At 43.0% G+C, this 131,773-nt stretch overlaps 2 protein-coding genes and 1 pseudogene across 15 annotated transcripts; 2 read left to right on the top strand and 1 right to left on the bottom strand.

The window, feature by feature from the left end:
* Positions 1 to 9,578: 9,578 nt before the first annotated feature.
* Positions 9,579 to 10,414, bottom strand: LOC102276531 (small ribosomal subunit protein eS6 pseudogene; annotated as a pseudogene).
* Positions 10,415 to 15,093: 4,679 nt separating this feature from the next.
* Positions 15,094 to 85,649, top strand: RABGEF1 (RAB guanine nucleotide exchange factor 1). 12 transcript variants are annotated; one of them, XM_070362894.1, is made up of 12 exons: positions 15,137 to 15,459; positions 18,025 to 18,194; positions 21,256 to 21,434; positions 21,876 to 22,248; positions 59,834 to 60,022; positions 62,044 to 62,210; positions 67,237 to 67,406; positions 73,464 to 73,545; positions 74,271 to 74,403; positions 75,642 to 75,733; positions 80,643 to 80,899; positions 83,348 to 85,649. In XM_070362894.1, exons 1-12 carry the CDS (start codon positions 15,316 to 15,318, stop codon positions 83,744 to 83,746), a joined length of 2,355 nt encoding a protein of 784 aa, XP_070218995.1. In that variant the 5' UTR covers positions 15,137 to 15,315; the 3' UTR covers positions 83,747 to 85,649. The 12 variants fall into 12 exon arrangements, 10 of the variants coding, with proteins under 10 accessions (XP_070219003.1, XP_070218995.1, XP_070218996.1 ...); XM_070362895.1 differs by having other exon boundaries at positions 15,138 to 15,459; positions 67,240 to 67,406; XM_070362900.1 differs by lacking the exons at positions 15,137 to 15,459; positions 18,025 to 18,194; positions 21,256 to 21,434; positions 21,876 to 22,248 and adding an exon at positions 35,490 to 35,600.
* Positions 85,650 to 88,411: 2,762 nt separating this feature from the next.
* Positions 88,412 to 130,691, top strand: TMEM248 (transmembrane protein 248). 3 transcript variants are annotated; one of them, XM_005889878.3, is made up of 8 exons: positions 88,412 to 88,561; positions 100,865 to 100,995; positions 119,273 to 119,449; positions 122,418 to 122,703; positions 124,311 to 124,461; positions 125,461 to 125,644; positions 126,986 to 127,129; positions 127,973 to 130,691. In XM_005889878.3, the coding sequence occupies exons 3-8, from the start codon at positions 119,291 to 119,293 to the stop codon at positions 127,991 to 127,993; spliced, it is 945 nt and encodes a 314-aa protein (XP_005889940.1). In that variant the 5' UTR covers positions 88,412 to 88,561; positions 100,865 to 100,995; positions 119,273 to 119,290; the 3' UTR covers positions 127,994 to 130,691. The 3 variants fall into 3 exon arrangements, with proteins under 3 accessions (XP_005889940.1, XP_070219049.1, XP_070219048.1); XM_070362948.1 differs by having other exon boundaries at positions 88,416 to 88,662; XM_070362947.1 differs by lacking the exons at positions 88,412 to 88,561; positions 100,865 to 100,995 and adding an exon at positions 103,634 to 103,894.
* The last annotated feature ends 1,082 nt before the right edge of the window (positions 130,692 to 131,773 follow it).

Genomic DNA, 131,773 nt, shown 5'->3' with positions numbered 1-131,773 from the left:
ACACCTAGCAAAATATCTGGCACATTGTAAGAACCTAATAAAATATTTGGTAAATGATTAATCTTCCCAGAAGCCTCTAACATATCAGTTTCAGATGAAGAAACAGAGGCTGGCCTAGTCAAGTCATTTACACGAGGCCCCTCAGCTAGTGCCACAGACATGGTTTCAATCCTGACCCTACAATCCTTCTTTCCGCTCCACTCCCCTAGCCCTGTCCCCTTCAACTGAAAATGAATCCTGCTGCCAGAGCAGTCCTTTGTTCAGCACTATGTCTTAAGTCACTCTTTTGTTCAAAAACCTTTGATTCTCTAATGCCTCACACATGACATCAGAATTGTTCTGCCTCCACAGTGTGGCCTTGGCACCCCTTGTGAACAGTACACTTCCTCCCTGGGCCCTTACACTATTTTCTGCTGCTTCCAGATGCCCAGAAACCCAGTCCCTCTCCTGTCTCCCTGGGAAATCCCAGCTCTGTTATGGGCTCAGCTGTCTTAAGTCCCATTACTGCTCTAGTTACTACTCCAGCCTCCAGAAAGCAATAAAATCAGCTTTAGCATAATGTAATTCATGTTTTTGTTTTTTCCTTATTTCCTGTATTAGTCTTATGTTACCAGCATTGTAGGGAGGAGGTCACACACCCTTCCAGAGCCTATTAGAATGGGAGGCAAGGACATTTGTAAACTATAGCCCAGCCTGACTCCAATACTCAGCCCTAGGTGAACATACGGAGAAGGCGATGGCACCCCACTCCAGTACTCTTGCCTGGAAAATCCCATGGACGGAGGAGCCTGGTAGGCTGCAGTCCATGGGGTCGCGAAGAGTCGGACACGACTGAGCGACTTCACTTTCACTTTTCACTTTCATGCATTGGAGAAAGAAATGGCAACCCACTCCAGTGTTCTTGCCTGGAGAATCCCAGGGACGGGGGAGCCTGGTGGGCTGCCGTCTATGGGGTCACACAGAGTTGGACACGACTGAAGCAACTTAGCCGCAGCAGCAGCATTTTCACAGACACTGGGTCAGGAGGCAGTACTAGCTTTCCAGATCAGCTAGTAAGTGATGAAATCAGGATGCAAGTACAGGCAACCTGGCTCTAGAGCCTACAACCTTACCCACCACTCTGCCTCTCAATAATCATCTTTTTACTAGAACAGAAACTTATCATTAGCACTGAGTGACAACTATTTAAATACCCCCCTTGTACTTAGTCATTTGCTGGCTATAATTATTGTGCCAAGAAGTGCTGCCTTGTAAATTTATGATCTTGGTGAAAATCAAGAAGAATGTACATAAAACAATGGGCTCTAGCTAACAAAACCTATACTATTACCTACCACAACCTGGCTGGTAGGTGATGGATAAGTAATAGTCTAGGCAGGACTCCAGTGTTGCCGCCAAATTTGTCTTCCTAGGGACCTCCAGATCCTGGGGCTGTCTGGGCTTTTCTCTGGCAAGACCTATATTTTGGGCATTGAGCTCCCTTCCCTGCTTGTTTATCATTATCTTCTGTGGGGAATTTAGGTCTTTGCGTAAAGCTGAGCTCTCCTTTTCTGAATTGGGCAAAAAAGATAATTTGTATTCATTTTGGATTTAAGTCTTAATAAAGCACACTATTTGAGGGTTTTTTGTTTGTTTGTTTGTTTTTGCAGGGAGGAATTCTGGTTATATATAAAAATAAATGACTGATTCTCCCTTTGGAATTTGCTGATTATTACTGGACATCCAAAATTATATTTTTCACAATCAGATCAGATCAGATCAGTCGCTCAGTCATGTCCAACTCTTTGCGACCCCATGAATCGCAGCACGCCAGGCCTCCCTGTCCATCACCAACTCCCGGAGTTCACCCAGACTCAACGTCCATCGAGTCAGTGATGCCATCCAGCCATCTCATCCTCTGTCGTCCCCTTCTCCTCTTGCCCCCAATCCCTCCCAGCATCAGAGTCTTTTCCAATGAGTCAACTCTTCGCGTGAGGTGGCCAAAGTACTGGAGTTTCAGCTTTAGCATCATTCCTTCCAAAGAAAACCAGTATTTTGTTATGTCTGGTAGAAATGGCTTTATGGCCTTTCTCTGAGATGGAAGCTCTAAATGCCCTCTGTTGGTCAAACATGGAATAACTGCTGAATGTACAGAAAAGTAAATACGGAAATATAGATGTGTGTAAAAGTTTCCCCACAAAGATGTCCACTGCAATGAAGTTTAGAGAAACAAAAAACTGGAAAAGAAAACTAATGAAAGGCAGGTTTAGTTAAATGATTTATGGTACATCCACATAACAATATTCAGCTAATATGATACTGTAGAAAATGTTCATAACAAGGAAAAATGTTCACATTACATTAAGTGAAAATTTGAAATCACAAAGCTGTTTGGTTGCTCCCACTTCTGTTATTTAAAGGATGGATAGAAAACTAAATGGAGTCACTAAATTGAAAGACAACAGAAAGGACATGTGCCAAGACATTAACAGTCTTATCTCTTTGTGGTGGGGTTGTGGGTATTTTTATTGTCTTTCTGCTTAACCCTGTTTTCTAAATGCTACAATCATCATGAATTACTTTCAGTAAAGAAGTGAAAAACAATGAGAGCTTTATAAAAGAAATAAATCAAGAGATTGAATGCCCTAATCTTAGAAAATCTGGGGTCTAGAGTAGTACTGTGACTTACCCAAGACGAGCCATCTAGTTATATTTAACAGGAACTTTCCATTCATTTATTTTCTGATGTCTCTTTATTTAGCCATTCCTTTTGATGAAAAATCAGTAAAATTAATAATCAAGTCTTGGCTATTGGTTGTTCGTCACAAATGAGTAGCTGAGACTTGAATTAGAAATGAAGCTTTGGTATTTCTGTACATAACAAGCAGCTCCCTTGTTGCAGTCTATTGAAACTCAGCCCTTGACACAAGTGTTTATAAAAAAGAAGAAAAATTTCTAAAAAAACATGAAGCTGGGTATTAACTATTAAGGCATTTAGATGGAGCAAAAGATCACAATGCACTTAGATCTATTTCTCTTGTGTAGGGATTCAGTTCAGTTCAGTCTCTCATTTGTGTCCGACTCTAAGACCCCATGGACTGCAACACGCCAGGCTTCCCTGTCCATCACCAACTCCCAGAGTTTACTCAAACTCATGTCCATTCTGTCAGTGATGCAATCCAACCATCTCATCCTCTGTCATCCCCTTTTCCTCCTGCCTTCAATCCTTCCCAGCATCAGGGTCTTTTCAGATTGAGTCAGTTCTTCACACCAGGTCGCCAAAGTACTGGAGTTCAGCGTCAGCATCAGTCCTTCCAATGAACGTTCAGGACTGATTTTCTTTAGGATGGACTGGTTGGATCTCCTTGCAGTCCAAGGGACTCTCAAGAGCCTTCTCCAACCCCACAGTTCAAAAGCATCAATTCTTCGGTACTCAGCTTTCTTTATAGTCCAACTCTCACATCCATACATAACTACTGGAAAAGCCATAGCTTTGACTAGATGGACCTTTGTTGGCAAAGTAATATCTCTGCTTTTTAATATGCTTTTTAATATGTTGGTCCTAACTTTTCTTCCAAGGAGCAAGCATCTTTTAATTTTGTGGCTGCACTCACCATCTGCAGTGATTTTGGAGCCCCCCAAAATAAAGTTTGTCACTGTTTCTGTTTCCCCATCTATTTGCCATGAAGTGATAAGTCCAGATGCCATGATCTTAGTTTTCTGAATGTTGAATTTTTCACTCTCCTCTTTCACTTTCAAGAGGCTCTTTAGTTCTTCCCTTTCTGCCACAAGAGTGGTGTCATCTGCATATCTGAGGTTATTGATATTTCTCCCAGCAGTCTTGATTCTAGCTTGTGCTTCATCCAACACACTGTTTCTCATGATGTACTCTGCATATAAGATAAATAAGCAGGGTGACAATATACAGCCTTGATGTACTCCTTTCCCATTTGGAACCAGTCTGTTGTTTCATCTCTAGTTCTAACTGTTGCTTCCTGACCTGCATATTTCTCAGGAGGCAGGTGAGGTGGTCTGGTATTCCTATCTCTTGAAGAATTTTCCACAGTTTATTGTGATCCACACAGCAGAAGGCTTTGGCACAGTCAGTATAGCAGAAGTAGATGTTCTTCTGGAACTCTCTTGCTTTTTTGATGATCCAACACATGTTGGCAATTTGATCTCTTGTTCCTCTGCCTTTTCTAAATCCAGCTTGAACATCTGGAAGTTCACGGTTCATGTACTGTTGAAGCCTGGCTTGGAGAATTTTGAACATTACCAGAGTGTGAGATGAGTGCAATTGTGCGATAGTTTGAGTGTTCTTTGGCATTGCCTTTCTTTGGGATTGGAATGAAAACTGACCTTTTCCAATCCTGTGGCCACTGCTGAATTTTCCAAATTTGCTGGCATATTGAGTGCAACACTTTCACAGCATCATCTTTTAGGATTTGAAATAGGTCAACTGGAGTTCCATCACCTCCACTAGCTTTGTTTGTAGTGATGCTTCCTAAGGCCCATTTGACTGCACTCCAGGATGTCTGGCTCTAGGTGAGGGATCACACCATTGTGATTATCTGGGTCGTGAAGATCTTTTTTGTATACTTCGTGTTTTGTTGCCACCTCTTCTGAGTATCTTCTGCTTCTGTTAGGTCCATACCGTTTCTGTCCTTTATTGAGCCCATCTTTGCATGAAATGTTTCCTTGGTATCTCTAATTTTCTTGAAGAGATCTCTAGTCTTTCCCATTCTATTGTTTTCCTTTCTTTCTTTGCACTGATCACTGAGGAAGGCTTTCTTATCTCTCCTTGCTATTCTTTGGAACTCTGCATTCAAATGGGTGTATCTTTCCTTTTCTCCTTTGCATTTCACTTCTCTTCACAGCTATTTGTAAGGCCTCCTCAGACAACCATTTTGCCTTTTTGCATTTCTTTTTCTTGGGGATGGTCTTGATTCCTGTCTCCTGTACAATGTTATGAGCCTCCATTCATAGTTCTTCGGGCAATCTATCAAATCTAATCCCTTGAGTCTGTTTGTCACTTCCACTGTATAATCGTAAGGAATTTGATTCAGTGCCGGAGTCCAACTCCAGCAGCCAGGGATTCAACCTGAAGAGGTGAACGGTGTCGGTGAATGAGACAGCCTCTCATTTTTCTTGGACTGCCTATTTATTTCAAGTTTAAGATTCTCTTTTATACTTTTACAAAAACATTAGGTCAGAGGTTTGACATTTTCAGTTCCCCCTCTCCCAGATTTATTATCTCCATAAATCATTGTTGCTCTTCAGAGTTCCTGCTTCAGTGATTATCTCAGAATCAGCCTTATCATCTATTATCTACCTCTTCTAATGTGTCCTATAGTTAACTTGTGATTACATTGTAACTCATGCTACATTCCTCAGTTTACTACTTATCTTCCTAAATCCTGTTTGCCCCTAACATCCTGAGCTCACTGTCTCTTAAAAAGGCTTCTAGCTATAGTGTCTCTAAAAATTCCTAACTTCTATAAGCTATAGTAAAATATTCTAGCTTTACAACATTCCTTAAATCTTTAACTTCTAACTGTTTTAATTATTTCTAAGCCCTAAATTCAGTAAACTCCTTTGCCATAAACATTCTCACAAATAGGCTTCAGATATCAATCCCTCTCATGGCCTCAAGCTACAATGTGCTCATCCTGGAACACTCTTTTGTAAAAGTCCTTGAACAAATGTCAATGATTAACTTTATGAATTATTTTCTGAGCACAGCTGCAGAAGGCTTTGTGCCTTCTCATGCTCCTCTCAAGAACAATAAGCACCTTAATATTCCTTTTCAGTCAACTCAGCCTAGGAGAGGAAAAGACAAGTCAGAATTACAAGGCCTAACTCCTTCATCCCGGGATCCGTGCCTGAGGAATGAGGAGAGGGGGCTGGGGGCCGTGCCTCCATTTTGTCAGTAATGCCTAAGGCAGCTCCCGACAATTCAGGTCATACCTGAAAGGTCTAGTGGTTTTCCCTACTTTCTTCAATTTAAGTCTGAATTTGGCAATAAGGAGTTCATGATCTGAGCTGTGGTCTGCTCCCAGTCTTGTTTTTGCTGACTGTATAGAGCTTCTACATCTTTGGCTGCAAATAATATAATCAATCTGATTTCGGTGTTGGCCATCTGGTGATGTCCATGTGTAGAGTCTTCTCTTTTGTTGTTGGAAGACAGTGTTTGCTATGACCGGTGCGTTCTCTTGGCAAAACTCTATTAGCCTTTGCCCTGCTTCACTGTGTACTCCAAGGCCAAATTTGCCTGTTACTCCAGGTGTTTCTTGACTTCTTACTTTTGCATTCCAGTCCCCTATAATGAAAAGGCCATCTTTTGGGGGTGTTAGTTCTAGAAGGTCTTGTAGGTCTTCATAGAACCCTTCAACTTCAGCTTCTTCAGCATTACTGGTCGGGGCGTAGACTTGGATTACTGTGATATTGAATGGTTTGCCATTCAAATTCAAATGCCATTCTCATCTCAAATGAGCAGAGATCATTCTGTCGTTTTTGAGACTGCATCCAAGTATTGCAATTTGGACTCTTTTGTTGACTATGATGGCTACTCCATTTCTTCTGAGGGATTCTTGCCCACAGTAGTAGAGATAATGGTTATCTGAATTAAATTCACCCATTCCAGTCCATTTTAGTTCGCTGATTCCTAGAATGTCGACGTTCACTCTTGCCATCTCCTGTTTGACCACTTCTAATTTGCCTTGATTCATGGACTTAACATTCCAGGTTCCTATGCAATATTGCTCTTTACAGCATCGGACTTGGCTTCTATCACCAGTCGCATCCACAACTGGGTGTTGTTTTTGCTTTGGCTCTGTCTCTTCATTCTTTCTGAAGTTATTTCTCCACTGATCTCCAGTAGCATATTACCCACTCCAGTATTCTTGCCTGGAAAATCCCATGGACAGAGGAGCCTGGCAGGTTACAGTCCATGGGGTCACAAAGAGTTGGACACAACTGAGTGACTTGACTTCACTTCACTGACCTAGGGAGTTCATCTTTCAGTGTAGTATCTTTTTGCCTTTTCATACTGTTCATGGGGTTCTCAAGGCAAGAGTACTGAAGTGGTTTGCCATTCCCTTCTCCAGTGGACCACATTTTGTCCTGGATGGCTGCAGGCTGTGCCCCGTGAGCCACCAGGCGTCCTGACTGTGAGCTAGAGAAATAACCACATATGCTTCTGTGAACCTACTAGATCCCCTGTGAAACAGACGTGGTCACAACTCCATTTGTCACTGAGACTCCGTAATGTTTGTGGCATGCAGGATCTTTAGTGGGATTTAGTTTCCTGACCAGGGATTGAACCTAGGCCCCCCTGCATTGGGAAAGTTCTAGATTGCTTTCTCCTAAGATGGTAGGCACTGGAGTGGTGGCTGCATGGTGCTGGAGCAGCTGTGAGGAGATACCCCACATCCAAGGGCAGAAAAGCCCCAGCGAGATGGTAGAAGGGGTGAATTGCCATTTAGAATCAAACCCCATTCCCTCCAGAGACACTCAGAGGGCTCAAACAAAGCTTCTGTGCACCAGGACCCAGAAACCCCACAGGGACTGAGACAGAACTGTGTTTGAGTGTCTCCTGTGGAGGTGCAGGTCAGCAGTGGACTGCCGCAGGGGCAGGGGCTCTGGGTGCTGCAGACTTGGGCATGGCATAAGCCCTCTTGGAGGAGGTCACCATTAACCCCACCACAGAGCCGCCAGAACTTACACAGAACTGGGGAAACAGACTCTTGGAGGGCACAAACAGAACCTTGTGCACACCAGGACCCAGGAGAAAGGAGCAGTGACCCCACAAGAGACTGGTCTAGGAGTCTCTGCTGGAGGCGTGGATCGGTGGTGGCCTGCTGCAGGCTGGGGGCACTGAGTGCAGCAGTACATGCATGGGATTTTTTGAAGGAGGTCGCCATTATCTTCATCACCTCCACCATAGTTTGAAGTTGAAGTGAAGTCGCTCAGTGATGTCCAGCTCTTTGTAACCGCAGGGACTGTAGCCTACTAGGCTCCTCAGTCCATGGAATTTTCCAGGCAAGAGTGCTGAAGTGGGTTGCCATTTCCTTCTCCAGGGGATCTTCCCGACCCAGGGATTGAATCCTGGTCTCCCACATTGCAGGCAGATGCTTTACCTCTGAACCACTAGGGAAGCCCTCCACCACAGTTTCAGTTCAGTTCAGTTCAGTTCAGTCGCTCAGTCGTGTCCGACTCTTTGCGACCCCATGAATCGCAGCATGCCAGGCCTCCCTGTCCATCACCAACTCCCGGAGTTCACCCAGACTCACGTCCATCGAGTCAGTGATGCCATCCAGCCATCTCATCCTCTGTCGTCCCCTTCTCCTCCTGCCCCCAATCCCTCCCAGCATCAGAGTCTTTTCCAATGAGTCAACTCTTCGCATGAGGTGGCCAAAGTACTGGAGTTTCAGCTTTAGCATTATTCCTTCCAAAGAAATCCCAGGGCTGATCTCCTTCAGAATGGACTGGTTGGATCTCCTTGCAGTCCAAGGGACTCTCAAGAATCTTCTCCAACATAGTTTGGCCCCAGGTAAATAACAGGGAGGGAACACAGCTCCACCCATCAACAGAAAATTGGATTAAAGATTTACTGAGCATGGCCCATCAGAACAAGACCCAGTTTCCCCCTTGGTTGGTCTCTCCCATCAGGAAGCTTCCATAAGCCTCTTATCCTTCTCCATCAGAGATCAGACAGACTGAAAACCACAATCACAGAAAACTAACCAATCTGATCACATGGACCACAGCCTTGTCTAACTCAGTGAAACTATGAGCCATGGTGTGTAGGGCAACCCAAGATGGACGGGTCATGATGGAGAGTTCTGACAAAACATGGTCCACTGGCGAAGTGTTGGGGTTGGTAAACTACAACCATTGAGCCAAATCTGACCACACCGTTTATGTCTTATGACATAATTTACTACAAAACCTATGACGTCACTTGCGTCTTGTCTATGGCTGCTTTTCCTCAATAGCAACGGAGCTAAATACAAACTCTATGGCCTGGTAAATTGAAAATATTTACTCTGGCCCTTTACAGAAAAAGTTTCAGACCCCCTACTCTTATAGATTATTTTAATCCTATATTGCCTCAGGATATTTTAATGTTTTACCAACCCACTCCAGTATTCTTGCCTGGAGAATCCCAGGGACAGGGGAGCCTGATGGGCTGCCGTCTATGGGGTTGCAGAGTCAGACACGACTGAAGAGACTTAGCAGCAGCAGCAGCAAAGGACTCTTAGCTGACAGTTCCAAACAAATGGAACAAATATCAGCGCTAGGAAGCCCCCAAATGGCAAATTGTTTTTCTCCGATACTCTTTTACTGTCTCAGAGAAGCAGGCCATTTCTAACCTCAAATCTAGGGCAGTTTCTAAGTGGGCGGGGGTCCCTGCGGGGGAGAAAGGCTGTGGAATGGTGGAGCCGTCCCAAGAGATGGGGACCCCAGCAGACAAGGTGCATTTTATCAGGGCATGGGGGATTATATTTCCCGATAAATTCTTTTCCCACTTGATGGAATCATATTGAATAAAAGATTTTTTTTTGATGTCTGATCTTATTTGGTACTCTTAGAACATCTCATTTTTGACTGGACTCAGAAATAGAACCTCTCAGAGAGGACAGCCTCCGTCTCTTGGCAATCTGTTCCTGCCGTTTTTCTTTGGCCTCCTTCATTCTCTTGGCCAAAAGGTTAGCCTCTTTAGTTTTCTTAGTATGCTATTTCTTCAGAGCAATACACCGGTGTTTGTGTTGCAGAACTCGTGGAGTCACGAGACGCTGAATCTTGGGTGCTTTAGTCCTAGGTTTCTTACCGTCTTTGTTTAGGGGCTTTTGCACAACATACTGGTGGACATCATCTTCTTTAGAGAGATTGAAAAGTTTGCGGATTCTGCTCGCTCTTTTGGGACCCAGGCGATAAGGCACTGTAGTATCAGTGAGTCCAGGAATATCCTTCTCCCCTTTTTTCACGATGACCAAATTGAGAACACTCAGACTGGCATCCACAATGCAACCCCATACAGATTTGCACTTTCTCTCTCCAGTCCTCCTTGGTCTGTAACAGGAATGCCCCTTACTCAGTAGCAGGCGAACTCAGCCATGGGTCAAGACACCCTGCTTCATGGGGAAACCCTGCTTATCGTTCCTGCCACTGATTCGGACCACATAACCCTTCCATTCTTCACCCAAAGCATCAGCAGCAACTTCTGTGGCCATATGCTTCTCGTAGAAGGTACAAAGTTTTCATTCATCATCTGCTTCATTGAGCTTCCGGCAGCCAGTGGGCGGGAAAGAGATGTTCAGCTTCATTCTGAAGCAGCCGACAGCTTCCAAGGTGCCACAAAGAGCTGACTAAAAGATTTTTAAACTGTGAAGTGCTTAAACCTGAACTGATAAGACTAGTGAAAATGCCACTCAAGAGAGTGGGAGGGAGAACTGGGGATGTGGCTCCAGGTAACTCAGCCAGCCACCAGTGAGATTTGACTGTAATGCTTCCAGAGGTGCCTGGAACAAGAGTTCACTTAGAGACATAAAGGGGTGGGAGAGTAATCGGCAGCAGTTGGTAGGACAGCTACCAACTCAAACCAAATTGCGTGCATGCTAAGTCGTTTCAGTCTTGTCCGACTCTATGACCCCATGGACTGTAGTCCACCAGGGGATTTTGTCCATGGGATTCTCCAGTAGGGAATACTGGAGTGGGTTGCTATGCCCTCCTCCAGGGGATCTTCCTGACCCAGGGATCGAACCTGCATCTCTTATGTCTTCTGCATTGACAGGTAGGTTCTTTACCACTAGCACCACCTGGGAAGCCCTCAAACCAAAATAATGAAACACTATTTTCAGGGGACTTCCCTGGTGGTCCAGCAGCTAAGACTCTGCACTCCCAGTGCAGAGGGTCCAGGGTCAATCCCTGGTCAGGGGACTAGATCCCACATACTTGCAACTAAGACCTGGCACAGCCAAATAAATAAATAATTTAAAAAAGAATAATAAAACACTATTTTCATAGGATTCTGGATGTGATTGTTATCATTATTTTAATTTTTACTTTTTGGCTGCACCATGTGGCATGTGGGATCTTAGTTCCCCAGCCAGGGATTGAACTGGCACCCTCTGCAGTGGAAGTCTTAACCGCTGGACTGCCAGGGAAGTCCCAAGTTTGTTTGTTTGTTTTCCATTAACTTTTATTGGAGTATAATTGATTTACAATGTTGTGTTAGTTTCTACTGTTGGATGTGAGTTATTTTTGCATCTATATTTTACGTTTTATTATAATTAATTCATGGAAATATAAAACATTCATAAAAACTGACATACAAAGAGCTTAGGATGAGAACACTTTGGGGCCCATGTCATCTTGCACAGTGAAAATATGGTTACCAGTTACCATGGTTACCAATGTGCACTTCAAACCAAAGAGCCCCCCCACTGAATGTTCTGCCCTGGATAACACCCCTAGGACTTTTCAGAACTTGAGGGGTGCCCCTTCTCACCAACCCAGCATGATGCCATCCTGAAATTCCCTAGCTCTATGATATCAATAACAATCCATGTCTTTATATACTAATAATACCAATAAAATACTGGAGAAAAAAAATCTACAGAGAGAAGTAATTATTTGAACATTTCTTTCATGTATTCATCTGTTGAGTTTCTACTCTATGTCAGGCATTGTTCTGGACCATGGAGGCTGATTACAGAGATGAATAAGACAGCAAAATGGATGCCCTCACCCTAGTTCTGAAAATCCAGGAAGGTAAAGACCAACAGGGGACCTCTGCTGCACCACAGCAAAAAAAAAGTTTTAACATTTCCATATCCAAGATGGTCTGCTGAAAAAGCAAGAAGCAGGCCTCCAACTCAGGGTCCACTTTCCCCCTCCAAATCTCAAGTGCAGGGATCTGCTTGGTGAAAGTTAAGTCACCCGTAGAACCCAGGATTCAAGATACTATGGAAAAGTAGCTTTTAGATTTCAAGTTTCTGGCATTCAGTGAGGCACACTTGTGGGGGGTAGATGGGATTCAGAAAAGAAATGAGAGAGCCAATCTGAACATCAGCCATATTTTTCAAGTGGACAGTGGGTAAGGCTAAGGAACAGCAGTGGTTAATGAATGGGGGTGTGTCAGAGGCTGAGAGAGAGCTGAGCTGAGTTCTGAGCAAGTGTGTCCTTAGCCAAGCTTTTGTGCCTTGGGACTTGGGAAGCTGCTGGCAAACAGCCTCCTCCTCAAAGCTGGGAGAGAAAGGAAAGGCCAGTCCTTCAACTGGAAGGAAAAGAAGATGGATGCTTTTGTTCCCATTTTTATTTCCTTTATTGTTCTTATTCGCTGAATTAGAATTGGGAGAGAAAATTCAGTAGTTGGATCAGTACTTTGGAAATCTGTTGGCATTCAAAAGTTCTTTTCTTTAATGAGGCATGGAGGATAGAATCCAATTGACTAATTGCAGGGTTCCATGCCTGTAGGACTATCTGTTTGAGTGACTCCTGGAGGAAAAATAATCCCAGCAATGTTTAAGTGTCTGTGTTCTGAAAGAACCCACCCCTGCACGCCATGCCCCCTCCAAGGCTCATTGACCCTTTTCTCCAGACCTCATGCGGACTGGCCTGGAAATCATTTCACTGCAGGCTGGGGGTAGCCGCTGCCAGCGAAGTGCCCTGCTTTCCCAGAAAACCTGCTCCAACCCCTGCCTACTTGCTCAGCAAATCCTCATTCCAGGCAGCTGATCTTGGATGTCCCCTCATCGTGTAAACAGAAACCAACTGGGAAACTATATTCTGGAAGAAAATATATTCCTCAACCGAAAAGGAAGATAAAAACTCGAACACATTCAGTAATGTAACCATGATGGCACATGGGCTTTCCTACATCCCAAGTCTCTGGGGCTCCCTTCCTATTCTTTTTATAAAGCCTTGCTTTAAGGTGTAGGAATAAATGTCACCCCAATAGCCCTTAGCTCTCTGGTTTTCTCTATGGATTCCTAGGGGAGGAGAGGCCATCTGGCAGAGGGGATAAATGAACCAAGCTGGTCCAGGTAACTCCTTGTTGCGTTACCTACTGAACCAACCCAGGATCTACTCAGACTTCTTGTTACATAAGATAATAAACTTCTCCTATTATTTAAGCTAGGGATCCCCAACCTCTGGGATCTAATACCTGATGATCTGAGGTGAAGCTGATGTAATAATAATAGAAATAAAGTGTACAACAAATGTAATGCACTTGAATCATCCAGAAACCATCCCATCCACAGAAAAATTGTCTTCCATAAAACTGGCCCCTGGTGCAAAAAAGGCTGGGGACCACTGATTTAAGCCACCTTTGGCTGCAATTTCTATTACAGCTGAAACTTCCTAAGGATGGAAAGAGGAAATTTGTTATAGATATTGTTCAGAGAGGCTGGAGCAGGTAGTGAGAGCCAAGAGATGGCCTCAAGGGGCCTTCATCAGGGCAGTGCTGCTCAAAACATGGTTCGAGGACCTGCAGCATCAGAATAACCTGGGCGTTTGTTAGGAATGCAAATTAAAGGGCTTCACCCCAAGATGCACCAAATCAGAGTCTCTGGAGGTGAGGCTGGGAATCTGTATTTTACCCCTCCAGTAATTCTGATGCAACTATATTTGGAGAAGGGCTTCCCTGGTGGCTCAGATGGTAAAGAATCTGCCTGCAATGCTGGAGACCCGCATTCCATCCCAGGAAGGGAAAGATCCCCTGGAGAAAGGAATGGCAACCCACTCCACTATTCTTGCCCTGAGAATCCTACCAAGAGAGAAGCCTGGCAGGCTACAATCCATGGAGTCACAAAGAATTGGACACGACTGAGCAACTGGGCTGGGAATCTGTTTTTTAAGAAATTCTCCCTCCAGTAATTTTGATGCAACTGTATTTAGAAAAAACACTGACCTAGGAGACTTCCCTGGTGGCTCAGACAGTAAAGCGTCTGTCTACAATGCGGGAGACCTGGGTTCCATCCCTGGGTGGGGAAGATCCAGTGGAGAAGGAAATGGCAATCCACTCCAGTACTATTGCCTGGAAAATCCCATGGACAGAGGAGACTGGTAGGCTACAGTCCATGGGGTCGCAAAGAGTCGGACACGACTGAGCGACTTCACTTCACTTCAGGAGACTCCTACAACTGGGAGTGTGATTGGTCCAACAGAGGAAGTGTTGTGCCTCTTGCTCATGGCTGACCTCCCTGAAGCTGTTTTAATCCTCTAGACCTCAGTTTCCTTTTCTGACACAACAATGTGAGATTCAAATGAAGAGCCAGATGTAAAAATGGTTTGAAAGAACTAAAATCTTGACCCCCTAGGAGAGGCCCTGAGCTGACTGTCATACCAGGAGACACGGATTCCAAGGCTGCAGACAGACGTGTTGGCCCAGGCTGGACTCCGCCTCCGCAGCCTGTGAGCTTATTTAGACAGAGCGTGTCTTCATCCGTGTCTCCAGGTGTCCAGAGGAAGACCTGACGCGTGGAGGGTGGAGAGTTACGCCATTCTTAATCGAACTCAATCGCCCCTGTTTTGAATTTCCTTTTTCGGATTGCTGCTTGAGTCAGTCGGGAAAGACTGGAAACCCAGGTTCCGTCTCTGCGGTTAGAGGAGGGCCAGCCCCTGTCGCAGTGCTGCCCTTCCTCTCCTACAACCTCAGTGACCTCAGCCTCCTCCCTCAGGAAAGGATGCTCAGGTTTTCCATTGAGGTGACCCGGTCCTCCCGGATTCGGATTTCCCCGGCCTCCGACGCCCAAGGATGTGCAGGACCCGTTGCCCTGGAAACGTACGAACGATTAAGTCGTAAGCCCTCTCTCTCAAGTTTCTAGGTGTCGACTGGGATGCGGGAGCCACCCTCCCCGCCAACAAGAAGGCCCGGCTTAGAGGTGGTGGCCGCGCGCGCGCCCGTTGCGCGGAGCGAGTGGTAGCGGGTGGAGAGGGCGAGCCCGCTGACCAGACGGCCAATCAGAGCCGGGAAGGCCAGCGGTTTGGCACCTGATGGCTACTCAGGCGCGGGCTGAAAGCTCTGTCTGCCCTGAGATTGGTCGAACTTCCTGCCAATCGGGGGCGGGCGCTAGCGGGATTCGGCCAATAGCGTGAGGCAGCCGGGTCAGACCAGTGGCCCTGTGGTCCCCACAGTGGTCGGCTAGCCGGTCGGCGCTGAGGGAGTCACCGCCCTAGAGCCTGCGCGCACTGCGCTCTCGGCCCCTCCGGCCCCGCCTGTCGGCCGCGCCGCGTCATGCCAGGATCTGCTGGGTGCTAGTGCCCGGGCTGCCGCCCTCCCGCCCGCCCGCCCGCCCAAAGCCGCGCCCACTGCCCAGAGCCAGAGGGATGGTGGTAGTCACGGGGCGGGAGCCAGACAGCCGTCGCCCGGACGGTGCCATGTCCAGCTCCGACGCCGAAGACGACTTTCTGGAGCCGGCCACCCCGACGGCCACGCAGGCGGGGCACTCACTGCCTCTGCTGCCGCAGGAGGTACCTGGACCCGGGGAGGGGTTGGGGGCGCGGGAAGGGCCGCAGAACGAGGAGCCAGTGTCCGGCAGAGCTGACATTGGGATGTGAGCGGCGCGGAGGTGGAGGGTGGGGTTCGGGCCGAGGGCAGCGCCAGTCCTCTTTGCTCCCCTACCACCCCGCTCCCACCACCCACCGATCCCCCCCACCCCTTGTCAAACACACCAGGTGTGTCTTCCCTGTCCCAGGAGGCACCTGGCCCTCCCATCCGCCTCCTTCCAGGATTCACTGCCTCCTGGGTTGGTACTTCCATCCCTTTGTCCCACCCTTATCTACTGGAGGAGGGAGGGTAGCCATGGGAAGGGACCCTTGGAGCTCCAAGAGATGATAGTGTTTTCTAGAGAATCCAAGAGGACGCCTGGGTAGTTGTGCAGACCCAGTCTCCAGCTGCCCAGAGAGTGGGGTCAGGGGCAGCGTGCAGATGTAAAGCAGGCCAGTTCATAGCTGTAGCCTTACCCACCCGACAGCTCCATGGCCCTCCCTCCTAGATGCTGTGCTGTGACGCACCGTGGCTTCCACTGGTCTCACTGAACGCATGTGACACTATCTTGTGAACACCTGAAATGACCCTTGGGAGGAAAGAAGGTGGGGCCCTGCTGGACGCTGAAAACAGAGGCTAGGAGATAGGGGCTAAGGTAGTGGCAGACCTGGACGCATGTGACAGGTAGCATTCTAGATGAAGGGACTCAACCCCAGAAGGGCAAGGTGGGCCTGGGTGAGGCTCTTGGGAAGTTTCAGTGTCGTCTTGGGGTTAGGAGGCTGTGGTCTAAACATCATGGGACACTTGTGAAATGGGCAAAACTCCAGGAGGACTTTTGTAATTGAAGAAAGAAATGAGCCACTGGAGACACGGGGTGCCATTTGTGTGTGTGTGTGTGTGCGCGTGCTGTTACTGGGAAACAGTCTGTTTTGAGAGAAAAAGCATAGGACCTGGAGATTATAGGCCAGCACTCCAGTGCCAGCTCTTTCACAGATTAGATGGCTCCATGTAAGTAATGTAAAATATTGCATGGCTTCATGTGAGTAATGTAAAGTATTATTATCCCCCAATAATATTTGAGTCCTTGATGTGCACATAGAATAGTTTTAGTGGAGCTAGCTGTTGAATAAGCAGCAGGCATTTCCTATGTCCTCTGGGTACAGACGAGTAACGTCACCTACATTCACAGAACTGTAAATGCTTGTCTGTCTGATTCATCATTCATTTGATGCTTATTTGAGGTTTTACTATGAGCCAGGCATACTGCACAAGACCCTGGACCACTTTGATGTACTGTGTTTCTTCCTCCTTTTATTTCACAAAGGATTTGAATGTTGGGAGAAAGGACTATCTAGATAAACACACACAGACTTTCACAGAGCCCGAGCGATGTCGTAATATTGAAGTATGCAGTGAGATACAATTTTAGTTAATCTGGAGGAGGTTTGTGGGAAAATTAGAGAGAATTGGCCTGCTTTATTTCAAAGCCACAAGTAGTGAAGAGATTAGGAGGGGGGAAAAAAAAACCCTGAGCATATTAGGGAGAACCTAGAGTTTCTCAGGGCAAATGTTGGTTCCCTTATTCCCTGCCCTTGACTCCAGAACTGTAACTGGACTGGGGACTAATCTCACTGCACAGATTAAGGAGGGAAGCAGAGAGGTACAGAGGATGAGGAGTCTATGCCTGGCGTTATTCAACAAGCATCTGTGAGCCTTGCTCTGGGTGGCCTCAGAATAGGTGAACAAGATGCTGTCCCTGCCCTGGGAAAACTTGGGCAGTAATACAGAACCACCAACAGCACAAAGCACCTATTGTGCAAGGCACTATTATAGAGGAGAATGTGGGTATAGTGAAGGCACAATGGTGGGAGTGTTTAGTTAAACCTATCTTGGGGCAGGCAAGGGACGACAGAGTAGAATTGCTCACGCAGGACTTCCCTGGTTATCCAGTGGTTAAGACTCAGTGCTCCTAAGGCATGGGTTAGATGCCTGGTCAGGGAACTAGACCCACATGCTGTGACTAAGACGCCTGAGCAGCCAAATAAATAAATATTTGAAAGAAAGTAAAAGAAAAATATTTCTCACAGAGCAGGGGATCTTGAATAGAAGCTCTTTAAATGAATGGATGCTGCTAACCCATAGGGTGCCTTAGTGTGAATTAGCACAAGGGCGCACAGCTGGGCTAGCGGAGCCTGCTCACCCGGGTGCCCTTGCGCAGCGAACAGCGCACACTGCCGTATGGGGCAGTTGCATTTGCTGAATGGACAGAAAGAGTGACAGGAGCACTGGGGACATGAGCAAAGGCACAAAGATGGGAAGTTCAGAAAGCGGAAGGAGGACAGCGAAGGCTTTGAACTCTGGAGCAGAGGTAGGAGGACTGCAGGGAAGAGACCCGATTTAAGAGCTGTGGAAGGAGGAGGGAGAGGACTTGGTAACGGATGAGGGGGTGGGGGGAAGGGAGAGAAGCGGTCAGAACGACTCCGGGCTTTCGGGCAGCCCGGGCTGCCTCCCCAGCTGCTGGACTGAAAGCGCTGGTGATTCCTCCCCAGTTCCCTGAGGTCGTCCCCCTTAACATCGGAGGGGCTCACTTCACTACACGCCTGTCCACCCTGCGGCGCTACGAGGACACCATGCTGGCGGCCATGTTCAGCGGGCGACACTACATCCCCACCGACGCCGAGGGCCGCTACTTCATCGACCGCGACGGCGCGCACTTCGGGTACGTCCTTCGCTTTGCCGTCACCTGCGCGGTCCTGGTGAGTGAGTGGCCTGGGCTGGGACCCAGGACCGTGATACCTTCCATAACACCTGGAAGAGGAGATAACCTGCTGGTGGGATTTAATAAATGTGCACTTTGAACTGGATCGGACTTCTTAGTTTTTTTCCCAGAGGAGGCAAGGACAGCCCCAGACATCCCAGGTAACACACATTGGGTAGGTGTGATGAAACCGCTTCTCTGCTATGCAAAGACTGGAAAGTGGAATTCCACCAGCGTCAGCATCACCACTAGGGAGGAACATGGTGTGTGGCGGTGGTTCCCAGACTTCTTTGAATAGTTAAACAAACAGGGAGTTCCCTGGTGGTTTAGTGGTTAGGACTCCATGCTCTCCCTGGCAAGGGCCTGCATTCAGTCCCTGGTTGGGGAACTAAAGATCCCACAAGCTTCACAGTGCAGTGATAAATAAATAAAAATAAAACAGGTAAGAGGAGGACCAACATAGGGTTGCCATCCTATAGTATTGCCAAGTCTTAAAAAAAAAACCTTCAGTTATTACTGTCATTTTAACAGTAAAACATGGGAAGACATAATCTCAAAAAAAAAAAGTCTTTCCCAGAAATAACTTCTGACAACTTTACACACAAGTTAAAGACTCTGTGTTTCCGTTTCCTTGTTTGTGAAATGAGAAATAATTATAGCTGCTTTGCAGGCCTGTCATGTGGATTAAATAGAGTCTTGGTGTGACCTTTGGCCAGGTCCTTTGAGTATATGGCTGAAGCTCTTTGCCCCATCCATCTAACTTTGGAGATCACTGGAGAACTAGCGTGGTCCTTGACCTTGAACAAAAGGAAACCCTCCACTGCTACATCTCTGTGCCGACCTCCAAGTAGGCTTGCCCACACCGGGAGGAGGGTCATTTTTCATCCTCAGAAAGGAGCCTCTGGTCAAATAATTTGCTTTGAAGCATCTGGATTTCCCCATTGGGCTGTCAGCTGCCTCCAATGCTGAGAAAACAAAGTGTCACATCTCTCTGCAGAGCTATAAAAAGATTTTTGTTTGCAGGCTGTTTGGGGGAGGAAAGTGCTGGCCCCAGCTGGCATCTTCCACAATACTCCTCTCTGGACCTGGCCCCGGGGTTATGGTTTTCAGAGCTCACTGAGGTTTGCCCTCGGGCCTAAAGGACTAATTTTGGAAGGGGTGATGGGGAGCGGGCACTAGGTTTGGCCCTGGGCTGCTGTGCCCATGCTCAGGTGGCCACAGCTGGAGAGTGGCAGGGCCAGGCAAGGGTGTGGCAGAAAACAGGATATTGTGGCATTCATCCTCAGACTACTGGACTCCAGTGGCCTGTGGTTCACCAGCAGCCTGTGAAGTTGTGGAAAGATTCAGATGAAAGAGTTTAGGGCTTTTCTCCATGGGTGAGCACACGTGCCCCCAGCACTCCCTGTGGAGGCTGCTTGGGCCTCCCCTTAGGCTGGTTTCCAGTTGGGCTCAGTACGTAGCTCTTTGGACTAAAGTCTGGACCATTGTTGGTGTGAGCTTGGAGTCACCTGTGTCTGCATCTGGGCCTCCGGCTAGCCATGGCTCCTTTAGTAAGAGGGTTCCTTAAGCTCTCTGAGCCCCAGTTTTTCCTCATTTATAAAATGGGTGCAAGAGAGCACTTACACCGTGTCATTGAAGGGATTATATGGGATAACACCTGAATAGTGGCTGACAGATTATTGCTTAGTGAGTTCTGGCTGGTGTTGCATCATGGTCATAAACCAAACTATTGAGGTAACAGCTTGATGTTGGGGTTTACTCATACACCCTCACAGAAGAGCCTTTCCACACCTGCCAGTGATAGGTCCAATGACTCTTAGCACTGCAGAATCTAAAGAGAGAACTGAAAGAGCTGAATTTTTATTTTAAGAAAATACAGTGTGTCATTTTTATTCACTCCCAAAACCAGTTCAGGTGTCAGGGCTAGGCAGTCATCTTCTGTGTATAGCATAATACTGATGGCAGGGGTGGGTGGGGGTGCAGAACTCGTCCATGTGGCTAGTGGGAATGAAGTGCTACAACCACTTTGTCAAACAGGCATTTATGACCAAAAAGTTCTCCTGCTGACATTCACTTAAGAGGGATTGGTCCCCAAGTCCACAAAAAGTTTACAGGGAATATTTATCACAGCTCTACTTTAAGAGACCCCAAACCAGAAACAACTAAAATGTCCATCAGTAGGAGAATGGATAAATAGTCTATAGCACACCCATATAACGGTGTGATACTTAGCAATAAAAGAAAGAAAAACAGCAAAGGAAGGGAAATCCTGTGCACACAACATAGGAAATCAATCTCAAAAACACTAGGTTGAAGGGAAGGAGCCAGGCACAAAGAGGACATACTGTATGATTCCACTTACATGAATTTCAAGAAGAGGCAAAAGTACTCTTTGTTGATAGAAGTTAGACCGTTTGCCTCTCTAGTGATTGGCTGGGAAGAGGCCCAAGGAAACTTTAAGGAGATGGGAATGTTCTGTATCTTGATGTAGGTGGTGGTGGTTATGGGTATATTCATAGGTGATATTAACTATACCCAATTAAAATATATAAAGAGATTAAATATATATTTTCATTTTTCCTATATGTACTTAATAATTATATTAATAATGATACTGATAACAACCACTAACACTTATTGAGGGCTTACTCTGTGCCAGATGTCTTTCTTTCTTGGCCACACCATGTGGCATGTGGGATCTTACTTCCCCGACCAGGAATTGAACCCATGGCCCCTGCATTGGGAGCATGGAGTCTTAACCACTGGAAGTCATTGTGCTAGGTATTTTCTAAGCACTTTTTATATGTTAACTTATTTAATCCCCTCATAACATGATGGGGTAGTTTTCTGACTTTCTCCCCCATTTTACGGAGTAGAAAATCAAGGCACAGAGAGATTAAATTCTCTTACCTGAGGTTACACAGTGGGCCACCTGGGTCCAGAGCCTGTGCTCTAAACCTCTGGGAGGCCCTGTTCGGGCCCATCAGCTCCCCCTCACCCGCCCTCTTTCCTTCCTGCTCAGCGATGTGCTGAACTTCCTGCGCTCGGGGGACCTGCCACCCCGGGAGCGCGTGCGGGCCGTGTACAAGGAGGCCCAGTACTACGCCATCGGGCCCCTCCTGGAGCAGCTGGAGAACATGCAGCCACTGAAGGGGGAAAAGGTGCGCCAGGCATTCCTGGGGCTCATGCCCTACTACAAAGGTGAGGGGGCCACGACCCGGGGCAGTTGAGATGCGAGGAGGGAGGGTTGCGAGGCATCGGTCAGTGTCGGGGTCTCCACCAGGAGAGGGGGGATCACGGCTTCCTACACACCTGTCATACTTGGGATGGGAGTGAGTCCCGCTTCCCTTCCTGCCATCCTCTCAGTCACAGGGGGAGACTCAGGTGAAATAGGGCCCACCTTGCCTGCAGCGTCATCAAATTGTATTTCAGAAAGAGACCCTCATCCTGTCCCATTGGTTTCCTTTGGCCCTGCAGAACCACCCACCATCCCTGGTGAAGTTTGTGCCCCTCATGGGCCCACAGAGTGCCCTCCCTGGGGGTCTGTCTCTCCCTCCAGACATCACTGGGGTGGTCTCTCTCTGCTCCCTACCCTACCTCCCAGCCTCGTCCAGTGATGGGCTCTGTGTTCACCTGCCGTAGACCACTTGGAGCGGATCGTGGAGATTGCCCGGTTGCGTGCTGTCCAGCGGAAGGCCCGCTTTGCCAAGCTCAAGGTCTGTGTCTTCAAGGAGGAGATGCCCATCACCCCCTACGAGTGCCCGCTGCTCAACTCGCTGCGCTTCGAGCGGAGCGAGAGTGACGGGCAGCTCTTTGAGCACCACTGCGAAGTGGACGTGTCTTTCGGGCCCTGGGAGGCCGTGGCTGATGTTTACGACCTGCTGCACTGCCTGGTCACGGACCTGTCGGCCCAGGGCCTCACCGTGGACCACCAGTGTATCGGGGTGTGTGACAAGCACCTCATCAACCACTACTACTGCAAGCGCCCCATCTATGAGTTCAAGATCACGTGGTGGTGAGTAGCACTGGCGGGAGCAGAGTCCCGTCAGGGAGGGTAGCCGGTCCCCTTGCTGGCTCTGGGAGTGAGGTCCCCGGAGGGGCTCCTGGCTGCCCCAGCACCTCCTGATGTGAGGACGGGTCCTGAGGCTCGGCTTCAGGGGGACGGAGGGGCAGCCCTGGTCTCCCCGGCTATACCTCGGGGCCAGACTCGAGGCTGGTGGCCCCCGGGGGACCTCGGGCGGTCTCTGCCCGAGGCTGATGGGGTCCAGTTAGCGAGGGCTTGACCGGCAAGTCCAGAGAGGTTTTGTCATTTTCTTGACCTTGCAAGAGAGTTTGTGCCCTTTTAGAGCCACGTTGCCAAGCTGATGTAGGCGTAACCACTCTTCCACTCTTGTGCGCACTGTCTCAGTATGAACCTAGAACACAGTGGGGGGACTTTGCCCGCGGGCCCCCCAACAGCCCCTGGCTGAAGAGGGAGCATCTTGTTTCCTTCTTCCCCCAGCGACAGCCCCACGCTTCATTTTAGGATGTGGAAAGAGTCTTTTCCTCCAAGACATACTCTTCACCACCTTTTGGAGATGTTACCCTAGTTGCCAAAGCCATGCACCAGATTGGCCTTAGAAAAGCACAATGTTTACAGCCCTGCCTCAGGGCCTGGGCTTCTCCTCCTTTCCACCAACCTGCCTTGCTTGAAGGGTGATTGCCTCCCAGGGCTGGAGTGTACATTTCAGGGACTCCTTCTGAAGTCAGTCAAGCAGGCAGGATGCCTAGATCTTCTTTGAGATGTAACATCCTTTCTAGAGGCTCAGAATCCCTGCTTGGCCGCTATTCCATGTGTTAGGATCCAGTTTACGGTGAACCTCCCTGTACGGGGAACCCCTGTTGCTTTTTCCCATCAGTGTTCTCCTTCCAGGAGATTGTCTGTCTTGGGGAAGGGAAGAAAGGGCTGGGGGAGAGGCGCAGCTGTCCCTGGAGCTGAGGGATGACAAGCAGGAAGCCAGTTTGGAGAGAAAAAGATCCAGCAGCTTCTGCTCCACTGTGTTTCCTTCTTGCTACAAGTGCAGCCTGGGCCACCAGTCGGGGGTGGGTCTGTGGCCCCAGGAAATACTCTGCGGCCCCAGTCTTTGGAGCAGGGCATTCCCACACCACGTGTAGGGGTGCTCCCTGCAGTCACGATTGAACTTAACTGCTCCCGAGTGCTCTTATAAGATTTTTTTCCTATGAGCCTCATCGGTCTCATTCTTCCAGGAGGAGACTGGTGAGGAGGGGGCGGGAGCTGAGGAGAAGCAGGCCAGACCTTGGCTGAATTCCCTCATGGGGAAGTGACCCCTTGGCCCCTGTGTGAGAAGATTCCAGGGCATGGGCTCCCACTCATACATTGTATTCTTGTGTGCGTGGAGCAGGCGTCCAGGCCAACATCTGAGGGGATGGTCCAGTCAGTGCTTCAGGTTCCGAGATAACGCATCCTGTTCTTGTTCTCATCTACAAATGGATTGTCACTTTTCTGGAGCTGACATCCCTGTTTGGACCCCAATAGCATGGCCCTTACCTTGTTCTCACAGGAAAGTCTCTGATTTAAGTTGCCCAGACTGGCCAGTAGCTTGAACTGTAAAAATTTGTTTTCAGACAGACAGGGAGGCAGACTCTTGAGGAGGGAGCTGGTGTGAGGAGAGAGCAGACAGTGAAGCCCAGAGCTTTCAGTAATTGCACCTCGGCCCCTTCTCTCTCCCTCCTCAGTGCAGAGCATCACAGCACTCAGTTATTTAGAGTCCACACACTAAAGACAGGGAGCGACTGGTTCACGCAAATGCAGGTTTGCTCAAAATTGGGCCCTTAAGACTTGCCAGGGGCTCCAAGGGCGCTGAGTAAGAACACTGGCCCTGTGCCTCTTGCTGGAAACACCCCTGTTTCTCTGCTCCCCGAGTTTTCCTTGTGGTGGTGTGCTCCGTGCCTCTGTGGGGAGACAAGGCTGCAGGCCGGTAGACCAGGCTGGGCAGAGACACCAGCAGCCAGCTTAGAGCTCTTTCCACATGGAGTAAGAGAATTTGATGACCACGCTGGGCCATCCTCTTATGAGCCAAGGCCAGGCTGCAAAGTGCTCTTGGACGTGGGGGTTTGTGGCAGTGGCCTTCAAATGAAGGTCATCTCTGAGGAAGTGACCTCTCCCAGTTGGGTTCCCTTTTCAGCTGTCAGTGGCCAGACCCAGAGCATACGAAGGGCTGGGTCAGGAAGAAGGGTTCCACAGGACAACTGCTTCCCAGAATGAAAGGAAGTCCATGTTCATGGAATTCTTGTGTGTAACGTCAGTTGGTCAAATCAAAGGACTTGCCTTAGAAGCTTCCCTTATGTTTGACTTTGGGCACCTTTTCTCCCAGGAGCTCTGCTCAGTGGTTGGGACGGTGCAGGTTTTAGGAGATAGGACTGCATGGTGCAATGCTGGCTGCAATTTAGTAAGAATGAAAAACTTAATGGCAACTCAGTTTGCAAAGACTGAAACACAACGAGAGAGACACAACAACACAGCGAGACCCATCCCACCATCCCAAGTGGGGGGAATTCTTTGGGTAATGCTCTAAATCGAAGAAATAAAGGGATCGTCACCATCCTTATTCAACTTCTGGTAAGCTCACCAGGCTGTCCAGTGCTTATCATGCGGAAGGCAGTCAACTGTGCTCTGCAATTTTCTGTCTTTCTCCCCGGGATTTGGGACATTCTGGGAGCTGTCTGGAGTCTTGTGCCTCCAGCTGCTCAGGTGGTGTCATCTTCCTGTTCTGGGTCACTCATTGGAGGACTGGGAAATTGACAACCGCAAGCCACAGCGTTGGGTGAGCCTCAGGGTGTCATCTTGGTCTCAGCTGGATCCTCTAATGGTTAAGACAGATAACAACAACAGAACAGAAACTACTCACACCCAGCATTTTGATCCCAGTTGGGATTTCAGATATCTTCCTTCTGCATACCTTCTGTCCATAATTGATTGTACTGTAAGTGATTAAGCTCTCTCAGGTACCATTTTGCCGTGGTTCTTTCAAGAAGGTGGTGCCTGCCTCATGATGCTTATTACAAGGGAGGGTTTATTCATCAGAAGCCAGAGTTGTGGGAGCAGGGGTGGGAGAGGCACTTTTTGGAATTTTGGAAGAATCATACGTGTATACATATATGTTAACTGGGGGAAGGGTGGGCTGGCTGAGGGGTCGGGGAGATGGGAACGGAGACTGAGAGGAGCAGGCAGCTGCCTCTGGGTGTGGGAGGTCATAGGTCCATCTTCTTCCTTCTGTAGTGTTGGGTTTGTGTATACCGTATAATGCTACCTGTGTTCCTTCATTTTCCTGTCTGTGAGCACTTTGATCCACAGAGCCTCGGTACCCTCACCTAGCATTAAAGTCAAGAACTAGAACCTGGGTGTCGTGCCTTTCTTATTTAGAGATGTATTCTCATCCCTTCTTCGCCTTCCAGGCTGCCAGCAAATGTGTTGTTTTCTGCTTAAAACGTGGTATGTTTGGTGTTGCCGTGCTAAATCAAGCAGACCCTTCCCTGAGACATGCAGCTGAACTTCCACCCAGACTTGAAGTTAAAGGGGGATGGGCCCCCCTGGAGGTCCCTCTGCAGTTACCCTCACCTGGTCTCTGTCCCGGTAGGCATACCCACCTGTGCCCCTGGATTTCTGGGGTTTTTATGCAGTACTGACCATTTGTTCACGACCCTCAACTTCCTCCCTTGACCATTCTATCTTTTTAGGAAGCGGGTTCACCTGATCCTTCACTGAGGACCCAGAATGCCCATTGCTGAAAGCCCTGTACCTCTTTTCTCCTGTCCTGGGCCTGCACCCCCAAGACACACTCCAGTGCCTCGGTGGGGGTCACAAGGAGGCACCAGCATGAGTAGCCTCTGGCCCTAGTCCCTACATCTTCATGATGCTGGAGTTGGTTGAGGCCGGCGATCCTTCCAGGTATGAGAGTTGCACTATAATAAACAGATTCAAGGTCCAGAGGCACCTTGTGAAAGAACCCCTACAGGGAGTGTCTGCAGCAGTCTGGAGCGGTTAAGGTGAAACTGGCAACTTGGTTCGCACAATGAGGGTGGGTCCGGTTTTTCAAACACTTTGGCTTCAGAAGAGGCTCTGTTACATGTACAAGACCCCAAGAGGCCAGCAGAGGAATCCGGCTCTGGTTGCAGCTGAGAGAAGCCACTGCAAACTGCAGGCAGGTACCAACGTGCAGCAGTGCTTAGTTGCTTTGCTCAGTTGTAGCCCGCCAGGCTCCTCTGTGCATGGGACTCTCCAGGCAAGAATACTGGAGTGGGTTGCCATGACCTTCTCCAGGGGATCTTCCTGACCCAGGGATTGAACTCATGTCTCTCTTGCATTGGCAGGTGGGTTCTTTACCACTGAGCCACTTGTGCAGCAGAGGCCAGCCAAAACCCAGAGCTTCCCAGAGTGGACACGAAAAGGGACAATATTCTCTTACAATGGCTGATGGGCATGCCAGGGGAGGAAGCTGAACTCCTGCTCACCTCTTTGCCATCCATGTGCCTTCACGTCCCACCCATTCAAAATGGAAAATAACAAAGACTTCTTGGACCTTACATCTGACATATCAATCTATAAGGTCTCCGTCCCTGAATTGAATTTGGAGTCATTTGTATCAGTCAGGAGAAAAAAAAAGTACACAGTAATTTGAATAATTTATATCTTGAATATAAATAGTTACTAATTATGATTGGAGGAATGAAGGATTGGCTAATAAAGAGTAGGGATAACTATAAAGAATATAGGAATAGCCAAGAAGCAGCCACTAAGACTTAGATAGAGGGTCTAAGGATGAATACCCCCTCCCCCAAGAGCTGATATCCAGACCTTTTTGGACAAGGCATGGCCAGGTTCATTGAATGACAGAGAAGTCATGGGGGTGCCGTGCTGGTGAAACTTGCTGGAAATCTACCCTCTGAGGTGCTGGAAGAATCTGTTCCTTAGGAGGTGTCTTGCCAGAGGCTCTCTACTACAAAACCACCCCTGGAGGTGCTGGGGAAAGCTCTTGGTGACTGCAGACCACCTTGTATGGCAGGAGCTGGGTGCTGGAGAAGCTATATGAGCTGTGAGCAAGCACACCAGAACCAGAAAGGAAACGTCTCCCCGCCTGCAGTGTCTCGCTTATACGTGGAATCTAAAGTATGGTACAAATGAACCTATTTACAGGACAGAAGCAGACTCACAGACACAGATCAGACTTGTGGTTGCTGGGGGTAGGAGTCGGGGAGGGAGAGAGGTGGACTGGGAATTTAGGCTTTGTAGATGCAAACGACTAAATTTAGAATGGATAAACAACAGGTCCTACTGTGTAGCACAGGGAACTATATAATTATTGTAGAAAATAATGGCTCAGTGTTAAGTCAAAATTCTTGTCTTAGACACACATTATTAAAATTTGAAATGGAACAGTTTGAACACCTAACTAAATCATTATAGGGATTTCCCTGGTGGTCGAGTGGTTAAGACTCCACACTCCAAGTAGAGGGGGCCCAGGTTCGAGCCCTGCTCAGGGAACTATTTATTATTAGATCCCACAGGCCACAATTGAGAGTTTGCATGCTGCAATTAAAGAACCCACGTGCCGTGATGAAGACAGAAGGTCTTGCACGTCACAGCTAAGACCCGGTGCAGCCAAATAAATACATTTTTAAAATAAATAATTATACCCATGGGTTATAACCCATTGAATAAAATAAGAATCCATGAATTCATATTGACACAAATGAATAAGTAATGGCATAAAAGAGATAGAAAGGAAAGTTCTTAATTAGCATAAAATGTCAGCTAATATAGAAAGAATGATGGCATTAGAAAACCCCCATTAAAAAAACTCCATTTTGTAAACATCATAATTAGAACTGAATCATCATCAATCATCAGTGGACTCTAAAATAAGTTTTTAAGAAAAACAGGATCTTTACATAGTCTCAAAGTATTTTCCTATAAATTACTAAATAATTATAAAGTAAAAATAGTGACTTCACAGTGGAAACACCTGAAGGACTCCACTTTCATCATTAATCAATGTCGTTAGCTGAAATGGGACAAACAGACATCATGTACATCACCTATCTTAGTGTCTGCGGAAGAACACAACATTATGTGATTCTTCTGCACCGCCCCCCGCAAAATGAACAGCATGAATCTAATCATGAGAAAAAAAAATCAGAGAAACCCAAAGTGAAGGACATGTTTTAGAATGACCATCGTATACTTTTGGGCTTCCCTTATGCTCAGCTGGTAAAATAATCCTCCTGCAATGTGGGAGACCTGGGTTCAATCCCTGGGTTGGGAAGATCCCCTGGAGAAGGGAGAGGCTACCCATGCTAGTATTCTGGCCTGGAGAATTCCATGGACTGTATAGTCCATGGGGTCGCAGAGAGTTGGCTACAACTGAGCGACTTTCACTTCACGTATACTTTACAAAAATGTCAAGATTATGGAAGACAAATTTAAATGGAAGAACCATTCCAGATTAAAGACTACTAAAGAGACATGACAATTAAGTGATCCTGGGTTAGACTTGGGACCAGGGAAACAATAACTGTAAGAGACATTTTTGGCACAATTGATGAAAATTGAATAAGGATTATAGATTAAATTAGAGGATTTTATCAATGTTAATTTTCTTGATTTTGATAATTTTGCTTTGGTTTTTCTCAGAGATTATTCTTAGGAAACACACACTGAAATATGTAGGTGTTTGCAACTTAGTCTTAAGTTCTTCAGGAAAAAAGGGAGAGAAAGAGAGCACAAATGATAAAGAAAATTGGACAAATCTACAAATTCTAGAAACAAAAAACTCCATGTAAGATTAATTCAAAGAGACCCACAGAAAACATTATAATCAAAGTGTAGCAAGCCAAAGAAGAATCTTGAAAGCATGGAGAGAAGGGGATTGGTCACTAGTAGACCTGCTGTATAAGAAATGCTAGAAGGACTTCTTCAAACCGAAGAAAAGAGGACACTAGAAGTCATATGAGGAAGTAAACAATACCAATAAAGATGAAAACCTAGGTAAATGTAAAGGTCAATGTCATCGTACTAAACGTTTATAACTCCTCTCTTTTCTTTTATGGGCTTCCCTGGTGGCTCAGTGGCAAAGAATCCACCTGCCAATGGAGGAGATTCGGAGAAGATCCCCTGGAGAAGGAAATGGCAACCCACTCCAGTATTCTTGCATGGGAAATTCCAGGGACAGAGGAGCCTGGTGGGCTGCAGGCCATAGGTTTCCAAAAGAGACAGACATGATTTAGCGACTAAACAACAACTTCCCTATTTGATTTTAAAGTCATGTGCATAAAACACTAATTATAAACCTGTGCTGATAGGCAAACAATTTATAGAGATGAAATCTGACAATAACAGGATAAAATGAGGAGGACATAGTTGTTTTGGAAGCACAGTACATACTATTTTCAATAAAGTTGGTATTATTCAAACTAAGTTGTTACAAGTTCAAAATGTTAATTGTAATCACAAAAGTAACCATGAAGAAAATAACTAAAAATTTACAGAAAATGAAAATAGTAGACTACAGAAAAACATTTAAATACCCCAAAAATGCAGTAATGAAAGATTGAGGGGAAAAAACATAATAGATTTAGAAAACAAGTAGCAAAATGGCAGATGTAAGTCATTATTTAGCAGCAATTACTTCAAATTTAAGTAGATTAAACTTTCCACTTTAAAGCCAAAGATTGGCAGAATGTATTTCCTAAAAAGTTCCATCTATCTGCTGTCTGTAAGAAACTTACCTTAAAGACACAAAGAGATTGGAAGTAAAAGGATGGAAAAATATATTCCATGAAAACAGTAACCAAAGGAGAATTGAGGTGGTTATATTATTAAACAGAATAGATTTTACATTTAAAAGGTTATGAGATAAGTACATTAGAAACTCCCCACAGCTACAGAAAAGCCCACGCAGCAAGGAAGACCCAGCACAGCCAAAAATAAATAAAATTATATATAAAAAAAAAAGATCTCAAATACACCTTAAGTTAAATTTGCTCAGTCATGTCCAGCTCTTTGCAACTCCATGGACTGTAGCTGCCAGGCTCCCCTTCCATGGAATTCTCGAGGCCAGAATACTGGAGTGGGCAGCTGTTCTCTTCTCCAGGGGATCTTCCCTACCCAGGTATCGAACCTAGGTCTCCCACATTGCAGGCATATTCTTTACCATCTGAGCCACCAGGGAAGCCCCCAAACACCTTAAAGGAACTAGAAAAATGAAGAGCAAATTGAGCCAAAGCTAGCAGAAGACAGAATGTAAAGATTAGAGTAGCAATAAATGGAATGGAGACTAGGATAACAAGAGAATATAGAAAATCAACAAAACCAAGTTTTTTTTCTTTAAGATCAGAATTAACAAGTCTTGAGCTAGATTGGTTACAAAAAAGAGAAAACTCAATTTGCTAAAATCAGAAAGAACAGGGGTCATTACTATTTACATAAATGAAAAAATTTATGAGAATTCTGTGAATATTTGTGCACCAACAAATTCAATAATTAAATGAGCTAATTCCTAGAAACATAAATCCTACCAACTCTGAATCACAAAGAAATAGAAAATCTGAAAATATTTGTAACTAGTAAGGAGATTGAATCCATAGTCAAAACCCTCCCAACAAATAGAAGCCCTAGACTTTATGGCTTTGCTAGTGAATTCTACCAAAAGTTTAAAGAAGAACTAATATCAGTCCTTCTTAAAGTCTTCAAAAAAAAAAAAAAAATTGAAAGTGGAGAGAATGCTTTCTAACTTATTCATTGAAGCCAGCATTGCCCTAATACTGAGTCAGATAAAGACAATACAAGGAAACTATACAGACCAATACTCCTTAAGAACACTAATATAATAATTCTCAACAAAATACTAGCGAATTCAGCAGCATATAAAAAAAGTTACATACTGTGATCAAGTAAACTATATTCGTGGAATATACAAGGATGGTTCAACATATAAAAACTCATCAAATGGTATTCACTATATTGAATCACCGACTCGATGGCATCACTGACTCGATGGACATGAGTTTGAGCAAGCTCCGGGAGTTGGTGATGGACAGGGAAGCCTGGCGTGCTGCAGTCCAAGGGGTCACAGAGTCAGACACAACTGAGTGACTAAACTGAACTGATACTGAAAAAACTACCCAGGCTTCTCATTTGATGCAGAAAAAGCTTGTGACACAATTCAATACCCTTTCATAATAAAAACACTCAAAAAACTAGGAATATAAATATAAGAAAGCCACATATAAAAACCACATAGCTAACACTATACATAATGATGAAAGGTTAAAAGCTTATCTGCTAAAATAAGAAACTAGATTAAGGATGCCTGTTTTTGCCAGTTCTATTCAATAGTATTGGAAGTTCTAGTTAGAGCAACTGGGCGACAGAAAGAAAAGGCACCCAAACTGGAAAGGAAGGAGTCTTTGAAGATGATGTGATCTTATAGTAGAAAACCCTAAGGACTCCACACACATGCACACACACACACACACACACAAATCTGTTAGAACCAATAGATGAATCAAGCAAAAATAGTAGTACAGAATCAATACACTGAAATCAATTGCATTTCTAATACTGAACAAAGGGGAAAGTAGGGAAAGAATTCCATTTAAAATAACATCAAAAAGAATAAAATACTTAGGAATTAATTTAATCAAGGAGGCGAAAGACTGAAAATGGCAAAACCATTGATGAAAGAATGAAGGCATAAATAAATTGAAAGACATATCATGTAAATTGGTTTGTTGTTGAATCTTAGGAGTACTCTATATATTCTGGATAACAATCCCTTATCACAGGTAGGGATTTGCAAAACCTTTTTCCTATTCTGTGAGTTGACTTTATAGTCTATTATATTGACTGTTACCTTGGATGCACAAAAGTTTTAAATTTTGTGCTAATATGTCTATTTTTTCTTTTATTACCTGTGCCTTTGGTGTATATCTGAGAAATTATCGCCAAATCCAGTGTAATGAAGCTTTTATCCCCTGTGTTTTCTTCTAAATTTTCTTACATTTAGGTCTTTGATCCATTTTGAGTTAATTTTTTGTATACAGTGTTAGGTAGGGGTCCAACTTCATTCATATTATGTCTATTTTACAATAAAAATTACATTAAAAATTAATATACTTTGATGATAAGAAACACCCAGTAAACTAGGAATAACAAGAAACATCTCAGCATGATAAAGGCCACGTATGAAAAACCCACATCAGACCATGGTGAAAGACTGAGTTTTTCCACTGAGGCTGGAAACAAGGCAAGGATGCGTACTTTAACCACTTCTATTAGTATGTTTTCATTTCTCTTAGGTAGATTCATCTTATCTAACCTTTCTGCAGAATTTAACTGATCAGTCCCTTGGCTTTCTTTCTCCTCTTAGCCTCCACGTTACTCCTCTTTTCTAGTTTTCTTCTTGTTGCTTTTTTTTTTTCTTCTTTGCTGGCTCTTTTCCTTTTGACCCACTCCAGGATTTACTCTTACCCTCTTTTCAGTTTTCCCAATGGGACTGATTTTTATAAGTTAGTATACAAAAACAGGGCTTCCCTAGTAGCTCAGACAGTAAAGCATCTGCCTGCAATGCAAGAGACCCAGTTTCAATCCCTGGGTCGGGAAGATCCCCTGGAGAAGGAAATGGCAACCCACTCCAGTATCCTTGCCTGTAAAATCCCATGGACAGAAGAGCCTGGTGGGCTGTACAGTCCATGGGGTCACAAAGAGTGGGATACAACTGAGCGACTAACACATACACACACACAGACAGGCAAAAACAAAGCATACATTGAAATAAAGAATAAAGCAATGAATATCCATGTACCTGTCATCCAACTCAAGAGCTAAAACATTGCTTCCTCAGTTAACTATACCTTTGTTGCCTTTTCCAATAGTCTCCACCACCACCATCCCTTCTCCCAGGGGGGAATGTGGTAGTTTTGTGCTGCTGCTGCTAAGTCACGTCATTCGTGTCCGGCTCTGTGCGACCCCGTAGACTGCAGCCCACCAGGCTCCCCCGTCCCTGGGATTCTCCAGGCAAGAACACTGGAGTGGGTTGCCATTTCCTTCTCCAATGCATGAAAGTGAAAAGTGAAAGTGAAGTCGCTCAGTCGTGTCCGACTCTAGCGACCCCATGGACTGCAGCCTACCAGGCTCCTCCGTCCATGGGATCTTCCGGGCGAGAGTACTGGAGTGGGTTGCCATTGCCTGTTCTGAGTTTTGTGCTAGTTTGTTCCATTAATGGCCTCAACGATTAAGACCTAGTGTCCTTTTTGCTAGTCCCCTCCCACACTGACTTTGGGGTTAGCCCCTTACTTGCTTTGCCCATTACCATTTGATCTCTTCTCCTTCCTCCCTTCAATTCACTCTGCTACAGCTACTCAAGTTGGTGTCAGGAGGGCCTTTGCACTTGCTGTTCCCTGTGCCTAAAACATTCTTGCCCAAATACTTGCATAGTACTGAGTTAGCCAAAAAGTTTGTTCAGGTTTTTCTGTATGATGTTACAACCTAAATGAACTTTTTGGCCAACGCAATGGTATAGCTAGCTCCCTCACCCTTTGCTCTAGTCACCTTCTCAGCCAGGGCTTTCTTGTTCACCCTAAAATTTTCCTCCATAGCAATGGCCACTATCCTACTGTACTATTGTAAATTATTTATTAATGGCCCCTGCACCTCTCCCCTAGAATGTAAGCTTCTCAGCATAGGTACTTTTTAAAATTTTAAATAGTCTGCTATCCTCAGCAGAGCACACTTTAGGTGTGGTAGGGGAGGGAAAATAATTTTCTCTCTGCTTTTCTGAGTTGTTGGTTGAAATCCTTATAAAATAAAAGTGACAAGAGAAAAACAAATTTATTAACATGTATCCTTAACATGTACACAGGAGTTAACCAGGGAAAAGGCTTAGAATGCCAATCTAAATATTTTCCAGTAAAGACAAAAGAGGAAAGATGTTGGGGGGGGCGCGAGGGGAGGGTGGAGACCACTTATGGAGGAGACTAGGGGAAGAAACAGAGAAGGCGATGGCACCCCACTCCAGTACTTTTGCCTGGAAAATCCCATGGATGGAGGAGCCTGGTAGGCTGCAGTCCATGGGGTCGCTAAGAGTCGGACACGACTGAGCGACTTCACTTTCACTTTTCACTTTCATGCATTGGAGAAGGAAATGGCAACCCACTCCAGTGTTCTTGCCTGGAGAATCCCAGGGACGGGGGAGCCTGGTGGGCTGCAGTCTATGGGGTCGCACAGTCAGACACGACTGAAGTGACTTAGCAGCAGCAGCAGGGGAAGAAAAACAGGCTTAAAAGTCTGTTCAACTAATACAATTATGTAAAGTTTAAAAATAAAATAAAATTTAAAACAAACAAACAAAAGTCTGTTCAACAGTTTAAGCCAGTCTCCATTGATGAGTCTCCAGTGATGTATTAGAGTTGTCCTCTGTTAGGTACAGAGAGGGAGACACTTTTATAAATGGCCATTTCCTTCATAAATGTACGTTTCCCTTAAGAAAGGTTAACTTCTAGTTTGTTTTCAGGGCTTCTGTGTCTCTTTCTCAGAATAATCCTTATGCCAAAGAAGCATATTTTGGGGTGGCATATTCTACTACCCTCCAGCATTTAGGAGTAATCTGAGGAAGAACCAATCTCCGTTTTATAAATAATGAGCAAAGACTGGGAAATTAGGCAACCTGTCCGAGATCACTGAGGCAGCATTTGGCAAACCTGGGATTCTAATCCAGATCTCCCTCCCAGACACCTTACTGCATTTTCTCTTTTTTCTTTCCCTTTTTTTTTTTTTCCCAGTCGTGGCTGCACTTTGTGCCATAGATGGCATCCAGAATACTAGGCAGCTGCTGTCTCCAACATTCCTGAAATGGGAATCACGGAGAACTGGATTCCATTTATGACTCGACCACTGATAGCGAGACACTGGCTAACTTTTTAACTCCTGGAGCTCAGTTACGCTCGGCTGTAAAACTGGTTTCTGTATCAACCACTCTCTTTAAGGTCTTTTAACTCAAGAACTTTAAAAATCCTAAGATCCGGGTGAAGCTGTGGGATTCATGAGTTTCTCAGGCAGCCTCATTTCCTGCGGTCTGGAACCATCTACCGGCCCAAACACTGCTCTCCGAGAGCCTTGGCAGCCGCCGCCTCCCATTCCAAGCAAGAATGGGAGGAGCCATGTCAGACGGGCAGCGTCGTCCTCCGCCTACTCCTAGAAAAAGACAAGGAAACATCGGCTTCTCCGCCGGCTCCCGAACGCTCCAGATCAGCGCCCCGGGATCAGGGTCGAAGCCGTCTCCATCTCCGCGCCTTTAGGCTTTGCGGCTGCAGGTATTCACGCCATCTCCACCCAGGGCGGATTCCTACGGAAACCCGCATCCTCTCGGTTAGCGCCGACGCCCCGGAAGTGACGTGCGGGCGTGCATGCGTGGCGTGCGTTCGCGGCGCCGGGGGCGGGGCTACGAGAGGGAGGGCCGGCGTGAGGGCGGGTTGTGGACAAGTACCGGCCACCTCCTCTAGCGACGCGCGGAGAGCGGCTGACCTGACGTCGGTGGAGCCGGAGGTGAGGTACGGGGCAGACTGGTTGGGGGCGAGGGCGGCGCGGTTCTTGGCTCGGGGCGGCGTGGCGGCGGCGCCGTCCCGGCGTGGGGGTGCTGGGTCATTGGTCTGGGCTGTCCACCCGGCTGGGGCCATCTAGCTCCGGTGTCTCCTGCCGCCCTCCGTCTCAGCCGCGGGGCCGGCGGCGGGGCCCTGGCCGGTCCCAGGTAGTCGTCGGCCCCCTTCATCCTCTGCCATGCTCGAACTGCCCGTTTTGGGCGCTCGTCGCCAAGTTCTTTGCAGCCCGGCCCAACTCCGACGGGCAGACGCGCGTCTGGTTTCCTGGCCGCGTTCTGCCACAGTCCACTCCTCGCGGGATGGCTGCCCTCCGGCCAGCTCCCTCCTCACTGTCCAGTCGCCGGAGTGCCGAGGGACACCTGTGGTGGTGGCCGGCTGGGTCGTGCCCTGGGCCCCTGGGGGATCCCGTCGCAGCCCGGCCTGTCAGGGGCGCCAGGTACTTCAGGGAGCCTCGTCGGTATTGGAAAGGTCCCGGAGGGAAAGGTCCCAGAGCTGGGAGAATGCTTCTAGCGCGGGGACTGAAGACTGGTCCTAACTTTGGCCCGGTGGTTGAGGGCGAAGTTGTGGGCCTGGGTGTTTAGGAGGAGAAGTCCCTGCTTCCGAACTGTCTGGGAGGAGATGCCCATCACGGAAGTTTAGTTGGCAGGGGGGAAGAGAGTAGGTCAGAGCCCTGGTGATGTCTCAGCGCCAGTGACCAAGCCCTGTGGTTGAGAAATGTGTCAGTGGGCGCTGGGCCTCGCCTTGCCGTGAGATTGATTAGGTGTCAGGAACATTTGTCAGGATGAGTTTACAGCATCACCTGGGAAGTAATTTTTTGGATCTGGAGAGTTTTGTGTTTTGTGTGTAAAAATAGTTGTACTTTTTTTTTTCTGTAAATCTAAAACGGCAAAGCAAACCCCCAAAAGTCTTATTAAAGTTACTAATTAAAATAGTTGTACCAAGAAAGCTTTCCAGAGATCCCCAAAGATTTTGATTTAATCCATTTAATGATAAATAACGATAATTTTAAGAGTTATTGGTTCTTAGGTGAAAGATTAAGAAGTATTCAGGATTTGAACATGTATGGACCTCCCAAGCAATCATTTTCTTCTCTCTAGAAGTTAGCTACTTCAGGAGAGGGGGACAGCGGAGATACAGTGTGGTGAGCAGAGTGAGCTAAGAGTAGGGGCGGGGTGGGGTGGGGACCATACCCCAGGTGCCCCGAGGGACTGCAGGGTGTGGGGGGAGGTACCTGGGAATATTTTTGGAAATGTCCTGAAGAATGAGTACTATTCAGACTGACAAGGTGGAGTGAGAATTTTAGGGGTCGTGGGAATGTGGGGGTGGGGCAGCTAAAGGAGGAGAGGAGAGTAACTCCCCAGGAGGTGGTTTTTAAAAGGGAAAAAAATGCAGAGAGAGGGGCAGAGATGCAGGAGTTTCTTGGGCCTTTTCTCTGACGGTGACAGAACCAGGGAAGGATTTTGAGGTGGGTTATTTTATTTGCCTGGTTAACATGGAATTTTTATGTCAGTCTTAACAGGCTGATCAGGATCGTGCTTGATTCTGGGCTAGCTTGTGTTTTGAGTGTTTGAATGGAATTGTCTGTTCATTTACTAATTGTTTGAGTGTGTCTGACCTTGCTTATTTGTACACTTCTATAAACAGGAATTCTGCTTTTATCTCTTTGCATCTCAATCCAAGTCAGGCATTCACTGAGTGTTCCTGGAGGACTTGAGACATCATGGATTTCTGATGTTGATTTTCAGTGAAAAACAATTAATCGGTATTTATTTAGATAGCTACAAATAGAAGGACTAAGATCTTGTTTTTATTTACTTTTGGCAGTCTTTGGCTAGAAACGGAATTTCTGTCTTGACAATGCAAGTTTCACTTTTGGCACATGTGTTTATATTGGTTGCAAAGTAGGCATCTCCAGCAGAGATGACCCATGCCTAAAATATTGGAGATGTCTGTGTAACATACTTGTCTGTTCTGTGACTTAGAATAGAAATGCTATTAAGTGGCTTCTTAACCCAGCGCTGACCCTAAAAAAAAGTTTCACAACAGAGGCCAGGCATTTTGAAAGTCATGTTAAATGTTCATTTTTGTCCTAAAGAATTGTGGAAACATTATGTATATTGTTTGTTTGACTGAAATGCCTTGAAATAATCTAAACTGTTGTTGAGTAAACACTTAGGAAAAACAATAATAGTTGACTCATCTTTTTCCCACATACTATTATGTAGCTCTTATTTTATCTGTTTGTTATTTGGATAAAGCTCCTAACATGCCTTAAGAAAATGCTGTACTTTATGGTGCTGCTTTCAAGTTACCCCATGAGATTCCTGTTGTTGCTGAAGTTACTATCGGTGGGATAGGAAGCGTAATTTTTATTATGTAGTAAAATATTTTTTTTACATCTCTGGTAGCATAGCTTACTTGTTTATGGTCACTAGGTGGGTGAAGGACTATAATTATAATCAATTAATTAGATAAATTTATAGTTAGAAGTTATGATCAGAATGTTAAGTATGAGTGCATGATAGAGTAAAATTTTACCCACTAAGAGAGTCTTAAGCTTTTTGTTTTCTTCAAATGACAGCAATGAGATTTCTGAAATCCCTGAAGCATGAATGCAGCAAGAGCATTTATGGCTCTAAATTCCATGCTGTTTCACAGTACAGAATGGTTGGCAGCATCCCCTGTGCTAGGCAGAGGGCAACCCGAAGGAGCTGGATAGAAATTTTATAAATCATTTTTGAAGCTAGTTGGTTCAGTTCTCATTCGGAGTAAATATGCAAATACACCTGCATTTGTGGTGATTTCATCTGTATTTTAAAAATGACTTTTGGGGGATTTTTACAGGGGATATATTTGCAAATTTCTGTGTGCACCCCAGTTAAAAATACATAATGAAAGTGTCCTATTTTGATAGTTCCTCTGTTGTTAGACTTTCCTAATTTTAAATATAACGTTGGTTACAACACTTGGTTTTGTTCTTTGGGAGCTCAAGAAAGATAATGCCTCTAGAAACTGAGCTCATAAATGTTTATTAGTAGAAGAAAATATCTTCTTGTGCTCTACTGTTGTTTTTTTTTTTAAGTGGGGCATATCATTTGCTTGTATCACACCTTGTTCCCAAAAGGATTCATAATGATTTGCAAAGATACGTACAACTAACTGTTGGAAACAGAAAAAGGTGATGAATTCAGGACTGTGGGAGGAAAATGAAGGTGGAAACAGAATTGAGATCTGTACACAAAGTACTTGGACTGAAGTCTTAAGTATTTGTTAGAGGGCCCCAAATTTGACTGCTTTTTAGTAGCCAGTTCAGAAAGAAATGTAATCAGTTGCATGGTTCACTGACCATAAGATAAGACCCAACTTCTGCTTTGGATTCCCAAAGACTCCTTGTTCTGAGAAACCCCTTAACTGCATCCTTAAGTAGCATGCATTTCAGAGGCCTGTGTTGTGTTTTACTTTGTTTTTTAGTAAAATTCCTCACTGCTTCATTGTGTAGGTTAATGACATAAGATCAAAACATAATTCAATAAAAACAGTTCTGGTCCTGGCAAAAAAATGTGGACTAAGCACTCAGCTCCTGAGACTGATTTAATTTAAGGATCTGTTTTACATTATCTAGGTGTGTAGATGGGGATGACACAGTTTTCAGGTTACCTTTCGTAAGTATTTTGTTTCTCCGTGGAGCTTTTTAATTAATTTATCAGCAGTGAGGTTTGGGTTTGTGCTTCCTGACAAGTTCTTTGAGTACATATATTTTTTGTGTTGTTGGTTAGTCACAGAGCCATATTTTTATCAGGCATGCTTTATCATGGAGGGTATGAAAATGGAGGAGACTGCCAAGGATAAATATTTAAATAAAAGTTACCTTGCCTCCACACATAGATAAGCTGAGGAAATACCAATGAGTACCAAGACTCATTGCTGGAAGTAGGTTTCGGGTGTTAGCTTCAACACAGAGAGCATTGGCTTGTGAAGTCCAGGCATGTAATTTATATTTAAGAAGGGAATCAATCCACTCGGCTCATCCTAGGTGTAGTGTCCAGTAAATTAATATATCTGCCTTTTCCTCAAGCTAAAAAGTTGACCTTTTAAGTAATTAGTTCAAACTTATCAAGTGCTAGCATGAGCCAGGCATGTGCTGATAATGCTGTCCTTCTCCTTTATTTCCTTTCTTAAAAGAAAAATATAAAGAAATGTGATTCAGAGCAGTAACTTGTTCCAGGTCATACAAGAAGTGATGGAGATTTGAACTTAGGTAAAATTTAACTTCGGTAATCTGACAGACTCAGTGGTCCACACCTGTGACTTTCTACTATAGTACTTGAGGTGGGCTAGTCTGGGCCCACACATGGGGCTACACGATACTCTCAGTAGAGGTCAACACACTGGCAATTATTATAACCCATCCCTGCAAAAGGGCCTTGAACCATTCTGAACCTTCATCCAGAAAATGAGCTGAGAGCTGCAAGTTCAGGGCATTTGGCCATAGTCTGTACATCTGGGAAAAAATACACCTTCTAGGCATCTGTCAGGATTAGAGAAATGGGGATATTATTTTATGCATTTGTGTACATCTGAAATGCATATACTTTTTTTTGTTGTTATGAATTTGTGTCTTGAGAGCAGGAAAACCACGATTATATAGTTGTAAAGATAGTGTGCTGTTCTGAAAAGAGAGGTCTATATTTATATTTTAGAGACACATTTAGGTTATACTTTTATAGTGATACTGTGAGGTGTTATTATTGTTATGTTATGATATTGTTATGTGTTATTAATCTCATTTTGTGTTTTATTAGGGATTGTATTGCATTTTAGATTTGTACAGATAAGTAAACCATTATTTATTGTGAGTTTTCATATGAGACTATTCCAGTTTAATTTCACATCATTTTATTTTGAAGTATTGTAATATAGTTCCTCCAGGATATTGTAAATTGTGACCTAGCCTACGGAACTAAAGAGTAGACAACATCCTTATTCATCCTTGATAGTAAACAATGGGTGGAACTGTCCTTGTCTAAATATAGTTATGTAACATGGTGTTTCCTTAATTGCATTTCCATAGTACTTTTGTCATTGTAGTTAAATAGGTTCCTGAAAAATTAGTTGGGTTAGTGACCTAAGTTTTGAATAGGATATTATAAGAAGAATACAAAATAAAATTGTGAAAACAACAAAAAAAGTAGGCTGATGAAACAGTGTCCAAAATCCATTCTAATTAATGTCTTAGGAAGTAATATGCTTGGCTTTTACTTAGTGAATTGGATTACATTTTTGTTTATAGAAATTAATTAGCCTTTGTGGTTGGGACAGTAGTGTGATAAGTGTGTAGATTTCATTTGTCTGGAGTTTCAAATGTTGTATAGTTGTGAATGGACACATCTTAAATATCATTTATAAGCAATAATCAGATGGCAAAGTATTTTCATACCATATGCTAGCTGCTGATACCTTTACAGAACATCATGTGATGTTTACAGAACACCTGCTCCAGGACATAGAATGTCTGATGAGAGACAATATTGCAATTCAGTATTTAAGTCCTTTGAATGTCAGCTGTATAAGGGAGACAGCACTTTCTCCCAAAGCCTACTTTCATTTTACTTTTTAAAACTTTTATTTATGGCTGTGCTGGTCTTCATTGCTACAAGTGGGCATTCTGTAGTTGTGGAGAGTCGGGGGCCGCTCTGGTTGTGGGCTTGGGCTTCCATTGCTGTGGCTGCTTCTGTTGCAGAGCACGGGCTCGAGGCATGTGGGCTTCAGTAGTTGTGGTGCATAGGCTTAACTGCCCTGCGCATGTGGGATCTTCCAGGACCAGGACTCAAACCCGTGTCCCTTGTGTTGGCAGGCGGGATTCTTAACTGCTGGACCACCAGAGAAGCCCCTTTATTTTTATCTTTTATTGACATATAGTTGATTTACAGTGTTGTGTTAGTTTCAAGTGTACAGCAAAGTGAATCAGTTTTCAATTTCTTTTCCCATATAGGCCATTACAGAGTACTGAATAGAGCTCCCTGGGCTATACAGTAGGTCCTTATTAGTTATCTGTTTATAATATGTGTGTATGTAGGTCCCAGTCTCCCAGTTTATCCCTTTCCTCTTCTCCCCCCTGGTAACAGTAGGTTTGTTTTCTGCATCTGTGACTATTTCTGTTTTGTAAATAAGTTCATTTCAGGAGCCTACTTTTATTCTTATGTGTGCTTGAGGACAGATTGCAGGCAGATTTTGTTGTTGATGTTACCCGTGAGAGGTTGTAGGCTATTTCCCTAAAGAAGAATTTTTACCTTTTCAGTACATTGCCTTTTCAGTGTGTGTGTGTGTGTGTGTGTGTGTGTGTATGTGTGTGTTTATGTTGTCTTCAACTATCTACCTGTTATTTCATGATTTTAAAGTGATTTTAGTATTTTGTGTAAGCAGTTCAGAACTCACCATAAGGTACATCAGATCAGATCAGTCGCTCAGTCGTGTCCGACTCTTTGCGACCCCATGAATCGCAGCACGCCAGGCCTCCCTGTCCATCACCGACTCCTGGAGTTCACTCAGACTCACGTCCATCGAGTCAGTGATGCCATCCAGCCATCTCATCCTCTGTCGTCCCCTTCTCCTCTTGCCCCCAATCCCTCCCAGCATCACAGTCTTTTCCAATGAGTCAACTCTTCGCATGAGGTGGCCAAAGTACTGGAGTTTCAGCTTTAGCATCATTCCTTCCAAGGAAATCCCAGGCTGATCTTCAGAATGGACTGGTTGGATCTCCTTGCAGTCCAAGGGACTCTCAAGAGTCTTCTCCAACACCACAGTTCAAAAGCATCAATTCTTCGGCGCTCAGCTTTCTTCACAGTCCAACTCTCACATCCATACATGACCACAGGAAAAACCATAGCCTTGACTAGATGAACCTTTGTTGGCAAAGTAATGTCTCTGCTTTTGAATATGCTATCTAGGTTGGTCATAACATAAGTGGGTTTTATTGTACTGCAAAGAAGACTGGTATTTAAGCTCCATGTTACTTTGTAGTTCTGTCCTTCTTTGAGCTGTCATAGATTTCCTAAACAAAATTGGTTTCAGCCAGTGTGTTCTTAGCTCCCAGTGATGACTAATTTCTAACCGCTTGGCTCACATTAGAATTTTATTTAGAAAAATAAAAAGAGTTTTCTTGGTGGCTTGACACTGTTATCCTGAAATCATTAGTAGTGTTTTTTGCCTTAAAGTCTACTTTGATAGCAGTATAGCTTTCTTTGCTTTCTCTTGATGAATGTTGCCTGCTGTATCTTTTTTCTATCCTTATATGTTTCAACCTTCTTTATCCTAGAAAAGTATCATGAAGTTAGATTTAGTTTTTTATTTCTTTAGTCTTACAATTTTAGTCTTTAAATTAGAATTTTTAGTCTATTAGTGTAATTGTTACTGTATTTGGAAATTTGCATTCTTTCCTCTTAGTATTACTTCTACCCTGTTTACTCTCTCCTCTCCTTTTGGAACTCTAGTTACATACCTGGTAGACTTTTTCACAGTGTTCCCCAATCTGCTCCTTTTTCTTTTTTTTGGCCACACCATGTGGCGTGGAAGATCTTTGTTCCCCCACCAGGGATCAAGCCCGCGTCCCCTGCAGTGTAAGTGTGGAGTCTTAACCACTGGACCACCAGGAAAGTCCTTGATCTGTGCCTAAATCTACCCTTTGAATTCTTAGGTTTAGTTAATATACTTTTCAGATCTAGAATTTCAATTTGATTCTTATAGATTCCAGTTCTCAGTTGAAATTCTTCATCTTTTTATATGTTCTTTCCTCTTTCTTCCCCTGTTTTTTAAAATAGGAAATTTAAGCCATTGTTATTTAAAAGTCTTTCCGTTAACTTCAATGTCTGGATTATCTGAACATCTGTTTCTGTTTTTTCCTTTTGGTTTTTAGTTATAGGAATGCTGAGCATTATGAATAAAATGAAGTTCCAGATGCTTCTGCTCTTTTTCAGAGAGGAAATCCCTCATCCTTTTTGCTAGTCAGGTAGAGTAGGGGCTCATCACCTAATCCTGTTAGGGGCTGAGTTGATGGTTGAGATTGTGTTGCCGGTTTGGTACGGCAGGGATTCTCTTTAGTTTGTCTTAAATGCTGTTTGCCTTTAATGTTAGCAAGTAGCCAGCCATCCAGGGTTTCCAACTGGTACTCTCATAAATTCACAGGGATCCCTCCTCCTGGTAGCTTCTCTGCTCTAATCTTTGCTGAGGGCAGTGAGGTTGTTGAAAACTCTAGTCTTGATTTTCAGGGGCTTTTGGTTTTGTTTTGAAGCCTTCTTTGTGCAACTGCAGAATTTGGTAAATGTGTTCAGGAGAAGGCCAGCCTTTTGTCAGGCCCGGTTCTTCAACTCTCCTCTTTCACTGGGATCTTGACCTGTGGAGTCTTGCTTTTCATCTCTACCAAAAGCTCTCATGGTTCTTCTGCAGAAGGAAAGTCTTGATTCTCAGCTTTTTGCCCCAGAATCATCAGTACGTCATTTGGATTCTCTACAGGTCTTCCCTTTTTCCAGAATCTAGAGCCTTCTAGTCTTGGTTGCTTCCGCTGCTTTCTGATGCATTTAAACATTGGTTTTCAAAATGTTGCTGACTTTCCTAATGCTCAGCAGCAGTGTTGGTCTGCCACAAGCTACTTGGTCATATTCAGAAAAGAGTTTCCGGCTAGGAATGAAGTTATAAGAAGAAATTAATCTTTATAATTGTGGTGCTTACTTTATAGCCAGGCTCTGCCTATGGAATTCTCCAGGCAAGAATACTGGAGCAGGTAACCATTCCTTTTTCCATTGGATACTCCCTACCCAGAGATCAAACCTGGGTCTCCCACACTGCAGGCAGATTCTTTATTATCTGAGCCATCAGGGAAAGTTACTTTAATTTAGAGCAGTGGTTCTCAAGGAGCTCCTAGCCACATCACCTGGAAACTTGTTAAGAATGCAAATTCTCAGGCCCTCCCTACCCCCAGACCACCTGAATCTATGTTGTAACAAGTCTTCCAAGCATGATACTTATGCATGCTAAAATATGAGAACCACTGCCTTAGAAGTTAGTTGTTTGGCTGTTTAGTTTCTCCTACTTCCTACAGTTGAACGCTAGAGAGTATATAGGGGTGTTAAAACCAAAATTTAGCCGAGTAAATGAAGATCTAATTGGCTTTAGCAAATGATTCATGAATCAGGCAGCATCTCTTCTGACAAAGAGATACTTTGAGAGGTTACACAATGTGGAAGGCTTCTATAGTAAGCAGCAGGGACAGGAAAGGAAGTCATCATCAGCAAGGAAAAATGAAAGTTCATTGGAGGAAAGTAAAAGCTCAGGTGACCCTAGCTTCTCATTGGTTGAGCTACAGCATTTTCTTTTGGCTGGGCCGGTTGCTGGGAAAGAAGGAAGTCTTTCTCTTGCTGATGTAATAAAGTAGTGCACTTCCTGTTTGGAAGTGCAAGGTACATCTCTTCTGTTGCAGTCAGTAACTGACGTTCTTCCGGCAGGGTAATTGATGTCTTCCTGTCTGAGGTAATTGATGATGAAGATGATGAGGGAAGTAGTAGCACCTGCGAGCTCCCTTTACAGGCCTTCCTGATACCCATTTTAGTTAGATTTTCTTTTTTAAAAAAATTTTTCACAAGGGACAAAAGGGAAAGAAAACTCTCTAAGCAGGTACTTTGTGAGTCTTATGAATAAATCATTTAATAAATCTAGAAGATACCTATTGAGTACTCATTCTGTTCCTGGTGCTGTGTTGTCTACACACATGGAATGGACAAGTTAGCAAGTAAATGTAATAGAACATGAGTGTTGGAATAGCTGTAGTTATAAAATGTTCTAGGGAGACTTCCCTGGTTGAGAATCTGGCTTGCAGTGCCGGGGACTTGGGTTTGATCCTTGGTCAGGGAACTAAGACCCCACATACTGCCACAGAACAACGGAGCTGGTGCACCGCAACTGAAGCTTCCTTGTGCCGCAGCAAAAGAGCCTGCAGCGAAGATCCCATGTGCCGCAACTAAAACCTGACACAGTCAAACAAATAAGTAAATAAATCTTAAAAAAAAAAAAAAAAATGCTATAGGAGTCAGAGAGATGGAATTATTCTGTCAGTGGGGGAAGGGGAGTCAGACATTTGAAATAGGGTGGGATTTGAAGGCAGATGAACAGAAGGGTATTCTAGACTTGTTCATGAATAGGATGACTGTGTACCTTATTATCGAAAACACTTTTGAGAACCAAAGGGATGCTTTTATGCCAGGACTGTTAATCATTAACTGGGATGTATGATCAGCCTATTTGTAAAGAGGAAGTGATGCTGTGGATCCACAGGTCTGTGTCAACTAGTGAAAGACTCATTTCTTTGAATTATTTCTGGAATTTACAACAGTTCTAATTGGTTTACAGGACTGCTGTAACAAATTACCACAAAGTAGGTGCTTAAAACGACAGAAATTAATGGGTTTTTTGGTAGTTCTGGAGGCTAAACGTCTAAAAGCAGGGGCCATGCTCTCTCCGAAGGCTGTAGGGAAGATGGTTGCTGCAGGCCTTGGAGTTTCTTGGCTTGTAGCTATGTTCTTCCAGTCTCTGCCTCTGTGGCCACGTGGCCTCTGCGTGTTTCTGTGTCTCCCAGGGCCTTCTCTAAGGATACCAGTCATGGGATTTAGGACCCACTCTAATCCAGTATGACTTCATGTTAATTACATTTGCAAAGACATTGTTTCCAAATCTAGTCACATTCACATTATTGGGGTCCAGCTTGTCTTTTGGGAGGTCACAATTCAACCCATAGCAGATGGGGTTGTTTTAGCAGCTTTTGAAAGTTTCTGCAGTTTAATTTATTGTTACACAACAAGGCATTTTTCTCACAAGCTTAGAATATAATACAAATATTTATTTGACTGAGCCCTCTAACAAGTCTGAATAAATACATCTCATTCCAGGCAGTTGTTTTTTGTACTTCTCTTATCTCACAGATACATGTATGTCTAGCCCAGTGATAGCAACTGGCGAAGGATGAAATGGCTGCAGCAAAGCTAAAATGAAGGTATAATTTTGCAAAACCAAAACCCTTTGATCACTGAAGCCACCTTTACATATTGTAGTTTGCTGTTACTTCGTGTTACTGACCAGTTGAGAAATGGCTGCTTCTGTGGAAGAAGAAGGGATAGAGCCTGGTAGAAGTAGACCTGAGCAGCCAGGTTATTTTGTGTGTAATTTTGAGCTACTCACCTCGGGAATGGCACGCTCAGATTGGAGTCATAATTTCACTTCACTGACGAGGGTGTGACATACAATAGAAGATTGTTGCCTGGAGTTCATTCCTTAAGAATGCTGCTCTGCTAGCTCTGCTCATTTTAACAACATAAACTGTACATTATACTCCATGGGGTTGATTATTTGAAAGTATTTGGGTGTTTGGATACTTTGTCTTGTTATATTTAACACTGGAACTCTGCCACTAATTCTCTGTGTGACATTGACATTCATTTTGGAGGCAGTGTATTTCATGCTATGAAAGTCAGTGAAACATGTATACAGTCTTTGATTAAACTTATAGTATCTTCATAACATGTAAAGTCAAGGACTAAAAGAGGACATAAAAAGAGCACCTGTTAAAAGAAAAAAAGATGTCAGAGAAAATGAACAAAGAACAGGAACAGTTTAATTCTTCAGAGAAAGCATGCTAATGACCAATAAGTATCTATAAAGATGGTTAATTTAAGGACATATGTGTTAAAACAAGAAATGCTTCTCCTTTTTTGCCTCTCAGATCGGCAGTGATTAAAGACTAATAATGTAGCTTTTCTGAGTTTTTGGCAAAGTAGATCATTGTAGGTGGGAATGTAAATAGGTATGACCTTTTTGTAAGACCAGTTTGGGGATATAAATCAAAGTTTACAAGGCATACACCCTTTGACATTCCACATCTGTTCCTAGGAAGCGATTTCCATTTTGCGAATGGTCTGCTCAAATCCTTAGATTTATAAATTTTATTAATATAATTTCTAAATACGATAAAATACTCTCTTGTCCTCTTTACTTAAAATAGTCTTCCTGGTCTCTTATTTGCCTTTGTATTTTGGTTCTAAGATGGGACCTTTTAAAAACTAGGTAGATGTTTCACTTTAGTTATTCAAATCTGTTTCCTTTCTGATTTCTCCTGCAGCTTGTAAGCTTAGATAGCCCTCGCGTCTTTAGAAGTTTCATAAATACTTAATTTTAGTTCTTTCTATTTTTTCACTTGTCTTTAAAGAACTTTAACTCTTTATGGTACCTTTAGTTAACTTTGGGGGGTCCTAGATTGCTGACCAGTAATTCCAACATTGTTTATTGAACATTCTTCCCTTCTCCTTCCTCTAATTATTATATTAGAGGCACAAAATATATTAAATATTATATTAGTAATAAATTATTTTATGTATTAGCAATTCATTTTGGGGTCAACTGTAGTGACTTGCTAGTTCTGTTGCTAAGTTCACACTGTTTCAACTAGTTTGCAGAAAATTAAATTTTAAATTAAATTAATTTAGAATATTTTTTAAAATTCTTGCCTATGTATTATTGCTGATAAAACATGGAATTTTTTTTTGACTGTGTTATTTGGTATGTAGAATCTTAGTTCCCTGACCAGGATTTGTCACTCGCCCTGTGCAATGGACAGTGGAAACGTGGAGTCCTAACCGCCGGGGAAGTCCCCAGATATGGAATAATTTTGTCAAGTTCAAAAGAGTCTTTTGGAATTTTATTGTTATTTATAGAAAACTTAAAAATTTGGAAACATTTGCTCATTTATAAAATATTTAATTTTCTCATACTGTGTCTTGGTATGTCTTGCCAACTACTTAAGCCTTCTTTATATCTCAGTATTTTTATGCAGATGAATAATTACTTTTTACATATACATACACACACACACACACACACACACACACACAGCCAGCCGTGTGGCATGTAGGATGTTAGTTCCTCAACCAGGGATCAACTCCCCAGCTCCCCCTGCCCCCGCCCCAACACAGTGAAAGCACAGAGTCTTAACCACTGCACCTCCAGGGAAAGTCCCTAGTTTTCTTATTAAAATAGTTCCTAGATGTTTTTACATTTTGATACTATTAGGAATGAGATCTCTTTTTATATTTCCTAATTTATAGTTAGGTTATTATAAGAGTTTCATAGATTTCATGTACACATATGTAGCTTTTTCATATAAATAAAAATTCATTTATGAAATTTAGTAATTTTAAAATTAATTCCTCAATGTTCATAGTGTTTTAATTTCTTCTTTCAGGGCTTCTAGCTATATAGTCACATTTTCTAGACAGTAAGTGCTATGAGAAATGAAACATTATTTTTACTTACATTTGTATCCTAGGTGCCTGTTATATCGTATAAATCAGTATATAAATATTTGTTGAATAAATAAATGAGGTCATGATGAGTAGAGAAAGCACTATGAGAACATAGTGGCTGTCTTGGAGTAATGGTTTCTTTATTTTCTATGGGTGTATATATCTTAGGTTTTTTAGAGCAACCATCTTTTACTTGTGTAACTATAAAAAAAAAACAAATTTAAGGGGAAAAGCTTAACTTTAAATTCTGTTTAACTGAGGTTCAAGGACAGTTTATTGTTTTAGTAGAGTTGATTGGATGTTTTCTGTAAATCCCAGGTGCGTTGCCCAGAGGAATGATCTGTGAGGACATGACATTGAACCTAAGAAAAGGAAGCAGGCCTCTCACAAGGAAGATAATGGGAAACTACTCAGATTTACAGAGTATTTTTTGGTTTGGTTTTACGAAATGAACCTGGTTTGCATGCAGAGCCTTAAGGAAGAACAGACACACCTCTGTGGACTCTGTAGTCCTCTGGCCCTTTTCAGGGTACTCAGTCCAGATTGAGTCCTAGCCCTGCGGCAGAACTCACAGCAGTCTCGGCTGTTTAGTCATAAGTGTTTTTATTTAATAGACTTTAAGTGGAATGTTTTTTTAAAGTTTTCATTTTAAATTACAGATTAGCAAGAAGTTGCAAAAATAATCCGGAGAGGTCCTGTATTTTTTTTCACCTAGGTTGCCCCAGTGGTTATGTCTTGCGTAGCTAGCTGTAGTACAGTTGTAGTAAGTTGACATCTTTCGATGTGTATTATAGTTCTATGCCATTTTATCACATACGTAGATTCCTATAACCACCACCATAGTCAAGATACTGAACTGTTAGCACTAAGAACTCCCTTATGCTATCCCTTTGTAATCACATCCTGTATGGGTAGACCCTAGGACTGTTCCCCAGGTCTTGTAATTCACAGAAGGACTTGAAGATCTCCTGTATTGTTGGTTGTTTTATTGCAGTGAAAGCATACAGTGAAACGGGATGGATGATGGAAAACAGTGCATTGAGCAGAATTTGGAGGATACCAGATGTGAGCTTCCAAAAGTTGTCTCCCAGTGGAGTTGACAGGATGCTTTTAATCCCTCAGCAGCAAACTCTAGCTCCAGGTGTGAAATTTTCTGTTGGGGAGGTTCGCTTAAGACTAAGATTCCAGGGTTTTTGTTGGAGGCTGGTCACACAGGAACAAGCACCTTTATGACTGACCCCCAGAAGGAAAGCAGTATTCCCCGGACCTTGCACAGTACACGCCATGCAGTGCGCAGTCTGCACAGACTGTTTAGGCAGGTTGGCGCAATGTGGATCAAGACTACGAACATACAGAACACCCTGATCAGCGAGTCTGTACGGGCGCTCACTCTTAAGACCTCAGTTCCCAGGAGCTGACCAAGAGTCAGCCACACAAGCAGGCCCTTCTGAAAATGAGAATGTGCGTGATTTGAGCAACTCAGGCCTGCTTGGTTAACTTCCTGCATACCTTTCCTTACCCTGCCTTGTTAGAAATAGTATATGGAGAAATAATTGTGGGCCTGGGGTGGAGGTGAGGCTTGGGTTGGTTGGGATCAGATCAGATCAGATCAGATCAGTCGCTCAGTCGTGTCCAGCTCTTTGCGACCCCATGAATCACAGCATGCCAGGCCTCCCTGTCCATCACCAACTCCCGGAGTTCACTCAGACACACGTCCATCGAGTCAGTGATGCCATCCAGCCATCTCATCCTCTGTCGTCCCCTTCTCCTCCTGCCCCCAATCCCTCCCAGCATCAGAGTCTTTTCCAGTGAGTCAACTCTTCGAATGAGGTGGCCAAAGTACTGGAGTTTCAGCTTTAGCATCATTCCCTCCAAAGAAATCCCAGGGCTGATCTCCTTCAGAATGGACTGGTTGGATCTCCTTGCAGTTCAAGGGACTCTCAAGAGTCTTCTCCAACACCACAGTTCAAAAGCATCAATTCTTCGGCGCTCAGCCTTCTTCACAGTCCAACTCTTAATCCATACATGACCACAGGAAAAACCATAGCCTTGACTAGACGGACCTTTGTTGGCATAGGTACTACTTTAGAAAGAGTGAAAGCTGAGACCTAACTGATGAGAGGGAAATTACCTTATGAACAGAGTCACAGCTTCTAGGCATTAGAACACACTTGCAAAGGTCCCCAGAAGAGAGAACTTGAAAGGAGTCCTAAGTTAGCTTTCTGTTGTTGCCATAATGAATTACCACACACTCAGCAGTTTAAAACAGCACCCAAAGTTCTGTAAGTCAGAACTCCTGGCAGCTTAGCTGGTGCTCCGTGAAGGCTCTCAAGAGGTCAAAATTAAGATGTCATCTGATCTGGGCTCTTACCTGGAGGTTATGGGGAGAATCTGCTTCTAGGCATACTCAAATGTTGGTAGAATTGAGTTCAATAAAGTTCTGTGACCAAGGTTGTCATTTCCTTGGTTGTCAGCCAGGGGTCTTTCTCAGCTTTTAGAAGCCACCCACATTTCTTATATTTCTCTTCAAAGCCAACAAGGGTTCTTTGACTCTCTCTGATTTCTCTGTCATCCTCTTCTGCTTTATATTTTAAAAACAATTTTCTTGAAATATAGTTCACATACCATAGGATTCACCCATTTAAAGAGCACAATTCAAAAGCAGTCTTGACCACACCAACTTTAGAACATTTTCATCACCTCAGAAAGAAACTCCATGCCCTTTAGCTGTCTCCTTATTTCATTCTATCTTTCTCTGTCCCCCGCTGAGTTACAAAGCAACCATTATTCTGCTTTCTCTCTAGACTTCCCTGTTCTGAACATTCATATGAATGGGATCATATAATGTGTTGTCTTTTATGACTGGCTTCTTTCAGTTAGCAAATGTTTTCAAGGTTAGTCCTGTTGTGGCGTGTGTCAGTACTTAATTCCTCTTCATGGCTGAATAATATTGATACTTCATTGTGTGAATATACTACATTTTGTTGATTTATCAGTTGATGGACATTTGGGTTGTTTTCAACATCACTAGACTATTAGGGACTTGCTGATATAAACATTCATATACAGGTTTTTATGGGGACATATGTTTTCATTTCTCTTGGGCGTATACCTTGGAGTGGAATTGCTCAGTAACTCTAATTAAAATCATTTGAGAAACTGTCAGATGGTTTCCAAAAGCAGCTGCACCATTTTACATTCCTATCAGCAGTGTATGAATGTTTCAGTTTCTCCACATATTTGTCAACATTTGTTATTATCTTGCTTTTTAATACTAGCCATCTAATTGAGTGTGAAGTGGTTTTTCATTTTCCTAATGAGTAATGATGTCAGAAGTCATTTAATGTGCTTACTGACCATTGGTATGTCTTCCTTGGAGAAGTGTCTGTTCAGCTCTTTTACCCATTTTGATAACTGGAGTATTTATCTTTTAAAATATTGAATTGTAACAGTTCATTATATATTCTGGATACATGTTCTTTATCAGATTCATGATTTGCAAATATTTTCTCCCATTCTGTGGGTTGTCTTTTCACTCTCTTGACGGGATCTGTGGAAGCATAGAAGCTTTTAGTTCTCATGAGCTACAATTTGTCTGTCTTTTCTTTTGTTTATGCTTTTGGTGTCATCTAAGAATCTTTGCCAAGTTTAAAATCATGAAATTTTACCTGTGCTTTTTCCCAAGAGTTTTTATAGTTTTAGTTTTTGCATTTAGGTCTTTTTAAAATATATATTTATTCATTTCTTTCTTTCTTTTGGCTGCACTGGTTCTGATCGTGGCACGTGGGATCTCCAGTCTCTTGCAGCATGTGGGCTCTTCAGTTGCATATGCCAACCCTTAGTTGTGGCACAGGGGATCTAGTTTCCTGACTGAGGATTGAACCTGGGCCCCCTGCATTGGGAGCACAGAGTCTCAGCTACTGGACCACCAGTAGCTCTTTAATCAATTTTTAATTTCTGTGTATGGTACAAGGCAAAGGTCTGATCTCATTCTGTACGTGTGGTATCTCAGCATCATTTTTTGAGAAGACTCTTCCATTTGATAGTTGTGGCCATAGTTTGGTGAGTTTATTTCTGGACTCACAGTTCTATCCCGTTGATCCATGTGTCTGTCCTTGTGCCAGTTCCATGCTGTTTTGATTATCATGGATTTGTAGTAAGTTTTGAAATTGGTAACGTACGTCCTCCTACATTCTTTTTCAACATTGTTTTGACTCTCTGGGTTCCTGTTGTCTTCTGCGTTTAAGGTTCATGTGCTTATATTAGGTATACCTGGAAAATCAGGATAATCTCTATTTTAAGGTCAACTGATTAGTAATCTTAATTATCTGGAAAGTTTTTTTTTTTTTTTTTGGTCATATGAGGTAGCATAATCACAGGTTAACAGCAGAGTGAATGTCATGGGAGCACAAGGCCTGTGAGGCTTAGATTTGTGAATAGGTAGAGAATGGTAGGCGCAGAAGTTGGATAGAGGGGTATGAATGGGAGTTTCAGAAATATTTTGTCCAAAGTCACATTGCAGAGCTGGGATTTGAGTGCATATTTGACCGATCTCCATGTTCTCGTGTATACATCAAGTTGGTCTTCATAGACTCATAGCTGTTATTGTTTTTTTCATGTTAACCTGTTGAGCCCTTAGTATATGTGAAGTAGTCTTCACAGTTACATTTTTTGAGCTCTAGCATAGTACTTGGCTTCCCTGGTGGCTCAGAGGTTAAAGCGTCTGCCTGGAATGCAGGAAACCTGGGTTCGATCCCTGGGTCGGGAAGATCCCCTGGAGAAGGAAATGGCACCCCACTCCAGTATTCTTGCCTGGAGAATCCCATGGATGGAGGAGCCTGGTGGGCTACATACAGTCCACGGGGTCGCAAAGAGTCAGACATGACTGAGTGACTTCACTTTCACTTTGGGTGCAAATAGGCTGTACTGGAGTTGGCAAAAGGAAAAAGCAGTCAGGAATCAAGGGATGTGTTTCAGAATCTGAAGGTAGGCAGGCAGCCAAACCTTAGCAAAGGGTTGGAACTGAGAAATGGAAGCCCTTAGGGACCTAGAGAATATTTTTCTTCTACCACTTTTCTCTGCTTCTTGTTGTGTATCTATTTCAGTCTGCAGACTGACTATCCTGTTGCTCAGACTGCTTGTTGGAAGGTGGTCCTGCCTCAGCTTCTCCATCATTCAAAAGAATAATCCAGACTGAGTCTCATTTCCAGAACTTCATTTTGGGTCATGTATCCACCTCTGGTTGCGTCAACCGTGGCCCTGAAGTTGGGGGGGTGGGTGCACATACACAAACATGGCAACCTGTAGATTTAGAGATTTACATTTGGGGAACACTTCCCCAAGGAAAGGGAAGTTGCTGACACCTATGTTAGGTAGCCTCCCTAAAATATGTTCATTTTAGTAACAGCTGTGCTATCGTCTTTGTAGTATAAAAACAAAATTTTAAGCTTACTGAATCAATACAAGGAAAAAAGTAGATATTTCTTTTTGCCTACTTCTCTTGAAATTGAAGGACCACAGGCTGATGATGGTGAGTTTAGCTCAGGCTCTCAAAATAGTTTGAGGAACTCAGGACGTAGTACAAGTTTAGGCTTTGTGATGTCCCTGCCACTGACTACCTTTTTGATCGAACAGATTATAGCTTTGCAGTCTCAATGTCTTTATCTGTATTATAATAGAAGAAAGTAGATGGTCTTTAAAATTTCTCAGTTTAACATTCTAGAATCTTGACTAGACTTCGTTAACCTTCTTTCTAGCTCAGCCTCATTTACTAAATGATAAGTATGATAAATCTAAATCCTGTCTGTCCTTGGTGGTGGTGATGGTTTAGCCACCAAGTTATGTCTGACTCTTGGGACCCTGTGGACTATAGCCTGCCAGGCTCTGCTGTCCATGGGATTTCCCAGGCAAGAATACTGGAGTGGGTTGCCATTTCCTTCTCCAGGGCATCTTCCCAACCCAGGGATCTAACCTGCATTTCTGTGGCTCATTGCATTGGCAGGTGGTTTCTTGACCACTGAGCTGCCTGGGAAGCCAGAAAAAAAGTATAGATTTATGTGAACACCTCCATAATACATCTCAGTACAGTTCTATTACCTCTAAAAAAGTTTCTTGTGCTGTTCATTTATAGACTCCCGCCCTAACATCAGTTTCTAACACACTGATTATAGAGTACATACATTTTTTAAACTGGCTTCATTCACGCAGCATAAAGCATTCAGGAATTCATCCCAAGTTGTTTGGTGTAGCATCACTTACTTTTTTTTTCTAAGTAGCATTCCATTGCGTGGATGTGCCACAGTTTGTTTATTCATTCATCTACTGAAGGATATTTTGGTCGTTTCCATTTTTTAACTGGTCATAAATACTGTCACTAGAAACACTGTATAGATTTTTGAGTGAACATCAGTTTTATTTCTCTGGAGGAAGTAACTGGGAACTGGACTGCTGGGTTGTATGTTAAGCGTATCTAACTTTTAATGAAATTACCAAATCGTTTTCCATGGTAGATGTACTATTTGCATCCCACTAGGAGGGTTCTCCGGAGAAGGCAATGGCACCCCACTCCAGTACTCTTGCTTGGAAAATCCCATGGACGGAGGAGCCTGGTGGGCTGCAGTCCATGGGGTCGTTAAGAGTCAGACACGACTGAGTGACTTCCCTTTCAGTTTTCACTTTCATGCATTGGAGAAGGAAATGGCAACCCACTCCAGTGTTCTTGCCTGGAGAATCCCAGGGACGGGGGAGCCTGGTGGGCTGCCGTCTATGGGGTCGCACAGAGTCTGACACGACTAAAGCGACTTAGGAGCAGCAGCAGCAGAAGAGTTCTCAGAGAAGGCAATGGCACCCCACTCCAGTACTCTTGCCTGGAAGATCCCATGGACGGAGGAGCCTGGTAGGCTGCAGTCCATGGGGTCTGGAAGAGTTGGACACGACTGAGCGACTTCACTTTCACTTTTCACTTTCATGCATTGGAGAAGGCAATGGCAACCCACTCCAGTATTCTTGCCTGGAGAATCCCAGAGACGGCGGAGCCTGTTGGGCTGCTGTCTATGGGGTCGCAGAGTCGGACACAACTGAAGCAGCTTAGCAGCAGGAGGGTTCTAGTTGCTCTGCATCCTTGCTTGCACTTGGTATTGTCCTTAATTTTAGCCTTTCTAGTAGGTGTGAATGGATGTCTCATGGTGGTTTCAATTTGCATTTCTCTGACGGATGATAATGTTGAACTACTTTTCATGTGCTTAGCTGCCACGTTGTCAAGGCCATGTGACTGACATGGGTTCTTACCGTCTGAAATGTAACCAGTTAGCCTGCCAGTTTCATAGATGCTGGCAGAAGTCATGAGACTCTGGAGTCGGAGACAAAAGACTTCATTATTCATAGGACATAAATAAAACAAGCTTCATCTCACGTGGGCTACCTTTGGTCCCAAGCCCCATGGGGCTGGTGTCACAGCCGAGGAACCTAAGCTTAAGGAACTCAAATTCTTTACAATGGGCAGCAAACAAAGCCACTTGACTTTTGACCTGGAGGGTAATATTCTATTTTACTTGACAGTAAACAAACTTGTCTTCTGCTCTGAAGGGAAGCAGTGATTGCTTCCTTCTGAGAATGTTGGATATGCAAACTTTCTTGAGATAGTCTTAATTACAAAGCCCCCTTGTACAGAAATGTGAGAAACCATGGAGAATCATCTCCTGTGTGTTTATCTTCTTTGGATAAGTCTGTTCAAGTCTTGCCCATTAAAAAAAAATCAGATGGTTTTCCTTTCTGTTGAGTTTTGAGAATTATACATATCCTGGGTGCAAGTCCTTTGTCAGATGTATGATTTGCCCGTATTTTCTCCCAGTCTGTAGTTTGTATTTTCATTTTTCTCTCAGTGTCATTTGCAGAGCAAAAGTTTTTAGTTTTGCTGACAAGTTCAGGCTGCTGGTTCCAACCCTACTTCTGTGAGGTGTGGTTCCCGTGTCCGTTCATTTTTCAGAGGCTTCACAGCGCTATTTCGACCTGTTTCCTGGTGCGTGCCAGTCTGAAGCCTGTGTGGTGGTCTCTATTAGTGTGAGTTTTAGTCTTTGGTCCTGAATAGCATCAGACCTATGCGTGCATGCATGGGCCAGGGTGTTCACAGCTTGCTTTCTTGAATTCTCCTCAGTGATTCCTCCTGTATTTTTTAAGTTCCCTCGGGGCTTATCTTCTCTCTTCTGGGTGGAAAGCTGTGGAAGTAGTTACCCTGCTGTGTCTTGTACTCCCATCACTGTCTGGAAGACTTGAGAGAGGGAAAAATGAGTAGTTCCCCTTGCTCAGAGGGTAGCTCCCACAGTTTCTCATTCCAGTCGCTTCTGTGGACATCGTATGATTGCCAGTGGCTCAAGAGAAGAGGGGAAAGACGAGAAAATGGAGGGGTTTTCATATTTTCTCTCAGTGTTAGGAGTTCCTATTCTCATTCTTTGACCCAGAACTAAAGGAGCTCTCTCTGTGCCCTGGAGTTCATTTCTGGGTTGACTTGGTGATACTGGAGGGGAGAAAGGGTAGCCTGAACAGGGGTTCAGTGATACAGTGAGTTCTGGCCTTCTTCCTTAATTCTCCTCCTCCCTTTTGCCTTTGAGAATCCTCAAAAGTAATGCTTGGTGCATGCCTCTTTAGTTGTGCTGCACAGGCTTCTCTCTGCAGTGGTTTCTCTTGTTGCAAAGCTCGGGCTGTAGGGTGTGCAGGCTTCAGTAGTTATAGTAGTTGGGTTTAGCTGTCCTGCCACATGTGGGATCTTCCTGGACTAGGGATCGAACCCACGTCCCCTGCATTGCTACCAGGGAAGCCCCATCTTAACCGTTTTCAAAGTGTATGGTACAGAAGTGTTAACTATGTGTGCCTTGTGCAACGGATCTCTAGAACCTTTTTATCTGGCAAAACTGAAAGTCTCTTCCATTGAACAGCAACTCCTCTTTGCCTCCCTCCCCCTACCCCCTGGCAACAATCATTCTACTTTCTGATCAGCATGGGAGTTTTGACCTGCTCCATTTCTGACCTGGGCCGGTTCACCCCTCCTTAGGCAACCTGGTGGTCCCCCGCTCCCGGGACGTCACCATATTGATGCCGAACTTAGTGCGGACACCCGATCGGCATAGCGCACTGCAGCCCAGAACTCCTGGGCTCAAGCGATCCTCCAGCCTCAGCCTCCCGAGTAGCTGGGACTACAGGCGCGTGCCACCGTGCCCGGCTCATTCTAGTTTCTGGTTCGAAGAGTTTGACTTACTTAGATACCTCATGTAGGTGGAATCATGTCTTTGATTTGTCTTTTTGTGATTGACTAATTCTACTTGACATAATGTCCTCAGACTTCATCCATGTTGTAGCATGTGATAGAATTTCTTTCCTTTTGGAGGCTGAATAATATTCCATTGTGTATACCACATTTTCTTCATCCATTCATCCTGTGTTTATCCATTCATCCTTGGATGGATATTTAGATTGCTTCTAGCTCTTGGCTACTGTGAATAATGCTCAGTGAGCATGAGCGTGCAGATCTCTCTTCAAGATCCTGTTTTCAGTTCTTTGGGGAATATACCCAGAAGTGAGATTGCTGGCTCATATGGTAATTTTATTTCTAATTTTTGAGGACTCTCCATACTGTTTTCCACAGTGACTGTGGCATTTCACCTTCCCACCAGCTGTGCACAAGGTTCCAATTTCTTTACATCCTTGTCAACACTCGTTGTTTGTGTTCTTTTTGATGATAGCCATTCTGACAGGCATGTGGTGATAAGTCGTCGTGGTTTGGGTTTGCATTTACCTAGTAATTAGTGATGTTAAACATCTTTTCACATGTTAGTTGGCTGTTTGTATTCTTCATGGCTCAGAAGGCCAAGAATCTGCCTGCAATGCAGGAGACCCGGGTTCAATCCCTGGGTCAGAAAGATCCCCCAGAGAAGGGTATTTTTGCCTGGAGAATTCTATGGACAGAGGAGCCTGGTTGGCTACAGTCCATGGGGCTGCAAAAAGTTGGACACGACTGAGCAACTAACACTAACACACATATCTTCTTTGGGGAATTGTCTGTTCATGACCTTTGTGATTTTTAATTGGATTTTTATTGTTGTTGTTGAGTTTTAGTTCTTTACATATTCTGAATATTAAGCTCTTATCAGATAAATGGTTTGCAAATATTTTATCCAATTCCATAGGTGGCCTTTTCACTCTGTTGATTCCTTCTCTGTGCAGAAGTTTGATGTAGTCCCATTTGTCTGTTTTTGCTCTTGTTTCTTATGCTTTTGGTGTCATATTCCAAGAAATTGGCACCAAATCCAATGTTGTGAAGTTTTCCCCCTATATTTTGTTCTAGGAGTTTTATAGTTTTGTGTCTTATGTTTAGGTATTTAATCCAATCAGTCCTTTCTTAAAGTATGCTTTATTATTGGGCAGGAATAAGAAGTTTGTTCTTTAGTACGACAGGAATTTGCCATATTGAAACCTTCTTTTCCCTCTTCCTCCCCTTCCTTCTCTTACAGCATGAAGTTGATAAACTCATTCATTTTTTTTCTTATTTGCTTTGCTGTGAGCAAAATGATAGTGAATTCATTTTCAACAACACTTTATTGTTTGCTCTTTGATTAGCAGGAGGAAGATGAGCCTTAAGTCTGAACGCCGAGGAATTCATGTGGATCAGTCGGAGCTCCTATGCAAGAAAGGATGTGGTTACTACGGCAACCCTGCTTGGCAGGGTTTCTGCTCCAAGTGCTGGAGAGAGGAGTACCACAAAGCCAGGCAGAAGCAGATTCAGGAGGACTGGGAACTGGCAGAGCGGTAAAAGAACTTAACTTGGGGTGTTTAGACAATGATGTAACTGGATACACAGCTTGAGAATACATTTTTCTCTTCTGTTTTGAGCTATTAGCAAGTCAGCTTAATTTTAAGAGAAATGGATATTTTCTTTCGTTCACCACTTGACGAATAGCTTTCAGTGATTTCTTCACTTTGTCTTAACTTTTAATTGTTTTGTGTTTGGGATGAGTTAAGTCTTAGTTCTCTAACATAGACAATAAGCTCCTTTGAATGAAGATGAGCATACTTTATGGTGAAGATTAAATGAGGTTATAGATGAGTGCTCAGGGTTTGGCTTATGACTTTCATCAAGCATTATTTTCCTCATTCTTTTAATATACCCAGCATGACATCTGGCACAGTGATAAGCACATAATAGTAGAAACCTGTTGATTTGTATCCATGGTCCTGAAAGTACAGAAATTTAACTTTTCCTTAAAAAATGGCATTTGTTAGTTTTATCCAGGAAAATGACTGTGATAAAAATTAAAACATAGAATGTCTAGTGAGCATAGGAGCTAATAAAACGCCATGAATAACACCACTGGACCACCAGGTTTTGTAGCTTTAGCTTGTTCCCAGGTGATGCTGACACTGCTGTCTGGAGAATCACACTTCGAGAATCATAGTTCTATGGATAACTTTTGAGATTTATTATGAATACCTCAAATTCAGCTGGTCCAAGGCCAGATTTCTTGCTTTTATTTCCTCTAATCCCCACTCCCAGCAGCTCCTCCTGTCCCTCCTCTTGTATCCAGTTAATGACGTCACTCTTTATTCAGTCGACTCCTTCCACTCCCACACACTGCTTGCAGGTAATTGAGCTGCAAATAAGCAATAATTCTGCTTATTTCAGCTCAGAGAGGCCTTTTGAATTCCATCCTCTCCTGTTTCCAGGTTCTTACTTCTCTCTCTTAAATCTGTGTACTCTGTTCTTAATTACTGTCTCTGTCCCTAGTCTGTCTGCCCCTCCAGGTGTCACACAGCTACCTGCATTATGTTTAAAGCACAGCTCAGATAATGGTGTTAGATTATAGTCTTTCTTGATTCCCCACCACGTGATCAAGTCCAGGATTATAGCAGGCTTGGCAGTCAAGGCTTCTTACCACCTGGCGCCTACCTGTACATCCAACATCAGAGTCCATCACATCGTCAGGGATCTGACTACATTGAGTGAACTTGGTCCTCAACACAAGTCACATCCTTCCCATTTGTAGTAGTATCTTCTTTCTGGAATGCTCTTTCACTTGGCGGAATCCTCTTGATCCATCTAAGACTGGGCTGAATATCACCATTATAAAAACTTTCTTGGGACTTCCCTGGTGGTCCAGTGGTTAAGAGTCCGTCTGCCAATGCAGGGCATGCGGGTTCAATCCCTCATCTGGGAAGATTCCACGTGCAGTGGGGCATCTAACCCTGTGTACCCCGGCTGTTGAAGCCTATGCCCTGGAGCGCATGCTCTGCAAAAAGAGAAACCACCACAGTGAAAAGCCCATGTACCACAAGTAGGGAGTAGCCCCTGCTTGCTGCAACTAAAGAAAGCCTGCACATGGTAACAAAGACCTGGCACAGCCAAAATAATAAAATAAATTTAAAACAAAAAACCTTCTTGGACTCTTGCAGCAGATTTAGGTTTTGTCCCCCTGTATTCTCATAGCACTAGGGTTTTGCTGTCTACTATAGGCTTTGTCACAGTATGTGGTAGTTATTGACTTAGCTTGTTCTCTCTTCCACCCTTGAGGTTGTCAGGGAAGAGGACTAGACTGTATTTTTTGTGTGTAATCCTCGTGCAACTGCTGAATGAACTTGATCCACGGAGAAAGTCCCTTTTGAAGTTTGTAGTGGCACATAGGGTAGTTTGCTGTCAGAGACCTCAGACCTCTTTGGTATTTAACCTCTAATTCTGAACGTTTTAGCTCCCCAGTTCATCAAGTTATTACCTGTAGATGCAAGGAAAACTTGGAGAATATCAGGGTTACTCTTGATCTCTCCTTGAATTACAGACTGCAGCGGGAGGAAGAAGAGGCCTTTGCCAGCAGTCAGAGCAGCCAAGGGGCCCAATCCCTCACATTTTCCAAGTTTGAAGAGAAGAAAACCAATGAGAAGACCCGCAAGGTTACCACAGTGAAGAAATTCTTCAGTGCTTCATCCAGGGTTGGAGCAAAGAAGGGTAATTTTTCTGATTCTCTTGTTCCCTTTGTGCCCAGTGAGACACAGAATGTGTGTGGGCTCAGCTTTGTAATTTCTGTAAGCATTCAGAGATATCAATGCAGACTTGAGATGTTGGGTTGGAGGTGCAGATGACAAATGAAATCTCATTGGTTGGAGGACATTGTGTTTAAGAAAACTTATTTTTACTTTATCAGAGGAATAAAGGTAGTTGAAACATATAGCTTTGTTTATAAAATTTATACCCATTGTATCTGCTTGGGTGTTTTATTTTTTGTGCCTTCAGTTTTTGAATATTGGTTTACTCTCCTTTGTTTAATATCCTCACTATCCATACGTTATCAGAAATGACTGTTTCAGGTTATCTTAAAGTTGTCTAAAAGAGAAGTTTTCTGAAAGCTTGAGAGGCAGCTTGTGTCTAGATAGGAAATACTATTTAGAGAACATGTAGGAAAGGCTCACTTTTGTATATGCTTGACCTTTTTCATCCTATTGCTTAAAATTCCACATTATAACCAGCAGGAAAATTCTCGCTAAAGTCACACCTGTTCTACCAATGAGCTGATAAGCTAATTGAAATGACCCAGCAGAAAGCAAGAAAGACTGTCTCTTGTTAGACCTTAGTCTCTCTACCTCTGTGTTGATAACCAACACTGATGCTGTCAGAGAGCTGTGCTCTTGGACACTTCCCTCCACTCCCTCCACCCCAACCTGGGATAATTGTTGTTAGGTTTTTGGTCTGCCTGCAGGAAGGGAAGTAATAGTATCACAGCTAAAGATCTTTGCTGATCTTTTGGATTTAATGACTATTGTTTTTTATTTATTAGAAGGAATGATTGTTTATCCAAAAATACAGCACTTCTCTTTAATAAAGGCAGACCTTTACACCATCTTTTCATTCACATGATCCATTTGGAATTGTTCTTGCTTGGCCCTCTGTCAGGAGTTTTCTCTACAGCAGTAAGAAGGGGAATAATCGATACTTGTTACAGATTAGATGTGTTTGATAAGAATGTATTTGGTTCATGGTTTATTTATGAGGAGGTAGTGTAGTAGGTGATTAAAAGTGTATACTTTGGAGTCACCCTGGTTTGAGTCTCAGCTTTGCAGTTTGCTAGCTGTGTGACCTAAGCAGGCTGATCTCTTTAAGCCCTGTCTATTCTGAGGGATAGTAATACCTATCATTGGCATGTCTTGAGGAGTAAATGAGCTGATGTGTGTACAGAGTTTTAGCACAGTACCTAACACACATAGTCAGTCTCCAATATGTGTTAGCTATTTTAAAATGCATGTTGTTTTTTTGATAGAAAAAAACCTCCTGGTAAGGAACTCGGAGGTATTGATCAAAGCCATTCATTCTTGTTTAGTTTGCATTCTGTTTCCCTCTTTGGGGAAGTCTGATTAACCTTATGCATTTATAGATGTCTAGTGAGATGATATATGACAACAAGTGAAATAGTAAAGAATTATAAAATCATCAGCTCTAACTGTCACATTTTACAGATGACAGTATGAAAGCCCATAAGGTGAACTGATTTACCCAAGATCATATAATGATTTGCTAATATTAGAGTTCAGGTCTCCTAAGTCCTGGTTAAGCTTTTTCCCCTTACATCCCTTGACCTCAAATATGTATGTGTTCACCTGTAACTATATCTGTGTCTGTATCTATGTAGATAGATAAGTGCATAATAGTCACACACATTTATGCCTATACTTGGCACTTTTAAAAATCATGTCCTAGGAGCTTCTATACAGTGTACATTGTATTATGGAAAGAAGATTTGTACTTTAAAAGAAAAATTTCAAGTGATTTTTAATCTTAAAAACTTTCATGTGGAATAGTTGTTAATTTTTTAAATTTCTTTAGAATGATAGATTTTTTTTTTTTAACCTTTAGCTGTTTTATGTCTGTAGAAAGCATGTGGTGAGAAAGACTTCAGAGTGTTGGGAAAAAAATTGATGTGTGTGTATTAGAAAAGAAGATGCTATTGGATCTTTGTTTCACAGATTGCTTATGTAACTCTGCCAAATGAACTCTGCATTTTAGGGTGATTATTTTTTGGGCCTTTGCATGTGGATGAAGTTAGCCTATACTAAATGCAGTTTTCATTTATTGAGTCTAGACTACAATAGGCCTTTTATGTTCTGTGTTCTTTATTTTACTTTGTTAACACGAGATGTCCTTGCTCTTGATATTTTACTTGCTTCTATTGGTGGTACGAAAGAAAGCTCTTAAGCCAGGGCAGGTTGGTGGTACATAGAATGCAAATAACCTTCTAAGGGATTTGAAAAATATTTTAACTTCCTGTTAGAGTTGTCTGTGTCTTCAGAGAAGATTAATGGGACAGCTTGACCGTAAAGACTCAGAGAATCTACTTTCAGTTTTTTAATCTCCAAAGCAGGGTTGAGTGAGGTGTAGTTTAGAGTAAATCACAGTGGGTCAGCCAAGTTGAAATAGTTGCTCATACATTCTAAAATGCCCTTTTTCTTTAGAGCTCAAATAGATGTCACCCTGAGTAGAATCTTGTGTTCATCTTTTACAAATAATCTAAAAGTTATGCTCTAAGGAGGGATTAAGGAAGGCTGTCTTTTTTTTTTTTTTTAGAATTAAGATGCCAATCTTTCTACTCAGACCTTAGATTCTAAATACTATCCTACACTGAAGTGAATCCAGGTTCCTTGAAGAATTGAGTGATTCTGGAACTGGAGCAGGGAAAGGAGGGCCCCTCAGAAATGTTGGGGACATGTCAAGCACCCAGAGGTCAGCTTGAATGGGTTCCCACTGACCAAATTTGGGTATCAAAACAAATAAAGACAATAAATGGACTGCAGATGAATAAAACAATAATCTATTAGTCCATCCAACTAATAAAATAGATAAAGAAGGGAAGAAAACTCTTGCTTACCATAGAGTGTTGACTAACACATATAGGAGTGATGGAGACAGAAAATCACCATGTTACAGTTATCCTGGTAGGAACTGGTTCAGACAGGTTACACCAGTGGATGCTGAATCTAGGGTGAGAGTAGGGAGTTTCCTGAGGAACAAGTGGTGAACCGTGATTCAGGTTAACTCCCACAACTTATTTACTGATTACACATAGAGAAATGATAGCTGCATTACAGCGTGGGAAATGGACCTTGTGTGCTTCTAGGTATGATAATTCGAGAAGAACACAACATCAATTGTGTAATATTTAAGCTGAAAATTTATCACCTGACATCTAGTCATGAGGCAACAGTAGAGAAACACAAATTGAGGTACATTCAGTAAAAATAACTGGCTCGTATTCTTCAAAATTGTCAGTGTCATGAAAAACAAAGACATTTCCAGGTTAGAGGAGACTGTATGACCATTAAATAAATGTGTGACCCTCAGTTTGATCCTGTGTTTTAAAAAAAAATGCTTATTTTTCAGTAACTATAGTTAGCAACAGAATATCCTTGCTGCTAAGAAATACTCAAACTAAGGGATAAAGAGCATGATACATACCATCTACTCTGAAAAATTTAGAAAAAATTGCACACAGACATGGAGCAAAGTGTTAAAATTTTGTGACTCTAGATAATGGGTAGAAAGGGATTCTTTGGGAGAATTCCACGGACAGAGGAGTCTGGTGAGCTGTGATCCATAGGGTTACAAAGAGTCGGACACAACTGAAGTGACTTAGCATGCATGCACATACTAATTCATAACTAGTGAATGCAGTTCATCTTTTTTATTCTTTTAAGTTTTTTAAAGCAGTTTTAGGTTCACATAAAATTGAAAGGATCATACAGAGAGTTCCCGTACGTGCTGTGCCTCCACACATGCACAGTCTCCTCCAGTGTCAGCATCCCCCGCCAGAGTGGGCCATTTGTGTTAGTTGCTGAACCTACATTGACACATGATTTTCAGAAGCATGTAGTTTACATAAGGATTCATTCTGGGCATTGGACATTCGGTTGATTTGGACAAATGTATAATGATATGTATTTACCATTATAGTATCATACAGAGTATCTTTACTTTCATTAGCATTTTGAAAGAATATTTTTAAAAAATCAAAATCATCTGTCTTTGGAAAATAGTATTTGTTGAAGGGAGAGAGTGTGCACAAGTAAGGCAATAAAAGAGATGGTTAGTTTCCCCGCCCTTGGCTGGCTTACAGATCCACAGAGTCTCAGGGCATGGTGTTCCCTGGAAAGAGTCCTCAGTCCACTCTGACATGCTGAGGCAGATACTGCATAGTAAGGAGCTCAGGCTGCAGTTAAGGCACAGAGTCCTGGGTTCAGATTCCAGCTTGTGCCAGTTAAATAGCTGCAGCATCATTCAAGTTAATTAATGTTCTCAAGCCTTAGTTTATAGAGTTGTGAGGATTACACAACAAAGCATCGGAAAAGCACTTAGCACGTAGTAAACATTTGCTGTATGTAAACTATCACCACTGTTAGTTTGTCAGATTGCATGTGTATTCTGTTGTTGTTGGGTGGAGTATTCTATAAATATCAGTTAATTCAAGTTGTCTGATAGCATTGTTCAGGTATTCTGTCCTTATTGACTTTTTTGTATTACCTATAATATTGATTACCAAGAGAGGAGCATTGAACTCTCCTATTAAAATCATGGATTTTTAAATTTCTTCTCTTTATGTTTCATGTGTTTTAAAGCTGTGTTACTAGGTGCATGGGCTTCCCTGGTGGCTCAGGGGTAAAGAATGCCTGCAGTGCAGAGACAGGGGTTTGATTCCTGGGTTGGGAAGATCCCCTGGAGAAGGAAATGGCAACCCACTCCAGTATACTTGCCTGGGAAATCCCAGGGACAGAGGAGCCTAATGGGCTGCAGTTCACGGGGTTGCAAAAGAGTCAGACACGACTCAGCGATTAAACAAACAAGGAGAATCCAAATATTTAAACATAAAATAACTTAAATTCAAGTTTAACTTTGATTTAGCATAATTTAAATAATCTTAAGTTAGATACTTAAAGTAATTCCATGCATGGATCTTCTGTGTAATGAAACTTACTATGTTTAATTTTCCCAGCAGAAATTCAGGAAGCAAAAGCTCCCAGTCCTTCCATAAACCGGCAAACCAGCATTGAAACGGATAGAGTGTCTAAAGAGTTCATAGAATTTCTCAAGACCTTCCACAAGACAGGCCAAGAAATCTATAAGCAGACCAAGCTGTTTTTGGAAGCAATGCATTACAAAAGGGTAGGTTGAGAACCACCTAGAAACGTAGAGTCTTAGAGATAATCTAGTGAAACTTTGAGATAGGTCTTAGAGATAATCTAGTGAAACTTTGTCATTTTCCAACTGAGAAAATAAAGATCCAGAAATGTTGTCACTTACCTGAGAAATGTCACTGAACTAAGTTAAACATGACTCTAAGGCTAATACTTTTGCACTACAACTCAATGGTATTTGGATCATCTTCATGTGGAAAGTCTGGCATCAAAGCCACTTACACTGTTTCCTTTAGTAGTAAGCCTTCCTAACTTGTCACCTTATAAATAGTAAGCTGCCAAGAGGGCCATAGTAGACCTTGAACTCAAGTAATAATCATTAGACCGAGAATAATCATTTAGGATTTTTTTTTTTTTGGTTTGGTTTTGTATATTGATTTTTAATTTTCCTGTCCTTGCTCAGGTAGAGAAGCGAAAGCTAAAATTTAGACATTGAAAAGGACCTTAGCAACTTCTGTCCATTTATTGTACAGGTAGGAAAGTTGAGAGCCAGAGAGGATGAGTGACTTATCCAGGGTCACTTGGATAACAGCTTGTGTCCTCTCCATGTGTGTCTTTACCTTGTAATTTCTAACCTGTAGTTTCAACAGTGAACCACTCTTGCCCACACCTTTTTCCTCTTTGTTCCTATTTTCTCCAGTCCTAGAGTATGCCAGTGATGAGCAACCTTTTTCCCACATAACAGGTCAAGTCTAGAAAAATTAAGTATTTTCAGAATTGCATTAAAATTTTTTTCAGCCATTTTATTTTATCAGGAAATACTTTATATCTGCACTGAGAGTTTTTAAAAATACTTCCTCATCCCCAAAATGTACCTCTTTAGGTTAAAATTTCATTCAGCACCTGCATAATTCCCATACACTGAAGTATTGCAAAGTAATGCTTAAAGAGATTTTTTAAAAAACTAGTTGCTATACTGCTTGAAAAGCCTGGTTTACTTTACTCATCTGTGAATACTTTTGATCTTTTCCTAAACCTTGTTGGAAAACTCAGGTAACCAGTGCTAAATATACAATTGCATTAATGGACTCTAATTCAGGAGTCTCTTCATTGAGTTAAGACTATATGTTTAGTAATGTCAGGTGCTTGCAGAAGCCACTGCCAGGACACTACTGGACCCCTGGAGTGTCGTGAATAACATTGTATGTGCTCAAACTCTGGTGCCCTCAGAGTGTTTTAAATGAATGTAACATCTTTGGGAATTCTGCAGAATTTGGCTACCTGGTGCACCAACTGCTCTGTCCCTTCTGTCTCAGAATGTGAGTTTCTGGAACACTTAACCCTTACACATTTCATTCACTGAAGCAAAGGCAAAAGTTTAAACATTTCTCTTGCTGAAAAATTACATGGTAATGTTTGTGAAAAGCACATTCGAGTAGTTTGTCATTAATAACTATCTAGCTCCTAAAAGTGACTAACTGCTCCTGGCTTTTCCTTAGAGTGATGAAGTGAATTCACGTACCTTGATAGTTCTTACCACCTTCATTTTGCCAGTAATTGAATTTGACAGAAATCAACTAGCTTCATGACCACGGGATATATTCCCTTGGAAGGTAGATTATCTTAAAATCTGAGGCCTACATGCTTGGCGACATACTTTAAAACTTAAAATTAAACATGTATTTAGAAGGCGTAAAGCCCTAATATGTTTAGTTTCCTGGAAAAGGAAATTATTGAAGGCAGCAGAGACTAGTGATACAAAAAATATGAACATTAAAAGTTAAGTTAAAACCTAAGTAGATCAAACAGTTAACTGTAGTACAAAAGAATCTTAATCTAGAAAATAGGTCATGGAGATCTAGTTTCAAAAGATAAAATACACAAAACATAATTAAGGAAATAGTCAAAGATTTTGAAAGCTAAGGGTGGAAAAAAGACTTCAGCCAGACTTTTTTTTTTTTTTTTTTAGGAAAAAAAAATAAAATGGCTTTACACAGACATTATAGAAAAGACTATCCCAGGTATTGGTTAAAGAATACTTAAAGAAAAGAAATAATTTACACTGTTAGACTGTGCTTTTTCTTAGAAAATTATGAAAAACTTTTTGGAATTTTGTAAAACTTAAAAGAATTTACCAGCACAAACGTGCTATTATGTCACTTAGCTCCTTTGGGAAGAACTTTGAAGGATCTGAGATGTAATCTACTTGCAAGTTAAAAGTTAGCCTGCCATAGTTTCATAGGCTTCCCTGGTGGCTCAGATAGTAAAGAATCCACCTGTAATGCAGGAGACCCATGTTTGATCCCTGGGTCGAGAAGATCCCCTGGAGAAGGGAATGGTTATCCTCTCCAGTATTCTTGCTTGCACAGTTCCATAAACAGAAGAGCCTGAAGGGCTACAGTCAATGGGGTTGCAAAGAGTTGAACATGACTGAGCAACTAATGCTTTCACTTTCATAATTCCATGAATACTGGCAGAAGACAAGCTTCCTGGGTCAAGAAAAAAAAAAAAAAAAGAAGCCAGTTTATGACAGCATTAGCAGTGGCCAGAGTATATCAACCAGGTAATCCCTGTATAGGCAGTGAGTTAGGCTAAAGAAGAGGGTCTTTCATAGGGCTGTGAGCCTGCCTGACTTTTACTCCAGAAAGAAACCTTATTATATTAGACAGTGAACAACCTACCCTTTTCACTTGAGTGGGGCTCTACCCCTGTTTTCACGGCCTGTCCACTATACAGCTATCTTGGAAAAGGGTGCAGAACAAGGGCTGCCAGTGTCTCCTCACAAGATGCAGAAATAGGAGAGATCAACATAGAACTGTTTCCCTGTGTCTTTACAATAGTATGAAGAGTAGTAATAAATGGGCACTTGCATTCTTTTTTTAAAGATGTATGTATTTTTAATTGGAGGATAATTGCTGTACAATATTGTGTTGGTTTCTGCCTTATATCAGCATGAATCAGCCATAGGCATGTCCCCTTGCATTCTTTTTTTCTATGCCTGGCTCTGTTGTAGCCTCCAAGGACACGAAAGTAAATAGTATCCTCAGGGAACTGACATTTTAGTGCAGGAGATAGGCAATAAACTAATTTATAATATACAACTGTGGTAAGTCCTCTGAAGAATCTAAAGCAGGATAAGAAAACAGAGTGGCAGGTTAGTTCACATTGCAAAATAAACACTGCTAAAGTGTAAATCTGTGCAATAGAAATAGAAAATGGAGTGTTCTGAACTGTAACAAAATTACAGTGATTGTGTGGAGCTGGGGGAGGAAGTAGGTGATCCATTGCCACCTATAAAGCAGGCCATTTAGGCCTTTAAAAGGAGGCCATATTTCTAGTTAGGAGTGAGTACTGGTAATAGTCTTAAGAATGAATTGTGTTCTTACTGTTAAGATTTGATGCGAATGAAAGTTAGCCATGTTATGTATTATAAATTAGTTTATTGTCTATCTCTTCCTCTAAGCTATCTAAGGAGATAATCTATTGCAGAAAGTACTGAATTATTTGCATTCAGTCTTCCTGTTCAATCTGAATGCCCTCTGAGAATGTTATTATTTTTTATGTAATTGCCTGGTACAGTGGCTAGAATTCTATTAGCCATGTAATAAATGTTTTCAGAATGAATAAAAATATAATTTTCTGGAAATTGGGGGAAAATAATCTTAACGGAAAATCCGAGAAAAAAACAGAATACCAATAGAGATAAATTTAGCAGCCTGGTGAGATAAATCCACAAAATTCAGTTACAGTACAAGATGCCAGAGATAGAAAGCTAGAGAGCCTAGCAGACTTTTTAAAAAGAGCAGTTTTTAAAGATAATAGCAAAAAAAAAATAAAAATAAAGATAATAGCAATAAAAAGATTAAATATTAAATGATAATCTAATACAGAAAGAGGTTTATTCAAAGAATTAAAAGACTGTTTCTGGATTTTATCTTGGATTTAGCTGAGGAAGTACAGATATCTTGGATCTAGCTGAGGAAAACAAAAAGATAAATTTACAAATACCTTTCAGGTCAGTATGAATACTTAAAATATTAAATTATACATGTTACATTTTTTATTCTAGTAAAAGAAGGTAGCAGGAGTTTGGGAGGGAAGTTTCTAAATATAGCAGACAACTCAGAATATACTAAAATGAAACTTACCACAACTAGATATGATTTTCATATATAGACAGAAAAGAGAGAGAGAATGGTGAAATAAACCAGGGATTCCAGAAATAAATTCAGTTTCTCAGGAGCAAATTATATGAGAATTAGAAAAACAAGGGGGAACAGGATTGCTTTTTACTAATTGCTGCTGAAGAAGACAGGGAAGTTTGTTTGCAAATTATTTAAGGTCTGTGTTTGATACGAGCCTTACATGCCCACCAAATAAAAGAGCTAAGAATGAAAAACATTAGAAGAAAGCAGATTAAGGTACTTATTTCATCTACAGAGAGGAGCTAAAATTGGAACTGTTGAAAATTGTTCTTAATAATCAGGAAAAAGGTTTAATGGTATTAAACATTCAGGCAGTTAAGGAGTGCAACAGTTAAGGTATGACAGAGTGCTTTTGAGTGCTGTGAGGCCTGCAAGGTTATTTTGACCAAGGGAATGGAGAGGACATCTTCGCAGAGGAGGTGAGATGGGGACCGAGCCTTGAATGAAACCCTGTGGGACTTCCTTGGGCAGCTTCTGGAGGATTGGAGAGGAGCAGAAGTAATCTGGACAGAGAATAATTTTACATTGTTAGAGAGGTGGGAAAGCTAAATGCAGGTTCTCAACAATAGGAAACCTAGCAGCGTACGTGGGGACCAGATCGTGATCTAAGATGATCAGTTGAGAAGAGAAAGATCGAAAGTGGGAAGATCAGCTGAACTCCAGGGGAGAGGTAATGAGGACCCAAACCAGGGAAGGTGGACGAGACATTGTGAAGGCAGGTGGGCAAGGTTTGCTCACTAGCTCTCACCCCAGGCCATCTCTTCTGAATCAGCCAGGGCGTCAGGGACTGTGTGCTTCATTGGGGCTTTATTGACCCACGTCATTGGCCTGTGCAGAGGTGGTCTGTGAGAAGCAGTCCTGTGGAATTTGTCTTGCGCCATATCCATGCCCTCCTGTGATGACATCTTCATGAGAACCCTTGGAGAAATTCCTGATTTTGGAGTCAGAATTTCACCTAAGAAACTGCTTTTAGATTTGGACACTCAGTTGTGTGACTATTTTCATCTTGCTGATGATTGCTAGACAGCTTAGTTAGACAAATTTATGGGATGACTTTTTTTTTTTTTTTTTTTTTACTACTGTATCTTCAAGGAAGACATTTTAGTGTTATCTTTCCAGCTCTACTTTCTGTTTCTCTCCATGTTTTGTCTTGTTTTGTCATTTTTCTAGGTTGCTCTGAGCTGGGTTTATCTTTCATATAGACTTCAAACATTCTTTGGAAGAAAGTGGGGAATAAATACTAATATATATGTTAACACCTGTAAAATCAGTAAAACCCAAATGAAAATTACGATGCTCAGTGTTGGAGGGGCTGTGTAGAAATAAGCACACATACATGGCTAATGTCTGTACTTGGAGTTTCTGAGGAGTGTGTTGAGGAACAGATATTTAGAGCTGTAAAGTTGTTCATATTTTTTAAGCAGTTAATGCCACTTTTGTAAATGAATCACAAAGAGATAACCCAAAATAAACTATCTTCACACAGTTGTTTATAGCTACAATATATAACTAGTGAAAAAAGGGTAAGAACCCATGGCACACAGTGGTAGAAGATAGTTAAATAAATTGGCTAATATAATGGAATATTATAAAGCCATCAAATGATTAAGTAGACTAGGTAAGTCAGAATGTACATATACATGTAAATTATCAAAATATGCATTATACCCATGTAAGAATATGTGTATACAGCAGAAAGAAATGAGAAGTCATGGAATGTGGTAAAGAATATTAAAGGACAGGCTTTTCTTCCCTGCAGCAGTAATTGAATTCGTAAGTACTTTGGGGATTAGTTCAAGGAGTAAGTTTTGTAAAATTTAGAGCTTTCCTCCTGATCTGTCTTTCAGTTACTTAGCAGCCTCTTTGTCCCTTTGTTTCAGGACTTAAGTATTGAGGAGCAGTCAGAGTGTACTCAGGATTTTTACCAGAATGTGGCTGAAAGAATGCAGACTCGTGGAAAAGGTAATCCCTTGGGTAGCCCGCCTCCGGGAGACTGCTGGTAGTTGCACAGGCCTCCTGCTGGGTCTCTCAGTTGTTGCTCTCTTTCTCAAAAGTCTTCGTTGGTTTGCCTGCTCTGTTCTGTAGCTTACTCCACTAACATTCAGGTAGTTGGTTTTATACTTAGCAGTATCTTTGAATACCACCACGTATATCATTCCAAGATAATCAGGCAATTGGATAATTTCTTGAGCAATATTTAATAATTTCATTGGGAATAGGGACAGAGTCAGGTAAAACCCCTTGGGAGGCTTTTAAATAAAACCCCCATCTCGGAATTGCCATCTTGATGAGAAATATGCCCCATTTATTTACTTTAGAGTGACCTCTAAGGTCATATAGTAGACCTCTGAAAAGTGAGAGGGTGAGTCTTGCCAGCACATACCAGTCTTGAGAATTTCAAGTGCTTTTCTAATGTAGCATCATGCTAAGGTCTTCTCATTAAGCAGGGTGTACACCTATTAGGTCCTGCCAGACAGCTTAAGTTAGAAGTAGGAATTCTGTAAAAGGCAGCTGCAAAAGTTGGGGTAATTTTTTTAGAGTATTTTTTAATATTTTATACTTTTGTTTGAGTGTTTTTAATGTATTTCTGGTAAATTAGTTTTCTGCTACATTGAAAGTACTATGAAAACATTACTCTTCATTTCAAATGTTCATCCTTCATTCAAGTATCCTTTTGAATATTTCAGTGCCTCCAGAAAGAGTTGAGAAGATAATGGATCAGATTGAAAAGTACATCATGACTCGTCTCTATAAATATGTGTTCTGTCCAGAAACTACTGATGATGAGAAGAAAGATCTTGCTATTCAGAAGAGGATCAGGTAGTTGGTTGTTCTGCCTTTCCTTGTTGTATTTACTACCTTCCGTTGGAAGAACACATCCGAGAAAACTGGGCCCTTGAGTTTCAGACCTTGGGTGAAAGTAACAGCTAAGGTGTCTGCCATCCTTAGCATATAAACTCCTTTGTGATGTCAGAAAGAAAAGGCATGTGGTAAATTGACAAGAGGAGAAGACTCAGGTCTCCATCGTGCTCATCTATTTGAATCCAGGCAGCTTTAGATGAGAACTATGCCTGGTGTTCAGATCTCCAAAATTTCCAAGGAACAAGAGGAAATTTCATTGTTTTCTCATTTCACTGCACTAACTATCTTGTCAGGCAGGAAGCTGTGAATATCCGTATAAAGGCAGTGTGTGTTGTCTGTCTTTGTTATTCCCAGGGGTGATTCAGCCATTCCTGCTGCTGCGTCTTTCCACTAGCCCTGGGTTGCTAGCACTGTGCAAAGCACCCACTGTTCCATGGCCAGTGGAGCGAGTGCCCGTGCTGTGCATTCTAGCGGCAGCAGAGCACTGGGGAAAGAGGCCGTCAACATGTGGGAACAGGGCCAGGCCTGAGCCTGAAGAGGTGTTTCTGGAGGAGAGGGAGCCTCGGATCACAAGTGGGGTTCCCAGACAGCGGGGCTGGTAATCGGTAGCTCTGAACTTGATGATGTCTCATCGGAAGTGTGGAATTGATCTTGGGAAGATAAGGGATGAAGCCAGAAGTAACTCAGTGGGCTTTAGACTGAGGTGCAGGGTGAGAGCGTTAGTCAAGCATGTGGTGAGGGTTGGCAGCAGAATTTCACGAGTGGAATCACCATGTGACCAGAAATCTCAGTGGTTCAGGCGGAAGTGACACACGCCTGATGATCTCTGACTCGGGCTCTGGTGTGCCTCAGAAGTCGAGGGCAGAGCCTAAAAGGTGGGCAGTGAGGACAGGGAGCAGCAGGTTCTTCCCAGATCTTCATTCTTAAATATCCATTGCTTTTCCAATGTAGTATAATTTCACTTCAACCGGAAAAATTGTCTTCTGCTTTCTTGTGATAAGTGCAGAAGAGAAGCCTCATCCTAGGATTCCAGTTGCTCAGCACATCAGCCGAGCTGCTAGTAGGTGCAGGGGCTGGGGTTGCCTGACGAGCCAGCGGTGCCCTGTCTTTTTCTGTCACTGAGGAAATAACATGATAAATGATTACAGTCCATCCTTGGACATTTTTTTTCACTGTCTCTCTCTTTCTCTCGGTAGAGCCCTGCACTGGGTTACACCTCAGATGCTTTGTGTCCCTGTTAATGAAGAAATTCCAGAAGTGTCCGATATGGTGGTGAAAGCAATTACAGGTCAGTGAAACTAAGAACTTTTGTATTTGGATGTTTTCCCCTTGAAGTTAGCATTTTGCTTTATAAATCTGTACTTATTTCAGTGAGCAAAAAGATAGTATTTCTAAAATACTTCTAAAATGCAGATTGCCAAAGCTATATTGGAATGTGGTAAAAGTGATTTAAGAGTGTTAGGTTTCAGATCAGCAACTAAACCACTCTCCCCCTTCATTTTCCATGACCATTTCTTATTTCTTGAGCATTGAACTAAAGTCAACTAGATACATTTCTTAAAACTCAACTGCATTTATGTATCAAAATAATTTTGAGAGATGAAGTTGGTGAGGCATGGTTATCCCCAAGCTAGAATTATATATTAAAATGATGCCTCTAGTTGGTTGTTAATCAGAGATGTGCTTTGAATTTCTTTTCTGGTTAGTTGGAGAAGTAAATGAAGTGCACTAAATCGATGTGGCTCCAATGTTCTGGACAGGTCTAGTCACCTAATAAGGTTTCTGTTTCTTAATCAAGAAATAACCCAGCAGAAGTGCAACACAAAAGTTTTAAAACAAAATTGGTGGAGAAGACATCCAACTTGCCCAACTTCTTCTTAATTAAGGAGAAGAGTTGGAAAGAGATTGCCAATTTAGAGATTTTTAATGAAATTCTACTGGGAACAAAAGTGGGTCAGCTGATGTTAGCAGTGCTGGAGGTGCGCCATTAAGTAGCCTCCTTTGGTTATAAGAACCAGAGACTCGAGTTACAGTAAGAAATGAGGGTTTGCTTAAGATATTATCAGGGTTGGAAAGAAGGTGAGGCTGTTACAGAAACTTAGCTTCAAGGCCCCTTCAGGGACTGAATTGTCTTCTGGCTAACATGATTCTTCCACTTTCTCAGGTTCTGCTTCTCTTTGTACTTTTTCACATTTCAGCTCTTGGTATAAAATGTATTATTTTCTGTACCTCCCTGTGTAGAGTTTAATTGTCCTCACTAAATACCACCCTCTTTGTTGCTCAGAGCTTTTCTGCTAAGCTCCTCATGGGTCCCATGAATGACTGTTTTGGGTCAAGGCCCAACCCCCACCCCTGCCTTTTGCTCAGGGGACATCCATAAGAGATTGAAAGTGAAGCCTGAAACTTGTACTTATGTTTTCCCCAAAGACTCTTACTAGTAAGTTCAAGATCAACTGGTTTACATTTAAAGTACTTCATAGGAATTTATGTTGGGGACTCTTTTCTAAAAAGCCACAGGACAGACCTTAGAAAACTAGAAACTACAAGTGCCAAATCATTGTTTACTGAAAAATAAAAATAAGAAAGAAGATGTCAGTATATCAGCAGTTTGTTAACAGAATTTGAGCTGTGGAACTTTGCTCTCTTGGCATCTAAGATGAAGTTTGGAGAGATCTTTTGATAGTAAAAGTATAGCCATGAAATTTTAAAAGCCTTCTTACGCTCTCATCTTAGCCCCCTCTTCTTGCCAGTCCAAGAGCTGGCACATTCTGCCTCTGAGGACCAGAGTTGATATGATCACTTTCTTCCTACTCTATAAACTTGTCAGCCTTCAAAAGGACAGTCTCTAACAATAGTCTTAAATGTGGAGATAATCAGTGAACTTTCTCAAAATCACTGTCTGCTTCTAATCAGGACTGTCCTTTTTGTTTATAAATACACTGCACTGAGGCCTGTGCCACTTGAGTTGGCATCTAGTGGGTAGAACCCCCGAGTGCTGCTAAACACCCTGCAGTGTGCAGGACAGTCCCTGCAGCAGAATCATCGGCCACAATGTCACTAGCACCCAGTTTGACTGGCCTGGGAGTACTGCCTACTTTGCTTTCAAAACTGCATTAAAGATAAGTCTGGACATCTGCTAAGATAGAGTCCCCACCCTCAACCCTGTCTTTCCTCCTGGCCCCTTGTGGCTCAGACAGTAAAGAATTTGCCTGCAGTGCAGGAGACCCGGGTTCGATCCCTGGGTTGGGAAGATCCCCTGGAGAAGGGAATAGCAATCCACTCCAGTATTCTTGCCTGGAGAATCCCATGGACAAGGGAGCCCGGCAGGCTACAGTCCATGAGGTCACAAAGAGTCAGGCATGACTGAGACACTAACGCTTTCACTTTTCTCAAAAGCCCTGAATGGAAAGCACAAAACAGTATCTGAGGACTCGGAAAGGCAAGTCCGAGCAGGCAGATTGGGAAGGGGAGTCATTACTAAGGGAACAGCTAACGCAGTCATGAGTTTCCTGTGTTGTTTACTTTTCTTTCCACTCTCCTAGTTTAGACTTCAGGGCAGCACAAATCATGGAACTGCTCCTGGGGTTGGGTGGTCTAAAAGCAAAAAGAAACTTCTCTCAGACTCAAAGATACTGGGAAGGGTGGGGTTCACTACCAGATGGAGAGTGTGGGAGAAGTCCCTTGGGTTTTGTTTTCCCCTTTATTTTCCTTTTTCTTCTCTTCTCTTTTTCTTTTTACACTGCTGGCCTTGCTCCTTGGCAGGGCAGCTACAAATGCGTCCAGATAGAAAATACAGGCATGCCTCAGAGAGTCTGTGAGTTTGGTTCCCAATCATCACAATAAAGCAAACACCGTTGAAAATGAGCCACACAGATGTTTTGGTTTCCCAGTGCTGATAAGTTATATTTACATGGTACTGTAGTTTCTTCAGTGTGCAGTAGCATTATGTCTAAAGAGCAATATGCATACCTTATTTTAAAAAGACTTTATTGCTAAAAATGCCAAAGCAATTACCATGGTAACATTAAAGATCTCAGATCATGATAACAGATATAATAATAATGAAAAGGTTTGAAATATGCAGGAAATACCAAAATGTGACACAGAGACACAGAGTAATTAATAAGCAAATGCTGTTGGAAAAATGGTGCTGAGAGATGCTCAACATAGGTTGCCACAAACCTTCAATCTGTAAAAAAAAAAAACAAAAAACTGCAGTATCTGTGAAGTGCAATAAAATATGTGCCTGTTATTCACTTTTAATTTATTTTAAAACTTAAGGAATAAAGATTAATGAGAACATGGTTAAATGTTTGAAATGGAGAATGTAAACCAACAGCAAAAGGCAGAAGGATAAATAGGGTGAAAATGGTTTATACACAATGGAGTATTACTCAGCCATTAAAAAGAATACATTTGAATCAGTTCTAATGAGGTGGATGAAACTGGAGCCTATTATACAGAGTGAAGTAAGCCAGAAAGAAAAACACCAATACACTATACTAACACATATATATGGAATTTAGAAAGATGGTAACAATAACCCTGTATTCGAGACAGCAAAAGAGACACTGATGTATAGAACAGTCTTTTGGACTCTGTGGGAGAGGGAGAGGGTGGCATGATTTGGGAGAGTGGCATTGAAACATGTATAATATCATATATGAAACGAGTCACCAGTCCAGGTTCGATGCACAATACTGGATGCTTAGGGCTGGTGCACTGGTACGACCCAGAGGGATGGTTCGGGGAGGGAGGAGGGAGGAGGGTTCAGGATGGGGAACACATGTATACCTGTAGTGGATTCATGTTGATATATGGCAAAACCAATACAATAGTGTAAAGTTTAAAAAAAAAAAAAAGAATACTGGAAAAAAAAAAAAAATATATATATGTGGACATTCCCCCAAATCTTTTTGGTAATAAGTTATATTTAAATAGAAAAAGAAAAATAAATAGACTGAGACATAGTAAGAGTAATTAAAACCCAGAATTAAAAATTTGAACAATAAAACAAAAATTATATAATTCATACAGAAGACAGGTAAGAAGGGGGGCAGTATTAGTAAATTAAAATAAGGTCTCAGCACTGTCCAGTGTTCCTGTCTCCCACATGTTAGTCTTCCATGGCTGGTGGTCCTGTGAGAACTTCCCCAGGTAGCTGACTCCGGGGATGAGGGCTGAGAGCAGAAAAAAACTCTCTGGCGTGTACCACCAAACCACCTAAATCTGAAACTTATTTCTGCTAATGGCAAGAAATTGGTGTCAAATTAAACCACTTCAGCTCTTTTCTTTCATGGTGTTCTAGAGTGTAGGGAGGTGTATCTGTCCAGAGGCACCCACCTGCCCTCCTTTTGTGTAGTTCTGACAGTGCAGAGTTCAAACTTAATCATTCCTCATTGCCTCCTGGTCCTTGTGACAGAGAATGTGAATTTATAAGAGCCTGCTAGTTGGACTTAGTGGTAGTGAAGGGCAGTGAAATAATTTTGCTTCTGAGAGAAATAAAGAATTGTTTATGAGATTAAATAATACCTATGTTCATCCCCTCTGCTACCCAGCAGGTTATAAGTGTCATAAAGCTGTTGTTAGATACTTGTTGCTAGTGGGAGATTTATATGCCGTGAGGATTGGCCACTGTGGACCTCTGTGTGATGGATTTCAGCCGCTTGCACTTTGATATCCAGCTCAGAGACGCCTTGTAAAATAGCCACATTTCTAAAACGCTGTATGCAATTGAGGCCTTCTGGACTGAGTTTTACAGTGTATTTATGAGGAACAAAAACAGTGAAACGACTCTGCTTATTTCTCTGGGGAGTTCATACACATTTTACATCGTGACTTAAAGAATGCCCTTTAGACTTAGGCTTGGCTTCAGATCCCTGCTATGAGCCTTTTTATTGTATAGTCTTGGACAAATCATTGACCCTCTCTGAACCTCAGCTCCCTTAATAGTGCACGTGTATACCCTGGGGATGGAGAGAGTATGCTTGTAGAGCACACAGTGCCTGGCTGATGGGCACGTGTGCCCAAGTGTGAGCTAGTGTCTACTGTTGTTGCAGGCTTTCTCATACGCTAAGTTAACTAGTGGAGAACGGGTTAGTGCACCTCTGTAACTTAAGAGATGAAATACGATGATCCCGACGCCTCTTTGATGTAACCGTCTCCTCACTGGAAGCAGCATCTCTTCTCCTTTGTAGATATCATTGAGATGGATTCGAAGCGTGTGCCCCGGGATAAGTTGGCCTGCATCACCAAGTGCAGCAAGCACATCTTCAATGCCATCAAGATCACCAAGAATGAGCCGGCTTCAGCCGATGACTTCTTACCCACACTCATCTACATTGTCTTGAAGGGCAACCCCCCACGCCTTCAGTCCAACATCCAGTACATCACCCGCTTCTGCAACCCAAGCCGACTGATGACGGGCGAGGATGGCTACTATTTCACCAATCTGGTAAGGACTTGACTTGCTGGTGTTGTGGAGAAGAACCCAGAGGGCTCTCACAGGCCTATGACATGTTTGTGCTCTGGAGTTGAGGGGTCAACATAGCTGAGGATGTTTGCTTGGTACCACAGAGCACATGTGACCAGGCCAGGCACACATACACCTCCTAGGACTTAGCCATTGTGGTTCCCCTCAGGACACACGATGGCCACGTTGAGTGTCTTTGCTGCTGTTGGCTGTCGCTCCCAGGAGTCGCAGCTGTAAGAGCCGCTCATTTACTTGGTTGTTTCAACCATGAATAAATGAGATCTTGGGCTGATTCCTTTATTAAAAGACTTAATGTTTATTTTTTGTTTCATTTCTACAAATTCCCTCTTAAAACTGAATACTGAGATGCTGATGCATAGAGGATGTGCAGCAATTTTCAGCTTTTGTTTTTTTACAGTAATAATAACACTAGGCGGGACAGTTGTGGGGTGCGCACATCTAAGGCCTGAGGCCACATACTTCCTTTTACTGACCGCTGTACTTCTCCTTGTTTGCGTTAGACTGGATTTATTGTCTCATTCATGAGTTTGAGCCTCAAGACACCTTATGTTCTTTGTTTCCTGTGCTGGAAGCTGTTCAGGGTAATAGGTAGGGAGGGGAGGCCAGGTTACATAAGGAAGCATTTCTGGTAAATTGTCTAAAAAGACGGATCCTTGAATCTCCTGCACTCTGTAGCTCTTCCTGGCCCCCTGACCCACAGCCTTAGCTGTGTGCACACCTTTTTTCTTCATCCTCTTCTTGCCAGACTCAGAGTCACGGCCCCAGTGAAACCACTGTGGCAAAAGCAAAAAATTGGCCAGTTGCCACATGCCTTAGGAACTCTGCTTTGCTTCACTCCTTTAACACTCCCGGTGACTCCTTCCTTCTGGAACGTCTCGTGTGCCTCAGCAGTCATGATTCCACTCCATCTCCCTGGGCTCTTTGTGGGCCTGGTGTCCTCCTTGTCTCCTTGAATGTGTCACTCCCTGGGGGCTCTGTCCTCCGTGCATCTCTCTCCCTAAACCGTCTCTGGTCCTAGCGCTGCTGGTCACCTGTATAGTGATGACCTGCAGGTCACCTGTTTTGACCTCACTCTGAGCTTCCCAGCTAATTTATTATGCTTCAGATTTAATCTGTTCAGAACTGAAGCTACCTTCCCATCAAATGTTTCTTTCTTTTCCATTATGTACTGTTTCCATTAGTGGCAGTACTGTGTATCTACTCGCCTAGGCCAGGAGTGTCAGAATCATCTTAGAGGCCTGTTCTTTCCAGAAAATAGGCTGCGCTGCTTCTACACACATAGCGTAAGCCGGTGGGTAAGGTCAGACAGGCACCTTCTTGGCAGATGAGGCTGTTGAAATAGATTTGCTAAATATTCTTTAAGAAGATTCACTTTTTTATGAATAATAAGGTAAGATCCTGCGAACGAGTTTCTCAAAATAAATTCTGAGAGCTGTCTATTTTCTCCTGTTATGTTTTTCATGTTTTTCTCATGAAAATACTTTATTTAAAAAAAAGTATGAAAATGGTATGTGCTCCTTCTAGAAAAAATTAGTTAAGAGAGTATAACTAAGATGTCTGTGTCACTCAGCATTTCCCCCAGCATTTCTATGCTAATAATTGCTACCATTTATTCATTGCTTACTACAGACCTGTGAGACATGTGTTACATTGTTTAATTCTCACAATAAATCTGGGTGGTATTTCCCTCATTTTACAAATGTGGGAACCACAGAGGGCTTAGGTAACTTTTCTAGGGTCACACAGCTCTGGGCTGTCAGTTGACAGAGGTGACATTTCACTCAGGTTCTCTGGTGTCTAAGTGCATTCTTTTAACTGTTTGACATTAAAGTATCTTGAGGACCAGTGGTCTGTGGGCACACAAGTACCTGCGGACATGCTCAGTGGCAGGCCGTGCGCTGAGTGGGTCTGCAGAGCTGGGAAGGCCTCCGCAGGGAAGGGCCTCGTGGGGCGTGGCCCTGGAGCTCCAGGCCACACCGTGATTCCTCTGCCGCACAGCGTGGCAGGGAAGCAGAGCACCCCTGACTGCAAGGAAACACACGGGAAGCTCTGTGATAAGCATTGTGGAATGAATACTAAAGGTGCCTCTTCAGGTATTTCATTCTGTACAAGACCCTAGGACCTTCGGACCACCCAAGGAGAGGACTGGGTTTCTGGCTCAATAACTTGGCAGTTAGATTTAATTTTTTTTAAAGGAAGAAATGCATTATTGCAGATGGGAGTATAAAGGAAACAACATGAATGGCCATGGTAATTTCTGAAGCTGAAGTCCATGGAGGTTCATGAGATTATCTTGTCAAGTTTTGATTTGTTTAAATTCTTTGTAATAAAAGGATTTTTTTACCTTCTCTTTGAATGTTTGTAGCTCTCCTATATAACTATAAAAATGACATTCTCTTCTTTTTATAGTGCTGTGCCGTGGCTTTCATTGAGAAATTAGATGCTCAGTCTTTGAATTTAAGTCAGGAAGATTTTGATCGATACATGTCTGGCCAGACTTCTCCCAGGAAGCAGGAATCTGAGAATTGGTCTCCTGATGCGTGCTTAGGTGTGAAGCAGATGTATAAGAATTTGGACCTCCTGTCTCAGTTGAATGAACGACAGGAAAGGATTATGAATGAAGCCAAGAAACTTGAGAAAGACCTCATAGATTGGACGGATGGAATCGCAAAAGAGGTTCAAGACATTGTTGAGAAATACCCACTTGAAATTAGACCCCCAAATCAGTCTGTAGCAGCTATTGACTCTGAAAATGTTGAAAATGATAAACTTCCTCCACCGTTGCAACCTCAAGTTTATGCAGGATGATGAAAACTTAACATGGATAGTATTTATTTGAGCCTGAATTGTAGCCAGCCCTTCCTACAGTCCACTGATTGGGGTCTAGAGTATAACTTAATTGCTTAGAAGTATCAGCATTTTTAAAGGTACAGTTTGTGGGGATTGTTTTGTTCGTTTTGTTTTGTTTTCCTGTCAGGGGAGGCTTAGTAAATAATAAAGTACTATTTATTGAGTCACTGAAATAGATTCATTTAAGGCCTGTGTGAAAAGTTTGTCTATAAATCTATTTTTTCTCCATGGTTTTCCTATGCGCTTCCTCTGTGGCATTCACTGTGTTTTTGGATTTGATTAAATAATTGCCTTTTAAAGGAGAAAACGAATGCTACAAAAAATGTATGTGGTACCACTGTTCTACAGTTTGACATAATTTTATAATTGTAAAGATAGATATATTGCTAAGTAAATATGTAAAATTGTAAATATGTAAAAAAAAAAAAAAGGAATGGTGTCCGTTGTGCATGGCATTTCATGTGTTAATTCCGTTTTTTTTTTTTTTTGGTTTGAAATGAAGTATATTGAATATTTGCCTTTTAACACCGTTTTATTTGGTTTGCCCCACTAAAATGAATGCAGAAATACTTAGACATACTCTCCCTAATATGTTGGCTCCACCTTTAACAATGTGTAAGCCCTAACTTTGAGGTCCTGTTCAGTCAGAGAACATGACACCATTGAATCACGTTTTCAGTCATGTGAAGTTACTATTCAGTACAGACTGGAGACTGAACCATGCTTCCAGCACCTCTGACCTCCTTCCATTCAGCAGATGTTCCCCGAGCTCTTGGTCAGGGCGGTTGCCCTGGGGCTGAGTCAGAAGCCAGGAATTAACAGGTCTCTGCAGGCGAGAGCTGATGGAACATCTCTCTGAGCTTTAAAGTGCAGAGGCAAGGGAGGGGGCGTCTCTGCTTCCATAGTGTACTTGTGACTTTATGGACAGCCCAGTCACATGTCACATAAGCCTCTTTCAGGATTTCTCAATGTCAGTACTATTTGGAGCCTGAGGACATTTTTATTTGGGTGCCAGCTCATGTATTGTGGAGTATTTAGTGATGTCTCTGGCCTCTGCACTCATTAGACACCAGTAGCAGCCCCCCAGTTGTGAAAAATCATCTCCAGACATTGCCAAATGGGGGGCAGAATTGCCCCCAGTTAGGGACTGCTGATCTGTTTTGTAAGCAAAGGCGTTTTCCTCCTGATGGCTAATATGATGCAACCAAAGAAAATGGCACCAAATGTACAGTGAAATGTGAACTCAGAGCTCATTCGGTAAAGCTCTCCAGCCCCTGGCACTGTGGAGCCTTGTCTAATCCTGGTGGAGCCTTTCACAACTAAATACACCATCGTGATTCTCCTTTCAATCAGTGATGTCTACAGACTCTCGGAGTACCTGGGAAATTGTAATTCCCAGACACCATTTTTGCACAAGATCACATCACACAAGCAGTTAAGAAAGCTTCCTTTGCGTTTCCAGTATCTTCCTCCTGGTGTACCACAGATGCGTAGTGCAGTAGTTTTGGAATAAAACTAGGGTGGGTATAAAACTCGTTACCCCTTACTTAAATTAACGTCTAAAATGCATCACGTTGATACACCTATTGTCCTAAAGCACTGAAGACATGAAGCAGTCAACCGAGTCAGCGGATCGCCAAGCTCACTTGGAGTATTACCATCAAGTGTCTGGAGAATGTGCTCATAGAAACCTGGGCCCAGATGGTCTTCGTAGAGAGCTTCCCCTTTTCTTTCTTTTCTATGTACTTTCTAGGTGCTAATCCAGGTATACATACACACTCTTACTTCTCCTGGGAATATACCGTTCTTTTAGCCATTGTACATTATGTTTATTAAATAAAATGTGCATATCAGCCTCCCCAAAAAAGCCGTCTTCTTTTGACTTCTTACCTGTGTATAAATTGTTTAATTGGTTTTTTTAATATGTCTCGTATTGGTTGAATTCTTTGGACTCTTGCCTTATAGTTTCTCTTTAAGTCAGCATCAATATCATAGCCAGGGTTTCTGTTTTCTCAACCAGAAAGTACTGGCATTTTATGTACTATAAATGTGATTGGAACAGAAGTCCTTATCAATATAGTTTCTTAATCCATTCCTCTTCCCAATAGGTTAATTTTTGGTTCTTCATCTTAGGAAAATAGACAGTATTAATATTCTCATGTTATAAAGGTTTCCCTTTTAAACCACAGTAGTCATTATCACACTTAAACATGAAATAGACATTAAATTAATTAAAAGCAAGAACAAGAAGGTCTTCCCAGCTGGTGAGTCCTTTGCTCCCAAAGCAGGGGACCTGGGTTCAGTCCCTGGTCCAGGAACTAGATCCCACATGCCGCAACTAAGAGTTTGCATGCTGCACCTAAAGATCCTGCATGCCGCAATGAAGATTGAAGACCCCACGCACTGTGCTGTGACTTAAGATCTGGTGCAGCCAAATAAGTAAACGTTTTAAGAAAATATTTTTTAAATACTTAAAAATTTTTTGTAAGTACTTTGTAAAGTTGGTGAGACAGTAGATGTTAAATTTCTCACCAAAAGAGAAAAGTCATTATGTAAAGTGATGAATGTGTTAAGTATATTGTGGTAATCATTCCACAGCGTTTATGTTGTACAAAGTCAAAACGTTGTACAGCTTACACAATGAGATGTCAATTAATATCACCATAAAGTTGGGCTTCCCAGTTGGTACAGTGGTATGGAAGCCACCTACCAATGCAAGAGGTGTGGGTTCAATCCCTGGACTGAGAAGATCCCCTGGAGAAGGAAATGGCCACCCACTCCAGTATTCTTGCCTGGAGAATTCCATGGACAGAGGAGCCTGGTGGGCTGCAGAGAGTCAGATGAAACTGAGCATGCACCATAAAGCTGGGAGAAAAGACAAATCAATGCAAATATGAAAAAAAAAATTAAGTACTTTTCAAATAAGGAACTGTAAAACTTCGAACATTTAAAAATACTACAAAGGTAAGGTAAGGTAAGTCGCTTCAGTCATGTCCGACTCTGTGTGACCCCATAGACGGCAGCCCACCAGGCTCCCCCGTCCCTGGGATTCTCTAGGCAAGAACACTGGAGTGGGGTGCCATTGCCTTCTCCGAAAGGACATGAATAATTCACCATATAGACAAAAATGAACAATGATTTATCTGGGAATGTTCTTTGTTTTCCCTGAAGTGTTCATGATTTCTTGTGACTAAGAAAGCGTCACATGTTAGATTTTCTTGGCATTTCACCTGCTTACATAGTTTTGAATATGAAGATATGTGCTTTGAGAGATCAGAAACAGATCGACGGCATTCACCACTCGGCCAATTATATATAAAAGTTTGTTAAAAAGTGATCATAAGTCTTTTTTAAATGGACACCAGATGAAAAATACTCAACCTCATTAGTAACCAAAGAAATAGAAAATAATTCAATAACAATTTTTTTTGTCACATTGGCAAAGGTGAACATCTTATGGCAAATATAGCACTTTATGAGTGTATAGAGAATTGTGCCTCACTGATGAAAGATTATAAGATTTCCAGACAGCAAGTCAGGGCTGTGTGTCAAGAGCCTTAAAAATCTTTATACTTTAATGGCACAGTAACCCTATTTCTATAATTAGCAATGCTAAGAAAATAATGTGCTTGTGCTTAGTCGCTCAATCTTGTCCAACTCTGCGACCCTGTGAACTGTAGCCAATCAGGCTCCTCTGTCCATGGGATTTTTCAGGTGAGAACATTTGGAGTTCTGGAGTGAGCTGTCATTTCCTCCTCCAGAGGATCTTCCCCACCCATGGATTGAACCCGAGTCTCCTGTGTCTTCTGCATTGCAAGCAGATTCTTTTTTTTTAATTTATTTTTTAAATTGAAGGATAATTGCTTTACAATATTGTGTTGGTTTCTGTCAAAGATCAACATGCATCAGCCATAGGTATGCTTATGTCCGCTTCCTTTTGAACCTCCCTCCCCCTACCTTCCTCATCCCACCCGTCTGAGGTGGTTACAGAGCCCCAGTTTGAGTTCTGCAAATGGATTCTTTATCCTCTGAGCCATCGGGGAAGCCCAAGAAAGTAATAAAAAAATTATATAAAAACATTAAGTATAGAAGTTTAAAAATTCAGTATTTAAATTGTGTAGAGGGGGATGTTTCAATTAAAGAATAATTATGCAGAAAGCTATCCTCATATAGCATTAAGCATAGTTCCAAATCTGTTTTAAAATTCCAAGCAGTGCTAGAGAAAAAAAAAAATGTGTGTGTGTGTATATATATATATATATAATCATCAGTAATTACCATTGGGTTTGAGGGTTATAGATGGTTTTAATTTTCCTTTTTGATATTTCCTTAGTCTTCTTAACTTTATACAATGGCATGGTAGTTTTATCATCAGAAAACAGAAAAAAAAAATATTTTCAGAGTATAAAAACAAAAGCTTCAAACTACTGCATGACAGAATTGACTAGCACACATTAGCTCTTAAAGGGAGAAGTTTGTTTTAAAAGTGACACAGCTGTCTCTGAGCAGCGTTTCCCAGGCAACCTCTCCGTGGTTGCCAATACAGAATGCCACCTCTAGGGGTGGAATCAAGCTCTTGGCTGGCCTGCCCTGCTTTAAAAGAATAATGAGTTGTCTGCAGGGGTAGGTGTCTGGCTTAAATTTCCTCCACAGGAGTATGCACCTGTCGAATGGTTTCCCTGCCAGAAGAAAATTGCTTGCTCCCTTAGTAAAAAGTCAATGAAGCTGAAAGAAAGCTAGTTTCTTGGATTTGAGGTAGCAGCCAGAAGACTGGTAAGCATTCTTAAATGTGGAGGCCTCTCTAAGCACCAGGACGAGTCTGTCGTCAGAATTAAGCTGAAATTCTAGTGGCATCTGCTCTGGGCGGTGGAGAGGTGGGTTGCATTTGGTCATTTTTCTCCTGATTTGGAAAGTGAGAGGGGCGGATGGACATGGTCACTATTTCAAATGCAAACTTTCTCCTCCCCAAAATAAGAGTGACTCATTCTGAAATGAGCCCTTTGTGGGTGTTTGGGTGAACTGATTAGTGAGGGGTTGGACAAGGTGGTCTGCAGAAGCATCTTTCTTTAAAATATACTAATTTTCTGCCCTAAATATATGTGGAGCCCAGACTACATATGAAGAATGGTGCTGGAGGGACTGTGAAAGGTACATGGCCTGGACTTTGACTTCAGCTTCCTTACAATCCAGTAAAAATAGGAAGCTCTAAAAATATGAAAAGTCAAATAGCTCAAGACTTGCTTGACCGTAAGATATAACGGAAGTGACAGGGACCACATCCGGGCTTAACTGCCCTGTGGAATAATTGTAGTATCTCAAGTGTATTCAGCCCCTATGTACAAGGTCCTGTGCTAAGCAAGCATTTAAAATGTATTACCTCTTGAATGTAATAAACCTAGTCTAACCATTTCCTTTGTTTTGGGCTGTGCTGAATCTTCATTGCTGTGAGGGCTTTTCTCTGGTTGCGGTGCGCTGGCTTCTCACTGTGGTGGCTTCTCTTGTGGAGCACGGGCTCTACTGCGCGCAGGTTTCAGTAGTTGCGGCTCCTGGGCTCTAGAGCACAGGCTCCATAGTTGTGGTGCATGGGCTTAGTTTGCTCCGCAGTGTGTGGGATCTTCCTGGACCAAGGATCGAACCCGTGTCTCCTGCATGGGCAGGTGGATTCTTTACCATTGAGCCACTAGGGAAGCCCTAATAAACCTGGACTAACAGGAATAATAATAGGTAGATTTAATTAGTGCATAATACACGCTAGGCATTGTGCTAAGTGCTTCACATAACAACATACATTGAACCTTCTCAGGGAACCTGCAGGGAAGTATTACTGTTATTCCAAGGCACAGAAATGAGGCTGATGCACCAAGATGTGAGTGTCTTGCCCAAGATCACAGAGCTGAAGCGGGGAACCAGGATTCAAACCCGGGCTGTCTAGCTCCGGAGTCCCACTCTTCTTGTTCTATTTTTACTTTGTGTTAGTAAAGTGTTAGTCGTTCAGTTGTGCCCGACTCTTTGCAATCCCATGGACTGCAGCCCACCAGCCTCCTCTGTCCATGAGATTTTCCAGGCAAGTATACTGGAGTGGGTTACCATTTCCTTCTCCAGGGGATCTTCCCAACCCAGGGATCGAACCCAGGTCTCCTGCACTGCAGGCGGATTTTTTACCAACTGAGCTACAAGGGTAAGAACACTTAAAATGAGATCTGTTCTCTTAATATGAGATCTATCCTCTAAATTTTTTGTGTATTTAATTTTGGGTTAAATTTTATACAGGATTGTTGACTCTAGGAACAATGTTGCACAGCAGATCTCTAGAGCTTATTCATCTTGTTTAACTGAAACTTTACACCTACTGATGAATAACCCCATCTCCCATTTCCCCAGCCTCTGGTAACTGCCATTTTCTATCTTTGATTTTGTGAAAGATACCTCCTGGAGATGGAATTAGGCAGTACATGTCTTTCTGTGTCTGGCATATTTCACTTAGCCTAATGTCCCTAAGGTCCATCCATGTTCCATATTGCAGAATTCTGCAATAAAAATTTTATTTCCTTTTTAAAAAAATCTTTATTTTATTGAAGTATAGTTGGTTTATAATGCTGTGATGATGTCTACTGTACAGCAAAGTGATTCAGTTAGACATATATATACACATTCTTTTTCATATTCTTTTCCATTGTGGTTTATCACAAGTTGTTGAATACAGTTCCCTGTACTATAGAGTAGGACCTTGTTGTTAATCCATCTTATATATAATAACTTGCACAGAATTTTCTTAATTATTTTTTAATATTTTGGCCAGGCTGCTCAGCATGCAGGATCTTTAGTTCCCCAACCAGGGATTAAACTTAAGTCCCTTGCAGTGGAAGTACAGAGTCTTAACCATTGGACCAGCAGGAAAGTCTCAGAATTTCCTTTTTTTTTTTTTTTAAAGGCTGAGTAGCATTCCATCGTATGTACACATATTTTCTTTATCCAGTCATCTCTTGGACATTTAGGTTTTTTTCCCACCTCTCAGCAACTGTGACTAGTGTTGCAATGAACACAGAGTTCAGACTTCCATTCATCCTGATTCTGTTCTGTTGGATATATTCCTGGAAGTGCTGGATCATATGGCTGATCTCGTTAATTTTGGGGAGCCACCATACTATTTTTCATAGCAGTTGTACCATTTTACATTCCCACAGAGTCTCCACTTCAAAACACCATTTTATATCAACTCTCCCCAAGATCTCAGAGAACTGAGAAGAGAGAGGTTGGTAAAGAGTTTTGGGGCTTCAGGAAGATAATGAAATTTGAAGAGTTTTTATTAGAGAAAAGATGAGAAAGGAGAGGTTTGAAGTGGGGTGTGGCTGTTTTTGTTATTAGGCAATTAGGACTATAGCATTTCAAGCTACAGTATTTGATTCATGTTTTAAGAGAATTTTATCAATTCCAGCCATGAATTTCCAGTCGACCCTGGGCTGCAGCCTTGAGTTGCTCACAGCCAAAATTAGACATCAAAAAGTGTGGCTAGCAGCCAAATTTGGTCCACCCCCTGCTTTTGTAAATAAAGTTTTATTAGAACACTGCCACTCCCATTCATTCTGTTGCTTTCATACTACATGGCCAGAGATGAATAGTTAGAATAGAGTTCCTGTGGCCTGTAAAACCTAAAATATTTTTTGCAGAAGTTTGTCGACCACTGGTCTAATGTAGTGCAGTGATTGTTAGTTTTTCCTCCTAAATTTTTAATTTGGAAAAATGTCAAATCTACAGAAATATTGGAAGAATAATGAACAACCTACATGCCCTTCTCCTTGATCTAATCCTTAACATTTTGCCACATTTGCTTTTTCTCTCTTGTCCTCCCTCTTTTTCTTTCTCCCCTGCCGCTCCCACTCTGGCTGCAGTACTTGTTAGGTGCAGATACCATAATTTTATATCCCTAAATAAATTAGATATATATCTCCTAAGAATAAGGACAGTGTTTTACATAACAATGAAAATTTAACTTTGAGGCAATAAACAGACCAAATTCTCCAAATAGTGTCTTTAATAGATTTTTTAAAAATAAAATCCAGCTTCATGTGCAGGATTAATTACCACATTTATTGGTCATGTCTTTTTAGTCTTCTTTAAATAATTGCCAGCCTTATTTTGTTTGGGTGTGTTTTTTCAGCTTTATTGATATAGTTTACAAAACTGTAGGATGTTTAATGTGTACATGAGGATTTTTGTTTTTCATGACATTGGTATATGTTTGTAGAGGGTGGGCTCAATGTTTAGAGAACGTCGCTCATCCGGGATTTGTTTGGTCATTTCATGGTGACTAGATTTGAGTTTTCACTGGAAGGACTGATGCTGAAGCTGAAGCTCCAATACTTTGGCCACCTGATGTGAAGAGCCGACTCACTGGAAAAGACCCTGATGCTGGGAAAGATTGAGGGCAGGAGGAGAAGGGGGCGACAGAGGATGAGATGGTTGAATGGCATCATTGATTCAATGGACATGAGTTTGAGCAAACTCCATGAAATAGTGAAGGACAGCGAAGCCTGGCGTGCTGCAGTCCATGGGGTCTCAAAGAGTCAGATACAACTGACTGAACAACAGGGTTTGTGTTTTAGGGGCAGGAGTACCAAAGAGGGGCTGTGTCCTTGTCAGCGCCCCCATCAGGAGACTGATTTTTAATGCAGGAAAACTACCCCAATGGTGGTAAACAGGTTTGAATTGCTAAAGACACACAAATGACAGGACTCAATAAGGCAGTGCTTACAAATCTAGAGTTTATCTCAGGCAAAGGGTACAAGATAGCAACGCCATTAATGTAAGGAACAGTATCACAGCCAAAGGCTGTCACCCTATGTGCACAGAACACCTGGGAACAGGACCTGTTCATGTAGAGAATCTAGATGTGCACACATATTCCCAATGTTTGCAGTCATTTGAGGGTTGGTATTCATTTAAACAGACAGCTGCTCCATCCAGTACCACCAGCACAGACACTTTTTTAATACTTGACATTTCTTTTCCTCCCTGATCAGTAACAATCTATACTTTTGAGGGTATTTCTTTTGACTGATTAAACCATAAGTAATCTATCACTGATTTTTTTCACCCCTCCCAACAAAATGTAGCTTTTCTCATGTACTGTCTATTATTTCTCATGGGAATATAGGTTTAAGGCTTTGTCTCTTGTTTCAGGTTCAAAACATCTTGAGAATGTAACCAAATTTCTTTTCTTGGGTCACGTACTTTGACAGATATTGGTTCCCAGCAAGAGTAATCTCTCAACAAGGCCCATGTGTCCTCGGTTGGCCATGAGAGAAATGTCCCAGCGTAGATCATCTATACTTACGTACATAAAGGAAACAGGAACCTGAAGGGGCAGCCACGTTGGTCCTGGTCCAGACAGGTGCACGGTCAGACCTCCCACCACTTTGTCCACTGTGAGGACATAGACCATGCCTAGAAGTTCACTAAAAAAAAAAAAATTGGTGGACTGTATGTAACATAAAATTGACCATTTTCAAGTGTACAATTCAGTGTCATTAAAGTACATTCACAGATGTGCCACTATACATTTCTAGAATTTATTCATCATCCCAGGCAGAAACTTGGTACCCATTAAACAATAACTCCTCACTCCCCACCCCCTACAGTTCCCAGTAACCTCTATTCCACTTTCCTAATCAATTTGCCTATTCTAGCTCCTTCGTGTAAGGGAAATCATACTATATATATTCTTTTGTTTCTGACTTATTTCATTGATCATAATGTTTTCAAGGCTAATCCTTGCTGTTGCAAGTATCAGAATTTCTTCCCTTTTTAAGATTAAATTCCATTCTATGTACATATCAGACTTTAAAAATTCAGACTTAAATTGAAAAAAGTAGGAAAACCACTAGACCATTCAGGTATGACCTGAATCAAATCCCTTATGATGATACAATGGAAGTGACAAACAGATTCAAAGGATTAGATCTGATAGATAGAGTGCCTGAAGAACTATGGACCAAGGTTCATGATGTTGTACAGGAGGCAGTGATCAAGACCATCCCCAAGAAAAAGAAATGCAAAAAAGCAAAATGGTTGTCTGAGGAGGCCTTACAAATAGCTGAGAAAAGAAGAGAAGCTAAAGGTAAAGGAGAAAAGGAAAGATATACCCATTTGAATGCAGAGCTCCAAAGAAAAGCAAGGAGAGATAAGAAAGACTTCTTCAGTGAGCGATGCAAAGAAATAGAGGAAAACAATAGAATGGGAAAGACTAGACATCTCTTCAAGAAAATTAGAGATGCCAAGGGAACATTTCATGCAAAGATGGGCTCAATAAAGGACATAATGTTATGGATCTAACAGAAGCAGAAGATACTCAGAAGAGGTGGCAACAAAACACAGAACTATACAAAAAAGAGCTTCACAACCCAGATAATCACGATGGTGTGATCACTCACCTAGAGGAAAACATCCTGGAATGCTAAGTCAAGTGGGTCTTAGAAAGCATCACTACTGTGGAGGTGATGGAACTCCAGTTGACCTATTTCAAATCCTAAAAGATGATGCTGTGAAAGTGCTGCACTCAGTATGCCAACAAATTTGAAAAACTCAGCAATGGCCACAAGACTGGAAAAGGTCAGTTTTCATTCCAATCCCAAAGAAAGGCAATGCCAAAGGATGTTCGAACTACCATATAACGGCATTCAATCTCACACACTAGCAAAGTAATGCTCAAAATTCTCCAAGCCAGGCTTCAACAGTACGTGAACCGTGAACTTTCAGATGTTCAAGTTGGATTTAGAAAAGGCAGAGGAACCAGAGATCAAATTGCCAGCATCCACTGGATCATGGAAAAAACAAGAGAGTTCCAGAAAATGTCTACTCCTGCTTTACTGACTACACCAAGCCTTTGTGTGGATGATAACAAACTGTGGAAAATTCTTAAAGAGACGGAAATACCAGACCACCTTACCTGCCTCCTGAGAATTCTGTATGCAGATCAAGAAGCAACAGTTAGAATTGGACATGGAACAACAGACTGGTTCCAAATAGGACAAGGAGTACGTCAAGGCTGTATATCATCACCCTGCTTATTTAACTTATATGCAGAGTACATCATGAGAAACGCTGGGCTGGAGGAAGCACAAGCTGGAATCAAGATTGCTGGGAGAAATATCAATCACCTCAGATATGCAGATGACACCACCCTTATGGCAGAGAGTGAAGAAGAACTAAAGAGCCTCTTGATGAAAGTGAAAGAGGAGAGTGAAAAAGTTGGCTTAAAGCTCAACATTCAGAAAACTAAGATCATGGCATCCGGTCCCATCACTTCATGGCAAATAGATGGGGAGACAGTGGAAACAGTGACTGACTTTATTTTTCTGGGCTCCAAAATCACTGCAGATGGTGATTGCAACCATGAAATTAAAGACGCTTACTCCTTGGAAGGAAAGTTATGACCAACCTAGACAGCATATTCAAAAGCAGAGACATTACTTTGTCAACAAAGGTCTGTCTAGTCAAGGCTATGGTTTCTCTCTTGATCCAGTGGTTAAGACTTTGCCTTCCAATGCAGAGGGTGCTGGTTCAGTCTCTGGTCGGGGAGCTAAGAACCTACCTGCCTCACAGCCAAAAAACCAAAACATAAAACATAAGCAGTATTGTAACAAATTCAATAAAGATTTATTTTTTTTAAGTCTTGGGCTTCCCTAGTGGCTCACTGGGGCTTCCCTGGTGTCTCAGCTGGCAAAGAATCTGCCTGCAATGTGGGAGACCTGGGTTCGGTTCCTGAGTTGGCAAAATCCCCTGGAGAAGGGAATGGCTGCCCACTCCAGTATTCTGGCCTGGAGAATTACATGGACTGTATAGTCCATGGGGTCAAAAAGAGTCGGACATGACTAAGAGACTTTCACTAAAAAAATGGTCCACATCAAAAAGCTTACGGTCCACATCTTAGCCTTTATGCCAATCTTCCTCCATTATGGCCTTGATTTTTTTTTTAACGAAGAAATGTCAATTATTTTAAAATTCGAAATAATCTCGATCTTAAGGAAAATTAGCAACTATGAGACAAAGAACTACTGCCTTTATATTAAAAGTTTTTATTTTGGAATTTGATGCCCTAGGCTCGTTGGAATTCTTTTCTTTCAGAAATTTCTCTAATCCTTGGAATTTCATATCCTAGGGCCTTTGAGGAGACCTAGTTGTGGGAAACTCAGATTCCTGTAATATTTCTATCAAGGTTTTGATGGCACTGTGTCAATTTCTTCCTTTTTTATTTTCATTTAAACATTAACTGTCTAAAGATTTTCACAGGATTAGAGCCTTGAAAGTTACTCCCTGCCTTGTTTTGATTTTCTTTTGTAAAGTCTTAATGTTTTGAAAGCAGCTTTATTGAGAGATAATTCATATACCACACAAATATATAGTTAAAATGTACAGTTCAGTGGTTTCCATTATATTCACAGACTTGTGCAACCATGACCACAATAAATTTTTGAACATTTTCATTGTCCCCAAAGAAACTCTCCTTTAGTTATCACCCTTCAATTTGCCTCCCACCTTAGGCAGCCTTTAGTCTAGTTTCTGTGTCCATAGATTTGCTTATTCTGGACACTTCATATCAATGGAATCATATAATCCATGGTCTTTTGTTTCTGGCTTCTTTCACTTAGTATGTTTCCAAGGTTCATCTATATTACAGCATGTAGCAGTACTCCCTTCCCCTTTATGGGTGAATAATATTCCAATAAAGGACAGAAATGGTATGGACCTAACAGAAGCAGAAGATATGAAGAAGAGGTGGCAAGAATACACAGAAGAACTGTACAAAAAAAATCTTCACGACCCAGATAATCATGATGGTGTGGTCACTCACCCAGAGCCAGACATTCTGGTATGTGAAGTCAAGTGGGCCTTAGGAAGTATCACTATGAACAAAGCCATTGGAGGTGATGGAATTCCAGTTGAGCTATTTCAAATCCTGAAAGATGATCCTGTGAAGGTGCTGCACTCAATATGCTAGCAAATTTGGAAAACTCAGCAGTGGCCACAGGACTGGAAAAGGTCAGTGTTCATTCCAATCCCAAAGAAAGGCAATGCCAAAGAGTGCTCAAACTACCGCACAATTGCACTCATCTCACACGCTAGTAAAGTGATGCTCAAAATTCTCCAAGCCAGGCTTCAGCAATACGTGAACTGTGAACTTCCATATGTTCAAGCTGGTTTTAGAAAAGGGAGAGGAACCAGAGATCAAATTGCCAACATCTGCTGGGTCATCGAAAAAGCAAGAGAGTTCCAGGAAAATATCTATTTCTGCTTTACTGACTATGCCAAAGCCTTTGACTGTGTGGATCACAATAAACTGTGGAAAATTCTGAAAGAGATGGGAATACCAGACCACCTGGCCTGCCTCTTGAGAAACCTGTTATGCAGGTCAGGAAGCACCAGTTAGAACTGGACATGGAACAACAGACTGGTTCCAAATAGGACAAGGAGTACATCAAGGCTGTATATTGTCACCCTGCTTATTTAACTTCTATGCAGAATACATCATGAGAAACGCTGGGCTGGAGGAAGCACAAGCTGGAATCAAGATTGCTGGGAGAATTATCAGTCACCTCAGATATGCAGATGACACCACCCTTATGGCAGAGAGTGAAGAAGAACTAAAAAGCCTCTTGATGAAAGTGAAAGAGGAGAGTGAAAAAGTTGGCTTAAAGCTCAACATTCAGAAAACTAAGATCATGGCATCTGGTCCCATCACTTCATGGCAAATAGATGGGGAAACACTGGAAACAGTGGCTGACTTTATTTTTCTGGGCTCCAAAATCACTGCAGATGGTGATTGCAGCCATGAAATTGAAAGACGCTTATTCCTTGGAAGGAAAGTTATGACCAACCTAGACAGCATATTCAAAAGCAGAGACATTACTTTGTCAACAAAGGTCTGTCTAGTTGAGGCTATGGTTTTTCCAGTGGTCTTGTATGGATGTGAGAGTTGGACTATAAAGAAAGCTGAGGGCCAAAGAATTGATGCTTTTGAACTGTGGTGTTGAGAAGACTCTTGAGAATCCCTTGGACTGCAAGGAGATCCAACCAGTCCACCCTAAAGGAGATCAGTCCTGGGTGTTCATTGGAAGGACTGATGTTGAAGCTGAAACTCCAATCCTTTGGCCACCTGATGCAAAAAGCTGACTCATTTGAAAAGACCCTGTAGCTGGGAAAGATTGAGGGCAGGAGGAGAAGGGGACGACAGAGGATGAGATGGTTGGATGGCATCACCGACTCAATGGACGTGGGTTTGGGTGGACTCTGGGAGTTGGTGATGGACAGGGAGGCCTGACATGCTGTGGTTCATGGAGTAGCAAAGAGTCGGACACGACTGGGCGACTGAACTGAACTGAATATTCCATTGCATGGATATTGCCCATTTTGTTTATCCATTCATCATTTGGTGAACATTTGAGCTGTTTCCACTTTTGGGCTATGATATCGCTGTTGTGAACATCTGTGTACATCTTTTTGTTTCGCCATGTCTTCCATTCTGTTGAGTCTCTAGGAGTGGAATTACAGGGTCAAATACAAACTCAATGCTTAACTTTTTGAGGAATTGCCAATCTGTTTTCCTAAGTGGCTATGCCATCTAACTTAAAAAAAAATTCCCCGTGGGGTCACGGGGATAAAGGCTTTGAAGCTGCTACTTTCACATTCTCCGTGGACTCAATAGTAAAGTATTAGATGGTGCCAATGCCGGCGGGATTCCTTCCAGTATGGTTTTGGTCACAGCCTGGGTGACTCGGTTCCATAATTATTACATAGCCCAATCCCGGCTGCACCTGCTATGTTTTGGCATCTTCAGTTTGTGTGGATAAAGGGAGGGACAATAAAGTTACCCTTCTCTGGATATGTATGAAGGGACCTTTTTCTTCATCCATTCCGTTAATCTAGGGGCTTCCTCATGACCCATCCTCACAAAGATATTAGCCAACAGAGGATGGGGTGGGGGTAGCCCAGATACTCCCTCTCTGGCTAGCAGACTTCAAAGCAGGGACAGAGACCCAATTCTAAAGGTCTCCGGAGGCTCATTTCCACAAATGTTTATTAGGACGATGTCTGTGATGATCTACAAAATGTCTCCATTCCTTTACTGAATAATCCCTTATTTCCATGGCTTCCTGCCCTCCACTCTCATCTTGCCCCACTTTAATTATCTTCATGGGTGTCACAGGCTGAGCTGATTCATCAAAAATTATAGCACCAGCCAGAGAGGGCAGAACTCAACCCATGGAGATTCTGAGCTTGCTTTCATTTGGCTAGTGCTCAAAGCAGCAACCATGGGACTGAATTTGTAGCTGACTTGACATTGGTTTGCATTTCCCTTCTGATCCATTTAAGCTCCTGGAGTTTGGATTCTTTCATTTCCAGATTTCACTTGACAGTTTTATTATTAATAAGTATCTCATTTCAAAATCTCTGCTATTTCAAACCAAGGATGGCTTGTTCGTTTTCATCTGCTTTATCGGAATTATCTTTTTTAGGAGCTGTGTTTGTTTATTTAAGTTATTATTTATTATTTGGCTGCATCTGGCCTCAGCTGCAGCATGCGGGATCTTTGTTGTCTCACGCAGTGAACGGTCTCTCTAGTTGTGGCTTAGCTGCCCACTGGCATGTGGGATCTTAGTTCCCTGACCAGGGATTGAATCCGAGTCCCCTGCATTGCAAGGCGGGTTCTTAACCACCTGATCACCAGGGAAGTCCTATCCTTTTTCTTTTTAAATAATGCCTTAGCCATTAAGAGTGAGGAGGCTTTCAGTAAGTCCTACTTCAGACACCAGCTGCATGAATGGTGGCAATTAAGGAGAAGGGATACGCTACCCACTCCAGTGTTCTTGGGCTTCCCTATGGCTCATCTGGTAAAGAATCTGCCTGCAATGTGGGAGACCTGGGTTTGATTCCTGGGTAGGGAAGATCCCCTGGAGAAGGGAAAGGCTACCCACTCCAGTGTTCTGGCCTGGAGAATTCCATGGACTATAGTCCATGGGGTCGCAAAGAGTCGGACACGACTGAGAGACTTTCACTTTCACTTAACAGGGTTCAGTTGCTCAGGAAACTCATAGGGCAATGCTACAGTTTATTACAGGAAAAAATAAATAGCAACAGTATTAAAGTAAGGACATGCATTATAGCCAAAGACTATTCCATAGCAAAAGGTCTGGAAAGACCAGGTCCTATTGTCCATTTTTTATAAGAACCAAGACAGAAATCACTTTTTCTCTTGGATCAGGAACCATCAACATGTGCATGAAAACTTTGGAACAGGGAGCCCAAAGCAGAGTCCTTTAAAGATCTTGCCGGTCATATAGGTACATTCCTCAATGGCAGAGCCCCCTGTGGGGCCTCAAGAAGCCCAGGTGTAAATTATCAGTCTGATTATTATCAATAAATAATGCTGAGAAGCTGACATAAACCATTCTAAAGCTCCTTGAACCCAAGGGTTTACAAAGCAACGCTTCATCAGTATGTTGACCAGGGGTTGGGACCCTGCCTGAACTTTCACAAAACAGTTAAAGTTTGTTGTGGTCTTACCGTGGTTAACTGTCACAGCACATATCTTTTGACAGCATTTTACAGTTTACACAACATTTGGAGGATTTTTTGTTGTTGTTGTTCAGTCGCTAAGTTGTTTCTGACTCTTTTGTGACCCCATGGACTGCAGCATGCCAGGCTTTCCTGTCCTTCACCATCTCCCAGAGTTTGCTGAAACTCATGTCCATTGAGTCTGTGATGCCATCCAGCCATCTCATCCTCTGCCACCCCTTTTTTCTCCTGCCCTCAATCTTTCCCAGCATCAGGGTCTTTTCCAGTGAGTTGGCTCTTTGCATCAAGTGGCCAAAGTATTGGAGCTTCAGCTTCAGCATCAGTCCTTCTAATGAATATTCAGGGTTGGTTTCCTTTAGGATTGACTGGTTTGATCTCCTTTTAGTCCAAGGGACTCTCAAGAGTCTTCTCCAGCACCACAGTTCAAAAACATCAATTCTTCAGTGCTCAGTTTTCTTTATGGTCTTCGACTTGAGTAAGTGGATGTTATTTTCTCCACCTTAGGAATGAAGAGTCTGAGGTTCGGAGTGTTTGTGACCTACTCAAGGGGATCCACACAGTGAACAGCAAAGCCAGGACTAGACTCCAAATCCCACCTCCAACCAGAGTCTCCTGCTCTCCTTCCTGCTGTCGAGGTATACCTTCCTTCCCAGCAAATTGTTTATCCTCAGTGAGTCCCCCATCATTATCACCAATGACATCCTTTTGTATCTGTTGGAATTCACATTTCTTCTTTTATGAAATGTTTACTGTTCTTTCACTTATGCAACAGTGTTTATTGATTCTGATATTTCATCGAGTGTAAGATGTTCATTGATTCAATAACAGCTTTTCAGAAAAAGAATTACATAAGTGTGTATGAAAATAGTGGAGTTAAAATGTTTTTATTTCTTTTTGGACTTTGATGCACAGAATTGACATGACTTATTTTTAATTTATAACAGCATATATTTATCCTGACACAATGACCTACCACACTGCTGTTCACTTTCACAATCCAGGTTTAAGTTTAGTTCACATTCACCAACTGATTTAAAGAACCTACGGCCACTTGTAGCTATTTATTGCTTGCATTGTCATGCTTGTCAAAGCCTCCACTTGTAATTTGATTGACTTTACCATCTTTAAGGTTGAAGGTATAATCTTGAGGATTAAAATATCTTTGGTTTAATTATTTTCTACTGGAAGTTAAGCAGCTTCTTTTGAAAACCAGCTGACAGCTATTAATACTTTTGTCAAAGGTAAGTGTTTCAGGGTACAGTCATTCTGTTTCACGACTCTTGAATGACTTCACAGTGGCATCTCCTAGGTTTGACCTACTTTAAGATACTTAGCAGCTTCTGCTGCCTTTGTCACATGATAAACCATCTTCATAATCAATGACTTTCTAATTCAATGGTGAATCACAGTGTTTTCCATTTTTATTAGCTATCTAGTGGATACAAAATAAAAATTTTAAGTTATGCATAAAATATAAACAATAACTTAAATTTGTTAAATAGCTGTGTGCTCATGACCCTTTTTAAGATAGGGAACATTCCAATTACCTTTGAATTGGCTTGTGCGCTTTTGCCCGAGTCCATCATTCTAACACTTAGCATGAAGACTGTGCATCTTTTTCTTAATGATTAATTGTTTAACGCTTTATTTAATTTTATTTTTGGTTGTTCTGGGTCTTCGCTGCTTTGTGCCAGCTTTCTCTAGTTGCAGTGAGTGGGGGTTACTCTTCATTGCAGTGCACAGGCTTCTCATTTTGCTGGTCTCTCTTGTTGTGGAGCATGGGCTTCAGCAGTTGCAGCATGCAGGCTTCAGTTGTTGAGGCCAAGCTCTAGAGCAAAGCCTCCGTAGTTGTGGCTTAGCTGCTTCGTGGCATATGGAATCTTCCCAGACCAGGGATCAAACCCATGTCCCCTGCATTGGCAGGCAGATTCTTACCCACTACGCCACCAGGGAAATCCTGTGCCTCTTTTCCTCTTGATTTTTGTCAGAGTTCTACCAATTATGTATGCATCTCTAAACAATATGTCCATTATATTAGCATGTTTGGAAATTTTTTTTACAGTGGAATTATGCTTCAATGTATCATTGTGTGACTTGCTCCCTGAGATTGAGCTTCTTTGCTGTGTCAGCAGTTTTCAATTATTTTTCACTGCTCTTTTGTATTGTATTTGATTATATATGAATATACCTAAGGTTTACAGGCTTGCATTTGACTGTATGAGCATTTGTTTTTCCCCTCCCCTTAATTCTTAGTGATTACAAACAGTGGTCTGGGGGGGTGGGGTGGGAGGAAGACTCAAGAGGGAAGGGATGTATGTATGCATGCTGCTACTGCTATTAAGTCGCTTCAGTCGTGTCCGACTCTGTGCGACCCCATCGACGGAAACCCACCAGGCTCCCCCGCCCCTGGGATTCTCCAGGCAAGAACACTGGAGTGGGTTGCCATTTCCTTCTCCAATGCATGAAAGTGAAAAGTGAAAAGGAAGTCGCTCAGTCGTGTCCAACTCTTAGCGACCCCATGGACTACAGCCTACCAGGCTCCTCCATCCATGGGATTTTCCAGGCAAGAGTACTGGAGTGGGGTGCCATTGCCTTCTCCGATATGTATGCATACATTTGCCTAATTCACATTGTTGTGCAGCAGAAACTAACACAACACTGTAAAGCAATTATAGTCCAAAAACAACCAAAACAAAAAACGAACCAAAAAAATAGCGGTGCTATAAACATTACTAGGTCAATTTGTGCAGACGTGCAAGTGTTTTTCCAGGGTAACAGTCTCCGGAGATTATGTATATCTTCAAGTTTACTGGACAATGCCAATTTATTTTACAAAAATCTTTAAAATCATTTTACAAATAAATTTCATAATTTTGATTGCAGCAAGGGATACTTTTATCAGCAGTGATTAATCCCGGAGCAGAGAGACACACAGACACACACGCACACACTTTACACACACACCCATCAAACACTAAATATGCACTGCCTGAAACCTTGTACAAAAAGCACAGGGACACACAGAGATCCACAAACATGCACCACTCATGCATACTCGGCGCAATCACTCTGACTACACACCACTCTTACACAGAACACGCAAAAGAACGTCCCGCACTCCACGCTGGCACGCACGCACCCCACGTACTCACGTGCGAGCCCGCCACGTGACCCCGCTAGGAAGCGTGGCCTCCGCCTCCAGCGACTGAGGAGTCTTGTCCCCGCCGCGCCGCCGTCGGACGCCAGGTGTCGGAGGTCAAGGCGGCGTTGGCCGTGGCGTTTTTTTCTACCCGGAAACCACGGAAGCCGGACCTGGTGACGAGACCGTGTCGCGGCGGCGGGAGCCCGACTGGCCTCTGGTCCTCGCGTCGGCCCCGCGGAGCCGGACGCTGCCCCCGGCGCGGCGGGGAGAATGGTGCCGAGCGGCCCCGGGCCGGCCGCGCGCCGCCGCTAGTGAGCTCCGAGCGGCCGCGGGCGTCCGGCGAGCAGCTGGCCCGGCCGGGCCCGGGGCGCGCCGCTGCCCACCGGGGCGGGGTGAGCCAGGGCGGGCGGGGGTCAGGGCTTGGCCGGGGCTGACGAGGGCCGGGAGGGGATGAACTGGCTTGGTTTCGCCCTCACGTCTCGGGCTGCAGCCCCGACTCCAGCTGCTGATGGGGGTTGGTCCTGGTCCGGCCTAGGCTGGTGGCCTCGGCCTGGGTCGCCGGCCACCGGGGTTTGTCCATTCGCGTCCCCGGAGCCAGCGTTCCCTGGAGGCCCTCGAGATGGCAGGACTTGCCACGTCTGGAGCCGAGGCCTGGATAATTTGGATTTGGCACGGGGAACTTGGTGGTGGTTTGCCTTTGTTGACTTTGGGACGCGTTTGCGTTATTCTTCCGTTTGCGAAGGATACACATTTCAAGATGGGAGGGAGAGACTTGGGTACATGCGACACTTGAAGTGAACTAGTGGTATTTTTTTGTGTCAAGCTTGGTAACTATCCAGAGCGGGGGTGGATTATCATCCTCACTTATATTTTAATAAACTAAATTGAGTGGCTTCAAGGTAATCTAGAGGCCGGTAATTCTAGTTCCCTTGATAGGCACCCTCTGGAATAAGACTAGGCCTGTTGTGCTGCTTTCGATCGTGTAAACACCATAATCGGTGGACAGCTGGTGAGGGGGCCTTTGTTGAAGAATCCGGTGTCTGTAGTTTAGTTCTCAGCCGATGACAGCCTTGGCTGAGTGTTGAATGATGAGCTGCTTTGCGGTCTGCCTGAAAGCAGGAAAGCTTGTGGTTGCTGAATTGCTACTTTCCCGCCTCAAAGGTGAGCCCTCTCGGGGAGGTAGCGGGAGGCAAGACCCCAGGGTTGGTGATGACTGTTGGTTTGTCCCTGTAGCATTCTTTTTGGTGAGCTTGGAGTCTGAGCTTTTTGTATCCCATCTGTAGATAGTGCTCGGTTCCAGCTTGAATGATAAAAGCACCCTCCGCTCCCTCACTGCATCTAAGAAATCTCAAAGGAAATAGACCTGTTGTGCAGCTGAGATATACTTTATGACTCCAAGACTGTTTACTCTGGGAGTAAGGAGACAGTGTGTTGACTTCCTAGTAAAGGTTGGGAAGAATTTCTGTGGCCTAATTGAGACGGACTGGAATCAGGGCTGCGGAGGGCGTCTGGGTTCTAGGATCACAAATGCTGATGGAGCGCACCTGCTCTGTTGGCGCGGGAGCTGCAGCTGCTGCAGGGAAGCGAGACAGACCTAAGTGCAAATATAGTTTTTGCTGGCCAGGGACTTAATTAGAGAAAGGGATGGGGGATAAAACGTGGCAGGACTTAATTGCCATATAGAGACACCAGCTATTAGAGATTTCCTTCTGATTAGGATCAGAAAACCTTCCTAAAGGAAGTGACTTTTTAAAAAGACTTTTTAATTTTTTTGTTGTGGTACAGCCGATTAACAAACTATGTTGCAATAGTTTGAGACGAACAGTGGAGGGACTCAGGCATACATATACATGTATCCATTCTCCCTCTAGCCCCAGTCCCATCCAGGCTGCCACATAACCTTGAAGGAAGTGACTTTTGAGGTGGACCTTGAAGGATGGGGAGGGTTTGGGTCATTACAGATGTGCTGGGAAATAGAAAGCTTGGGCCTTTGGTGGAAGGGCACCGGGTCTAGGTAGCTAGGCAGTAGGTGTCTGGAAGTACTCGCAGAGACAGCTGGTTAAGGGTTGAATGCTTTTCTGCTTCAGAAAAACACAGGCTACCGAGTCTGACTTCTGGTGGTTTTCTGGGCTAGAGAACTGTTTGCATTTGATGTATGTGTCTTCTTTTGTTAAACAGCCAATGACACGAAGCAGTGCTTAACTCATTTTAAAGACAATGAAAAAAGATGCTGATTGTAATTCCTGTCTGGTATTAACAATCAGGAAATTAAATGTGCTGTCCTCGAGTGGTTTATGTGCCTGTGTTTAGTTTGCAGGAGCACAGATCTAGTAACATCTCTGCCACTCTGGCTTCAGCCGAGTGATAAATGGCAGACTTTTAGCCATCACCTGAGTGTTTTTAATGACACTTAGTTCACCTCACAGAGATGTTGTTTGTTTCTATTACCCAGTTGTTGAAGAACTGTTGAGGCTGTTCAAACAGGACACCACCATGTAATTGCCCTGGAATGTTATGATTAGTCTTAGGACCTCACTGGCTTCAGCCGTAGCTTTTCGTTAAACATACTAGGGACCAGCTTAACTTTTTACTCCTCCTTTTTGACTCTTCTTCCCTCTCTCCCCACTGCTCTGTCTCCTCCTTGTTACAGTCAAGTGTCTGAAAAAGAGTGGTCCTAACAGGGATGGCAGATCTACGGGATGTTTTTGTCACTGTTAACCTGCTACAGAGTGATACTGACTTGTGAGAGGGCTTTAGAATATTTTAAGAAAAGTTAAAAAATTTTTTTTCACTGAGACATTCCAATTAAAATGAAAAAAAGGTAATGGAGGAAAGATGATAAGAGTTTTTAGCAAATTAAATTTCCATTTAGGATTTGTTTGGTAAATGTAGAAATCCTTAAATTATCTTTTCCATACCAGAGGTATGCACTCTTTCTGTGTATAATTATAAACCTGGGGACTGTAGAGCAGTGTCTGATGGCGCTGGCATTTGCCATTTTGGGCTGTTTGTTTTAAAATGCTGTTTTCAGAACATATCCCAGTCTTGATACTGTGTTCAGATGTTATGATTCCATGTTGTGTTCATTTAATCTTGTCATCACTCATGATTTGTTTTCTTAAGTATCTGTTAATTAAACCCCAAATCATTACATCTCAATCCAAAGATACTTTCAGTTTGGTTTTTAAGTAGGTCAGCAGTTAAAAAACTAAGAACAAAGAGATGAGTTATTTTCAATTTTGGGACTAAGATGAATTTATTTGTTAAAAAGAGGGATCATGTTGGAAATTCCCATGATTTTATGTCATGATTTTGAAAACGGAACGATGCATTAGTTACAAGTAAGTAGAAATACAGCCAGTCTGAATTTTGGAAAATAAGTCATGAAATTATATCAGCCCACATTGTTTTCCTTTTGTCTTTATTTGAGTACTGTCATTGCCTAAAATGCACATGTAGCAACTGAACCTTTATGCTTTCTGTTATTTCCCTTTTGATCATTTAAACTTGTTGAGTGAAACAAGTTTTTGAGAGTCTCTTCTGCCTTGTAAGTTGTATTAGATTAAGAAATAAGAAACTATTGGCAGGAGATTCCACTCATCTTTGCTTTATACCCTGGTAAAGGTGCTGAAGTGGGAGTTGCCTTGCTAAAGAGATGGGAAATAAGGTAACCGTTTTAAACTTCAGAAAAAGTCCATCTTAATTGTGCTCATATTGAAGTCAGCTAAAATACACTATCCGTGGTATGTGAATTTTTTTCCTCCTGTCAGGCATTTGACTTGAAACCTACTTATCAACCCTGGTGTTGTGATTGATAGCACAGGTTTTGAGGTCAGGTGGATTAAGTCAGAATCTCAATTGAGTACTTCCTGTGACTTTTTGTAATACAACCTTGTATAAATTAACCCCTTTTGATTTCAGTTTCCTCTTGGGTAAAGTGAGGATAGGCATATTTACTTGGCAGTGTTGTGAGGATTAGGAAATATGTATGTAAAGCACTTGGCATAGAGCCTGGCCCCGCACATGTTAAATGGTGGCTATTAAAAATGATCCTTAACCCCTAATGGGAGAGGTTTCTACTTATATCACTATTGATGTCTTAATTGCAAAATTGTATGACTGCTACTCAGTGTGTATCTCACTTGATGGGGTGGACTCTGTATTCACCATCTCCTGGGAGGCACTGGAGCACTTGGTTAATGTCCAGGCCTTGAAGTCTGACGGGACTTGAATCCACATTCATTTAGGACTTCGGGCAGCTTAGCCACTTCCTTATGCCTGAATTTCCTCATCTGTAAAGTACAGATGTCAAGAGGATAAAATATGTGCAAAACTCTTAGAACATCGTGCTTCACTCATCAAAGTGGGTGGTAATGTTAGATGTTACTGTTGAGCACCTTCCCAGCGCCAGGCCTTGCCCGAGGGAGGTGTGCAGAGAGCGTCACAGAAATGAGAGCCCACAGGAGCAGGATGCGTTTGGAGTTCAGTTGGGCCGAAGGAGGCAGTGGGGCTGGAGAAAAGCCACTGTTGAGAGACACTGCAGCCGTGGGAGCAGTGGGGCTGGTAACCGGTAACTGCTGGGGTGTAGGAGAGAGTCCCGAATGGCTGGCAGGGGTCCTGGGTAGAGAGCTGTCTTTCTTTACGAGGAGAAGCTGATGTGGAGACTTTGGATAGGCTTTGACCTTGACGGGTGGTTCGAGGTGCCTGTGGGTCCTCTCCGTGGAATGTTCCAGTAGATGGATATTTCCATCTGGAGTGAGGAAGTAGGTGAAATTGACAGGAAGCTGTGAATGAGTGTGTCCACCTTGAACAGAGGCCCAGCTGGAGCCCGGGGGGACCCCCAAGTTTTGAAGAAGAGTGAGAAGGAAGAGCAGCCAGGAGAGGGAGGTCCTGGCAGCTGGAAGGTGGGGTCGCCCTTGGCGTCCATTGCCACCGGGAGGTAATAAGGACCGAGACCCAGACCTCGGCTTCAGCGTCCAGACCTTTGTGGAGACCTTGACGTTTTTCTTAGACTTTGTTGCTCTGCATTTGCTTCTCTGAGGGTCTTTTCCATCTGCATTCACTTTTTTGTGGGGGAGGGAGGTGATTTTTCAGTGCTGGAGAGCTGGGTGTTGAGACTGCCCAGCGTTTCTTTGAGATGAGCCTGTGTCCTCATCTCTACTGAGTCTTGGATAATCCGGCATCGCATCCATTAATGTTCTATATTAGCCTTAGGGTTTATAGCAACCAGCCTTAAAACCCTTTGACTGTCTTAAACATCACAGGATATTTGAGAAGGCTACTTTAATTTTTACACTCAGAATGAGCCTCTCCCACATCAAGGTGACTGCCTGGCCTTTTCTCTTAGCATAAGACCAGCATATTTCCCACAGTGGGCGTTAGGACAAGCTTGCCTCCCTCACCCTCCCTGTAGAGTCCCCTGTGGGTTCTTCCACCACTTCCCTGACTCCTAGTCTCCTCAGAACTTTGAAAAGGGTGTGACTTTATAAAAGAGTTTTAAGGAATTTCTCATTTAGCCTAAGGTCAAAAATTCAGTTTAATAAAATGGTGGTTTTATTGTTCATGTGAAGTGAACTTTTTGATCTGGGTCACGAGTAGTGGTTTAGTGTAACTTAAAAGAAGTCAGGAACCGTTTAGGAAGTATCTGGGAGTGTGGAATCCCCATCCTGTGCAGAGATTCTAGTTTTAAACTGGAACGAGTCGCCATGTGGTATACTTTAAAGTACGTGGGCTGTGGAGAGGGGCAGAGAGATGCACAGAGGACTCGTGTATCGGCATGATGAGTGTTAATTTACTTCCTTTCCAATAAAATATCATAATTGCTAACTTATCTATTTCTGCCTTCGCTGTTCCCTCGGGAGGCCTTCCTCTTTCACCGGCTCGCTCTCTGCCTGTGGATGTGTTGGTTTCCTCACTTCTCGTGACCCCCCACAGCCCTGCCTCCCTCTCATTTGAACCAGTGGGGTCCCCCTGTTATCATCTCTTTACCGTCTGATTCCCCCCAGCCAGAGTGAGGTTTCAGGGATCCCCAGTGATCTCTCCAGGTGGAGGATTGTGTTTATGCAAGCTCAAGTTCACCTGAGTACTTTTTAAAACACCAGGAAGCTCAGACACCCTTTCTTTTGTTACTGCTAATGCTGGGTCACTTCTTAGCAATATTTGGCTGATACTTCCTCCTCCTTGACACTCTTCTATGCCTTGTAGGACCCTTCACCATCCTGGGCACCCATTTAGCTCAAGGTCACCCCACCCCAACCCCAGGCTCTCCCAGCCTCTGCCCCAGTGGAGGAGCCCACGCTTGTCTGGGGAAGCTCTGCACCACCTGCCCTGGGAGCACGCAGCACCGGGCTGTCTGGAGGAGTCTAGTCCATGTTCTGATTTTAGTTTGTAGTCAATGTTCTGATTTTAGTTTTGGTTTCTCATAAATCCAAACACAGATCGCCACAAGAAAGGCTTTGCCTTTCTTTAGCACAAGGACATATTAAACAACTGTCCTGTTTTCTGTTTTGTGTTTTTTTTTTTCTCTAGGTGGGTTTAACAAATTTTCTTTCTTGTTTATTGCCTTTATTAATGAAGAGAATGAATGGAATTAAGGTTTAATGAAATTTTATTTGGACCAGGAGACCAGCAGGGTCAATTGACAGTCATTTATAAATTTTAGTTAGAAATTATTATAAATCTCGTGATGGAAATGTTAAAGAAAGACATAAAATCTCACCACCTAAAAGTAACCACCCTTGTTTACATGTGAGGGTGTGGTATGTGTTTTTTTTTCATATTGGTGCTTGTGTAGCTCTCATACTTTAAAAACCTGAAATAACCTCATTTTGTGTGTTTTAGATCTGTGTTAATGGCTACATAGTTTTCCTACTGGGGCTTTAACCACTTCCCTACTATTGTTAGATATCTGGTTTTCCAGTTCTTAAAATTGTATATACTCCTGAGAAGACTGTCATAGTAGTTAAGTCTCTGTTTTCAGCAGTGAGGGTTTTCTCAGGTTAACTTGTCAGAGGCAGAATCACAGGAGAGTGTGCTGAGCTTTGGTGCTGTGGGCATGTACCGCCAGGCTGGTCTCCAGAAAGCTTGTAATAGCCTCTTCTCTCCCCCTTTTTAAGATCTCCTAACTTGCGGGTTGCTGGAGTTAACCCTAGGGTAATCTCAGCATTGCCTTTTGCTTACTTAAAAAGCTGCAGCCTGCTGTTCAGTGTTGTCCTTAAACTCGTCTCAGAGCTCCGGGTCCCGAATCGATGGACTTTGGTTGTGGGCACTCACACTTGTGAAGTTGGCTCTTGACTGAGTTCTGTGTGCCCTACCTACCTAGGCTTTGCAGGGAGGCAGGTCCACAGCCCAGGTCAGTTCTTATCGTTATCCTGGTGAACATCTCCGATTGGGGGTGGGATGCATGAGTGTAGGAGAGGTCAGCTGGTGTGCTTTCTCCTCCCTGTAGAGCTTAACTTATTTTTAATTAAAAGTGAGACATTTACTGTTGAGAGGATGACAGAACTTTTCTTGTAATTCTTTGCAGGGGAAATAAATTTGTTTAGCCCTTGTTAATTCATCTTTGAAAACACTTGTGAATGGTGGAAAGGAATTTTAACTTTGAAGTTAAATGAAGTATTTGGACTTTTAATAATTTCACTAAAAAAAACAAAAAATGCTTTTACTTTTTAAGTGAATCCAATAGGCCTCCTCTGGAACTTGCTCTAATTAAATTGGTGTATGTTGACATTGCTTGCTAATTTGTGGTTATTTATGTTGAGATATATATACATGTTTATATGTATATGTGTGTTTATATATATGTGTGTTTATTTTCTAGAGTGATGCGGTTTTAATGATAGCTTTAGAAGGGAATTCAAATTTTTTTTGTTTTTCTAAATATTTCATTATTGTAGTTCCACATAGTGAATAGTCCTAATTATTTTATATGCAATTCAGATTTCATTGTTTTCTTAATAAATGGAGCTCTAATTTACTGTTGACATTTTTGTTTCTGAAACCTACTAATATTTTATTTTTTAATTGAAGTATAGTTGATTTACAATATTAGTTTCAGGTGTACAACATAGTGATTTAATACTTTTATAGATTATGCTCTCTTTAGAAGTCTTATAAAATATTGGCTGTATCCCCTAATAGTGTCCACTACCTCTTTGTAGCTTATTTATAGATGGTGCTTTGTCCCTCTTAACCCTCTCCTGCTATTTTGCTCCTCTCCCCTTCTCTCTTCCCACTGGAAACCACTAGTTTGGTGTATCTGTGAGTCTGTTTCAGTTTTGTTATATTCATTTGTTTGTTTCATTTTTTAGATTGTACCTATAAGTGATAAAATGCAGTATTTGTCTTTCTCTGACTTATTTCACTAAATATAAGACCCTCCAGGTCCACCTGTGTTGTTGCAAGTGTCAAGATTCATTCTTTTTTATGGCTGAGTACTAATCCATTATACGCATATGGAATATCTTCTTTTATTCATTCATCTGTTGATGGACACTTAGGACATAGGTTGCTTCCATGTCCTGGCTGTTGTAAACAGTGCTGCTGTGAACACTGGGGTGCATGTATCTTTTTTAATTATTATTTTTGTAATAATATATACCCAGATATATACCCAGGAGTGGAATTGGTGGATCATATTGGTAGTTCTATTTTTAGTTTTTTGAGGAACTTCTGTACTGTTTTCCATAATGACTGCATCAATTTACATTCCCACCAGCAGTTTACTAGAGTTCCCTTTTCTACATCCTTGCCAACATTTGTGGTTTGAAGCCTATTTAGTGAATAGAGAGTTCTATTGCTCAGCATCCTTGACAGTATTTGGTATTGGCAGTGTTGTGAGTTTTGGCCTTACTAATAAATGTGTCCTGGTACCTTGTTTTAATTTGCATTTCCTGATGGTATATGATGTGGGAGCATCTTTTCATATGTTTATTTGCCACCTGAAAAATCTTTGTTGAAATGTCTGTTAAGCACATTGGCTAATTTTTAAATTGTGTTGTTTATTTTCTCATTGTTGAGTTTTTATAGTTCTTTGCATGTTTTGGAGAACAGTCCTTTATCAGGTGTCTTCTGCAAATATTTTATCCCAATCTGTGCTTGTCTTCTTATTCTCTTGACAGTGTCTTTTGTAGAGCAAAAATCCTTCATTTTAATGAAGTCTAACTTACCACTTCCTTTTTTCATGAATGGTGCTTTTGATATCCTTATCTAAAAAGTCATCACCAAACTCAGGGTTTTCCCAGTGTACCTTCTAGAAGTTTTGTAGTTTTGCATTTACTGTACGGTCTGTGATCCATTTTGAGTTCGCTTTTGTTAAGAGTGTAAGGTCTGTGCCTGCTGCTGCTGCTGCCAAGTTGCTTCAGTCATGTCCGACTCTGTGCGACCCCACAGATGGCAGCCCACCAGGCTGCCCTGTCCCTGGGATTCTCCAGGCAAGAACACTGGAGTGGGTTGCCATTTCCTTCTCCAGTGCATGAAAGTGAAAAGTGAAAGTGAAGTCGCTCAGTCGTGTCCGACTCTTCGCGACCCCATGGACTGCAGCCCACCAGGCTCCTCCATCCATGGGATTTTCCAGGCAAGAGTACTGGAGTGGGGTGCCATTGCCTTCCCCGGGTCTGTGCCTAGATTCATCTTTTTTGGCGTGCATATGTCCAGTTGTTCCAGCAGTATTTGTTGGAAGACTTGTCTCTGCGTCCTTGTGTTGACTTTGGTCCTTTGTCAGAGACCAGCTGCCTGTCTTTACGTTGGTCTGTGTCTGAGTTCTGTGTTCTGTTTCGCTGATACAGTTGTTTTTTTGCCACTACCACACCTCTTGACTACTTAGCTTTATAGTAAGTCTTGAAGTCAAGTAGAGTCAGCCCTCCCACTTTGTTCTTCTCCTTCAGTATTAACTGTTTTGGTTTTTTACCTCTCCATATAAACTGTAGAGGAAGTTTGTTGATACCCATAAAATAGTTTGCTGGGATTTTGATTGGGATTGTGTTGAATCTGTAGGTCAAGTTGGGAGGAACTGACATCTTGACATACTGAATCATTGTATTGACGAACATGAAATATCGCTCCATTTATTTAGTTCTTTGATTTTGTTCATGAGAGTTTTGAACGTGTACGTGAAGTCGCTCAGTCGTGTCCAACTCTTTGCGACCCCATGGACTGTAGCCTACCAGGCTCTTCTGTCCATGGGATTTTCCAGGCAATAGTACTGGTGTGGATTGCCATTTCCTTCTCCAAGGGATCTTCCCAACCCAGGGATTGAACCCAGGTCTCCCGCATCGTAGATAGACGCTTTACCGTCTGAGCCACCAGGGAAGTCAAGTTTTCCTCATATAGATCTTGTACATATTTGTTAGATTTATCCTTAAGTATGTGGCAAGGGGAGTGCTAATGTAAATGATACTGAGTCGTTCCTGTTGGAACCTAGAAGAGCAATTGGCTTTTGTATATTAGCCTCGTATTCTGCAATCTTACTGAAATTACTAATTTATTTTTCAGTGTAAGTCTGGACTCATTTGATTCATTTAATAAACTTATATTTTAAAATTACCTACTTTGTGTTTAGATATTGATAAAGTAGAGACGGTAAGATGTTGTGTCTCCTAGCAAGAGGCTTACAGCTTGGTTGGGAAGGTAGACATGTGCACAGGCAGCTGCAGTGAGGTATTTCATTCTGTGTGAGAAATTTTTGGCGTATACTGGGGACATAAGGTGAAAGTCACTTCTCCCTGAGGGACTGCTAGGGGTGGGAAATGTTTCATAGGATGAGGTAACCCTTCAGCCGGAACTTGAAAGAGGGGAGTTGAAGTGGTGAGAAATGGCGTATGACAGTCAGGAGGACCTGTGGACTCAGAGGCCTGCAACTGTAGTGTTGTCTAATGTGTTCTAGGAATTGTAGGCAGTCAGTCAAACCATTAAGCAGACAAGACGTAGTTTATGGTGATTATAAGGAACTTGGACTTTATCCCTAGGTCATTTGGAGCTCTGAGGTAATGAAGCAGTGACAAGATTAGATTTGCATTTGAAAAAAGCCACTGACAGGAAGATGAATTATTTGACCCATAGTAGGAAGATCCAGTTGAGACTCTTAGCAATAGCTGCAAGTGAAGATGATGAGGGCCTGAACTAAGGGGAGTATCAGAGGAGTATGGAAAAGAAGAGTCAGAAGTAAGAGATGTTGAAGAAATAGAATCTTAGCTCTTAGTAGTTGCTTGGGTATGGGGCAGCAGTAGTCTAGGATGTTTTCCAAAGGTCTACGTTGAGATGGGAATACAGGAGGAAGGGTCAGATTGGGCAGGAATGCAGGTTAGTTCAGTTTTCAACATGTTGTAGAATATATTAAGTACAGGGATAGTCAGTGGGCACTTGGATATAGAGGTCTTAGGGCTGTGGGACATGTGGAGGACTGATGCAGTGGTCAGTCTCCATCATCCTAAGAAGATGGGGCAGAGCAGGTAGACCTGAGATAACATTTTGGGAAGAAAATCCACAAGATTTGCTGATGGATTAGTTTGGTGATAGTGGTGAGGGAAAGTCATACAGCTAAACGAGGAGTATGTTGAGGAAAGTTTACATTTTGAAATGCTTCCACTAAAAAAGAATAAAAAAATCTGAGATAAGATTGCAACTGCAGAGGTTAGAAAAACCAAGCTGAGCTAAGCCAAAGAAGGCCAGTGCTGAAAAATAATTTTTTTTAAATGTAGAAAGTACTGAAAAAGAAAAGAAATTATCTAGATATAATCTATAAACCCAAATACTGCTTTTTTTGAAAACACAAATACAATATAGCTCTGGTAAGACTGATTAAAAGGAGAGAGAAGACAAACACATCACAACATTTGTAATGAAAAAGAACAGGACTACAAGTAAAAATTGAACAAATCACCAGATAATACTGGCTTCCCTGGTGGCTCAGACAGAACAGAATCTGTCTGCATTGCAGGAGAGTCGGGTTCAATCCCTGGATCAGAAAGATCCACTGGAGAAGGGAATGGCTACCCACTCCAGTATTCTTGCCTGGAGAATCCCATGAACATAGGAGCCTGGCAGGCTGCAGTCCATGGGGTCGTAAAGAATCAGACATGACTGAGTGACTAATATTTTCACAAGTAAAAATTGGACAAATCACAAGATAATACTGTGCCAGAAATGTTAAAAACCAATATAATGTGCAGTTTCCTAGAATAATATGTCTTATCAAAATTACTAGAAATAGAAGATACAGATTTTTTAAAAAATATTTATTTATTTTTGGCTGTGCTGGGTCTCTGTTGCTGCGAGCGGGCTTTCTCTAAATGCAGTGAGCAGAGGCTACTCTAGTTTTGGTGTGAGGGCTTCTTGTTCAGAACAGGGGCTCTAGGGTGTGAGGGCTTCAGCAGTTGCAGCACATGGGTTCAAATAGTTGTGGCACATGGGTTTTGTTGTCCCAAGGCATGTGGAATCTTCCCAGACCAGGGATCGAACCTGCGTCCCCTTCATTGGCAGGCAGATTCCAACCACTGGACCACCAGCGAAGTCCAACTTATTTTTAAAGCAGGAATAAGTAGTTAAGACAGCCCGTCAAAATACAAAACTAAAAAAAACTTCAGTCCAGATTTTTTTGGTCAAGGTCTATCAAACTTTGGGGCTTCCCTTGTGGCTCAGCTGGTAAAGAATCCACCTGCAAGACGGGAGACCTGGGTTCGATCCCTGGGTTGGGAAGATCCCCTGGGGAAGGGAAAAGCTCCCCACTCCAGTATTCTGGCTAAAGAATAGGGCTGTATAATCCATGGGGTTGCAAAGAGTTGGACACGACTGAGTGATTTTCACTTTATCAAGCTTCCCAGAGAAAGAAGCAAATATTTATGTTTTTCTAGAAAATAGATGAGTGAACACAGTTAATCCTATGATATTAGAATGACCTAACCATACTAGTCAGGGAGTATATATAGCCAAGGAGAGAATGATTTTGGCTTATAATTTTTTTTTATCTCACTTGTGAATAGATGTGGAAATTCAGAGTAAAATTTAGCAAACATAAGTCAGCAATATAGTTTTAAAAGATCATTATTATATTAAATTTATTCAAGGAACACAAATTGTTGTGAAAAAAAATCAGTGAGCATAGTTCATGTTAACAGATTAAAGGAGTAAAATTGTTCAGAGGTTGCAGATAAAGCATTCATTAAAATGTAACAGTTATAATGAAATTCTCTTTGCAAACATGAAATAGAGGGTGCTTCCTTAACCTGATGAGGAATTTCTTTCAGAAGTCTTTAACATATACCACATTTATTAGTGAAGTGTTAGAAGCATTTCCTTTAAAGTCAGGAATGAGGCAAGGATTCCTATTATTGCCTTTCTGTTCATTTCACTGAAGGTTCTAGTCAAAGTAGTAAGAGAAAGAAAAAAGATGAAACAAGGGTTGGAAAGAAACACTGTTACTGCTTGTGGAGTTACTGTCAAGAGAAGCTACAGTCTAATTTGAATTTGAAAGATTGTAGCAAAGTGTCTGGAATTGAGATCAATGTACAAAAGTCTATTGCTGTTATATAAACTAATAACAATGGAAAACATCATTTTTAGAAGATACTGTCAATGGTAGCTGCATAAATTATCTTTGAATCAATCCAACAAGATGATTAAGAGAAAATTAAAAAAAACAACAACAAAAAACTGTTGAAAAAGAAAGTGGACCCAAATAGACGTTTACTGCTAGAGGATATGAGGTTTCTTTAGAAAATGATGAAAATGTTTGAAAATTGATTATGGTGATGGTTTTCCAATCTGTGAATTGAATTGTATACTTTAAATGAGTGGATTACATGGTGTGCGAATTTTATCTTAATAAAGCCCTTAAAAAAATTAAGAACCTGTCATAGGGCCAAAAATGCTGTAAACCATATTTAAGGAAAACCCACAGACTTGGAGTAGTTATATATAATGTTTAGAAAAAATTTGAAAAAAGGTCCAGTGTTTAAAATATCCAAAAACAAAAAACCTTTGAATGTTAATAAGACATAGACAAACATCCTACTGGTGAATGGCCAAAGATTCAGGCAGTTCACCTAGGAAGAATCTATATGGCTGATAAAGAAGTAAAAAGATACTCTTCTTTTCAGGGAGATGTAATTTAAAATAATGGTGAGATACGGTTTCACGTAGAATATCAAATATTGGCATGAATGTTGGAAAATGGAGCAAGTGCTTTCCTTGCAGGTGGGGGGCTGGGGAGAGGAGTATAAACTGGGACGACTTCCTCAGAGTCTGACAGTCAGTCAGGTTGCAGATGGGCCTACCTCTTGGTGTTAGAACCACTCTTGTGCCTGCTGTGGCGTCCTCTGTGAGTGACACAGTGGGAAGAACCCGAGATAACTCACCTGTGATACAGCTGCATCGTGTACAGCAGCCAAACCCAGTGGACTGGGTCAACAGATTGTGTCTCAAAAACAGAAGGTTGAGTCAAAGCCTTGTGAAAACACACAGGTACACAGCCTGGCTTGTTGCAAGTGGTTGCTCTTTGTTCTTAGGTGCTGTTGATGCGTCTTTTTCTCTCTCAACTTTAAAAGCTGGCACATATTTTAAAAATAGATTTTAGTATTGTAGCCTGATCATACATACAAGAACTTATTATGTGCCTCTGCTGTTCTCGGGACCAGGAGCCGGGCTGTAGCAGTGAACAAGATGGGCAGGGTCTCTGCTCTCATGGAGTCACGAAAGATGGATGATAAGACTGTAAACAAGTAGAAATTTAACTGAACAGTGAGAAAGGAATTGAGGCAGGGTTCTGGGAGATCGGGGGTGGAGGGTAGTCACGGAGGGGCTCTCTGAGGAGCTGACTACTGAGCAGAGACCTGCTTTTGAAGAAGAGCAAGTATGTGGAAGTTTAAGGGGGGAAGGACTCTAGGCAGAGGTAAAAGCCTTCAGGTAGGATATGTTCAAAAATTCCAAGGACAAAATAGGAATAAGTTTAGCAAAAGGAGTGCAAACCTGTGCTTTGAAAACTGCAAAATACTGAAATAAATGAAAGAGAATATAAATCAGTGCAGAGGCACCCCAGGTTCGTGGACTGGAAGACAAATATTGGTAAAGCGGCGGCACTCCCCAGACTGATGTGCAGGTTCAGGACCATCCGTCTCTAAGTCTCAGCCGACTTCCCTGTAGAAATTGAGAGCTGCTCCTGAGAAAGATGAGTGTGGCCAGCGCCCAGTGAATGGGGGAGGGAATGTTGGTGGAGATGGAGGTACTGCGGCTGGCGGGGCTTCTGGATCATGACACCCTGTGGGCCTTGACAGGAAGGCTCAGCTTTAAGCAGGAGAGTGATAAAATTCAGTATTTGTTGAGTGCCTGCTCTCTGCCAGGTGCTGGAACGGGCAGGAGCGTGGTGGTGAACAGGATGGAACGTTGAATAAGTAGAATTCCGCTCTTCAGTGGTAGGAAATGAGAGCACCCTCAGCTTATTTTTGTACATGTTGGCATGTATTTGTGTCGTATCAGTGACCTACTTACCTGATTTCTTAAGTAACGTGGAGGTAGCAAATGTTCCTTAAAGAATAATTAAGAAAATTCCAACCAAAAGAATGTCTGTCTTTCAAAATCCTACCATTTGGAAATAATGACAGTTAATATTTAGTGTTTGGTTTTTTTCCCCCTTCTAGTCTTTGAATGGATTTATGATCAAACAGTTCTCAAGTTCAATAACGCGTGACCTCCTCACCCACCAACCCCATTAAAGAAACAAGTGAGTCATAGGTTTTCTTTCGGCGAGTCTGTCAGTGATTCTGATGAATTCCTTTCAGGTGGAGCTGATCAGAATAATGTTCAACATCAACCCCCTGGAGAACCTGAAGCTGTACATCAGCAGCCGGCCCCCCTTGGTGGTGTTTATGATCAGTGTCAGCGCCATGGCAATAGCTTTCCTGACCTTGGGCTATTTCTTCAAAATCAAGGAGATCAAGTCACCAGAAATGGCAGAGGTACAGTAAATTCTCAGTTCTCCTCTCAGACAGGCTAGGCCTTTGTAGGGTGGGGAAACACCTTTTGGCTCTCCACATGCCTTTCTTTGGTTTGTGACTTATTTATCCCAGTGAGAAGGAGTCATATTTATTGAGAATTTTTGGTCTTCCGTCTTGCAGTGACTCACTTTGGTAGGAAATAACCTAGTCAGATAGTTACTGATTTAAATAATGCTACCAGCTTTAGTGAGACTTTCAGCAATGAAGCATGTATTTTAGAAAGTGTATTTGTACAATGTGTCAAGGAGTTTGAGAACTTTTTGCTATTCACGTTAAATTAGCTAATTGCAATTTTAAAAAACCATAAGCATTTATTTTAAAACCATATATTGTCATGGAGTTTTATACTATACTAAAAGCCTTTTAATTGGGAAGAAAGAATTATAAAATATTAGAAAGCAGGATTTTATTTCCAAATACATTTCTCTTATCAAGGAAAACTTTAGTTATCTACAAACTTGCCTTACAGATTCATTTTTTGGTCAGTTTAAATTAATTATTTGGGCATTGCTCTTTAATTGCTAATCTAGGTATATAGTAGTTTTTGAACAGTCATAATACAGATTTTATGTTTTTGGAAATTCTCTAGGGGTCCAACGGTTGACTCAGTGATTTGACTGCCAAGGGCCTGGGTTCAGTCTTTGGTCGGAGAGCTAAGATCCCACAAGCCATGCAGCACAGAGCTCCCCTCCCCACCCCCAAAAGCATGTTCTTGCATATCAGAAAACAATAGTTAATAATGTTTAATAGAGGTGAATGACAGTATACCTGTTAGTAAGTTTACATTATGCTGAACCACTGATATGGTGAATTTCCTGGTGGATAAGTTCCCTTTGGGACAACTTAGTTTCCATTCTAGTAGCTTCTGTGAGTGCCCCCTGAACTTTTCCTTCTTGGGTGTGTTCCTGGGTGGGGATGGGGGCGGGGGCGGGATTGGGTTCCTGTCACAGTGTGTGCGGCTCGTGATGGAGCAGAGCTCCGCTCAGTGGCATGGGGATGGCGCTCACTCCTGTGCTCTGCGCCATTCTGGATTATAGATGATCTTGGCAAGAGGAACCACCTTCTCTGACACACAGCAACAAGCTTGAGCTACTTCTCCCACTAAACGCTACCAAAGAGTTTCTTACCAGGAGACGTACTGGCTGGCTTAAATCTCCCTTTTCTGACCCTGCCTGAGTCTTTAGGGCTGAAAATGAACATTCTAGTCATAACCAAAGTTCTGCAGCATCCTGGCATTGCTCTCCCTCCAAGCTCAAGTCCATGTTGAATGCTCAGCCGGGGCCAGAGGTTAAGATGTAGCCTGGATAATTAGCCCTTGATAAGCAGAATGGAGCCCGACCTTGGCCTTGGCCAACTGTTCAAAATGGACTCAAGCTCTGCAGGAAAGCAGAGCTGCAGGATGCTGCAGAACTTTATGATTTAATTTAGGGATTTTATTTTCAAATGAAGAGCCTGGGTATATAGGAAAGTTTGGGACTGTGAATCAGAAAACTTAATTCTGATTCTGCTGCTCTCACCTCAGCTGGAGTTGGAGAGTCCCCACTTTGCTCTGGGTCTCAGTTTGCTCATGTCTGGAATATGAAGGGGCGAGACTAGAATGTTCATTCTCAGCTCTAATGTTCTTGAATGGTCTGCTGAGTTTTCAGGTGTAGGGAGAATGTAATTTGAAATCGCTGGTTGCCCTCTTACTGAATGTCCAGTACTGATAAACTGGGCTGTAAAGGTGGACCTGCCCGCTCGGGAATTACCTGAATGGCATTTGTAATTAACGTTAGAGCTAGTGGATGTGTCGTTTGGCTTGTCTTCACATGTGGCAGCTTTCTGTAGAGAATGTTACTTGGGAGGAAGGAGTTGTGTGCAACAGCCTAGGTTGATTTGTTGTTGCCATTCTAGCCTGAGTTCATCTTTGAGTTTCTGCTCAAATGAAAAAACACCCTGGTGGATAATTTATTATGTTGGTATCCGTTTTAAAACTATTTATAGTTTAAACCATCAGTACAGATATAAAGAGAAGCATGAGAACATGTTTTCTCCTCCCTTTTGAAATTGTTTCTGTCCTAAAGCGGCACCCAGGGTCCATGACGAGGGGGAGAAAGTATTAACATCAGGGTGAGTATTTACTGCAGTTTCATGTTCTCAATAGAGAGAGCTCGGTGTAGAAAAGTGACCTTTTAAGAAAATATTTTAAGGCAGCCTTAATTTTTAAAAAATAGCTAATGGTACCCAGAGGGGTGGGGGGTGTGAGAGGGAGGTTTAGGAAGGAGGAGACATATGTATACTGAGGACTCATTCACACTTTTGTATGGCAGAAACCACAACATGGCAAAGCAATTAGCCTCCGATTAAAAATGAAATGATAAAAATAGCTCATTGTAACTGCTAAATGAGTTTAGATTAATACTTTGAATGTTTTACTACTTTTGTTCAAGCCGTCTTTTCTTTTTTTTTTTTTAAATATATTTATTTATTTGGTTGCGCTGAGTCCTAGTTGAGGCATGTGGGATCTAGTTCCCTGACCAGGGATCGAACCTGGGCCCCCTGCATTGGGAGCCCAGAGTTTTAGCCACTGGACTACCAGCGAAGTCCTAAGCCGTCTTTTCAAATTTGATTCTGAGGCTAGATGATTTTCTGTAAGTATAATATCCTTTTTTCTCTTCACATATTTTCCTGAGTTGTTTGAACTCAGTGTATTTAATAGTCATGCCAATGAAGAGTTCATACTTTAGATTTTGAGTGTGAGAGTGTTTGGAATTCCACAGTTCTGCCCGCGCAGGAAGCTGCAGGCTGTACTCTCAGCGTCATTCTGAAGCACTGACTCGGAGGCACAGTTACGCTGCTGCGTGACGCCACACGGCGGGCTGTGACGGTGCCACTGTGCCGGCGGCGCTCTCAGACGTCTCACCCTTGCTTCTCTTCCGTTTTACCAAAGGACTGGAATACTTTTCTCCTGCGGTTTAATGACTTGGACTTGTGTGTCTCAGAGAATGAAACGTTAAAACATCTCACAAACGACACCGCAGCTCCGGAAAGCACAGTGACCAGCGGCCAGGCCAGGACGTCCACGCAGTCCCCACAGCCCCTGGAGGATGCGGGCCCAGTGAACATCTCAGTAGCCATCACCCTCACCCTGGACCCACTCAAACCCTTCGGCGGGTACTCGCGCAACGTCACCCATCTGTACTCCACCATCCTCGGGCATCAGATCGGACTCTCGGGTACGTTGAGTGGCAGCCAGCTCCCCCAGGCTCTCTCTGGCCACAGCTGTTACCACACAGAGTATGAGAGTGTCCGGTGTCCCTCCTCAGACGGTTGCTTAGTCTTTGTGCGTGTCTTCCCTTTTGTCGAGTTTGAACCAACAAAGTCAGGGAGGAAGCCTTTCTACTACATCTTCACTTACTCAAGTGCTTGGTATGCAGTAGGTGCTCAATGAAGGCTTATAAGTGGGAGACTGGGAAGAAACTATAAGGCCTATTTATGGTCTTAACATTTTTAAATACACATTTTTTATTTGTATTTTTAAAGTTTTATTGAAGTATCGTTGGTTTACAGTGTCGTGTTAATTTCTGCTGTACAGCAAGGTGACTCAGTTACACACACACACTTCATCATCTCCTTTTCCATTACGGTTGTCCCAGTACTGAATGTGGTTTCCTGTTCTGTGCAGTAGGACCTGGTTGTCTATCAGTTCTATCCAGTAGTCTGGAGGGGAGGGGAGGGTTGGGAGTTGGGGATTAGCAGAGGCAAGCACAGGTCTGTTCTCTGTATCTGTGAGTCTGTTAAACACAGATTGCTTAAATTCTGTTTCATCATGTTGGAGTTTTCAGTACATACTACAGATATTGCTGTTAGTCTTAAGTTTTTTTGGAATGCACTGGGCTAAATGATAGGAATTAGAAAAAGCCCAAGATCTGGTCTCCTGTCTGCAATTTTGGGATATGAAAGAGACAAGCATAACGTAAGTTAATATTCATCAAGCACTTAAGAGTAGTTCCTGGCAGACAGGGAATGCTGTATAAATGCTTGTTAAATAATATTAAACACCTGTGGGACATTGAGCGCTGCCCTTGGACTAGTACTAAACCCGTGACAGACTGTAGGTGACTCAGGAGAAGGTTGAAGAAGTAGTGGAAGCTGGAATAATCAGGAGGGGCTTTGTGTCAGAGACTTGGGCCTCAGAAGAATCATCTTTGGTTACCAAGAACCTTTTAAAGTCCTTAAAGGGAGTGCCTGGCAGCCCCCTACTGGCTGCTCCTGGTGAGAGGCATTCCCGTGTAAGGCGGTAAGGGCAACGGCTGGGTTTTCCACATAGTGGGTGGACCTTTTTCTTTTGCTGTGATGTTTGATACCTTGGTGTTCATTTGTACTTTTTCCCTCACCTGTCCCATGACCTTTCTTGAGTCTGACCTGCTGATCCTCAGTCTGCTCATATGTGAAAGGGTTACAGTAACACTTCTTTGGTCTTGTTCATGGGATAGTGGTCCACTAAGTGAAGTAATACACATGCTGTGCCAATGGGGAAGACTCATGCAGCCCCAGCCTTCCCACCCAGGCATGGCCAGGCCCTGGTGTGGCCTCTCCAGGCGGTGGCTGAAAGCGGCCTGGCTGTGTTTGCCACATCATGCGTCTGCCCGGTGAGCAGGCCTCAGAGTCTGGCTCGGAACAACCACTGTTATTCCCGAAACCCCGCAAAGGCAGGGGTCCCACCTCCTTGGGTTGATGGGATTCCTGGGTGGGTTTGATTTCAGGATTCAGTCAAATCCCAGAGAATCATAAATGTATGATTTCTTGCCTTATTTACCAAAACACTGATTTCTCTTTCCAGGCAGGGAAGCACAGGAGGAGATAAACATTACCTTCACCCTGCCCACATCCTGGAGCTCGGACGACTGTGCCCTTCACGGGCATTGTGAGCAGGTGGTGTTCACAGCCTGCATGACCCTCACAGCTCACCCCGGCGTGTTCCCCGTCACCGTGTAAGTGCTCCCTGACCCCCACGGATGTATGTGAGGAGCTGTTTACCGTGAACTTGACTGGGATGCTTTAGCAGCAGATTCTCAGGACAGCTGGCGTCACGTTACCTTGTAGAATTGTCCTCGCTGGGACTTGTCTCTAGGATTATTTCCGTTTAATTTGCTTTTCTGAGGTAGAACTCGCATATAAATACCAGAGGGCTAGTGTTTCAGTCAGGTTGTAAAGGCATCTGGTTGTTGGCAGGTTTTAGACTCCCTTTCCTGTTGGTAGAAGAAGCCACAGGAAGGATGCGTAAGAGCTGATCCTATGACCAGAATGACCCGTAATGACGGCTTCTGAACAGTTTTTTGTTCATTTCTATTATCCAGGAAGAGTTATATTTTAAATTGATAGTATACATTGAACCTTATTTTCCATGAAATAGTTCCTGTTGCTGAAACTTCTGCTTCTTTTTTTTTTTTTTTGAGCACCTGTCAGTGTTAACTGCTTTGCCTTTAAGGCTGTTCTTGCCTCTGCTTTCTCTGTAAAGGAGGTAATGATCTATAAGTACATGAAATACACAAGGCGGAGCCTATTTAAGGATCTTAGGGTGAGTCCTTTTAAAATAATTATCCTGGGATTAATCTGTTTTAGATGTTTGGAGGTCTGTAGGCCAAATTCAGCATTATTTGCTGTTGGTTGTAACAGCTGATGGAGAAGTTTGTGTGGAAATGCCAGTGGTGACTGCAAGTTTAGCTTATGTGAGAAAATGGGCTTACAGGGAGCAACTCCTTTCTGGTGAGAGGACCTAGGATTGAATTCCGAAAGCAAAAATCTTAACACCCAAACTCTCAAATGTCGGTGCCTAGTTCTTATTCTGTCATGTTTATTAATTAAAAAAAAAAAAATCACTGAACTAAAAACATAATAGGCCGTATCTCAAGAAAATACAGCTGTCTCCGATTTCTCCTTCCCCACAAGAGGCCCTGCTCAGCGCCGTGTCTCGCCCCCTTCTCCTGCAGACAGCCGCCGCACTGCGTTCCCGACACCTACAGCAACGCCACGCTCTGGTATAAGATCTTCACCACGGCCAGGGATGCCAACACAAAATACGCTCAAGACTACAACCCTTTCTGGTGTTACAAGGGGGCCATTGGAAAAGTCTACCATGCTTTAAACCCCAAGCTTACAGTTATTGTTCCAGACGTAAGTGAGAGGAAGCCTGTGTGCCTGTGTGTGTCCAGCAGCTGTTAGAGCAGACCCCGCTTACCTCCTTCCTTGGGTTAGCTTAGCTCCTGCCATTCTCGACCTCCAGCCGGGTGGGGAGGCCAGCCTGGGGGAGGCTGGAGACTTGCTGAAACGCGCCACCCCTTTGGGTAAGGAGATTGCTTCTGTTCTTCGTTTTCCACTTTGTCCAGCAGCAGTTGTATATCGATTGCGGCTGTGTGCCTAACTCAGAGGGGCTGCCGGGGAGGCTGGTCCGTCTTCCCCCTGCACACGCCCCTCGCTGAAGTGTCTGTGGCTAGTGGCGGTAGGAGCAGTGCACGGTGTGGGATCCAGGGAGGCCGATGTAAACAGGAGAGGACTCTGGCTGGAGACTGATGCCTGGGTGGGCTTTGACTTTACAAAGAGAAGACGGGGGAGGCCCTGTCCTCTGAGCTAGTGGGTGATTTGCCGGTTTTGTTTGCTCCTCAGACTGGAGCCCACCTTTAAAAGACTGCACTGAATTTTTGTAAATGTTCTTCTCTTGTGTCAGCACATGCCAGGTGATTTCTTTTCTTTTTGCCTCGTCCCTCTCTTTCCTTATGTCTCACTTTTATCAAGTTGTGGGCGTTGGAACACCAGGGCCTGCAGGAGCGAGCAGTGGAGCTGAGACTGTGCGGTGGGCAGGGGCCAGGTTCCCCAAGGCCCTTTGGGCCTCACTGAGGCATTTAGATCTCGGAGGAGGAGGCCAGCACTGCCTGCATTGGGGCTGTAGGAAATTTGTAAAGCAGTGTGTCAGGAAGACTGGTCTACCCCCCTGATACATGAAATGGGATGGAGCCTGAGGAGGCCTGGAGCTGTGAGAAGGAACAGGAGTGGAGGCCTGGCTGGGATCTCAACAGCTGGCTGGGCCTGGTGGCAGTTGCCTGTGGCGCTCAAAGGCGTGAGTCATGGCTGGCGTTTGCAGCCAGGGGCTCGTCGACGTGGGGAAAGGCCGCAGCCTCTCTGGGGAGGAGTAGCAAGGGGTTAGGAACACAGACTTTGGGGGGCCAGCTGTGCAGCTTGAGGGCTGTGAGAAGAAGACAGAAAGGGAAGGGCAGGGGTTAAAGGCTCCGGGAGGGGGCAGGTTTGAGCAGAGTACCGGTTTAGGAAGGGAGGGTGTGGGTGGTGTCTGGAACACCACGAGCTCCGGCTTTCCTCATTGAGAAGACAGGAGAACCTTCTGTTCCCATGTGAGAAGGAACGCTGAGGCAAGCCTAGAGGTTGTGTCCCCTGATGGCAGGCAGCCAGCCTTAAAATCTCAGTGACTCAGTGTGGATGTCTCTGCTGGTTCTCTTTGTTTAGGATGACCGCTCGTTAATAAACTTGCACCTCATGCACACCAGTTACTTCCTCTTTGTGATGGTGATCACGATGTTTTGCTACGCGGTTATCAAAGGCAGACCCAGCAAACTGCGTCAGAGCAATCCTGAATTCTGTCCCGAGAAGGTGAGTGGTGGGTGGGGTCTGGCCCAGGACTGCTCTGGAGGTCTCTGGGTACCAAAGTCCCAGTTAGTCCTATTTCCACTTACTGTGGGTGATTCCTTTTCTCCAGGGAAATTAGTTCCTGTCTATCAGCAGCCATTGCCCCTCAGCCTATGATATGGTGTTGCATTTTCAACCATATACCCAAGTCTTTGGTAAACCGTTCTCACATCCCCACTGGAGGGACTTTCCTGGGGAAGTCCCAACTGCTGCTGGACTCTGTCCTTCCAGCGTCCTGGTCAGGGAACTAAGATGCCACATGCTACACCGTGTGGCCAAAAAACAAAACAAGCGAAATGAAAATTAGATCATTAACAAATTACGTATTGGGGACTCCCTGGTAGTCCAGTGGCTCAGACTGCACTCCCAGTGCAGGGGGTCTGGGTTCGATCCCTGATCAGGGAACTAGATCCCAAATGCTGCCATTGAGCCCTGGTCCAGCCAAATAAAATATTTTTTTAAAAAATGACTTTAAAAATTCTGTATTTAAAAAAAAGTTCCCCACTGGAGAACAGCTAACCCTGAGGGCTGCCTCCGTTCCACTGAGGTCTGTGTGCTGGTCACTTCCCAGAGCGCTGAAACTTGGCCCCATCTCAGCTCAGCGCTTCATGAGATCAGCTGATTTCTATTCATTACCTCCTAGATGAGCTTGATCTTTTTAGCGTTTAATCGTTCCCCTGCCTGGCAGATGCATGCGTGTGGCTCCCTGGGTTCGGGGCTGGGCCCAGGCCCCCAGTAGGAGAGCTGGTGGGGCTGAGTTACCTGCTCGTCACTGCGTGACCGGTTGGCCGTCTTGCTCTCTCCTAGGTGGCTCTGGCAGACGCCTAATCCCACAGCTGCCGTTTTCCCAGAGAGACTGAAAGAACCATAATCATCGCCTGCTGAAGCCAGCCTGGGCCTGGACACTCTGTGAATACATTATCTTGCAATGTTGGGTTATTCCAGCCAAAGACATTTCAAGTGCCTGTAACTGATTTGTATATATTTATAAAAGTCCATTCAGAAATTGGTCCAGTGATGCACGTGCTTCGCACTGGGTGCCGCCAGAGCCCTTCAGCCTCACCCGCGGACTCGGCGGGATGGCCCACGCGGCGCTGGAGAGGATTCGTGACCTCGCTGCCGGAGCAGGCCGTGCTGTCTTTCCCGGGGGCCCGAGGCGTGTCACTGCTGTGGGGGAGGTTTGCTTTGGTTCTTGTTCAGCCCGATCTGTACAGAATGTTCAAAACAGTCTGCACCTTTGATATGATACTGCATTTCCAAAGCCACCCCAATCCAGTTTGTGGATTTTATGTGTCTGTGGCTTAATAATTATAGTAACAACAATAATACCTTTTTCTCTGTTTTGCTTGCAAGGAAACATACCTAAGTTTTTTTTTTTTATCCCCCTCTTTTTCCCTTTGAAGAGAAAATAGTCACATTTTACTACTACTCTAGTTAGAGATTTGTGCTTTTATCTTGAGTAAAAAGTTAAATACTTAAAAGTCACTTACTTGGTAAAGATCAAAGTTTCATTTTCCACGTGGACAGCGAGGAGCCTGGTCTTGTTTGAGTTGAGCTGGCTCAGAGCGCTCCACTGTCCTTTTTCTTCTCTGTTGTCCCTTACCTCCGGTATAAAAGGTGAAACAGCTTCCTCACTCCAAAGGGCTTCAAAAATGAAGTACAAATGGCTCTAGAGTGAAAACAAGCCGTTCTCTTTTCTGCAGTGCAGATGACAGTAAGGAGAGGGAGGGCGCTGGTTCGGTCTAACAGTCATGAAAGGGCTTCTTGTTTTCTTTGAGGAGGGAGTGGATTTTTCTTTCCCTGGTGTTTTATGGGGAGGTGTTTCATTTTTATGCAGTTAACATACTTGGAAGGAAATGGCAACTTATAGATACAACATTAAGAAAACGTTGGCTGTGAAATCTGAGGGAAAATGATTCTGATTTGCCATTTATCAGGAAAACCAAAAGCATTTTTTTTTCTTATAACATTCTGATAATCTACTTCTTTTATCCCTTTTTCCTTCCAAGCCATCTTCATTTTAAAATGGTTGTGCATCTTTTCTAGCCCTTTATCACTTGTGTTATTACCATTTTTCTTCACAGCTTTTTGCCTTACTGACTCACAGTCATTAATGATTTCTGAGAGTTCTCCCAAGCAGTGATAGAGCAAAAGGGCAGTTAAGTCTTGGGCGTGACTGCCAGCACTTCTTTCCCTTAACTCCAGGTCTGTAGTCAGTTCTAAATTAGAACCAGCCCTGCAGTCTGAAATATATTGGCCTAGAACATTTTATCCCAAGTTTTTTTTTTTTTTTAAATCCCAGGCATTTTTGAATGGAAAACATTTGTGGGCTTTTACTGAAGGTTATTAAAATAATCATCATAGTAACTTGATATGTTAGTACTTTTTTTTCCCTTTTAGTACATTTCAAGCACAATAATCAGACTTGTCTATCCGTTTTTTTTTAAATGATATGAGTTGCTTACCTGATGCATAAGCTAATCAGTTAATTTAGTTTTCTCTTTAGAGACTTTGAGACTTACAAGATGAGATTGAGAAAAAGCCATTTGCTTGGCCTTTAGAAACATCAGTATCATTAAGACCAACAGATTTTAGATGAAGCTGCTACTGAATTAATCAAATCCCAAGGAAGTAGAGTTACAGAAATAGATTATTAACTGGCAGAGTAATATAAAAGGAAGACAGGTGAAAAAAGTCAGTTTCACTGGTTTGTTGGGTCCAGCTTGTTGCTAATATTAATGACCCTTGTGTTAATTACAGGGACTGGCTGGCATCTGCTGGCAGGGGAGGAGAGACTCTGTTAGGCACAAGGAAAGGAAGTGCCAAAAACGCCTGGACAGTATGACTTGTCACAAGGCCAGGACACAAACACACTTTAAACCCAGCATTCTCCCCTCGCAGGTGATCTCAGATCTTACGGAAACCCAGTCAGGTGTACAAAGGAAGGCTGGGGATGCCAGCGGTGCTGGGTCCGCCGACCCTCAGCAAGTCCAGAGGACCCGTTACTACCCGGGCACTGACAGACAAGGCCCTGTCCTCCGCTGTCCCTCACTGGGAGGGCGGGGGACCTCAGGATGAGAAGAGGGTCGTAGACAGGGCCTGTCTCCCCTCCAGGGGCGACCCCGTGCAGAAGCACTGGCCCGTCCTCAGGCATCTTGGACCGGAGTCCAACAAAAGGTCAGCAACTTACTATTAAAACAGTTGTTTCAGATCATATTGATCTCTTTCCCTTTTCCTTTTGTCCTTCCACTGTATGACTTGAATCAGTTTTGATTCTATTTGTAAGTTTTTCTCGTCGTTAGGAACCTGCCACTTCTGTTGCGTTCTCTCGGGCAGTGTAGGGGTTCAGCCTCCTGGTTTTTCACCCTCCTGCAGGCACTGTGGGGCTCTGAGGGCCAGCGGGTCCGTGTCACTCACCTTGCTGCATGATGGTCGGTAGCCGATCTGTTCCGGCATTCACTCCCAGGTTAATTTTCTGTGTTGAAACTGTGCACATGTGCTTTCCAGAATAAAATGTCTGAATTTACTTGCTGTGTCTCCATTTCCTCCTATCTGCTGGGTGTTTTCTAAGGGAAGAACATACACGATAAGTCAGTAGGGATGTTTTGCAAGCTGTTCTTAAGTGTCAGCTGTCGTCAGGATGAGGGGCGGGCACTGTTTCCTCCCAAGCACCCAGGTCTTCTCCCCCAGAGTACAGAACCTTAGTGTGCTGGACCACGAGTGCTCGCAGTCCTGCCCAACTCCTGCCCGGGAGGAGCGGTAGGAGCGTTTGAACGGGGACGGGATTTATAGACACTGTCTCAGTCCCACGCGCTCTCCGTGTGCTCTCGCCCAAGGTACCGGAGCCAGCCCCGACTCCCCAGTACAGAGCTACCACACAGGCCAGCCCTGCTTTGTCAAAGGCATCCTCTGCAGTTACCTGTAGCTATTTGTGAAGGGCAGTGTGTTCACCGACGTGAATTCGTCCCCTTTCCCGGTAGGCTGGGGCTCTGTGGGTCTGCCCTTCCTCAGTCCCCGATGGTGCCAGGCAGGGAGGGGTCGGCCTCCGGGTGCCCAGTTGGGAGCGGGCTGCCTCAGTGGGCGCTCGTGTCTGCCCCTCCGCCCGGCCCTGCCCTCTCTAGCTGGCGGAGCACAACTCACCGTGCTTTGCGTGGTGCTTTGCTGCTGCCTCGGGCTGGGAGGCTCGGGTGTGGCATCTCCTCTCCATCACGGTGAAGAAGCCCTTGGAAAATAAGGGCTTGCATCTTCCTTCTCCCATCATCTGTAAAACCTGACATAGACCCAGTCCACAAGTCCATTAGCCATGGTGCTTTATAAGCATCTCCTTGTCCTGGTGAGTCTCAGACACACAGAACCGTCTCTGCAGATTTCGGGAGAAGCAGAGTGAATGCACAGACCCAAGGTGCATTGCGGAGTCCAGTCCAGCTTGTGAGCTTATTTCCGGTCTTGAACAAACCTCTGCCCATCTGTTTTTCCCTCTGAAGGCCCCACACTCATAGCACACCAGGTGTTGCTGGTGGGGGAACAGCAGCAATCTGACCATTGCAAGAACAGACGGCAAGTTGACAGTGCCTTGTCCAAGGGGAAGGAGATTAGGTTTTGCTTTTC

This window comes from Bos mutus, chromosome 25, assembly GCF_027580195.1.
Source record: "Bos mutus isolate GX-2022 chromosome 25, NWIPB_WYAK_1.1, whole genome shotgun sequence".
NCBI lineage: Eukaryota > Metazoa > Chordata > Mammalia > Artiodactyla > Bovidae > Bos > Bos mutus.
Note: the sequence above shows the minus strand (reverse complement) of the source record. Positions and strands in the feature narration are given on the sequence as shown.

Coding starts and splice junctions, on each gene's coding strand:
- TMEM248 (XM_005889878.3), top strand. CDS start 119,291: ATGTTCAACATCAACCCCCTGGAGAACCTGAAGCTGTACATCAGCAGC. Junction 122,704..124,310: donor GCATCAGATCGGACTCTCGG/GTACGTTGAGTG, acceptor TTCTCTTTCCAG/GCAGGGAAGCACAGGAGGAG. Junction 124,462..125,460: donor GGCGTGTTCCCCGTCACCGT/GTAAGTGCTCCC, acceptor CTTCTCCTGCAG/ACAGCCGCCGCACTGCGTTC.
- RABGEF1 (XM_070362894.1), top strand. CDS start 15,316: ATGGTGGTAGTCACGGGGCGGGAGCCAGACAGCCGTCGCCCGGACGGT. Junction 22,249..59,833: donor GAGTTCAAGATCACGTGGTG/GTGAGTAGCACT, acceptor CTCTTTGATTAG/CAGGAGGAAGATGAGCCTTA. Junction 74,404..75,641: donor GCTATTCAGAAGAGGATCAG/GTAGTTGGTTGT, acceptor TTCTCTCGGTAG/AGCCCTGCACTGGGTTACAC.